Here is a 134,831-nt window from a genome sequence, read left to right on the forward strand (position 1 = left end):
TCTAATTCTGGCCTGTTCAATTCTCCATTTGGTGAGCATTTAGATGTATATGAATGATGGTTGTACTTTTTGGAAAAAAGAAAAAAATGGACCACTGTTTCTGGAGGTCAAGGAATACCTCATTGTATTTTGTTCCATTGTAGCTTTGTTATATTCTTGTAAGTTATGATTCCAGGGATTCATATTTTTCGTACATACAGGAATGCCTCATTGTGAGCAATCAACAAGGAATAATAGGAATTCCTCGTTGTGTTTTGTTTCGTTGTAGCCGTATTATATTCTTATTACAAGTTATGATGCAGGAGTTCAATCAACAACATGTGGAAACACTGCCTATGGGATATCAACTTCTGGGGGGCCAATATGGGGGAAGTAGAGTGTGGTGCCATACACTCAAAATGCTTTCTAACATCCAAAAGCGTTAATGACAGCATTTGGCAGAAAAGTTTAGAAGAGCTTATGGGTCATAGAATCACTTTCTAGAGAAGCATTTGCCATGTGCTTCTTCAAGAAGCACTCCCAAGTGCTTTTCTAGGAATCACTTCAATTTCTTATGAAAATTTCAACGTCTTTATAATAAAAACACTTTTGTTAGAAGCAAGTATAAGCAAAGTAATGCAAGAGACCATTATTCCCACACCCAAGGCCAAGGCAAACCTACGACCTAGAGCCGGTTGAACTAATGCAAGGGACTATTATTCCCTGCCCCTAGTATGGAATTGCACAGGACATTTTCTAGATTACCCATCAACATAGGACTGCTAATGGGTGTCAAACTCGATTGGGGCTCAACGCATAGCTCGCACCTTACCAATTGAACCAACCTTTCTGTTTTCTTTTCTTCTTCTTCTTTCTCCCATCACTCTTTTTTCCTTTTTTTTCCCCTTTACTTTTCTCTCCTCCTCTTCTTCCTGTTTCTCCCGTCACTCTTCTATTTTCTCTTTTCTCTTTTCCTTTGTCTTCCTTTTTCCTTTTTTTCTCTTTTCTTTTCTCTTTCTTTTTAATTCTTTTTTTCTCATCTCTTCTTTTCCTCTTTCTCTCTTTTCTTTTCTCTCCTTTTTCCTCCTCTCTTTCCTTTTTCGTCTGGTAATATGTGGATTCGATCGGTGTCAATCCTCTTGCTCCTCGTTTCTATTGAAATCCTTGTGTTGTTTGTTTGTTTTTGGTCAATTTTCTATTTGTTTGTTTCTCTCTCTACTTCTCGTTTTTCTTTCTCTCTTTGTAGGAGGCCCTTTGACGTTTTCTTATTGATGGCCTTTGTCGATGATACGAGTTTGCTTGTGGTTACTGGCGATATTGACAGTTCCATTGGTTTTTTCAACTCCAACAAACTTGTTCAAGTTGTTGGCTCTCCACCGCCACCTCATTATTTTCGGCCCATGAAGTAGTTTTTTCATTATTAGAGCATCTCCAACCGATATGTTAAAAGTGTCACATAGACATTTAACGGCTAAAAATAACATCTCACATCACTCCAACCGATGTGTCAAAACTGATGTGGAATGAAGGCTAAAGGTTGAGATGCTATTTTTGACATCCCAAAAGCAATATGTCAAATGAATATTTTATTATTTTTTCTTTTCTTTTCTTTTCTTTTTAATTAAAAATAAATCAACACTAAAATGTAATAAAATAATAATTTAATTTGACATATCGAGTGGAGTGTAAAGTTGTGTAAGATGTCAAATTGCCACATCAACCATCAAATTTAAATTTAATGTTTGATATTTGACATCTCCCTTGGATAAGAAATTTTGGTGGTGTTCCATTGAAAAATTCAAACTATTTCGATTGTACGTATATGATCGGCAGTTAACTTAATATATGGTGGCGTTCCATTGTTAAAATTGAAAGGAGTTTGGTTGCATATGATCAAATTTGTCACGAAATGGAAGGGGGAACCCTAAATCAAATTTAACGATTTTTATCTGAAAACTAACGAAAAAGGGAACCTTGGTCACGAAATGGAAGATCAGAAGGCAAACTGAGACTATTTAGAAACCACATGGGGTGTTTCAACAAATAAAGTTATGCCTAATTTATTTAATATATTTTTAAATATTTTAAATAATTGCATGCATTATTTATTTATTTATTTATTTAATAGTTAAATTTATCAAAATACCATTGTCTCGTTGATTTAACGATTTTTATCTGAAAACACACGTAATAGGGCAACCTTGGTCACATAATGAAATTTTATGAGGAATTTGAATCATTTAAAACATCGTAGGGCAAACTGAGACTATTTGAAACCACATGGGCATTCCAACAAATAACCATAATTATAAAAGGATTTTAAATGTTTGTGCGTGTGTTCCATTTTACCCAATTTCCCTTTTCTTTTTCTCTTTTTTTTGCTTTTTTTGGCCAGTGAAAGTAGCTTTTGGCTTCTTCAGTTCTGACATGACATTGGCGCGCGAGATTGGAATGTTGCAAGACAAGCCATCTTTTCATTACGCGACTTCATCACTTTCCTCTCTTCCTTTATCTTTCCATTTCATCACTTTCGACGCTCAGTTCCTTCTTCGAAACCTTACTTCCACGTTCGGTCTTCTCCATCGCTTTAGCTCACTTTCAGGTGCTTCGAAAATTCTTGCCTTCACTTTTAGTCTGTTTATCAGGTTTACGATTGCGTTTAATTTCTGCTGTATTGTATTGATGCTCTGGTTTTCTGATTTCTGCAATGGCTCGTGTTTTAGCGATTTCTCGGATTATTAGATTCTCGTTGCCTTGTTATTTTGTGATGAATTTGTGTTCTATTTCTGTTTCAGCTTGGGATCGATCGACAAGTCTAGCCCTGATTTTGAATATAGAATCGTAAGATAAGATGTTTGGTTCTACTAACTGTGAGCTTCTTTTCTCTATCTTTTATTTGATCCTTGAGTTTGATTTTGTTTCCTCATACTACTACTAACTGTGTTTTTCAATTCATTCCGTATTTGAATAATTGTTTTCTATGTTATTTTTCTTAAGGGAGAATTTCATTTAGATCCCCTGAAGTTTGGCATAATTACAGCCAGACTCCACAGGTTTCATTTATTACAGTCACACCCCCTAAATCTAACGAGACCAACTTAAGCTAGAACTGTCTTGTTACTGAGGTTGAATAAAATATTAATTAAAATTTTCAATTTAAAAATTAAAAAACTTACAAGTTCAATCCACCATCTCCTCCCATCTCCACCCACCACGCCCACCCGACAACCCCCACCCAACCACCGCCATTCTCTCTCTTCTCACCCAGCCCCACCTCCGCGACCCACTATTTCCCTCTCTTCTCTCTCTGCCCCTTCTCGTTTTCTCTCTCTCCCTAACACACACACAAGCAAAAAAATTAATCAAGAGACATAAATTTTGGTAAAATGCCATTCTAAGGTTTTGGACTGTTAAGAAGTCAAAGGTACTTTTTTAAATGGTTTTTTTGGTTAAAAATTCTCCTGGGTCCCTTTCTCCCACTTCTATGGGTTTGTTGTAGCTGATTGTACTGAGCTCTGTGAAGCAATGTGGAAGAGGTTCCCATGTGTAATTTTGTAGTTGTTTTAGAGTGTGGTTTGCTTCAAAGCTTTGAGTTTGTGTAATCTCTGTATTGTTGAAATCATTTTTGTTTTTCATTGGGGGAGGAGTTTCTGTTCTTGACGCTCTGCTCTTCCTTCAGCTTCCGACCACCTTCTTCCCCAGCGCATCCACACTCCGCCCCTCTGTCTATATCTTTCTCTATGTGGCAACCAGGAGCATAAAGGACTTGTTGTGGATTTCTTTCCTTGCCAAATGAATTTGGATGATCTTTCTTTTTTATTTAAGTAAATAGATTATTGTTTAGGTTTCTGGTAGTTTGATGCATGCACACATGTATTGGATTAGATTGAATAACATGTATTGGTAGTTTTATTCATTTCCAATTATCTCTCTGTGCCCGATTACTTTGTTATTTGGATGATCTTTCTTTTACTGTTGTTTTCTTTCGGACAACGTCGACCACGTGTGTAATTTTATTTGTTCCTTCCTTCCTCTGTGCATTTTTGTGTGTGCTTGCTCACACGTGTACTTGTATAATGCTCAAAACGTTTTTTGTTTATTTTATCTTTCTCCCCCTTGCAGTTTTCTTTGTTTCGGGGCAACTGTTTTTTTATGTCTTCCAGGCCCCTAATAAATTGATGGTGATAGTTCTATGAGGACTATCCTTTTCTTCGTGAAATTCTCCTTCTGGTCCTATGAACTTGGTGGTGATTATAAGACTATGAATTTTGAAGATGCATTTAGGGCCTGTAATTGGTCATTCCCGCTTTATTTGTTTCATTCTAAGATGAACATGACATGCATTTACTATAAGTTTTGGGCTATGTTTATGTTTATCTGGTGTTCTGTTAGTGCTGCCTTTACTCCCTGAAGAATCTTTGTGACTGGTAATTTTTTTCCCTCACGAAAATTAATAATTCAATGTGTGGAACATTGTTTAGCAGCTTTTGGGCAGTCATCTAGCAGCCCGTTTGCATCCCAACCGGTCTTTGGGCAGACCAGCAACACAAGTAACAATCCTTTTGTTCCAAAGCCTTTTGGTAGCACAACTCCGTTTGGTGCCCAAACAGGGAGTTCCATTTTTGGCGGCACCTCAACTGGTGTATTTGGTGCAGCTCAATCTTATTCACCTTTTGGAAATACAACTCCTGCTTTTGGAGCAGCTTCTAGTCCGGGTTTCAATAGTTCACCATCACCGTTTGGTGGTAAGTTGATTGAGTTAGTTTAAATTTCTACATTTTGTGCTCCTTCACACCTTTCAAGTGATTCATTTTAATGTAATTACTATAAAATACGGTTATTAGAAATTTGTTTCAATGTCCCCTATCATTTTTAATGCCCTTCAGGTTTATACTGAGTTTTCTTGGAAATTTATGAGGTTATTGAGCATTTTCAAATCTAATGCTATATATAGGTGGATTATGCTTTCTGTGTGAGATGGCCATGTTGTTGTCAAATTTTTTGTTCAGTATACATTTCTGATGTAGTGCTAACACTTCTGTATGAGATGGGGTCTAACAGCTGACTTGTGGAACAAATTTTTTATTGGGCTGGAACTTCGACTGTTTTTTGGAGCAGCTTCTAGTCCGGGTTTCAATAGTTCACCATCACCGTTTGGTGGTAAGTTGATTGAGTTAGTTTAAATTTCTACATTTTGTGCTCCTTCACACCTTTCAAGTGATTCATTTTAATGTAATTACTATGAAATACGGTTATTAGAAATTTGTTTCAATGTCCCCTATCATTTTTAATGCCCTTCAGGTTTATACTGAGTTTTCTTGGAAATTTATGAGGTTATTGAGCATTTTCAAATCTAATGCTATATATAAGTGGATTATGCTTTCTGTGTGAGATGGCCATGTTGTTGTCAAGTTTTTTGTTCAGTATACATTTCTGATGTAGTGCTAACACTTCTGTATGAGATGGGGTCTAACAGCTGACTTGTGGAACAAATTTTTTATTGGGCTGGAACTTCGACTGTTTTTTGTTGTTGTCATGCCGCGGACTTATTTCCTTACCAGATGAATTTGGTTGATCTTTCTTTTTTTGTGTAAGTAAATAGATTATTGTTTAGGTTTCTGGTTATTTGATGCATGCACACATGTATTGGATTAGATTGAATGTCTATAATAGAGGACTAGGGTTCAAGTATTAAGAAATATCACTAAGAAATATCACGAGTGTAATTAAGACTTTGAGAGTGGAAGAGGTATGATTATTATATCTTTAGGTGGTCTGGTTTTTGCGTGAGGGATTGGTTTCATCTTGTATTTTCAGCAGACATTTGTTCACCTCAATTAGAGGAGCTTTACTTCTTAATCTATACTTGCAGGTTTAAATGTTTGTCTTGCACCAGTTTGTGTTTTCTTTTGCTTGCTGAGGTCACCTCCATTTTAGAAGCTCATCAACAATCTACATAGAATTATAATGGATGCGTAATCTACAAAATTGCTTTGTTATTTGGTGAACATGTTATTCATTTTCATTCATCTCGCTGTGCCCAAATCTTTGTTATTTGGATAACATGTTGTCACTGATGATTCTCACTCCCTCAACAGGTTCATCTGGTTTTGGTCAGAAGCCTGTTTTTGGAGCATTTGGGTCCAATACTACTCAACCAAGTCCTTTCGGAAGCACAACTCAGCCATCACAGCCAGCATTTGGGAGTGGCATATTTGGTTCCACCACACCATTTGGTGGATCAAGTCAGCCAGCCTTCGGGGCTACTAGCACCCCCCCAGCCTTTGGGGCTACAAGTGGTCCAGCCTTTGGTGCTACGACCACCCCAGCGTTTGGTGCTACAAGCACCCCAGCATTTGGTGCTACAAGTACCCCGGCTTTTGGGGCTACTAGCACCCACCCAGCCTTTGGGGCTACTAGCACCCAACCAGCCTTTGGGGCTACAAGCAGTCCAGCCTTTGGTTCCACAACAAGTCCTACATTTGGAAGCACAGGATCTGCATTCGGGGTGTCAAATTCTTCCGTGTTTGGATCTACGGGAGCATATGGGGCTTCAAGCACCCCAGCTTTTGGTTCTTCTGGATCCACCTTTAGTACTTCAAGCAATCCAGGTTTTGGTGTGTCAAGTGCTCCTGGTTTTGGTTCATCCAGTACTCCATCTTTCACCTTTACATCAGCTCCTGCTTTTGGCCAATCAAATTCTACATTTGGTAGTGCCTCATCTCCGTTTGGAGCACAGAGTTCTCCATTCGGTGAGTAGGTTTAGATGTATACGAGTGGTGGTACATTTTGAAAGAATAACTGGACTAATTATTTTGCTGGTCAAGGAATATCTTGTTGTCTTTCTTACAGTCAAGGAATGCCTCATTTTGCTTTGTGTCATTGTTTCTGTATTATATTCTTATAATTTGTGATGCAGGAGCTCAGCCAACAACATTAGGGAGCAATGCCTTTAGGAAGTCAGCTTTTGAGGGCCAACAATGTGGGGGTAGTAGAGTGGCTGCATATACAGAAACTCCTGAACCAGATGGTAGTTGGGGGGGCACTGCTGCAAAATTGGAGTCAATGTCAGCAATGCCAGTATATAAAGACAAAAGTCACGAAGAACGTCGCTGGGAGGATTATCAATTGGGGGATAAAGGTATGTTGCTAGTTATTAGAAAATTTTCTGCTGTTGTCAGAAATTATGACATTACTAGGTTCTAAACATTATAATTTTTAACTTCCAGGTGGTCCAGCTCCTGCTGGTGGGAGTGGCTTTGGCATGTCTACATCACAACCAAACCCTTTGAATACTGCACCGTCATTTCCTCAAGCATCTACAAGCCCTTTTAATAGCGCAACTTCATCTAGTTTGTTTGCAACAAAAATTCCATCCTTCCCTTCTACAGGCTTTGGAACATCGTCTACACCATTCAGTTCATCATCTTTTGGTTCATCCAGTACTCCATATTTCAGCTTTTCATCAGCTCCTGCTTTTGGCCAATCAAATTCAACATTTGGTAGTGCCTCATCTCCTTTTGGAGCACAGAGTTTTCCATTTGGTGAGTAGTTTTAGATGTATATGAGTGGTTGTACATTTTGGAAGAAAACCTGGACTAGTGTTTTTGCTGGTCAAGGAATATCTCATTGTCTTTCATTACAGTCAAGGAATGCCTCATTTTGCTTTGTGTCGTTGTATCCGTATTATAATTTGTGATGCAGGAACTCAGCCAACAACATTGGGGAACAATGCCTTTAGGCAGTCAGCTTTTGGGGGCCAACAACGTGGGGGTAGTAGAGTGGCTGCTTATGCAGAAACTCCTGAACCAGATGGTGGTTCTGCAAAATTGGAGTCAATATCAGCAATGCCAGTATATAAAGACAAAAGTCACGAAGAACTTCGCTGGGAGGATTATCAATTGGGGGATAAAGGTATGTTGCTAGTTATTAGAAAATTTTCAGCGGTTGTCAGAAATTATGACATTACTAGGTTCTAAACATTATAATTTTTAACTTCCAGGTGGTCCAGCTCCTGCTGGTGAGAGTGGCTTTGGCATGTCTACATCACAACCAAACCCTTTGAATACTGCACCGCCATTTCCTCAAGCATCTACAAGCCCTTTTAATAGCGCAACTTCATCTAGTTTGTTTGCAACAAAAACTCCATCCTTCTCTTCTACAGGCTTTGGAACATTGTCTACACCATTCAGTTCATCATCTTTTGGTTCATCCATTACTCCATCTTTCAGCTTTTCATTAGCTCCTGCTTTTGGCCAATCAAATTCAACATTTGGTAGTGCCTCATCTCCTTTTGGAGCACAGAGTTCTCCATTCGGTGAGTAGTTTTAGGTGTATATGAGTGGTTGTACATTTTGGAAGAAAACCTGGACTATTGTTTTTGCTGGTCAAGGAATATCTCATTGTCTTTCATTACAGTCAAGGAATGCCTCATTTTGCTTTGTGTCGTCGTATCCGTATTATAATTTGTGATGCAGGAACTCAGCCAACAACATTGGGGAACAATGCCTTTAGGCAGTCAGCTTTTGGGGGCCAACAACGTGGGGTAGTAGAGTGGCTGCTTATGCAGAAACTCCTGAACCAGATGGTGGTTCTGCAAAATTGGAGTCAATATCAGCAATGCCAGTATATAAAGACAAAAGTCACGAAGAACTTCGCTGGGAGGATTATCAATTGGGGGATAAAGGTATGTTGCTAGTTATTAGAAAATTTTCAGCGGTTGTCAGAAATTATGACATTACTAGATTCTAAACATTATAATTTTTAACTTCCAGGTGGTCCAGCTCCTGCTGGTGAGTGGCTTTGGCATGTCTACATCACAACCAAACCCTTTGAATACTACACCGTCATTTCCTCAAGCATCTACACGCCCTTTTAATAGCGCAACTTCATCTAGTTTGTTTGCAACAAAAACTTCATCCTTCTCTTCTACAGGCTTTGGAACATCTTCTACACCATTCAGTTCATCATCTTTTGGTTCATCCAGTACTCCATATTTCAGCTTTTCATCAGCTCCTGCTTTTGGCCAATCAAATTCAACATTTGGTAGTGCCTCATCTCCTTTTGGAGCACAGAGTTTTCCATTTGGTGAGTAGTTTTAGATGTATATGAGCGGTTGTACATTTTGGAAGAAAACCTGGACTAGTGTTTTTGCTGGTCAAGGAATATCTCATTGTCTTTCATTACAGTCAAGGAATGCCTCATTTTGCTTTGTGTCGTTGTATCCGTATTATAATTTGTGATGCAGGAACTCAGCCAACAACATTGGGGAACAATGCCTTTAGGCAGTCAGCTTTTGGGGGCCAACAACGTGGGGGTAGTAGAGTGGCTGCTTATGCAGAAACTCCTGAACCAGATGGTGGTTCTGCAAAATTGGAGTCAATATCAGCAATGCCAGTATATAAAGACAAAAGTCACGAAGAACTTCGCTGGGAGGATTATCAATTGGGGGATAAAGTTATGTTGCTAGTTATTAGAAAATTTTCAGCGGTTGTCAGAAATTATGACATTACTAGGTTCTAAACATTATAATTTTTAACTTCCAGGTGGTCCAGCTCCTGCAGGTGGGAGTGGCTTTGGCATGTCTACATCACAACCAAACCCTTTGAATACCGCACCGTCATTTCCTCAAGCATCTACAAGCCCTTTTAATAGCGCAACTTCATCTAGTTTGTTTGCAACAAAAACTCCATCCTTCTCTTCTACATTCTTTGGAACATCGTCTACACCATTCAGTTCATCATCTTTTGGGTTTTCTACTTCATCCAGTATTTTTACCCCATCATCATCATCTCATTCATCTCATCTCCATCTCTCTTTAGTTCATCTTTTGGGTTTTCTACTTCATTCAGTATTTTTACCCCATCATCATCATCTCATTCATCTCCATCTCTCTTTAGTTCATCAACGCCATCCACATTTTCTGCTTTAGCTCAAACATCAAATTCCACATTTAGTACGGGACTATTCAATTCCACTGCTCCAGTTGCAGAGACAGGTTTTACTTTTGGACTAAGTACCACTTCGGTTGGATCTGGGCATTGATTTTATATTTCAAGTACTCTAGCTTCAACAGAAAGAAGAAGAAGAAGATGAATGTAAGGGTAGGACTAATGGAGCAAATAATATAGAGTTGATGGACCATTTGAACGAATAATTTAATTGAGGGACTAAAATGTAAATCGGGTATAAATTTGAGGATCATTTGAGTAATTTATCCGATAATTTTTTTGGTTTTTGTCAAGCTAAAATCATGGAAACAAAAGAAAGTAAGGGCCCATTCGGTAATGCTTTCGGAGAATGTTTTCTTAGAATATTTTCAGAGAATAAAAACAAGAAAACGAATTTGCATCTCAGGAAATGAAAATGCGTTTGGTAGATTAATTAGAAAACATCTTCATAAAACAAAAACAATGAAAATGTGTCTGGTAGTACAATTTGAAATAATATTATGTGAGTTATTTTTATGAAAACAACTTCTTCTTTTTCTTTTTTATTTTCTTCTGTTTTCTACAAGTACACATGAACTTATTTTCATTTTATAAAAACATTCTCAGTGTTTTCTGTTTTTAGGCTACCGAACGTGTTTTCGCCTCATTTTTGTTCTCTGAATATGAAAACAACCCCTTAAAACATTACCGAATGAGCCCTAAAGTTATGGTAACCAAGGATCAATACATGTTAAACCTGATTAATTAGAGCCATTATACATTTACATAATTGTCACTCGCTACTGCAACACACAAACAAAGAGGGGGAGGAGGGTACATAATTTATTATTGGGGGCACACACATTAAAGAATGATTAGCCTGCAAAGAAGACTTAGCTTGTAAGGTTAAAAAGGTATTTTCAAAAACACCTGAAAGAAAAAAAAAAAAATTTATCACCCCAGAACAGAGGATGCATAGAAGAGTGGGTCCCAAGAGGCATTTGCACCACCTGCCGCCCAATTGTTGTCACAGTGCAAAAACTGCTGCTGGTCTGAAGACCAAGCACCTGAAGCTGATGACCCCAAAATTGCTGACCCATCAATCTGTGATAGGTGCTGTGTGCTCACCGCTGTCACTTTACCATCCCCAGCAAGGCTTGTGATTTGCAATGGCAGCTCCATAGGGCACTGCTCTGTAAATGAATCAGTTTGCGTTGACCATGTTGACCAATTGGGCACTTGGTCATATGCGAATGCTGGAGACTCATTGCTCCAAGCCATGCTCTGGTTTGATGCTGTGTGACTAGGCTGAGCTTGATGATGACCCCACCGATGATCATGACCGTTAACATCTAACACAATCGGGTCCTCCTTCGCCGACCCGGATGAAGAAGGAGGCGGGTTCGTGTTCACAAAACCCACCACGCCACGTGGACCAATAGGAAACAGCTCCATCTTGGCACCACCATTATTCCCCCGTGGTTGTGGAACCACACACCCTTTGCCGTCGAGCAGCTTAGCCCTGAGCGCGCCAAGCAACCCATCGGCTTCAGCCCCATTTCCACACACAGCCTCAAACGAAAAAGGCTCCACATTTTCGGCCACGCCGGCACCGCCATTGGCATGGCCGGACCCATTGGTCGATTGGGGCAATTCGAAGTTGGTTCGGGCGTTCGCACCGCGCAGCGCTCGAGCCGCGTCGTCGTAGGCTCGAGCGGCGTCCTCCGCTGTGTCGAACGTCCCGAGCCAAAGCCTCACCTTTTGCAGAGAGTCCTTAATCTCGGCGACCCATCTCCCCGATGGCCTCTGTCGAACGCCCACGAACCTGTGGTGGCCTCTCGTCGATGATTTCCTCCTGCCCCGGACGCCGTCATTTTGTGCGCGTAAACCCATTGATCGGTTTTTGCTTGTCTCTGATTGAAACCGTCTGAGCACGAAGTGGCGGTGGCTTTATAATGATGGATTAGCTGAAGAATCTGGGAGCCCGAGAAGTCGACGAATAACAAAGTGACAAAACGTCGCCGTTGAAGCCTTGCAGGCTTGATTGTTTTTAACGACAACAACATTAAAATACTTTGAGAAATGGTCACAGCAATATTTCTGCTTCCTCTTATTGTAAATTTCATTACATCATTGCATACGATATGTCCCCTCTGCGTTGTCTAATCTAATGCAAGCTAATAAAGTGAAATACCTTTTGTACCCTTTGCTGTAATTTTCGATAATGGTTGGGAATTAATCGCTGTAGAAAAATGGGATCATGGGTTTTTTTACCGCTGTGAAAGTTGAAATTTTGGGATCTACCGCAACGAGAAAAAGAAAAGGATCGTTGGAGTTACCGCTGTAACTTGGAACTTGTGGTAAGATTTATTAGACCGCTCTAATGTGAAAGGACTCTAAAGGGAATTTAATGGGGCTAATTTGGGAATTTTGGCCTTGTGCTTTTCTTATAATGTTTGATTACGACGTTAATATATCTGGTCTGATTAATGAACCAATGAGTGATTGGCAATGCCACTTGGCTGATTATATTTGTTTACTTGAGAATGACATATCTTGATCCAAACTTGAGGAAATAAGCTTGGCCTTGATTGCACTAATGTTCTGGCTGCTTCGTTTGGATTGGACCAATGTATTGATTTTTTTTTTTGTTCGAAAATAATGTATTGATCAGTGATCCTTGTTTATAAGGATTAGTTTGGATTCAATTCCAATCCAGTAAACATCGAGGCACCAAATAAGGCCAAAATGGTTATCCTCTGGTTTCATCTTAAACAAATGATTTTTGTCTCTCTTCGGATGAAGCAAATCTCATATATATTCGTTCATTTTTGTCCCTCTTATGAATTATTTTTTCTAACTTGTTTGCGACACATAGAGCAATTCTTTCTTGTTGGGTTCATTGGTTATTTAATGATAAACAGTCTTAGTTTTAGATTTCCTACTAATTAGGTTGGTAGAGGTTTCAAAATTTGACATTATTTTAAGACAAAAATGTTCTTATATCTTAAACCTTTTCAAACCAAATTGTTTGGTCGAGGATTGTGCTTATGTAGCTTTGTCTACTTTGGTACCTGATCTTTGGGCATCCCTACTCTAGCTGCATAGGAGGTAAGTTGTCTTCTGTATATTCTGCCATTTGGAACTTTGTCGATTAGGCTAATAATATCATACATATATACATACATTTTTTTTAGTACAAGCGATAGTCTAAACTATAGGGGAGGGGAGTTTCTTACCACACATTACCATATGATGCCATGAAGATTCAAACCTGAGACCATTATAGTATGCAAGTCAAGACCCATTTTTACTAAACTAGACCTGTTGGCACTTAATTACAGTTGAATTAGAAGGAAACATGCACATGAATTTTAAATGGTTCCTGATAAACATTGTCTAGTTGTGTTGTGTCAAATACATTTTATATCTTAGTTTCTCTTAAACTTGTATAACCTTCAAATCCGAATTCTTTCTCTCACTGAAGCATGTGTGGACACATCACAGGAAAGTGTGTGCCTTCTGGACGATCAACAAGCACTCTCGTTTCTTTTATTATTCTTCATCAAAAAGAAAATATATCAAAATGATTAATTATTATGATAATCTAACTAAAGATACCACAACATATCATGGATATAATCGTCTATAGTTGACGTACTTAATAGAAGTATTTAGTTATATATCTATTCTTAGCACTAATGATATCTGTAGAGGCTACACGACATTCCCACACAACAACTCATCCGCTGAAAAGCAATGAATGCATTCATGTCTTCAATAAGTGACTTCAGAATGGACATTGGGCATCAGTGCCCTTTGTAACTTTTTGCAATATGTTTCATCCAACTTTTTCCGTTTTTCTCTTGGATGATAAGAACTACTTACTCATAGGTATATCAGACAGGTCTGAAAAGGCAAATATGGTAATGCAGCACAAATGTAACTACTTGAATCGTTTTCCGGCAGTTCTTGCTGAATGTCGAACGGGTGTTGCTCTCATCAAATCTTTGTTTCCATCATCTGATCTTCAACCTTAACATTTGGGGAATGTTCTTCCACATATTTAGTTTCATTTTTATGATCACTTCGCTTGTTTGCAGATGTTGAACCTGCACCACCTTTAAAGTCCTATTTTGTGTGTTGTCCATGAAACCAACAAATTTCTAAGAGTGGATCATCAAAATATGATATGTACATTCTATCAACACGACATACCTTTACTTTCATTTATTTTTATATTACTCCAATTACTTAAGTTTACAATGTAAATAAGGAAGTACCCCCCATCTGGATTCATAAAAATACTAGAAAATCAAATTCCCCCCAAATCAAAATTTGAAAAATCGGTTTTAGTGCAAAATACAATTTAGGCTAAAAATGATAGCTCATTAAGTCAATATATACTTCATAATAAAATCTCATAAAATCAAGTTTTCTTATTTGATGTGTAAGGAATAAAAGCCGGCAAAAATTATCTTGAGAAAATAATTATGCCCAAAAACCATTTTTCATACTTAGTCAATATTTTTACATAGAACAATTTTTCATGTATGATATGAATTCATGAAGGGATCTAAGGTCAATCTAGGTAAAAAAAAACCTTATATATTCAATCCACAAAGAGTTTTTAACCTTTCAAAATTACACATATGCTAAAAAATTCTTGGGTCCATCAGTGCCTATATGAACAGAAACTAACCTCAGTTAGTTCTTTAGGCAAATCAAGTTGGGCTTCTTCAAGGTTTCCAATGCTGGGACATGAAAAGCTAATGTCGATATATTTAAATAGTATAGCCGCGCGGCTATACTATGTAATATTCGAATATATTTTAAGCGTACAGCCGCGCGGCTATACTATTTAATATTCAAATATATTTGGAGAGTATAACCGCGCGGCTATATCCTTATATTATAGCCGAACGGCTATATGCTATATATTTGAATATTAAATAGTATAGCCGCGCGGCTGTACTACCATTTACTTCAATAAAATGGAGTCCACAACCTTGAAATTACACCGATTCTTCATTCCCTTGATAACATGAATATCCATGCTGGAACTGAGCAGAGCAGCTACACAGACAAAATTTCTTCTGCCATATCTGTTATTGCTGAGAAGGCAATCTCTGCAAAAAAATGTCGTTGTTTCCAAGCTGGGATATTGGGGAAACAATGATCAACATGGAGAAATCAAGCCTCAGGCTTGTACAGCTTCAACTAAAGCAGGTAACTATAGGATTAATAATGACGCCCTCCTGATTATGGCTTAATCTGTTTTAGACTTAGCAAACTATGTATATATTTTTGTTACTGCAAATTGATTTCTTATTTCCTAACATGTACCTGCTGATTATTTCCTAACATGTGACAGGTGGTGGAGATGAACAAAAACCACACCAAAATCTGAGCACTAGAACATATATATCATCTGCTGGAAGCCACGACCAGTTTTCTGCTGAGAGACCATCAAACCAGAGCAGCACCTATACTGAGAAAATTTCATCTGCCACATCTGCTATAGCCGACAAGGCAATATCTGCTAAGAACGTCGTCGCTTCCAAACTCGGATATGGAGGGAACAATGCAGCCAAGCCTGGTGGATCAACGGCGCCTAAGAGAGGCCGTTACAGATATTTTCCGACGTGGTTGAAGAAGGTGCGAAAGGATGGGGTGGCGCTCGGGCCTTGGGCTTGGGCGGAGCAGCCAGAGGTTGCGGTGGTTGAGGCTGGAAGGATTGGAGGTGGGGTTTGGTTCGACATTGAGAGTCGATGGATCTGAAGTGTGAATTTTTCTTTAGGGATTTTCGGGGTGTTTTTGGTTAAAAAAGGAAAAAAAAGTAATTTAAAATACAAATGAAACAGGCCCTACAGGCCTTGTGTAAGCCCATTGACCTCGAGCTAACAAAAATTCAAAAATTGATGACCTAGTCCAAAACAGAACTAGTTCATTTACTATATTCTAATTATTTTCCATTTTATTGAGTGTTACCACATTTTTCTTATAATATATGAACAACATTTGAATCACAAGGTGTGGTGTGGTTGGTAAATTGCCACCTCCAGCTAGCGAGCTACCTAGTGCCTCAATGACAAGGGTTCAAAACTAGTTGGAAGTACTTTGTAGCCAAGGGTAAATTTGAATCCCGAACGGGGATTAATCTCACTCTTTAGTTGTAAGAACATCTCATGGTATTTACAAAATAATAATAATAATAATAATAAATAAATAAATAAATAAATGTTGGGCCCCTTGATATGAGATCGTGGATAGTTGCCCTTGGAGCCTAGGCCTATGGCCAACCGTGGATTAGATTGATTAATGACAATTATTCTTAGGACTTATTTGTGAGTGATTTAGGAGAAGTCAATAATCACTTTTATGTAGAATAACTATGTGCTTATCGATATAATCACTTTTAGTAATTTTAAGTGATTCTATGAAGAAACACATCACATGTGTTTCTCTACAAAATCACTTAAAAGTCATTATTTGGAGAACTTTTAGTAATTTTAAGTGATTCTAAGAAGAATCACCTCCTATATGTTTCTTCACAAAAGTGATTTTAGTATATTCAGAATCACTCTCAAACGAATCCTTATACATATTCATTTTATCTTATATTCATAATGATTTATTCGGCCGAGGACTTTCGATTCTAAATAAGTAAAGATGTCATAATTTTCCTACTATCTCTACTATCCCTTCATTACCTAAGCTAGGGCAATACTTGATTATGTAATGAAGCACAATATGGTAATTTCACTGTACTCATTTGGATAAAAATTCAACATCGTATTGTTTGCAGCAAGTTATTTCTCTTTAGACTTTAGTTATGTTTCTTTGTAAAAATTACACCTTTTTTTTTTTTTGGTTCTTGATAATAGGAAGAGGGAGTAGTAGAAGAAAACATATGACGTTTTCATTTATTTTGTATTTTTAAATAATAGTACACATGCATAAAAAAAATCAAGATATCTAATATAAAGGAGACAATTATTATTATTAATTTATAAAAACAAATCCGACTTAGTCAATTTTCGCTTCTTTTAAGCAACAACGAAAAAAAAAAAACTGATTTACTCTCACATAAAAAAAAACGAAAAACTAATTCATTTTCATTTTGTCGGAACCAAAGCGGTAGTTATATAATTACGGACTTACTTTTTACGCTACTGTGCGTGCTTAGTTCTAACGCGACGCGCCTCCACACTCGTGTAAATAGCTTTTGGCTTCGCCAATTCTGACATCGACGAGAGACACTTGGGAGATTGCAAGCCAAGCCATCAATCATTCTGCGACTTCAAACCCTTCCCTCTCTCCCGATTTCTTTCCATTTCATCACTTTCGATCTCACAACTCGAAGCCCTCGTCGTCTTAAGATCGGCGCCCAGTTCCTGTTTCGAAACCCTACTTCCACATTCGCTCTTCTCCATCGCCTTTGCTCACTTTCAGGTACTTTGAAAACCCTAGCCTTCGGTTTTAGTTTGTTTATCAGGTTTACGATTGCGTTTAATTTCTGTTGTATTGTATTGATGCTCTGGTTTTCTGATTTCTGCAATGGGTCGCGTTAATTCGACTTGTTTGAGCGATTTCTCACATTGTTAGATTCTCGTTGCCTTGTTAAATATGAGTTTGTGATGAAATTTGTGTTAACTTTGTGTTCTGTTTCTGTTTCTGTTTCAGCTTGGGATCGACAATCTAGCCCTGATTTTGAATACAGAATCGTAAGACAAGATGTTTGGTTCTACTAACCGTAAGCTTCTTTTCTCTATCTCTTACTTGATCCTTGAGTTTGATTTTGTTTCCTCATCCTATCTGCATTCAATTTTTTTTTTTTTTCATTCCATATTTGAATAATTGTTTTCTATGTTATTTTTTTTAATCACACATATCGTTTCTTCTGCTGATGTGTTTTCTAGATTTTACTGTTGTTTTCTTTCGAGCAACGTCAACGACGAGTGTAATTTTATATGTTCTTTCCTTCCTCTGTGCATTTTTGTGTGTGCTTGCTCACACATGTACTTGTATAATGCTCAAACTTTTTTTTTTAAATTTTATCTTTCTTCCCCTTGCAGTTTTCTCTGTTTCGGGGCAACTGTTTTTTATTTCTTCCAGGCCCCTAATAAATTGTTGGTGATAGTTGTATGAGGAATACCCTTTTCTTCGTGAAATTCTCCTTCTGGTCCTATGAACTTGGTGGTGATTTTAAGACTATGAATTTTGAAGATGCATATAGGGCCTGTAATTTGTCGTTCCCGTTTTATTTGTTTCATTCTAAGATGAACATGACATGCATTTACTATCAGTTTTGGGCTATGATTATGTTTATCTGATGTTCTGTTAGTGCTGCTTTTACTCCCTGAAGAATCTTTGTGATTGGTAATTTTTTTTTGGCACGAAAATTAATAATTCAATGTGTGGAACATTGTTTAGCAGCTTTTGGGCAGTCATCTAGCAGCCCGTTTGCATCCCAACCGGTCTTTGGGCAGACCAGCAACACAAGTAACAATCCTTTTGTTCCCAAGCCTTTTGGTAGCTCAACTCCGTTTGGTGCCCAAACAGGGAGTTCCATATTTGGCGGCACTTCAACTGGTGTATTTGGTGCAGCTCAATCTACTCCACCTTTTCCTTCCTCAACGACCTTCGGTGCTTCATCCTCACCAGCTTTTGGAAATACAACTCCTGCTTTTGGAGCAGCTTCTAGTCCAGCTTTCAATAGTTCACCATCACCTTTTGGTGGTAAGTTGATTCAGTTAGTTTAAATTTCTACATTTGGTGCTTCACCATCTTTCAAGTGATTCATTTTAATGTAATTACTGTGAAATACGGTTATTAGAATTTGTTTACAATGCCCCCTATCATTTTTAATGCCCTTCAGGTTTATACTGAGTTTTCTTGGAAATTTATGAGGTTATTGAGCATTTTCAAATCTAATGCTATATATAAGTGGATTATGCTTTCTGTGTGAGATGGCTATGTTGTTGTCAAAAGTTTTTGTTCCGTATACATTTTTTTGGTGTAGTGCTAACTTGTAAAGGACTTGTGTATGAGATGGGTCCAACAGCTGACTTGTGGAAGAAATTTTTTTTATTGGGCTGGAACTTAAACTGTTTTTTGTTGTTGTCATGCTGCGGACTTATTTCCTTACCAGATGAATTTGAATTATCTTTCTTTTTTTGTGTAAGTAAATAGATTATTGTTTAGGTTTCTGGTTATTTGATGCATGCACACATGTATTGGATTAGATTGAATGTATATAATAGAGGACTAGGGTTCAAGTATTAAGAAATATCCCGAGTGTAATTAAGACTTTGAGAGTGGAAGAGGTATGATTATTATATCTTTAGTTGCTCTGGTTTTTTTGTGAGGGATTGGTTTCATCTTGTATTTTAAGCAGACATTTGTTCACCTCAATTAGAGGAGCTTTACTTCTTAATCTATACATGCAGCTTTATATATTTGTCTTGCACCAGTTTGTGTTTTCTTTTGGTTGCTGAGGTCACCTCCATTTTAGAAGCTCATCAACGATCTACATAGAATTATAATGGATGCGTAATCTACAAAATTGCTTTGTTATTTGGTTAACATGTTCATTTTCATTCATCTCTCTGTGCCCAAATCTTTGTTATTTGGATAACTTCTTGTCACTGATGATACTCACTTTCTCAACAGGTTCATCTGGTTTTGGTCAGAAGCCTGTTTTTGGAGCATTTGGTTCCAATACTACTCAACCAAGTCCTTTTGGAAGCACAACTCAGCCATCACAGCCCGCATTTGGGAGCGGTATATTTGGTTCCACCACACCATTTGGTGGATCAAGTCAGCCAGCCTTCGGGGCTACTAGCACTCCCCCAGCCTTTGGGGCTACAAGTAGTCCAGCGTTTGGTGCTACGACCACCCCAGCGTTTGGTGCTACGACCACCCCAGCATTTGGTGCTACAAGCACCCCAGCCTTTGGGGCTACTAGCAACCCCCCAGCCTTTGGGGCTACTAGCACCCCCCCAGCCTTTGGGGCTACAAGCAGTCCAGCCTTTGGTTCCACAACAAGTCCTACGTTTGGAAGCACAGGATCTGCATTCGGGGTGTCAAATTCCTCCGTGTTTGGATCTACGGGAGCCTTTGGGGCTTCAAGCACCCCAGCTTTTGGTTCATCTGGATCCACTTTTGGTACTTCAAGCAATCCAGGTTTTGGTGCGTCAAGTGCTCCTGGTTTTGGTTCATCCAGTACTCCATCTTTCAGCTTTACATCAGCTCCTGCTTTTGGCCAATCAAATTCTACATTTGGTAGTTCCTCATCTCCATTTGGAGCACAGAGTTCTCCATTCGGTGAGTAAGTTTAGATGTACATGAGTTGTGGTGCATTTTGAAAGAAAAACTGGACTATTGTTTTTGCCAGTCAAGGAATATCTTATTGTCTTTCATACAGTCAAGGAATGCCTCATTTTGCTTTGTGTCATTGTATCTGTATTATATTCTTATAATTTGTGATGCAGGAACTCAGCCAACGCCATTGGGGAACAATACCTTTGGGCAGTCAGCTTTTGGGGGCCAACAACGTGGGGGTAGTAGAGTGGCTGCATATACTGAAACTCCTGAACCAGATGGTGGTAGTGGGGCTACTGCTGCAAAATTGGAGTCAATATCAGCAATGCCAGTATATAAAGACAAAAGTCACGAAGAACTTCGCTGGGAGGATTATCAATTGGGGGATAAAGGTATGTTGTTAGTTATTAGAAAAGTTGCCGCGGTTGTCAGAAATTATGACATTTATTAGGTTCTAAACATTATAATTTGAACTTCCAGGTGGTCCAGCTCCTGCGGGTGGGAGTGGCTTTGGCATGTCTACGGCACAACCAAACTCTTTGAATACTGCGTCATCATTTCCTCAAGCATCTACAAGTCCTTTTAATACCGCAACTGGACCTAATTTGTTTACTCCAAAAACTCCATCCTTCCCTTCTACAGGCTTTGGAACATCGTCTACACCATTCAGTTCATCATCTTTTGGGCTTTCTACTTCAACCAATATTTTTACCCCATCATCATCTCCTTCGGGTTTTGGACAAACCTCATCTCAATCTCTCTTTACTTCATCAGCGCCATCCACATTTTCATTTTCTGCTCCAGCTCAAACATCAAATTCCACATTTAATACGGGAATATTCAATTCCACTGCTCCAGTTGCACAGACAGGTAGTACTTTTGGACTAAGTACCACTTCGTTTGGGCAGAACACAGCCCCATTTGGTCAATCAAATACATTCAATACTCCCTCTACTGGCTATGGTTTGGGGAGCTCCTCTACTGCTAGTGCTACAAGCAACCTGATGGGTTTTAGTCAACCGGCTGTAAGTTTTTTTCTTTTCCTATTAATTGTAGTAGGTTTTAATTGATAATTTTAGTTGATTTTTTACCTATTAACTCGCCCATGCAGCCTTCTTTTCCCCAGCCTTTCCAGTCATCTCAGACTCCTCAGAACAATGGGTTTGGATTCAACAGTTTTAATCAAACTCAGCCAGGTATCCTATGTTTTGGACATGCTTATGTTTTTTCAAGCAATATAGCCATTGAGCTTCTTTTTTTCTTCTGTTGATGGTGCTGACTTTATCAATTGGTTGTCTTTGCCTTCGTAGGCAATACAGGTGGCTTGGGTGGTTCAGTGGGAATTCTTGGGCAGAATAACTTTGGACAATTGTATGTCGTGTGACTCATATCTCATGTGGTTAATAACTCTTGTGTGTATGTGCTCGTTGTATATTTACTGTTAATTGTATTTGAATGCAAGTTTGTAGAATCATAGTGGTGTGTCCTCTTGTTTCATTTACATTGATTAAAAGTTGCAGAAATTTTTGGGACAAAACAAATCTCATTAATGTGGAATGTCTCTTTCATTCCCGTTCATCTAAAAAAGGGTGACTATTATATTAGCTTGGGAGTAGGAGAGTTGTTTTTATTTTGTTGATTTAATTGGTTATTTAATGATGGATAATCCCCAACTTCAGAGTATATGAAATGTTGTCATTTTGTCTAAGACGATGTTCTTATCCCGATCTCATGTAGCTTTATCTAGTTTGGGAGGTCTTTGGGCATCATTAAGCTACACAGGTTTTTTGTTTTGTTTTAAATGTCCATGGATTAAGCTATATGGAGTTGTCTTCTGTTTATTTTCCCGTTTGGAAGTTTCCAATTAAAATATGGACTGGAAAAAAAAAAAACTATTTCTGTTGTTTTTTACAGGTCTGCTACTCAAAGCTCTGCAGCTGTACAACCAGTACCTGCTACCAATCCATTTGGAACGCTCCCTGCAATGCCTCAGATGTCAATTGGTCGTGGTGGAACTGCACCATCAATTCAATATGGGATTTCAAGCATGCCTGTAAGATGAATTTCTTATAATGTTGTTTTGTTTAATTTGAGATTCAAGTTGATGTAAGTGTCAGTTTCTATTGAGAATCATGTCTATGTGGTTGTGATTTCAATTCAATGGATATTTTCTTAAATGTCCTGTGAAGGAAAATGGAATATGACATTCACTTTGTTTTTCTGTCAGGTTGTAGACAAACTGGCGCCTGCTAGAATGTCATCATCTTTAGTGACTTCTCGACACCTGACTCAAAGGCGGGTCAGATTGCCTGTGAGAAAATATTATCCTAAGAATGATGATCAAAGGGTGAGGATATGCTTCGTGTGAACAGTTAAATTAATCAGTATTAGGTTTCCTATTCAGGCTACATATGAATATTGTGCTTACACCATTTTTCTCTTTTGTTTTGCAGTTCCCTTTCTTTATTGATGATGAAGAAACAGTCAATACCCCCAAGGCGGATGCTCTTTTCCTTCCCAGGGAAAACCCAAGAGCACTCGTCATTCGTCCCAAAGAACAGTGGCCTCTAAGGGCCAGTGCTGAGAAAGCATCCCCATTAAAGGATACTTCTACTCCGGTGCATGAGAATGGTAAGTTCTGTTACTTGTGTGGCGGTCGTTTGAGTTGTATTAGAAGGTAGAAATGAGGGTTAGCCCAGCCTGTGCTAGGATAAGTAGCACATTATGTCTTTCCTGTCTGCTCTTTGTGCCTTCCTTTGTCAATATTCCCTAAAACAGGTGACACTTTAAATAGTGTTTTGCTTTGTATTTCTTTTGCCTTTTCACTGTAGCTTCTTCATGTGTGGGTTCAACTTTGTAATGGCATATATAATGAGTATGTAATGCAGCTAGTTACCATTTATTAGGCATTTTAGGTCCTGGGTTTTTTAATTTTTTATTTGTATTTTCATCATTATGCACAAACGTTGAAAGTTTTGAAAATTTTATCAAATTCATTTAGTGTGAATGAGCATATTGTCGACTCTGCTGAACACTTGTTGATTGAGGAAAATTTTTGGGAGAAGCATGTAATCCCCTCTTAGGTGGCTCCAATTCTGAGGATAGAGGTAGTGAGTATACGTTTTTATGACTTCAGGTTATTGTGCCATTTACTGTATAGCTAGTAGTTTCTTGTATTTAGTAAGTAACATAAGATGCCTGCCCTTTTGTTTTGCTGTGGTTGTATTTTAAAGTCATGAGCTGTAAGCAAGAAATACTGACCTGATGATGCAAAACATGTTGAGCCATAATGCATTCAGTTGAATAGTGTTTGTAGTATTGACAGATTTGCTTTATGTTGTTTCAGAAACTCCACATGAAGATAGCATTGTCAAGGAGCGTGTGAATCATGTTAAAGCCAACCAGAAACCTAACGGAGTCCATGATGATCATTCTATTCAGAAAGGGGACTCATATATGACACTGAGTGGGCATAGAGCCGGTGAGGCTGCTATTGTATATGAGCATGGCGCTGACATTGAAGCACTAATGCCAAAGCTCCGGCGCTCTGACTACTATACAGAGCCTCGAATCCAGGAACTGGCGGCAAAGGAAAGGGCAGAACCTGGGTTCTGCTGTCACGTCATGAATTTTGTGGTCGGACGAGTTGACTATGGTAGCATCAAGTTCTTTGGCGAGACAGATGTGAGACGCCTTGATCTGGAATCTGTGGTGCAGTTTAACAATCGGGAGGTGATAGTGTACATGGATGACAACAAGAAACCTCCTGTTGGGCAAGGCCTCAATAAACCTGCTGAGGTAACACTTCTCAACGTTACATGCATGGACAAAAAAACAGGGCGCCGGTTTACAGAAGGGCCAAAAACTGAAAAATACAAGCAGATGTTGAAGAAGAAAGCGGAGGATCAAGGTGCCGAGTTTGTCTCTTATGACCCCTTGAAAGGAGAGTGGAAGTTCAAAGTAAGCCACTTCAGTAAGTACAAGTTGGGAGATGAAGACGACTGGGATGTGGATGGTGCCCAAGATTGCTGACGGAAGATGGAGTCGATGTGTTAAATATGTGGTCTTTTGTGTGTTTCCAACCAAGGGTTTTTTTGTCGTGGATGAAGATTAATTTTGGAATTGTATAGAACTTAGGGATAAGTGGTACCGTATATAGCTTTGGAAACGATGTTGGCGCTCTGACTATATTACTGGTGTGTTGGTTGTGTTTTGGGTTTTAGAGTCTTGTTTTGTCTTACATTTCCATTCTTTTCACTGTCATTATTGGTCTTTATTTTTACTTGGTGTTTTGATGGTGAAGCAGAGAATATTGGTTGGGTCAAAATTCATATTTGGGTTTACTGAATTTTTATTTTTGGACCAAGGGTTTACTGAATTTGGTGTGAAAAGTGGGAGAAAAAAACAAAGGGTTTACTGTTTTTTAACGCTGAAATTGTTTGCATTCTTTTAATCATGTTTTATTTTATACACAAAATTTCTCCATTCTTAATTTTTATGTTTGGCCATGGCATTTCCATTTCCATTTCCATTTCCATCAATTGTCTCCATCTCTAACTTGTCCAACTCTTTCATACAATTTGAGAGTAATAATTAAATTGAAAACAAAAAACAAAAAGGTTACAAGTATACTACCATAAAAGCATAATGTAAGTCTACTTGTGTTTTGTTGCAGGTATTTATAAATTAAATTCACGTATTATAGATATATTTATTGAATAAAAATGTTATAAATTAAAAATATTAAATAAATAACAATACGTATTTTTATTGTATTTTCCTTATAATTTTATCAAGTAATATATTCGGGTATTTTATTCATATTTTTCCTTTTTCGTGATTGGGAGAAGACGCTTTTTTTCTCACTTGTGATTGGGCTTTCAAGTTTGAAGTTTTAAATGTAGCCCACGATGGAGAAGCCGCTGGGTGTCCATGTGAAATTCATTTCTATATATACGTGGCCGTCCCCCTAGGGTTTTAGGGTTTGTGGGAGGCGCCAGTCGTGAGACACTGAAACCAGAGGAGGAAGAAGAAGATGAAGACGATCCTATCCTCGGACTCCATGGAGATCCCCGACGGGGTGACCATAAAAGTGAAGGCGAAGGTGATAGAGGTGGAGGGTCCGCGAGGAAAGCTGACCCGAAACTTCAAGCACCTCAACCTGGACTTCGATCTCATCACCGACGAGGCCACCGGGAAGAAGAAGCTGAAGATCGAAGCCTGGTTCGGGACCCGCAAGACCAGCGCCGCCATCAGAACGGCTATCAGCCACGTCGAGAATCTGATCACCGGCGTCACCAAGGGCTACAGGTATAAGATGAGATTCGTCTACGCTCACTTTCCGATCAACGCTTCGATCCCCAACTCCAACAACGCGATCGAGATCCGAAACTTCTTGGGTGAGAAGAAGGTGAGGAAGGTGGAGATGCTTCAGGGCGTGAACATCTACCGGTCTGAGAAGGTGAAGGACGAGCTGGTTTTGGATGGAAACGACATAGAATTGGTGTCGAGGTCTGCTGCTCTCATAAACCAGAAGTGCCATGTGAAGAACAAGGATATTAGGAAGTTTCTTGATGGGATTTATGTGAGTGAGAAGAGGACGATAGCTGAAGAGGAGTGATTAGATTTTAGGGATTTGTACTTGTTAGAGTGCTTTTTCTGATATTGAGTTTTTCATCTTTACCTTTTTTTTATTTTTTAAATATCTTGGATGGAAATTTTGATGAGTAAGTTTTACTATATTTTGGGTTTCTATTGCCAAACATAAATTGTGGAATTCTGGGATTATTTTATGCAGGTTATTGATTTTTAAAGTGAGAAATCTTTCATTTGCACAATCTTCATTTTTTAAGCCAAAATCTGGAAGAACACCTCACTTGCACTTAAAAATAATTTGCACTAATAACAATCCCCCAAAAATGGTTCTTTATAGTTGCACTATCAAGTAAGTTAAACCCTGGAAAAAGTAAGGTGTCAGGCCTTTTTAGAATTGGTAAACTGATTGTGAATTCCACTGAAAACCCAACTCATTAAAACTTGAAGTAGTGATCCCAATTTTAAATTAGTCCAAGAAAGTTTCATATCCATATCGATGGAGGGATGTTCTTATTACCTGGCAATGGTACTGGTTCAGCTCATATATGGTGGATCAAACATCCTCATAAAATTCTCCCTTGCAGAAGGACTCAATCCGATTGTCTTCATCGTTTACCGGCATGTTATGGCCATGGTTTTGGTAGGACCATTTGCATATGTACTTGAAAGGTAAGCTATCAATTCATTCTTGCATCTCTTCATATTTCCAGGCAGTAAAAACAGAGAAAACTAATTCTGGAATGGATTTGCAAAGCAGGAAGCAAAGGCCTTCACTTTCATTTTCTGTAGCTGCAAAAATTTTTGTGCTTGCATTATTTGGAACCACCATCCATCTGAATGTGTACTATGCTGGTTTAGCATACACTTCTCCCACAGTTGCATGTGCCTTGAGTAATGTTATTCCCAGCTTGACATTTCTAATGGCAGTTCTACTTGGGTATATTCTCTGTCCTTTCCACTCCCTTGCTTAATTAGAAAGGGGAATATAAATGTTCTTTTTTCCTGTTCTGCAATTTGCTTGTTCTTACACAGGTTGGAGAAGTTGAAGATTAGAACTGCTAGAGGTCAAGCTAAGGTGGCTGGCACACTTTTCTGCATTGGTGGTTCTCTTGTTTTCACTTTCTGGAAAGGAGGATACCTATTTAGAGGTTTTGTAAAGAGGCCACTGATAAATACATCTGTTGCTGAGATGAGGCATGTTAAGGAAAACTGGATCAAGGGGGCTCTTCTTATTCTGACAAGTCACATTGCATGGAGTGCATGGCTAATCCTCCAGGTGTTTTTAAAATTGAATTAAGATGACACCCTTTTATGTCATGTAATGTCCAAGTTTAGTTCTTTGTCCAACTTTGGCTCTCTGGTCTCACAGGCTGTGGTCTCCAAAGTCTACACTGCTCGATTATCGCTAACCACGATGATATGCTTTTTCGCGTCGTTGCAATCTTCTTTTCTTGCCCTGTTTTTCACAAGAAATCCAATTTCATGGAGACTGGAGTGGAACCTGCAACTTCTAACCATCGTCTACTGCGTGAGTGTTCTCTTTCTCATATCTTATTATTAGGTTCACAACGTCGATTTAAACAATTGATCATGCAAATTCTTATCCAAATCTGTGGTTCGATTTAAAAACCTCAGAGCTGAACATGTAGAAGAGAACATTGTCTTGTGTGTGTATAAAGTAAATCAATGGGACATCCTATTTTGTTGTGTCTTATTGGGTGTTTTTCTCCTTGTTGGTATAAGATATATTTGAATCTGTCACAAGTTCCGGTCTTCATCCACTCCTTACTTTTGCAATAGGGAGTTGTAATCTCAGCATTAGCCTACTACCTACAAACATGGTGCATCAGTTACAGGGGACCAGTTTTCGCAGCTATGTTTAGTCCACTTCAAGTCATTATAGTGGCATTGTTCTCTGCAATTGCTTTCTCAGAGCGACTTCACTTTGGCAGGTAACCTGAAGAACACAAACAACTTCTTCCTGTTCCATCTTACTACTTCCAAATTTGATGGTTTCATTTATCCATTCTATCACGGTAGTTAAGTTTCTCATGAAAAATAGTCACAAATTTAATGTGGATTTTGTGTAAGTGGTGGTGTCCAGCTTGATCGGAGCGTTTCTCATTATTGTGGGCCTCTACTGTGTGCTGTGGGGAAAGAGGAAAGACGATCTTGTTGCTGAACAGACAGAGAATGGAAAAGGGGTACTTGAAGACATAGAAGTGCTGGAGAATGATATTTCAGTCACAAATCCAGTCGCTAGAGAAAGGACATGATCATAAGAGTTGAGTTTCTTTACACATTATACCGAAGATCAATCCCAGATAAAATTTCAGAGAGGTAAATGCACACCACCTAACTATAAATGATTGCCAAATTGATAGTGGTTTGAGTCCTACAATCCAATCCATATGAACTTATTAATACAACAAATCAACAAGAGAAATCCTTGTTCTCTTTCATGGTGTCATTTCAGGTAGTTTTCAATATCAATCACAAACCGGTATATCACAACACTTTTTAGTAGCCTCTCAATAGCTTCATTTGCAGATTGAATTGGAATTATTTCAATTATTGGATGAATTCCATTTGAAGCACAGAAATCAATCATTTCTTGGATATCCTTTGTTCCACCTGTTACACTACCAGAAATGGTTTTCATATCTGCCAAAAGTCAATGCATGGAGTTCATTATATATACTTGCAATTGCAATAACAGTTGGATATATAAAACTGTCATTTCAATCATTTGAAACATGCCAATGTACCGATATTAAGGTTGGCAGGACTGATTTTGACTTCACTGGGGAATCCCACCAAGACCAGAACTCCACCAGTTTTCAATAGTTCCATGTATGGATCAAAAGGGTGATCACCAGATGCTATATCAATTATAAAGTCTACTGACTTCACCAGGGCCTACATAGCAAACAATAACCGATAAATACCAAACCTATAGGATAAGCCATCATTTCCACTATTTTTTTCTATTGTTCATGTGATGAGGTCAGAAACTTTATGTATTTTTACCTTCATCTGATTTCTGTCAGATGAGACCACAAAGTTATCTGCACCCAGCTGACTAAAGCTTCCTCTTTCTTGGATACGCTAGTGCTGAAAATTGTTACATTCAAACCAAATGCCTCTTGCCAAACTCCACTGCCATGTGACCTAGGCCACCAAGCCCAATCACCCTAGAATTTACCATGTTGGTTCATCTTGTGGCATACCATCGAAGCATAAACAGTAATTCCAGCACAAAGTAGAGGGGCTGCAGAAGCCAATGGATAGTTTTCTGGTATGTTGAAGCAGTACCTGTAATACAGGCCATTTAGATGTGAAATTTGAGGAGAGGGCAAAAAGGTAGTTCAATTCATACCCTTCATGGACAAATATATGACTGGAGTATCCTCCTTTTGTGATTGTACCATCAGCATCAACACCATTAAATCTGTCATTGCAGTACTCACAATCTCTGCATGAGTTGACATGAGTTCCGACTCCCATATGGTCACCAACTTTGAAGCGCTAAACATTGGAACCCACCTCTTTTACAATGCCTGCAATCTCATGCCTGGTTCCAAATAATCACAAACAGAACAGATGACTTTAATTAAAAGGAGAATAAATTAAGGGTTACTTAATTTATCTGTTATAGAACCAGTCCACATACCCAGGGACAACAGGATACTTTGAGTCTCCATGTTGGTTTCTGGTCCAAATTACATCAGCATAGCAAACTCCACAGTGGGTAATTTTTATGGAAATATCATCAGTGCCAAGAGGCCTGATTAATTAGAATATATTCATAATAAGTCGACCTTCAGGGAAAATGGTATGATGTAATTATCGTAATAAGTTCTTAACTTTTATGACTGATCAGTGATCACAATCGCAACATTGTGAAGGGATGAGGAGAAAGCTACAGAGAGAAGCCGGACGGCTATGATGAAAAAAATAAAAAATCCCGCCTATAGCCGGCCGGCTGTACTACTATTAAAAATTTTAAATTGCGAGTATACCGTCGCGGCGTTAGTATTTATAGCGAAAAAGGACCCGCGAAAGCCTGGGTGCCCACGCGTGAAACCAGTATCGCCGTTCGGCTATAATATTTTGAAATGTTTGAAAAAAATTTCGGGTATAGCCGTTGGGCTATACTATTTATTGAAAAAAAAGGAACCCTCCTAGCTCTTAGGCGCCGTCCGGCTATACTAATTTTTTTTTTAAAATAAAAAATTCCCCAGTATAGCCGCGCGGCTATACAATTTTTAATGAAACGGTAGTAAAGCCTACTGGCTATATTCTTTCAAAAATAAAATAAAAATAAAAAAAATCTTCCGGGCTATACCTTTTTTAAAAACAAAATTACCGTAGTAAAGCCGCCCGGCTATAGTATTGTTTTTAAAATAGCAAAATACCCAAGTATAGCCGCGCGGCGATACTATTATTCACAGTCATCACTGGACTGGATCATTATTCCTCATGAGAAATGGAATCTGAATATATTAGCCATTGATCAACGCTCATACAGCAGCAGGATTATAATATATCCGGATTAGTTGAGCAATTCTTACATGACTGGTTTACTGATATCTCAATGATGATCATTTTTCATTTTATAATATATAACACTGAGTTTTCATTTCCGACGCACTTGTTGGTGATCTCACCACTTCTTTTGTCTTTCTACCGTGTAGCAAAGCCTTTAGCCATTAGTTGCATTTTTTATATTGGTATAGATGCCTGTCTCCATCTTTTTCTTGTTTTCCAAGTTCCACAGATCAAGATATAATTAAGGTGGCACTAGTGGTTCTCTTATCTTCACTTTCTGGAAATGATTATTAAAGGTTTTCTCTTTCTTGGGAGGCCAGGCTACTAATCTTAAATGTATTTAACCCTGAGGCTTTGGCCTCTGTTATCACTTTACCACCAGGATATGCTTTTTGTGCATCATTGCGATCTTCTTTTCTTGCCCTATTTTCACAAGCAACCAAGGGTTCTGCAGGTGATTAAATACATAATGATACTTCAGTGATGAATCCTGTTATTAGTGAAAGAAAATGGTCGTAAGAACAATTGAGTAAAAGATTTCAGTTTTATAATGATGCAGAAGACCAAATCCCAGATACAATTCCACAAGGGTAAATGACCTTGGCCGCTTACTTCAGTGACGCAGCCTGTTTTAGCTACGCTCCATCCGCTTGCTGGTATTGTGGCTAGTTGTGGTAAGCTCATGAACCAGTTTGACAGCTGTACTGTTAGGCATATCTACAGAGGAATTGTGTCGCAGACGGATTAGCTAACTGGAGCAACATGGGTCTTGGCGTGTGTTATTTTGATTTTGCTCCGAGTTGGATAGGTTCTTTAGTTATTGATGACTTGATTGGGGTGTCTCGTCCCCGTCTTGTTTGTGTTGATTTGTTGTAGTTCTGTTGCTTGGGGTCTTTACCCCCCATTTCACAAAAAAAAAAAATTTGACCTAGGCCATTTTTTCTCATAAATAAAATCCATTTTTTTATTCTAGCGCAATGAGCTAATAGCTGGAAATCATTAGAATGAGAGGTATCAGAAAGAATTTAACTTCTCATTCCCCAATATCAGTTATATAAATAATAAAAATTTGAAGAAATAGCTCTAGCCCAATTAGCTGAAGTGGTATTTTAGCCCTAAACCCTAAAATAATATGAAAAAATTGTATATTTAAAGAGTATAGCCGTTCGGCTATACTATCAAATGCAATACAATTGAAATCTCCACTATGATGACAACTCTGATGCTATAAAATCTTAAAATCCTTAGCCCTCCATTTCGATGAGGGAAAATAACTTGGAATTTAGGTAAAAGTCGGGAATTGAAGAAGAGAAATTGACAATTCCCTTGTTTGGCAACTTAAATGCGGAACTTATTAAATGACGCGTGGAAAAAATCATGGAAATTGAGGCATCAAATTCTCGAGTTTAATTTCCACCAAAATAGGCGTCATTTCACAATTCCCGTAGTGCGGGAATTCATATTTTCCAGTGTGCCAAAACTTACATAAAAAATAACCCACCAAACTTTTCATTAAAAAAAAAAAAACAACGCCAAAAACCTATGAAACTTAGTATAGCCAGAGAAGTAAGGAGAAGGAGTTCTTCTTGGGTTACATGGCTCTTTGGATCAAGTTTGAAGGTTAGTCTTCAAGCCTTTCTCTCCTTCAATTTATATATTTTTTATTTTAAGGTTACCATGGTTTCTAAATGTCTATCTAAATTGGGTGTTTCTGACTAAATTTATGAATGTTGAATTGGTTTTGTGATCTTTGCAGCACTGTGGCTGGATTCTTGGGAAGTTTTAACAAAATACTCTATGCCCCTGGATATTGGTGTGTGATTGGTGTTTATGGTACAACTCTGTAGTTGTCTGCTAGCTTTATCACTTTGTGTTATCGCCTTGCTCTGTAGTTGTTTGTTAGCTTTATCGCTTTGTGTGAGCCATTAGATGTTGATTGTAAGCTACACAAACTTGCCCGTAAGCTGCAGCTTGGCCAAGGTGCTCCTTCATTCTTTGGGACTTGAATTAAGTCTTATGATAGTGATTCATTGATTTCATTATTTATTCCTATACTTTTGTTTGCGACTTTTTAATCAAAGCCCTTTTAGTTTCTCTGGTCATTGGTCTTTTGCCAAGTGAAAAAGAAGTATCAGGGTCTTGATTGCTGATTGCTTCTAGTTCTAATTCCATAGGCACTCCCAATTGAGAAAAAAAAAGTATGTTACTGATGTTCACTGCACGTGGGGAGTGATTTGGTTTGCTAATATGCTTTGTTTGTTTAAGTTGAGTTATTTAGTTCATCAAACGATATGTTATTTCATACCTCGAGGAATGCCTTCTATGTCGGTTATCAGTTTTTTTGTTCTTTCAAAATATTTAATTTCTTTCATTTATAATTTACATGAGTCATCCAAACATTGAAATTTTCAATTTTTGTCATTTACAAAATTCGACATACATAAATCCAAACACTGAAATCTTCAATTACCAGAAATTGAAATGACGGAAATCTAAATTCCGTCATTAAAATTCTATGTAATTTGCAATTCCTTCATCCAAACGGAGCATAGAAGAAACTCTGTGATAATCGTTCTACCATTTAAACAAACAAAAACAATTGCAAAATCAGAAACATACGTAAATTGGATGCCATCGTAGCAACGGAGAGAGACTCGAACTCGTAGTTAGGGGGTCTGGGCGGAGCTAGGCGGTCTGGGCGGATCTGGGCTGCCCCTAGGCTGTCTGGGCGGCGCCTAGGCTGTCTGGGCGGATCTAGGCTGCCTGGGCGGGTCTAGGAGCCAGGGCGGGTCTGCGTTGGTGTCGAGGTCTGCTGTTCTCATAAACCAGAAGTGCCATGTGAAGAACAAGGATATTAGGAAGTTTCTTGATGGGATTTATGTGAGTGAGAAGAGGACGATAGCTGAAGAGGAGGGATTAGATTTTTGGGATTTGTACTTGTTAGAGTGTTTTTTCTGATTTTGAGTTTTTCATCTTTACTCTTATCTTCGATGGAAACTCCTGGAGAAGTTGAAGATTAGAACTGCTAGAGGTCAAGCCAAGGTGGCTGGCACACTTTTCTGCATTGGTGGTTCTCTTGTTTTCACTTTCTGGAAAGGAGGATACCTATTTAAAGGTTTTGTAAAGAGGCCACTGATAAATATATCTGTTGGTGAGATGAGGCGTGTTAAGGAAAACTGGATCAAGGGGGCTCTTCTTATTCTAACGAGTCACTTTGCATGGAGTGCATGGCTAATCCTCCAGGTGATTATATAATTGAATTAAGATGACACCCTTTTATGTCATGTAATGTCCAAGTTTAGTTCTTTGTCCAACTTCGGCTCTCTGGTCTCACAGGCTGTGGTCTCCAAAGTCTACACTGCTCGATTATCGCTAACCATGATGATATGCCTTTTCCGTCGTTGCAATCTTCTTCTTGCCTTGTTTTTTCGCAAGAAATCCAATTTCATGGAGACTGGAGTGGAACCTGCAGCTTTTAACCATCGTGTACTGTGTGAGTGTTCTCTTTCTCATATCTTATTATTAGGTTCACAACGTCGATTTCAACAATTGTTCATGCAAATTTTTATCCGAATCTGTGGTTCGATGCAGAACATGTAGAAGAGAACATTGTCTTGTGTGTGTGTGTGTATAAAGTAAATCAATGGGACATCCTACTTTGTTGTGTCTTATTGGGTGTTTTTCTCCTTGTTGGTATAAGATATATTTGAATCTGTCACAAGTTCCGGTCTTCATCCACTCCTTACTTTTGCAATAGGGAGTTGCAATCTCAGCATTAGCCTACTACCTGCAAAATGGTGCATCAGTTACAACGGACGAGTCTTTGCAGCTATGTTTAGTCCACTTCAAATCATTATAGTGGCATTGTTCTCTGCAATTGCTTTCGCAGAGCGACTTCACTTTGGCAGGTAACCTGAAGAACACAGACACCTGCTTCCTGTTCCATCTTACTACTTCCACATTTCATGGTTTCATTTATCCATTCTATCACGGTAGTTTGTTTGTCATGAAAATTAGTCACAAATTTAATGTGGATTTTGTGTAAGTGGTGGTGTGCAGCTTGATCGGAGTGTTTCTCATTATCGTAGGCCTTTACTGTGTGCTGTGGGGAAAGAGGAAAGACAATCTTGTTGCTGAACAGACAGAGAATGGAAAAGGGGTACTTGAAGACATTAAAGTGCTGGAGCATGATATTTCAGTCATAAACCCAGTCACTAGAGAAAGGACATGATCATAAGAGTTAAGTATTTTTTTACACATTATACAGAAGATCAATACCAGATAAAATTTCAGAGAGGTAAATGCACACCACCTAACTATAAATGATTGCCAAATTGATAATGGTTTGAGCCCTACAATCCAATCCATATGAACTTATTAATACAAATCAACAAGAGAAATCCTTGTTCTCTTTCATGGTGTCATTTCAGGGAGTTTTCAATATCAATTGTAAACCGGTATATCGCAACACTTTTTAAGTAGCCTCTCAATAGCTTCACTTGCAGATTGAATTGGAATTATTTCAATCATTGGATGAATTCCATTTGAAGCACAAAAACCTATCATTTCTTGGATATCCTTTGTTCCACCTGTTACACTACCAGAAATGGTTTTCACACCTGCCAAATGGTCAATGCATGGAGTTCATTATATATACTTGCAATTGCAATAACAGTTGGATATATCGAACTGTCATTTCAATCATTTGTCAAATGTATCGATATTAAGGTTGGCAGGACTGATTTTGACTTCACTGGGGAATCCCACCATAAGACCAGAACTCCACCAGTTTCAATAGTTCCATGTATGGATCAAAAGGGTGATCACCAGATGCTATATCAATTATAAAGTCTACTGACTTCACCAGGGCCTACATAGCAAACAATAACCGATAAATACTAAACCTATAGGATAAGCCATCATTTCCACTATTTTTTTCTACTGTCCATGCGATGAGGTAAGAAACTTTATGTATTTTTACCTTCATTTGATTTCTGTCAGATGAGACCTCAAAGTTATCTGCACCCAGCTGACTTAAGCTTCCTCTTTCTTGGATAGTGCTGAAAATTGTTACATTCAAGCCAAATGCCTTGCCAAACTTCACTGCCATGTGACTTAGGCCACCAAGGCCAATCACCCCTAGAGATTTAGAATGGGAGGTATCGGAAAGAATTTAATTTGTCATTCCCCAATATTACTGGTATAAATAATAAAAAATGAAGAAATAACTCTATCCTAATTAGCTAAAGTGGTATTTTAGCCCTAAACCATAAAATAACATGACAAAATTGTATGTTCAAAAGGTATAGCCGTCCGGCTATACCGGTTAAATATACTATTTTAAAGATATAGCCAAACGGCTATACGCCTGGAATATATTCGAATAGCCGCCCGGCTATACTGTTTAAATTTATCAGTCACAGCCATTTCAGCCATTTCGTTTCTCTTTAAGCGCTTCCAAGCTTCAAAGACTCGGTCTTGAGCCTCTCTCTCTCTCAACTCAAGCTTCGAAATTTTTTCTTTCATTTCGGCTGCTGCGTTGATTGGATTGAATTGGACTCTCATTGAAAACCATCACATGTCATTCAGCCATTGAAATCTCCACAAAGATAACAACTCTGATGCTATAAGGAAGTTAGGCGGCTGGGGCTGGTTTGAGAGTCCTTTTTTTGTCCAAATGAAGACAGACGAAGCTTGCACTCGCAGAGGAATGTGGTACGCGAGTGAAATGAAGAGACACAGAAACAGACACGAAGCTTGCACTCGCAGTCCAATCTTCAAAATTCAAATACTCCGTCTTGAGCCTCTCTCTCAACTCAAGCTTGGATTTTTTTTTTTAATCAGTTTCGGCTGCTGCGTTGATTCGATTTTTTGTGTGCTTTTCTGTTATTGAAGTTGGCAGCGTCAGATGAACATCCAAGGCAGTTTAGCATGCCAGAAGAAGCCCAGCAGATGGTTCTTTAACCTGAGGCACACCTTTCTGTTTGGCATTGGATTACAGCATGCCGGTCTGAATGACAAAGATAGATCTCTGGTTGAGGAACAAGTTTCAAGCATTTCTGTTTTACCTCAGTAAGCATGAGTCTTTCCTGAAAAACACATTAGGAAAAGAGAATATAAAAAGATCATTTTCTTAATCTATATACTGATTAGGCATATGTATTAAATTATAGGTATTGGTTTGTACCAGCACTTTGGAATGGGGTGTAAACCTTCTAGGTCATCATCTGGTCATTATTAAGGTAAGGCAAAATTTACGTAAGTGTTGATTCTCTTGCAGTTGCAGGGAACAGAATATTATGATGGGAAAACAAAGAGATATGTTGATTTTCCAATATCAATCACAGATATATTGCAAATGATGGTTTCGGTCCCTTTATAATCAACAGTTGCTCAGATTTTACGGGAAAGATGGGTGTAGATGTCCATCACAATCCGCCCGCACCTAACGATCAAGGGGGCTCGTCTTATTTTGACGAGTCACATTGCATGGAGTGCATGGCTAATCCTCCAGGTGATTTTATAACTGAATTAAGATGACACCCTTTTATGTCATGTAATGTCCAAGTTTAGTTCTTTGTCCAACTTTGGCTCTCTGGTCTCACAGGCTGTGGTCTCCAAAGTCTAAACTGTTTGAATATCACTAACCACGATGATTTGCTTTTTTGCGTTGTTGCAATCTTCTTTTCTTAGTCTATTTTTCGCAAGAAATCCAATTTCATGGAGACTGGATTGGAACCTGCAACTTTTAACCATAGTCTACTGTGTGAGTGTTCTCTTTCTCATATCTTATTATTTGGTTCACAACGTCGATTTCAACAATTGATCATGCAAATTCTTATCCAAATCTGTAGTTTGATTTAAAAACCCGAATTTGTAGCCTTCAATCCAGTTCTTTCTAGTTATTTATTGCACGTAATATTTTCCAAGTTGAGAAATAGAGTGTTATGAAATGCTGAAAGAAAGCATGCTGAATTTGAAGTCCTTGAATCACATCTCATTGGTGTGCGGATCAGTTGAGAAATCCCTTGATTTCTACCAGAGTGTTCTTGGGTTCTTCCCAATTAGGAGGCCTAGCTCTTTTGACTTTAATGGTGCATGGTATAATTCTTTAAAACTTGGAAAACCAACAACCACCCTTCATTTTTATTGAATTGGTTTACTCTGTTCTTGAAACATTATAAATATTGAGTATTAATTTGGTTTTTGGTTAATTCTGTCACATTTGAATCATAGGCTATTCAATTATGGCATTGGCATACATCTTCTCCAATCTGAAGAACCTGATATATATCTTCTACATGTATAGTGTTCAGTATATTTGTGATGTGAAAATGACTAGAAATACATTTGAATTGTTTTTAGTGTGAGAGCATGGTCACAGTGGAGAAAATTTTGAAGGAGACGGAGATAGAGTACGTGAAGCTCAGGGTGGAGGAGGGTGGAATCTACGTTGATCAGCTTTTCTTCCATGACCCTGATGCCACTATGATTGAGATCTGTAATTCTGACAACCTTCCAGTAATACCCCTCGCAGGAGAGCCAGTCAGGCCCTGCACAGGTGTCAATTGCAATGCCTAGAAACAGCAGCAGCAGCCTGCTGATGGCATGCCTCCCTTCTACACACATCAAGGAAGATTACCTTCCTTGTTCATAAATTGTAAGGTGCGGATCATTACATGTGAAAATTTTATTAACCAACTTGAAGACTTACCTAGTTTTTTAATTTTTAGTTGATAGCCTGAAATCTTGTGTGTTTTAAGTTTTAACTTTTCTAGCTAGTCTTGATTGAGTAACCAAATGTGAAAATGATCTTACATATAAGAGCAAGGGAAACCAAAAACATGAGGCATAAACAGATCAAAACTATTATATATGGACTTATATTTCATATATATAAGCTGGCAGTAAAATGAAACCTACCACCACATCACAGGATGATGAGGACATCTGCTTAAATGAAAACAGAAGAACTGGGAGCTCCCTTCAGTCCAAAACATAGAGCAAGTGCATCTCATCATAGCCGCGCTGTTCTGTTTTGGGCTGCAAGGAGCACCCATTTCTGCAATTTCCCCATGAAGTCAAGGAGGAGAAGAAAGACAAAAATGGATGGCAATGGCGCATGTGCCAGCTATATATTTTGAACTTAAAGGGGAAGATGAGGTCAAATTTAATACCACTATTGCAGTAGAACAGAATGGCTAATGACTTGGTTCAAGCTCTTCAACCACTCTTTCTAAAACATAAATGCTTGCATGACAGCAACAAAATGAAATACAACACAAACATTGAATTGATGCATGGAAAATTATAGGAAGAAAAAAAAACACATCAATTTATTTTAATTTTTACCCATGGATGAATGCCTAGCATGCATTGATTAGAAGAAAGAACTGGGCACCATGATGACTCGATGACTTGATGACTTGATGAGTGACATCTAACTGACAAGATAATCTTCAATAACATACAAAGGTAAAGATGACAACAGTTTTCAATTGTTTCTCAAAAACAGTAAAGTAATTCTTAAGTGTGGTTTCTAACTGCACCTCAGGTTTCTTTTTCTTCTTCTTCTTAAGGAAATTAAATAATTCCCAACATTAGTCTTATGATACATGTTCCTTGCATCCAACATTAATTCCTTTCTATCTCTTAACTGTTTCATTGACTTTATTCATCCCCCCCTACTCTGACTCTCACTTCAATTTAGCTAATAGATTTAGTAATTGGGATTGAGTTGGATTATTTATTCCTCTAAAACCTCATAATAATGCAGTTTTTTTTCTCTCTTTCTCTGCAAGCCTAACCAATTTCTATCTACTTAAATTCCCTTCTGCTTGAAATGCTGATGTAGCAATTATTCTTGAGTTGCTTTGAGTGGTAATATGGATGGTTTGGATTATATATGAAGCCCACATTCACCAAAATTTCAAATCTCAGGTCCTCATGTCCTCGCTCACACATCACACACACTGTTCATGAATGTATGAGAATGAGACTTTGGGCTCCCCTTGCTTTAGGACCCTCTCACTGAAAGGTCTGTTTGTTGAGCTTTTAGCCCACAAATGTCCTTTGGATATGGGGGCCTCACTTGGAGCTTCCAAGATTCCAAGTCCAAAACACCACATGGAGACTATATTATTCTAAAGACTAAAATACAACTTCTTCCATCAGATCATCAGTGTCAAATTGTCTACTCTTAACAAACATGCTTATGCTAGCCCCACAATGTATGTTAATTTAATTTGGAAAGAGATATGTTGGTGATTATGTTATTTTATATATGGGTTTTTGGTGTTTTTGGATGTGTATCTCCAAACTGGCTAAACTTTTGAGTCTAAAGGGACGGTAGACATGTTTTCATATCCCAAAATCATGTAATATATATTCAAATTGGGTTAGGACGTTTGGCCAATTCTGAAGAGTCAATTGGGTCTGACCCGATGAAAAATGGCATTGACTTACATATCAATGGTCTCATGTTCGAATCATATGTCACATTGACAGTGTGTGTTTGTGTGTGTGTGAAAACCCTCATATATCCTTGTAGTTTATACTATTGGTTGTATTAAAAATATAGACATTATGAGGAAGTGAAACTATGTCTCATCAGTACCGACCCTGGACAAGGGTGGGAGGTGTGACCGCCCAGGGCCTATTGTCTAAGGGGGTATTTTTTTAAAAATAAAAATAAAAATAAAAATTGTGTGTATTATATATTCATTTATTTTATTTTATTTTAAACAAAATATTGGAACATGTGAAACTCCGCTACTTTTTAAGATTTTGGATTTTTCAAATTTAATGTAATAGTCTTAGCCTTAGATTTTAAATTTTTTATATTGAAATTTGAATTGATATCATTTATTTATCTTGAATGATAAATTTTTATTTAACTTGGACATGTTAATTCTCTATCAAACCGGTACTGGTTCAGCTCATATATGGTGGATCAAACATCCCCAAAAAATTCTCCCCTGCAGAACTACTCAATCCGATTGTCTCTGGTTCTGGTAGGACCATTTGCTTATGTACTTGAAAGGTAAGCTATCGATTATTGCATCTCTTCATATTTCCAGGCAGTAAAAACAGAGAAAACTAATTCTTGAATGGATTTGTAAAGCAGGAAGCAAAGGCCTTCACTCTCGTTTTCTGTAGCTGCCAAAAAATTTGTGCTTGCATTATTTGGAACCACCATCCATCTGAATGTGAACTATGCTGGTTTAGCATACACTTCTCCAACAGTTGCATGTGCCTTGAGTAATGTTATTCCCAGCTATACATTTCTAATGGCAGTTCTCCTTGGGTATATTCTCTGTCCTTCCTTTCCCTTGCTTAATTAGAAGGGGGAATATAAATGATATTTTTTCCTGTTCTGCAACTTGCTTGTTCTTACACAGGTTGGAGAAGTTGAAGATTAGAACTGCTAGAGGTCAACCTAAGGTGGCTGGCACACTTTTCTGCGTTGGTGGTTCTCTTGTTTTCACTCTCTGGAAAGGGGGATACCTATTTAAAGGTTTTGTAAAGAGGCCACTGATAAATATATCTGTCGGTGAGATGAGGCATGTTAAGGAAAACTGGATCAAGGGGAGTCTTCTTATTCTGACGAGTCACATTGCATGGAGTGCATGGCTAATCCTCCAGGTGATTTTATAATTGAATTAAGATGACACCTTTTTATGTCATGTAAAGTCCAAGTTTAGTTCTTTGTCCAACTTTGGCTCTCTGGTCTCACAGGCTGTGGTCTCCAAAGTCTACACTGCTCGATTATCACTAATCACGATGATATGCTTTTTCGCGTCGTTGCAATCTTCTTTTCTTGCTCTGTTTTTCACAAGAAATCTAATTTCGTGGAGACTGGAGTGGAACCTGCAACTTTTAACCATCGTTTACTGCGTGAGTGCTCTCTTTCTCGTATCTTATTATTAGGCGCACAATGTCGATTTCAACAATTGATCATGCAAATTCTTATCCAAATCTGTGGTTCGATTTAAAAACCTCACAGCAGAACATGTAGAAGAGAACATTGTCATTGAAATCATATTCTCTGTCCTCTCACAGCAGAACATGTAGAAGAGAAATTGAAAGGAAATGATCATTGAAATCATATTCTCTGTCCTTTCAATTTGCTTGTTCTTGCGCAGAGTATATAAATGATATTTCAGTCATAAATCCAGTCACTGGAGAAAGGATATGATCGTAAGAGTTAAGTTTTTTTTACACATTATACAGAAGATCAATCCCAGATAAAATTTCAGAGAGTAAATGCACACCCCCTAACTATAAATGATTGCCAAATTGATAATGGTTTGAGCCCTACAATCTAATCCATATGAATTTATTAATACAAATCAACAAGAGGAATCCTTGTTCTCTTTCATGGTGTCATTTCAGGTAGTTTTCAATATCAATCACAAACCAGTATATCACAACACTTTTTAGTAGCCTCTCAATAGCTTCATTTGCAGATTGAATTGGAATTATTTCAATCATTGGATGAATTCCATTTGAAGCACAGAAATCTATCATTTCTTGAATATCCTTTGTTCCACCTGTTACACTACCAGAAATGGTTTTCATACCTGCCAAAAGGTCAATGCATGTATTTCATTATACATACTTGCAATTGCAATAACAGTTGGATATATCAAACTGTCATTTCAATCATTTGAAACATGCCAATGTACCGATATTAAGGTTGGCAGGACTGATTTTGACTTCACTGGGGAATCCCACCATAAGACCAGAACACCACCAGTTTTCAATAGTTCCATGTATGGATCAAAAGGGTGATCACCAGATGCTATATCAATTATAAAGTCTACTGACTTCACCAGGGCCTACATAGCAAACAATAACCGATAAATACTAGTAAACCTATAGGATAAGCCATCATTTCCACTATTTTTTCTATTGTTCATGTGATGAGGTAAGAAACTTTATGTATTTTTACCTTCATCTGATTTCTGTCATATGAGACCACAAAGTTATCTGCATCCAGCTGACTTAAAGCTTCCTATTTCTTGGATACGCTAGTGCTGAAAATTGTTACATTCAAACCAAATGCCTTTTGCCAAACTTCACTGCCATGTGACCTAGGCCACCAAGCCCAATCACCCTAGAATTTACCATGTTGGTTCATCTTGTGGCATACCATCGAAGCATAAACAGTAATTCCAGCACAAAGTAGAGGGGCTGCAGAAGCCAATGGATAGTTTTCTGGTATGTTGAAGCAGTACCTGTAATACAGGCCATTTAGATGTGAAATTTGAGGAGAGGGCAAAAAGGTAGTTCAATTCATACCCTTCATGGACAAATATATGACTGGAGTATCCTCCTTTTGTGATTGTACCATCAGCATCAACACCATTAAATCTGTCATTGCAGTACTCACAATCTCTGCATGAGTTGACATGAGTTCCCACTCCCATATGGTCACCAACTTTGAAGCGCTAAACATTGGAACCCACCTCTTTTACAATGCCTGCAATCTCATGCCTGGTTCCAAATAATCGCAAACAGAACAGATGACTTTAATTAAAAGGAGAATAAATTAAGGGTTACTTAATTTATCTGTTATAGAACCAGTCCACATACCCAGGGACAACAGGATACTTTGAGTCTCCATGTTGGTTTCTGGTCCAAATTACATCAGCATAGCAAACTCCACAGTGGGTAATTTTTATGGAAGCATCATCAGTGTCAAGAGCCTTGATTAATTAGAATACATTCATAATAAGTCGACCTTCACGGAAACCGTATGATGTAATTATCGTAATAAGTTCTTAACTTTTATGAATGATCACAATCGCAACATTCAGAAAGGTTGAGGAGAAAGCTACAATGAGAAGCCGCTCGGCTATACTCGGTTTTATAAATGATTTCTTAAAAATATTATGCCCGCGCGGCTCTGCTACTTCTTAAAAAAATTTAAAAATCTCGAGTCTAGCGCCTTACGTGTCAAAATACGTATAGCCGAACTGCTATAATATATTTTTAAAAAAATATTACTGTAGTAAAGCCGTCCGGCTGTACTTTTTTATTTAAAAAATTAAAATCCCGGGTATAGCCGCCCGGCTATACCAATTATTTTAAAAAAAATCCTGAGTATAGCCGTCCGGCTATACGATTTATTAAAAAAGGCACTTCGCGCCCACGTGTCAAAATAAGTATAGCCATTCGGCTATACTGTTTTTAAATAAAATCTCGCTTATAGCCGCACGGCTATAATATTTTTTTAAAACAAAATTACCATAGTAAAGCCGCCCGGCGATACTATTGTTTTAAAAATAACGAAGTACCCGAGTATAGCCGCGCGGCTATACCTGTTTGATGTTCTGCACAGCAAATTCACCAACTCAGCATCACCCTGGTATATACCTTGTCGTCTCATCACTGGATCATTATTCTTCATGTGAAATGGAATCTGATTGTATTAGCCATTAATCAACACTCATACAGCAGCAGGATTATAATATATCTCAATGATGATCATTTTTCATTTTATAATAACGCTGAATTTTCATTTCCGACGCACTTGGGGCCCGTTCGGTGGTGTTTTCGGAGGCCGTTTTCCGTTTTCATTCTCAGGAAACACTGAGATTTCTGAAATCATTTTCAACCTTTTAGTTATAATTCACTGAAAACGCAGAAAATATCAAAAGGATGTTTTCATTTTCAGAGAATATGGATTCACTTCGAAAAAAAAACAGTGCAGAAGCCACCATCGTCAAACACCACCCAACAGCCACTACAGGCCAATCGAACCACAATCACAACAGACCAGCCACCTGCTGATCGCACCACCACCCAGTCGAACCCAATCGGCTGAAAGACTGCTTTTGAGATTTTTTTTTTTTTATTTGTTCAAAAATAGTTTTATTTTTTTTAATAATAATTTTCGGTCTTATGTTACCAAACACACGTTTTCACTGTTTTTATTTTCTAAATTTGTTTATCAATTAATCTACAAAACGCATTCTCGAATATTGAAAATGCAAATTTGTTTTCTCGTTTTAATTCTCTGAAAATATTTTTTGAAAACAATATCTGAACACGTTACCAGACGGCCTTGATGATCTCACCACTTCTTTTGTCTTTCTACCGTTTAGCAAAGCCTTTAGCCATTAGTTGCATTTTTTATATTGGTATAGATGCCTGTCTCCATCTTTCCCTTGTTTTCCAAGTGCCATAGATCAAGATAATTAAGGTGGCGGGTACACTTTTCTGCACTAGTGGTTCTCTTTATCTTCACTTTCTGGAAATGATTATTAAAGGTTTTCTCTTTCTTGGGAGGCCAGGCCACTAATCTTAAATGTATTTAACCCTGAGGCTTTGGCCTCTGTTATCACTTTACCACCAGGATATGCTTTTTGTGCATCATTGCGATCTTCTTTTCTTGCCCTATTTTCACAAGCAACCAAGGGTTCTGCAGGTGATTGAATACATAATGATACTTCAGTGATGAATCCTGTTATTAGTGAAAGAAAATGGCCATAAGAACAGTTGATGTAAAAGATTTCAGTTTTATAATGATGCAGAAGACCAAATCCCAGATGCAATTCCACAAAGGGTAAATGATCACCACCCAACTATAAATGAATGCCGGTAGATGCTTTGTGTTCGAAATATGGAACATACGAATTTATTAATATGTATCAAAAAGGGAAATCTTCTTTTCTTTTCAGGGAGTTTTCAATATCAATTACAAACCGGTATTTCACATCTTTTTTTACTAGCCTCTCGAGAGCTTCCGTTGCATATTGAATTGGAATTATTTCAATCATTGGGTGAATTTCATGAGCAGCACAGAAATCAATCATTTCTTGCGTATCCTTCGTTCCGCCTGTCAAACTGCCAGAGATGGTTTTCATACCTGCCAAAAGGTAAATGCACGAGTTCATTATACTTGCAACTTTACCACTACCAAGAGAGTTGGATATATGAAACCAAAATATCAATCATTTGAAAAATGCAAAAGTACCCAGATTGAGGCTTGCAGGACTGAATTTGACTTCACTGGGGAATCCCACCAAGACCAGAGTTCCACCAGTCTTCAACAATGCCATATATGGATCGAATGGATGATCACCAGATGCTGTATCAATTAGAAAGTCCAACGACTTCACCAAGGCCTGCATAGAAAACGATAACCAATAAATATTAAACCAAAGAATAAGTCATCTCTATTGTTTTCATATGATCACTGATCAGGTAAAAAAAACGCTTGCTTTATAAGAAAATCTATGTATTTTTACCGTCATCTGCTCTTGGTCAGATGACACCACAAACTTATCCGCACCAAGCTGGCTTAGGGCTTCCTCTTTCTTCGATACACTTGTGCTGAAAACTGTTACATGTAAACCAAATGCCTTCCCAAACTTCACTGCCATGTGACCGAGACCACCAAGACCAATCACTCCTAGAGATTTACCAGGTTGATTCATCTTGTGGCGCTTCATAGGAGCATAAACAGTAATTCCAGCACAAAGCAGAGGTGCTGCTGAAGCCAATGGATAGTTGTCAGGTATCTTGAAGCAGTACCTGTAAGATGATTTCATAGAAGCATGTAATGAACTTGGAATTATGCCACTTTAGAAAAGCATTTAGTGAACAGAATTACAACCACAGAAAGATTAAGGAGAGGAGATCAAAGGAATTCTGATTGTCTAGTCATGAATTGTATAAAGTTTATTAACACAAGAAAAAAGGATGCAAAAAGCATTTGGCTTCATAGATTTCACACCTTTCATGGACAACTATATGACTGGAGTATCCACCTTTTGTAATTGTACCATCCGTGTCAACACCATTAAAAGTGTAGACTGAACCCTTTGCACAATGGACTTCAAATCCCTCATTACAATACTCACAATCTCTGCATGAGTTGACATAAGTTCCCACTCCGATATGGTCCCCAACTTTGAAGCTATGAACATTGGAACCTACCTCTTTCACAATACCTGCAATCTCATGTCTGGTTGCAAATAGCCACAAACCATAAGTTTTAGAAGGAAACTACAAGAGTTAGATATTTATCTATCATACAGTCAGTCGACATACCCGGGCACCAAAGGATACTTTGAGTCTCCATGTTTGTTTCTTGCCCAACTGACATCAGCATAACAAACCCCACAGTGGGTAATTTTTATGGAAATGTCATCAATCCCAAGAGCCCTGAAGAAAGCACCCGAACCAAATGACAAACGATTAACTAGAAGGCATTATGAAACTAATGGAATGACAAGAAATTCATAAAATTTGATCTTTATTGCAAGTAACAATCTAGAAAGCCAACATTTTGAAAGCTTGATGCTATTGCAAATTTGCAACAATGAGAAGCCTTCCCATCAACAGATCATGATTCATGCTCAATTGAGAACTTGGAATTCTGAAGTGTTGCAACAAGATAGAGGCAGTGTCTTCTATTGTTATCTTTCATTGAGAAGTTAATACATGCAATTTATAGACGGTAAAAAGGATTGAAAACAAACCTGCGGCTGAATTTGTATTCAGATAGAACCCCAGATGGATCCCTTGCAGCATATCCAAGGCAGTTCTCATTTGCGCTCTCGGAGCTCATTGTTAACTATACCATCATAAATCATCAGTGTCGTTAAAACTAACAGAACCAACCATTCCCTCCGAAATTGCCTCAGCTTATTGGCATGCAAGAAATATAAACATAACACGAAACACATAGAAACATAATATCCTACATCAAATATCAATCGGTGTTTGTTACAGTTATATCGTTGGAACCCAGATATTGAATGATTTCCATAACCACAAAAACAGAAAGGCTGCAGCTTTTAAGAGATTGAAATCAGAGAAACAGCTGCAGTTAATGGTCCAGGGCCAGACAGTCAAATCTCCGTTGACTATTTCAGATTCAAACACTGCCCTGCACTCTCAGAGCGAGTGGGGTCCTTGACAATAAAATTAATACTCTTTTCATCTGTTCTCAATCATACAAAGCAGTTTCCAATCGGTTAATCCTTTACAGGCTATGCATGCAAAGATTGAAATTGAGAATTGCAGATAAAAGAAATCTAAATTATCAACAACAACAAAAGTTGAAAGAACTGAGTGCATCACAAGAAATGAAGAGAGAAAAGAGGAAGGTGCGTTTACCCAAAAAGATGCGAAGAAGAATGGAGAAACAGAGAGAGAGAGAGAGAGAGAGAGGGAGCTCAGTTTTGTTTGTTTGTTCGTCTTTGTAGTTTGGAAATGACCAGAACCAGGGCCTTCTTCTTTATCTTGTGTTGGCTTTATTATAGTAAAAATGAACCACCTCAGCGGCTCAGCGTTAATTGGTCTTATCTTATCCTCCAGTATTCACTGGATTATTTGGTCCTCCCTGTTTATACATTATATTAGTGCGATGTCGTTTTATTTATTTAAACAAAAATAGTCCAAGGCTTTGTTTTTTTTCCGAGAATTCCGAGGTCGTCGTTTTGTATGGATTATATGGTGTATAGAATGATGAAAGAAGATTGATGGTAACACAAATATTGAATTCAATCATGCTAGAATTCGAAACAACATCTGCCACCAATATTATTTCAATGATCAAATTTGTCCTCCTAAATTATACAAGAAACCTGTAATCACTACCGGACCTACATTCATCCGAAAAGAGGACAAAACAAAAAGAACAGTATTTCCAAAAACAACCATAGATTAGTGAAACAGCTATTGATAGCAGCACAAGTAGGAAAGGGAAAGTTGACTCATACAGCCCAAGGGAGCACTGAAATCACAATGGAACACACTAAGCAAGGCGATAGGGTCCACCGCCGAAAGGGAAAGCTCAGACAAACTTCTTATTTCTTTTGCTTTTTGCGCTTCACGGAAGGCTTCCTATTTTGGACCTTCACTGCTGAGGAAGTTCTAAATTCAGTAACTTTAGGGTCTTCAGGCAGTGAACATAACAAGAATTTTTTGGTGGAACCAACTTGGTTGGGGAACAGCTTCAGCATCTTCCTTCCCCTCATCCATTTTAGCATTATCTTCATGTGTGTTTTGCTGTTCAATCCACTGAGACCAGAATCCTGATTTTTTCAATTAAAACATTAATCAGAAACATGAACTAACAAAAATTTAGAGAACTACAAATACATGAAACATGTGGTCTGGCATGAACAAGCATCACTATGTAGAATCCAAGGCTATATTGGAAATTTCAGATAAAAAGTTTGACGAAAAGCACTCTATATTAGATATCAGTAAACCAGGCACCTATTACAGTATAGACCGCCTTAGTTTGGTAAGGAGTACTTGCTAGCATACAATTCCTAGACATGGTTACACTCTAGCGCTGGAAAATTAGTATCGAACACATCTTTATACAGAAACAAATGACCAGGTATGTATTAGAGTTCTCAAATTTTACATTTCCAACTACTAGAAAATGTTATGAACTAGTGCAAGAAAAAGTATGCCCAAAGATAACACCGAAAAATTAGTACTTTATTGTATCATAAATACAAACAAAGTTAGCATAAACTCTAGGATTGTCATAAATATGAACACAGGCTTTCTCAATTCTATGGTTAGGCCTAAAAAGCACAGATGCCTGTGCTTTAATTTCTTAAACTTAAGCACCTTGTGATTTCGCTGTTATATTTAAAATTTTGAATGTTAGTATTAACAGAAACCATTCAAGTTAGTATTAACAGAAACCATTCAAGTTTTATTAGAAACTTGTTAAAGCTAGAAAGTATAATCAGCCAAGGATACAATTATAAGATGGAAAGTATGATTCAGTACATTCTCATAGTTACAGTTCAAGTTATCCTACTCCAATGAATGACAGAATATTACCTATTGCATAAAAATAGCTGAATGACAGAATATTACTTATTGCATAAAAATAGCTGTATGAAAGCTAGGTTACATCACCCTTCACTTCAATCTGAGATGCCTGTGAGACTGCCTCAACAGGACAAGATTTGGTTTCAAATCCAATTAATAAAATTTCATGCACAATTAAGCACAGTGATTAGAAATGAAAATGACACAATGGAAAGGGTCACATTCACACACACGCACACAAATATATATTATATGAAACAAAACTAATATAATTGCACAGAAAGGGGGAGAACCTTAGCCTGAACCCAAGTATTGGAGATGGTGAGAGGGCCATGTTGCTTGACGACGTCGTATAGATCACGAGCAATGGAGTTAGCCTCCGGAAAGCTCACTTTGGGGTTGATTTTCCTCAAATTCTCTGCGCGCTTCCGAGAGAAATGCCTCACAAACGCAGTGGCGCTTGTAATCAAACCGCTTCCAGTCGAAGTGGAAGCCCTAAACGCGCCACCGCCAAACCACATCTCCCGATTCCACGAGCTCACAACACAACCGCTCTTCTTCCTCACTGCTTTTCACTGTAAAATTGGAATTAGATCAATGGGTTTAGGGAGCTGAAAACCCTCGTTCTTTCATCAATGTCACGTGCTGCTCACGTGCATTTGCAGTTCGATTTTGATGTCGTTTTTCTCTTTTGGACGACATTATCAGCTCCATCAGCGTGCAGTCGTAGGATTATACTATTGGGTCGATCGAGGCCGATAAAAAAGGGCTGAGTGGCCCAATTCAAACTCCACTGGGCTTTCTTTTGGGTGAGGCTGGCCCGGCCACATGTTTGTAAATTTCTTTAATAACCTATTTATATTTTGTAAGCACAAAAGTAATTAATAAAAAAATTACAGTCTTCGTTGCCCTCTTGGAATTTATGATACAATCACAAATTCACAATCCAATTGGTCCCCGATTCGAATCAGCGCACCTCTAATCTAAACATCCAATTGAGGTATTCTATCATTTATGTTTTTAGTAGAGATTTAGGCTACTTACAGAAATGTCTATCATTGCACTCAAGTTTGAATATTATCCTCGTAAATTAGTTTTTTTTTTTTAGAGACATCGTAGATTAGATTATGAATTTTAAATAATAATAATAATAATAATTAATAACAACTTTGTTTTACAAAAAATACTTGTATTTAAAAAAATAAAAAAAAAAAAAAAAGTAGACTTACGGCAAGAGCAGAGGGTACAAAAAGAAAGCCCAAATTTAAGAACAGGCCAAAGCCCACAAATAAAAGCCCAAAAAACAACTTTCCGACTCTAACTAGGAGACCGTTGTACCACCACCAGCCAAATTTTGAATTAGCATCCCACCGACCTAGCTAATCCTAAATCGATTAGGAGAACTGAAAAATTAGTATAAATATCATAAGGGAACTCTCAATCAGCCCAACTTTTTCCACTGTCCCGATCAATTTCAGAGTTTCAGCTTCTTAATTTCCCACGGTTTCAATCATTCACAATGCAAACAAATCATCCAATTCCCGTCGAAGATCAGTATCATCTCAAATTCAAGCTCTTCAAGGAAACCGAAACGGTTTGGACAGACGAAGACGACGTTCCAGTCAACATCAGTCGTGAGCCGCCGCGCTTTGACTCCGAAATCGACATTACGCTCTCTCGCGCCGATTTATTATTAGTATTTGAAGAAAGTCACGGCACAAATTCCGCTTCCGATTCAATTAGCCTGATGACCGATGCCCTGGCCGCCATGGAAATCCCGGAGTTCAAACACGAGCACATCATTGGGTCGTTTTTGGCTTGTTTTAAGGCGAAGAAGTCAGAATGTTTGCCCCATGTGGTGAGCCTAGTAATGACGAAGAATAGGAAGCAGAGAATGGAACGACCGCAGATTAGGGGAGAGACGATGTGTGCGATTTGTAGGGAGGAATTTGAGAGTTGTACGAATGGGAATCGGCTTCTTCACTTGCCCTGCTCTCATATTTTTCATGTCAACTGCATTGAGAAGTGGCTCGAAACCTGTCCTAGTCATCGCTCGTGCCCCTTGTGCCGTTTCCCGCTGTGTCGTCGTTTTGATTATCAATTAGTTTTTATCTGATCAATTTTTATATTTTATCTTTGTATTTCTTTGAGTTTCATTACCTCTCCAAACAAACAAAAAAAAACTATTGTAAATGCAATTGTTGCTGCAAGTGTGGAATTATTTTTACGTAAGTACATTTTTTTCCTCCAATTCATAGGAGATTGGCATGAATTCCGGTGGTGGATTGTTGGTGTGAATAATAATAATAATAATCAAATTTAAAAGAAAAATAAAAACCAGTTTAATATTGTTACACCGTGAAAATAATCGCTTTCAGATTCTATTTAATTGTCTGAAGGAGATTTTGGACACAACACCGCAAACTTCGGAAATGAACCTTTTTTCCTCTCATAGCATCACCGCGTGGCGCTTTCAGCTTTGCATTGGTGTCAGCCCGCCCTTCACCATAAGCAGCAGAGAAACGAGTCAAATTTCCAGCTGTCCCCGTCCTTTTTTATCTTTTTTTTAACCCTTTATTCATATTTTTATCGTATTTTCTGAAAATTACATTCTGGAAAGTTCATTGGCGGCTCCACCGTCCAACACTTTGCAGTGCAGTTTGGTAAAAATTTCCTTCCTTTTTATTTATTATCATCTTTGTTTGTTTGTCTAATCGTAAAGCAGAATCTACACCGACCTTCTTTCTTTCTTCCATTATTAGTCGTCTGTCTCTTCACTCTCTGCCTCCTTGTTTTCATCTGCACGCCTTCTCTGTTCTGCTGTGACTTCTCCATCCTCATCGAGCAAAACTCCCAAGGTGATATGCTTCTTACCAAGAAACCATTTTTTTATTTTAATTCTCTTCAATTTATTTGCTCACTTTTTTTCCCCTGTGTAAGTTCAAGTGATCATTTCTGTGTGCTCTGCATCCGATTTCCTGCTGTGTTTTAATATTTTTAGTCTTGTGTTAATTAATCTATCCGAGCTCAATTTGAATTTCTGGTGTTTGATAAATTGGTTGAGTGATTGTTTTTGGCTGTTGATTTTGATCACTCAGTCACTGGTTGGGAGTGACCAACTTTGATGTAATTTCTGATTTTTGTCTGAGTGGTTTGATTGATTTGATCAGATGGGTTCTAAATTTCGATGGCATCAGCCCATCAGGGTATCATATCACAACCTCCAAGCATGATCATTGATCAAGTTTTGATTTTGTATAGTTAGCAACGTTTTAGGACAATAGGAAATTCAAAATCCCATTTCTCTTCTTATCAAGTTTTTTATTGTTGGCTGCATGTATATCAGTTAAAAGCGGGATCTTTTATTTATGCGATCCTCATGGTTGGATTAAGTGCGTGCCTATAAATTATACCTCTCTTCATGAACAAAGATTAGCCATGCTGTTTCTGAACAAAAGTTGGCATGTGTGCTGGATGCAATCTTTGAAATTATGTGTATTTTCTTGGCCTGTTTTTGTTGCTGTCTAAGTCTTGCAGATTTCTTCAAGTTGTGAAATATTGCTATCTCCAAATGAATTCCTGTTTCAAGTATTATAATATGCTTGTTTATTATATTAATGTAGACACTCCAACATCCTAGACCAAAACAGAGTTATTATGATCTAACTATATGCATTATGAGGATAGAGGCGATTCGTGGTTGTTGAATTGAAGTATGCTTCTTAGGTTTCTAACAGATTTTTTTGCAGTGTTACCATAAAGAATGGCAGAGACCGATGACATTCAGCCTCTTGTCTGTGATAATGGAACTGGAATGGTTAAAGTAAGGCCATAGCTTCATTTGGTCTAGCAATGTAGGAAAATCCATCTTAGCATACAAAAACTCCCTTGGTATTTACCATTCCTTATGACCTCCTTGAACAGGCTGGATTTGCCGGAGATGATGCTCCAAGGGCTGTCTTCCCCAGTATTGTTGGTCGACCTAGACACACAGGTGTTATGGTGGGGATGGGACAGAAAGATGCCTATGTTGGAGATGAGGCCCAGTCCAAAAGAGGTATTCTCACACTAAAATACCCTATTGAACATGGGATTGTTAGCAACTGGGATGACATGGAAAAGATCTGGCATCATACTTTCTACAATGAGCTTCGTGTGGCTCCTGAAGAACATCCTGTGCTTCTTACTGAGGCACCCCTGAATCCTAAGGCAAACAGGGAAAAGATGACTCAGATCATGTTTGAGACCTTCAATGTCCCTGCTATGTATGTTGCCATTCAAGCAGTTCTCTCCCTCTATGCTAGTGGGCGTACTACAGGTTCGTACCAATTCAAAAAACTGGGAGTGATCTATCTATTTAAATTGTTATAATTCTGCCACCAAGTGCATACAAAGTAATAAATTTCGAAGGAAAGTTTTAATATTTTGAAAGTTCATTACCTTTTAATCAACGAAACATTTCCCAGGTATTGTGCTGGACTCTGGTGATGGAGTCAGTCACACAGTTCCCATCTACGAAGGTTATGCGCTTCCGCATGCCATCCTCCGGCTTGACCTCGCTGGAAGAGATTTAACAGATGCCTTAATGAAGATCCTGACTGAGAGAGGGTACACTTTTACTACAACTGCTGAACGGGAAATTGTACGTGATATTAAGGAGAAACTTGCCTATGTGGCACTTGATTATGAACAGGAACTTGAAACTGCTAAAACCAGCTCATCAATTGAGAAGAGCTATGAGCTACCTGATGGTCAGGTAATTACGATTGGAGCAGAGCGATTCCGTTGCCCCGAGGTCCTATTTCAACCATCATTTATTGGAATGGAGTCTCCTGGAATTCATGAGACCACTTACAACTCAATTATGAAGTGTGATGTTGACATCAGAAAGGACTTGTATGGTAACATAGTGCTGAGTGGAGGGTCCACCATGTTCCCAGGAATTGCTGATCGAATGAGCAAGGAGATCACAGCCCTTGCACCAAGCAGCGTGAAGATTAAGGTGGTAGCACCTCCAGAGAGAAAATACAGTGTCTGGATTGGAGGGTCTATATTAGCTTCACTGAGCACATTCCAGCAGGTATCGGTTACACTGCTTCTCCTATGACAGTAATTTATACTTGATTTTCCCTTCATTTCTATTGATCATAGAAGAAAGAAAAAAAAAATGGTGATAGTGAATTCTTAATTTACTATGAAAAAGCTTATGAATTTATGCTTAGAAAGCTAGAAAAATATGTGAAATCTTTCTTCTTCTTTTTCTCCCAAATAAACTTCTAAAAGTTTAGTACTTTCGGATTGTTGCGAAACTTTTCCTCTTTTCTTGTTATTTTGTTTTTGGATTTTGATGCGTTGAAATGATTATCATGATGGGCAACTCTTCATTTTTTTTATTATCAATTCTTGTAGTATTTCTACTACGGCAATATGATTCTATGATTATAATGTCTGGTTATTGTTTTGCTTGAATGCAGATGTGGATATCTAAGTCAGAGTACGATGAATCAGGGCCATCCATTGTTCACAGAAAGTGCTTCTAGACATGTGATTGTATTGTCTCTTCCCCTTGGACTCTGTGGTTTTGGATTGTTTGTCAGATATTTTAGTGGTGTGAGCTTGGTCTGTTTGTCATCTTGCTTCAGTTCTCTGTTTGCCGTGTCATATGTGTACTTGATAGTAGCAACACTAGTTCTTGAATCAAATCAGTATTGTAGTTGTTCTGTACACATTGTTTATGTGGTTTTCTCGGTGGTTGAAATAAATAGAATATAATAGCGAGTAATGTTGTTGTTTTGGCTGCTGTAATTTATCAATATCGTATTTTTGGTTGGGAAATGAGTGAAATTGGCTGCATAAACTGCATTTTGCCCTCCCCTAATGTCTGCATAGTTTCGTCAGCTGAATGTTATTCTTCCATATCTTACCTATGTATCGAGTCTTATCTTCAACCAACCAAAAAAAAGTATTACGACATAAGCACTGTGGGATGTTACGGTCAGTTGCGCAAAGCGAAGTGCTTGACATGCTTGACGTGCTTCATGACTGACCGACCCAAGCAGCGTGCACGATTGATTCTAGCATTACGCTTCGGTTATGAAACTACGTTGCAAGTTCTGGCTGGCAGTTCGAAACGGCTGGAAAGAGAAACGTTATCAATCCAACCCCATAAGTTATACAGGCACACACTGAACTTCCTATCTGTTTGCATGGATCAGCATTCAGCAGTTGGCCAGTAAGACAAGAGGCCAAATGCATGTTCAGTAAAAGTCGAATAAACCTGGACGGTTATTTTTACAGCTGCAGATAAGTAAAATGATCTACTTACTATGCTGGTTTGTCTATTAGCTAAAAGGGTTTTGATAATTTTTGCTTAGTGATTAATTAGTACCAAATTAATTAAATTAAGCTATTATGGCACCAATTAAATAACTGAAAAAACTTCCAACTCGAATTCGAAATTACTAGTTGCATACATGTTGTGTGCAGTGGCTAGCTCTATGGATCCCTTTCCGGCGCGGGAATTTGCTGGGAACTATTGTCCGTGGTGGGTTGTGGTGGCGATGGAGGAAGGCACGTGCGGCGGCACGTGGGACAAGAGGAGTGAGAAGACAGCCACACCTGTATGCAGTGAGTATGGAATCCATGTTTGCACCTCCCCAGCACTCTGATCCCTTCCCCCTCCACAAACTCCGACAAGCAAATGGCGCACTCCGCCTCCTCCCCAGCCAGCCTCGCCTTCATCTCCGCCGAATAGAACAGCTCCGGCGCCCCCTCCAGGCACGAAACTCCCGCCACATTGCTCTTCTGCTGAGCTTGAACCAATTCTTGCTGGGTCTGCGGAAGATGACTGTTATCGTCGTTGTCTCGTGGGCTGTTGTTGTCGTCGCTCCCGCCGCCGCGGAGGAAGCAGCGGATGGCGGCGTTGAGGCCCAAAGCACAAATGAGGGCGGAGAGGAGGATGATGATGACCATGGCCGCGTTGGCCTCGAACTCTTTGGAGCCAGAGTAGGGCCACCAGCGGCAGGTGTGCGAAACGCATGTCGTTTGTCTGGTGGGGGGAGGGGAGGATAGCGACGGAGAGAGGTGGACGAAGCCAAATTCAGCTACTTGGGATGCTGCTGATAGCTCCAGTGATCTTCTTGGCGGTGGTGGCGGTCTCATTTATGTTTTGTTTTAAATTGGTCTGTTTTTCTGATGATCCAGCTCTCTTTTTGCAGAAAGGGGAATGTTTTATATTAATTCTGGGGTATTTTTTTTTCTCTTTTCTTTTTTTGGGTTCTTTGGCTTCTGATATGAGGTTGTTGGATGATGATGAAGAGAGAGAGACAGAGAGAGAGAGAGAGAGAGTGATTGCGTGAGTGTTGAGATTAGGATGATTTATAGGTCTTAAGGCAGGAAGAAATGCATACGTGTAGTTGAGGTTTTACATTATTTTGCCTGGTGGCTTTTGAAACAAATTTGTCATTCACATGTGTGGGGCATACGATTCTCACTGTCTACCTTCTTCTGGGAGCTTCGTCCACTCCAAACTATTATATTTATACCTCACAAATGGTTAAGTAATAATAAAAATCGCAAATTTGAACGTACTTAGCACTTGAAGTTATGTGTTGGAGTCTCGTCTCTTTCAATATCTTTTGTATTAAAAGGTACTTAATCTCGCTTAATACATATGATTGATATATGTGATTGCGAGAATTCGGATTTCTTTTTGAAACCCAACAAGAATTATAAGAATTTTACTCGTTTAAAAAAAAAAAGGTGGAAAAAGTAAAATTCCCAACCATTATTAGGTTGACTATGAGTGTGGGTCTAGCATCTAGTACTTGATAGTTTTATCTCTACTTTGGTTGTTTGACATGGCATATGATATCTTGTTGCAAGAAGAATATAACACAACTTGAGCTAACAATATACTCGTGTTATGTAACACAAGTCTTTGATTTAATTACAATCTGCGACTAGGTTAGAGGGAAAGGAATGATTCTTTTTCCAAACACAAAGAATTAGGTCTCCTTAATTCCTACACTTAATTTGGTTTAGGATCTGCTTTGTCACAGTGAAGTAAACAATTTATAAAAAAAAATTAAAAAAGTCATGAACATGCAGTCTCATAGAGGCAGGAAGATTCATATCTATCCAAATGTACAGGGTTATAGGAGACATTGCATTCTTTCTCATGATTGCAAAGAAATTATGACATATCAAGATGCCAAATGAAAATCCAATTTTGACACGTATTTGAAACTTCTACTTCAATCAATGCATAAAGTTTTAATTTATGGACTCTTAATTTATCGATACTTTTTATTTTATTTTGGGTTTAATATAAAAAAGAGTTCTAATTTCAGATCTCTTCTTTTTCAAAGTAGATGGGATGGGAGTTATCAACACATGAATGAATATTTACATCGATTTCCACCATCAAGCAGCTTCATGTATATCTGCTGAACTCCTTTTTCCTTCTTATTTAACACATTAATTTTGGTTAGTTTTTGTCTAAAATGATGATTTGATCTAAGTCGACAAGGTTCTCTCAATGGAACTAGCCGGCCTTGATCCACTGGAAACAACAAAGGAAAAGAGAGGAATAACAATGATTATATTTATATGGTCAAGTGGAGCCGCTGGGTTTAGCGGATATATATATATAATTATCTGCAGAAAGATCTGTAATTGGCTTTTCTGTAGCCCAAGTTAACAAAAATCTGTGAGCTTCTGCTTCTGCTGCAATGTGCAGTCGACCCCCGACCCCATATGGCTTTTTTTTCAAGGTAAAAAACATGAAAAGTTAAAAAGCATTGAATTATGTGGATAAGCTGATAAGGGCAGGGAAGCTTTGTCTACAACTGAAACAAAGATTGTTTGCTTTTGGTATTATTTGGGGATAGAAAACAGAGGTTGGCTCTATTCTATTTTATATAATTGAGAGAGAGAGAGAGAGAGAGAGAGTTTGACACTTCTAAAACCCCATCCCATCCTTGTTTCCTTGATTGATTGCCAGATATTTAGAACAAATCAAAAAGATTACACGCCTAATGAAGAAAACTACTTACTATATTCCTTTCAAATTTATCTTACGCTTTATAAAGAAAACTGACTATTTAACCAAACATTGGGAAGTATCACCAAATATACTCTTAGTTTCATACTTAGACATTATAACATCGTTTGGTGGTTTGGCATGGATGGATGGACTATTTCGATTAAATTTGACTAATGTCTTGATCTTTGTTTGATAAACTTACTAAATTGAACAATAATCCAACATATTACGCCTTACAATACAAGTATCGTCTAGAGGGTTGTGATTTATACATACAAGCCTCATCTATAGAATTACAACTTATAAGAGCTGGCTTAAACTCAATTCTAATCATGTTCTGATCAAGCCACCAAACAAAGCCTAGATGACTAATATCCGTCAGCGTAGAAAATTCAAGATTACTTTTAAAATTATGGAAAATTTGATTTTTTAAATCTCATAAATTGAAGATAGGGCCACAATAGTCAATGAAAATGGGTATGGTATGGGGTTTAGAAGGACGGTTGCATAGTTTGGACCCACAAAGTCGGTTTATACAAGTGGAAAAAAAAAAAATTAATAAAACAAGAAATCACACCACCAGTTAAGCCAAGCTTAGCCATTTTGGAAATGAGTCAAAACTGAGGTTGCCAGCATCGCAGGGCAACTCAAAAACAGCAATTAATAGTAGGGATTTGGGACACATGTCCATGGCCCCCTAAAATCAATGCGTTTGGTTGAGGCCGCTTTCAGCTTCAGCTCAGCCCACTTTCTGTGCAGACCTACCAACCTCTGCCTGCCGTATCGTTCATTTTGCTTTTTTTTTTATTTTTTTTTTTTAAAACGTGTTTTGTGTGTCCCCACTTCTGCTTGGTGGAAATTGGCGTTTGGACTATGCAAATGGCGGATGTATACAGTAACAGTGCCGTGGCGACCAAGATATTCAGGTGGTAACGATTGAGGAAAGTGATGGGTTAAGTAAATATGTTGCAATCGCTCGGAGAAGGTTAAAAGACGTTAAATTTATGGGCCTTGAGATGAGAGGCACCAAACTGCTAACATCAACAATGTATGGTGGGTCGAATGAAAAACACTTTCCTTCTTATATTGTGACGTGTGATTCCACCATGCTAGTTTGATGAGTGCAGTGTAAACATCCGTGCATGAACCGGGCTCATTGGGTTGCAATGAAAGTGAGATGGTTAGTTTTGTCCGTACTTATAAGGAGCCAAATAGTGTTTTAGTTCAACGACTTGTGTTAGTTTTGCGAGTATATTGTGGACATCTAAGCCTCATACCACCCGCTTGAGTTGAAATGAAAGTTAGACAATTAGTTTTGTTCGTGTTTGTAAGAAGACACGATGTGTTCGCACATGCGGTGACACCACAGTGGAAAAGTGGCCGAACTCTCCTCTTATCTCCAAAGTGCATCAAATTCGATTCATATAAAAGACAATATTAAAGCAACTCAATATAATACTCCCTTTTCTAACGATTGACAAAAAAACAAAAAACAAAAAACAAAAAGGCCAAGCAGTGATCCGGGCAAATGACAAGTTTGTTTTTCAAGTGCAATATGGACATCTAAGCCCTACCCCGGCCCTCTCTTGTAAATTGAGACAGTTTCTTCATAGGTTTCGGCCAATATATTTCAGCCCACAATGAAAATGTCCCAAATGGAAATGGACCTATGATTCAATAGTTAGGCCCAATAGGCCGTGTTTCACTGGTTCAAGCAAATCCGAAGCAGTTTGGACAGCGTATGCTGCAACAAGTAAAATTGGTAGGAGTTGGAGGGACTGAGAAGCCGAGCTGTGAAATGGCGGTAGCATCTTCCTCCTTGTCGTCATTGTCATCGCCGGTACGGTGGTGGAGGACGGCGTTTCTGACCGTGAGAGACGAAACCCTAACAACTCCTCTGCGCACCCCAATCCCCGAACTCCTCCACCATTTCATCTTCTCCCATTCTCACGCTCTCCTCTCCGCCGCTCCCTCCCTCCCTCCCCAGGAAGTTACCTCCGATTTGCTGTTCGTCATGGAACTCATCACCACAAGGCCTCACGGCATTGAAGACATGACCGCTACCTTCACTCACACAACTCACTTGGTATGAACAGCAGAGAGTTTGGCTTTTTGCTTCTTTGCTTATTCGTTTTCGTTGTATATTGAGAATTATTGTCGTTTGATTCAGATCCATGACATCTCCCATCGTCTTCCTCTTGAGATCAATTCAGCTTCGTGGACTCTCATCCTCGACGCTTTTAACAAAATGCTTCGAGTTTTCGTCAGCTCTTCGACATTCACCCCCGTTATGGAAGCTCTACAGACCCTAAGGTAAGCTTCTATGGTTTTAATATCGATTCTGAGCAAATGTTCATCCTATTTGCGAATTCGATTGTAATTTGTAAAATTCGTTATCTTTAGACGTGTTATGAGCACGTATCAGAGGAAGTGTTCGACGGCGGATGAGATTCAGCTGGTTAAGTTCCTTCTGCGCATCATTGAGAGCTCTCATGCAGAGCTGAGTAGCTCATCACACTCAATCCGCAGCCAAAGCTCTGTTCTTGAAGCTGGAAAGAGAATGCCACTGTGGGAAAATCAGACCCTTGCATTTACTATGCTTGGAGAGACAATATCTAGAGTTGGCTCATCCTTGCCTGTGGACATCTGGAGATCAACGATTGAGGTCGCGATTCTCTTTTACACTTGTATTTGTGCGAATGTTTCTGTATATATGATGCTGATGCTGTTTTGCTGTGGACTAGGTTTTTAGGAAAGTGATGGATGGCTTGGCAGCTAAAAGCCTTGTGGAAGACACTGCTATGTCCAGGTATCCCGAGAGTCTCTAGTTTTGCTTGTTTCAACATGTAATACATGGATTCGTCATCCTTTATATATATGGCATGGCACTTGTGCTTTTGCAGGTTTTATTTATCTCTTCTGCATTGTCTGCATTTGACTCTCGCAGATCGTAAGTGTTCCCTTTCTGACCACGTAAGTTGCTTTTGTGTACCGAGATTAAAATCAACTAACAGAGTTGTATCCACTACCATTATGTTTCACACCTCCTGGATTTGATTATCCTTTCAGGTGTCAGGTTTTGTGGCTGCTTTGAGAATGTTCTTTTCCTATGGCATTAGTAGTAGAACTCAACTTACGTGTCCAGTAGTTGGTCAAAAGGAGAGGGAACTTAATTTAGCGAGCCTTAAGACGTGTTTGGAAGATCCTAAAAAAACTGATCATACCCCATATAGGCCTCCACACCTACGCCAAAGGGACAGTTCAAATACGAAGCAGACTGGAGCTCGGGGTTCTCAAAGTTTATCAGATCATGAATCTTCCGTACTTGATTTTGCATCATCAGATTCAGATTATAGTGACAGTGATGGATCAATTAAAGAGACTGAAAACATTCAGAAATCAAAAGTCAGAGTTGCTGCAATAGTTTGTATACAGGTAATTTTTGCAATTTCTTTTTGGTTCTTAACATTATCTCAGAAAGGTTATTTTGCAAAGCAATCTAGCATTTCTTTATGTGTTAAAAGTTTAAGGAAGGAAAATGTTAAAGTATGCAAATGTTTTTGTGATCTTGCTGGAGAAGTTAATATATTTTGAATACCTTACTCTTTGAAGTTGATTTTGTGAGCTGGAATACTAGTTAATTTTATGAATTTAACAAGATTTTAACAAAATGACGTGGTTTCATTATCCATTATATGTGGAGAAATTGGTATGGTGCCTTTTGAGCATGAAATCTTTAATGTCTGCACATTTACATTATTTCCTTTGTTAATTTGGCAAAGGATCTTTGTCAAGCCGATTCCAAATCATTTACTAGCCAATGGACGCTGCTTTTGCCAACAAGTGATGTTCTACAACCTAGGTAAAGCATCCTAATTCCTCCTCTTCATGAATGGTTCATTTCATAAACTTAACTATCTATCACCAAATTTTCATTCTCACTTATTTCATGTTACCTTCTGATTTACAGGAAGTATGAAGCAACACTAATGACATGCTTGCTATTTGATCCTTATCTAAAGGTGTTGTTCACTGTTCTTTCTTATTATATTTAGTCACCACACTTCCTTTTCGTGAATTATTTGACACCTATGCCCTGCGGTTTATGTAGAGATAACTTTGTATTTATGCCATGTGGCATGACAATTCTTTTTCTCATTTTCATAACTTTCAAACATATTCTCATGGTCATGTAGTAATTTTTCTCTAGTGGTGCTTCTAGCTGACATGTGCTTCTTTGTGGTTCCCAGGCACGGATTTCATCTGCCTCAACCCTGGAAGCAATGTTGGATGGTCCATCTTCAGTTTTTCTGCAGGTAGCAGAATTCAAGGAATCTTCTAAACGTGGATCCTTCACCGCTCTTTCAAGTTCCCTTGGACATATACTCATGCAGCTTCATACAGGTTTGTGAAAGCAGTAATGCTGCACAAATTTATTTTTGGTGCAATAATATTACTTTTTACTCGTTCAAGTATTTTTTGGTTATCTTGATGTTGCAATAATTTTATGATGTATCTGGTGTAGGTATTTTATACTTAATTCAACGTGAAAGTCATAGTAGATTGATGGCATCCTTGTTCAAGATTCTCATGCTTTTGATATCATCTACACCGTATGAATTCTCCTCCCCAAAATATCTTATTGTTGAGGATTTTTTTTTCATTCTTGGTTTTGTTTTAACGTGATTTAGTATTTACTCCATTGTATCTTCTTATGTTGTTTTTTTAAAGCTGTATTCAGATTCCAAAACCTCGTGTTAGAACAAACTTTAGTGTATACTTTTCATAATTCAATTCCGAAATTGGGCACAAGTGATATGGCTTACAGCTTTAAATGCATTGATATTACCTGTTTGGGCTTGAATATTTTCCTTACCCACTTTTCTTACTTTTGGGTGAGAAAGTCATCTCCTTCACATTAGGATCTGATTTGGAAACCCTAGCAGCATTTGCAAAAGTTTTCCCAGTGTCCACTACAACTATCAAGGTGCACTTGCCCATCTTAGTTCCCTGTTAGCCTCTGTGTAGCAGGCCTCGGCACACGTCTTCTAGGACAAGTTGGATGCTTAGTCCGTAGTCATGGAAATAAATGAAATGATTAGGCTCTGAACAGACTGAAGAATCTTGAGAGAGGCTTTTGGATAGTAAACTTAACTTATGCATATAGAAGTACATTGAATTCTTATTTTGATAAGACCTGTAATTTGGGAACTGACTTTTATCTGGACACCCCATTAACTTAGCCATAGCCTTCCATCAGGATTCTTTTCCAACCAAATTAATTGGTACACCATCATTAGCTTTCTATTGATATTCATGTGTTTAAGATATTTGCCGGTTATAATCTTGACAACCAGTGGTATTTTTTATATTTTTGATTTATGGCAATCCTGTGTATTTAAGTTGAGCTCTGTAATCATGGGCGTTTATAATATACAATGCCACAGAACATATATTATTAAAAAAGAGAAATAAAAATAAAAATGTATTGTGGAGAGGATTTGAAAAATGGCCCGGCCTGCTTTGACTGCTGATTCTTTATAATAGCATTTTATTTATTTTATTAGATACTTGTGGACACAACAGATCCGATGCATGATTTTACTGCTGACTTTTTTGAGGAAAACCTTGTGTACTTATTGTTTCTATCGATGATCATTCTACAGATATTCAAGAATGCCTGGAGAATTGTTGCCAACAGTTTTTACATCTCTACAAGAAAGGATAAAAAATGGGTTTTCATTCAAAAGTGATCAGACTGGTCTGCTGGTTAGTCATCCCTTTCTCTTTTTATTTTGCTGATACAGTACGCAAATGATATCTGTGATGCCTGCCTTTCCTCAATGTGATATCTTATACAATTTTTTATATCATTTGACAGGCTTCTTGTATTAGTTGCTTGACAACAGCTCTGAATATCTCACCATCTTCACTGCAAGTTAAAGAAATGCTTCTGATTGAGATATCTAATGGTGAGCTTAATTTTGGTGGCCTAATAAGATTAAATTTACTGGTGCTCATGTTTGCTAATTCCTAAGCTACACTGTCCTATTGAATTTCAAACTTTTTCTCATTTTTCTGTGCCTTCTGCCAGGTTTTGATGAGGCTAAAAAGAAGGCTGGTGTTCTTTGTACATTATTTCAATTTTCAGAACAAGTGACCAACCCAACGATATGCTTTGAGGCTCTTCAGGTAATTGACATCTGATAATCAGGTTTTAATAGCAGTTCTGATTTTTTTTCTGGCCAACCATGAGCATGCCATCTGCTGACATGAAATGTGTGTGGTTTTCCTGATAGTGTCTTTTCTTCTGTGCACATGTTTAATTTCTTTTTTTTTTCCTTCCGAAGTATTATGGTGGATAAAGGCATGTGGCAATGTCGATAAATGGGATTATTATATCTAAGGAAGATGTTGCATTACATTGCTTGCTTTGTTTCTTACAGGCTCTTAGGGCTGTTTCACACAATTACCCAAGTATTATGTGTTCCTGTTGGAAACAAATTTCCGCCATGGTTTATGGTCTTTTGAGGGCAGCTACTCCTGAAGTTCCTGCAGGGTCTTGGAAGGGGCATACCGGAAATTTTGTTGGATTTCTTGGGGAAAAAGTCATTACAGCTGCTATTAAAGTAAGTGTCTTTTAATATCTTTTGGTTTTCCTCCTCAAAAAAAAAAAACGTAGTTTTCCTTGGGTGAATCTCTTTGTTTTACACTAGAAAATAAGACAAAATCTTGGAAGTATTTTAGGCCAGTGTAATGATTTTTCCCCTCTGTGGACATATGCGATGATCCTTTAATGTCAATTGTATCAGGTTTTGGACGAATGTCTACGTGCAATATCTGGATTTAAAGGAACTGAAGATCCTTTAGATGATAAATTACTTGATGCCCCATTTATTTCTGACTGTGTAAGGATGAAGAAAGTTTCATCGGCTCCTTTGTATGAACCAGAGAGCTCAGAAAATACTAGAGATGAACCCACATCAAGTCAATCCGGAAATGAACAGTGGTGTGAGGCAATTGAGAAGCATATGCCTTTGGTTCTACACCACACTTCTGCAATGGTTAGTTGATATAAACTATTGACCTTTGATCACATAACTTGTTTGAATAAATAAGAAAACCTTGTAAATGTTGTCAAAGCCAGAGTTCTGGCAGATTACAAAACCTTGTCAAAGCATACAAATAGTTGTCAAGGAATTTGAGGGAAAAATAACTTTATATGAAGCACTGTAAAATAGTAAAAAGAGATGTATCTATTGCTAAAATGGTAGAAAAGAACATGTTCTTTTCATTTGGCGACTATCACCATTTGGCCCACGGGAGAATATGGTCATTTGATCATATGATTGAACCGCTGAAACCTCCAAATATAACTCCCTATTTGAGAGCAGGATGGAGAGCATCCAAATCCTGCCCAAGTTGGGTAAATCTACCTAATGCAGAGGAGATATCTTTCTGTGTTTTTATCTCTCTGAACTGTTTCCTTTTTCTTGAAGGTGAGAGCTGCCTCGGTTACTTGTTTTGCTGGTATAACTTCTTCTGTCTTTTTCTCATTCTCTAAGGAAAAGCAAGACTTCATTCATTCTAATTTAGTAAGTTTTCTTGTTACTAATTGTTGGTGCTTTACTTTAACTGCTCTTCTCGGTAAATGGAACAGAAAGCTTTTTCTTATTAGCTATACCTACAAAATCTTTTTAGGTTCGTTCTGCTGTAAATGATGATGTGCCTTCAGTTAGGTCAGCTGCTTGTCGAGCCATTGGCGTCATTTCATGCTTTCCTCAAGTTTCTCAAAGGTGATTTTGGAATGTTTTTTAATGACATTGATTGATTTCTCAGAATTCGTTTTATCTGTTATTGATTTGATCCTTTATCAATTTTGTGCTTTGTTTTGTTCCTTGGACAGAAATTCACTAAGAACTTAATTATACAGTGCAGAGATCCTTGATAAGTTTATTCATGCTGTGGAGATTAACACTCGCGATCCCTTGGTCTCGGTATTTTCTTATTCCCTAATTTTATTTTCTATTTAATGAAGTGGGCGTTTCATTTCGTTTCTTAAGCAGTCAAACCTTTCCTTTAATTCTTATTTCAGGTGCGAATAACTGCTTCTTGGGCTGTGGCAAACATATGTGATTCTATTCGTCATTGTATTGATGATTTTGCCTTGAAACAGTCTGGAGGTCAGCTTATATTTAGAAGAGTGATATATCAAATGCATTTGCACTGTATCATTGTCTTTTCAAACTATAATCTTCTCTCTCTTTTTTCCCTTTTTGTATAGGCTCTCCTGAAATCTCTAAATTATTCACATTATTAACTGAGTGTGCTTTGCGTCTGACTAAGGATGGAGACAAGGTAAATATTTTAATAAGCCAAGTCATTTGAAATCTTTTACTCTGTAATAGTTAAACAAGATGTTAATAAGCCAAGTGAAATCTTTTATCAACATTTAATAAGGTCATGGTTGCATGTAAAAAGTTAATAGATGGTAGATGATTATGGTTATTAAGGATTTATGCACAACTATTTTTTGCTTTATTCCAGTATTTGTAGTCAGTTGTATGTACATCTCTCACAGCTCTGAGTCTTTTCTTTTCCCTAATGTCAGATTAAATCAAATGCTGTAAGGGCTCTAGGGAATCTTTCAAGATCTATCAAATATATGAGTGATAGTGACAGGACAGTGGACAATAAGGGCTCATCTCTAAAGAGCACTAAACCTGGAGGAATTACCGTCAAGCAATTACAGGGCAGGAAGCCAACAAGATGTATCAATATCACACCATCCAGCTTCTTTGGGAGATTCACGTTGGCTTGAAAAGGTCGTTCAGGCATTTATTTCTTGTGTTACGACTGGTAATGTTAAGGTATCATATTCAGTCCTAACTATTCCGAAATTCTTTTCTAATTTGAATGGAATGGTTGAGACTGCATCCTCGTTATTATATTTTGTTCTCTACTTTTTTTTACTGTGCATTTAACAGGTCCAATGGAATGTTTGTCACGCTTTGAGCAACCTGTTTCTGAATGAGACATTAAGACTGCAAGACACGGATTGGTACAGTGAGACAACCAGTTACAATGCCATTTGTTTGCTAATATAGTTCTGTGTGAGATCAATTTACATCCTAAAGTATGAAAGTGAGCTCTTAATTTAAAATGAAAAAAACTAAGTATGCATAGTTTTCTGACAGGGCTTCATCTGTATTTAGTATTCTACTACTACTATTACGTGATTCTTCGAACTTTAAGATCAGGATCCAAGCTGCTGCTGCTCTGGCGGTGCCAGCATCAGTACTTGGTAAGTAATAGGGTAACTTTATTATTCTACATCAGTTATCAGTCTCAACCAAAGTTCAATTTTTGACTATTATCGGTTGCATTGGTTGACTGCCATCTCATTGATACATTCTTGATCAAGATATCTTGCTTGTTTTGTTTTGTTTTGTGTGAGGGGTTTTTTAATCATTCCTTCATAAAATCTAGAAATTGATCATTTCCAAAAATAAATAATTATGGAAATTGAAATAGAAGGCTATTGGTTTGTGTTGCAGATTATGGGGAATCCTTCTCCGATGTCATCCAGGGTCTGGTGCATATATTAGAGAATCAAGGTTCAGACCATATTGCATCACCATCAAATTTCAAATATAGAGTTGCACTTGAAAAGCAGGTCAGTAATCTGAATCATTTGCACCTGAGCAGATATATGGGTTAATGTTGGTCAAAACCATTCATTTTGGTTACATGTGCGCGTGTGTGTGTGAGCCTGAGGTATATGATGTGTTTTAATAGTTTTTTCTTGTGCCTGGTTCAGTTGACCTCAACCATGCTGCATGTTCTTATCCTCGCTTCAAGCTCTGATCATGAACCCGTCAAAGATTTTCTTGTGAAAGTAAGTGTTTCTTATGAGTACATTAAATTAACCTGATCCATATAGTGTGTGTGGAAACTTAGGTATGAGTTTTTCTTTTGTCTGTTTCTCACTCATTTTTCTTTCTGCTGCATATAGAAAGCCTCATTCCTTGAAGATTGGTTCAAGGCACTGTGCTCGTCACTAGGAGAGACAAGTTGTCAAGCGGAAGTTGAAAACGATAAGTTCATTGAGAATCCGAAGAAAGAGATGATACGTAACGCAATTGGGTCGCTAATTCAATTGTACAATTGGAGGAAGCATCATGCAATTGCGCAGAAATTTGACAAGTTAGTGAACAGCATCCAGTGAGTTCTCTCAGTTACGGGAAATGCTGCTCTTTGAAGACAAATATTTAATTGTGATATGAGATTGTAGGGAAGCACCGTCGGGTGGCTGTTAGACATACGAGGGGGCTCTTCAGGATCATATGCTAATTAGGTTGTAGCTCTATCCTTTTCTTTTCTTTTCTTTTTTTCCTTATTTGGTGCCTTTTTCTTGGGTATGGGTAGGGTATGGATGGGGTTGGTTAAGATCCTAAATAGGTGAAATTTGTTGTATTGTTGTGCATATATAATATTATGGTTGTCCTTTATTTAATTTATGACCTTATTGTATGGTTTCTGTGGACTAAAATATAGAAGTTCCTTTCGGCTATAAATTCTCGAAGTTTAGAAGCCAGCCATTTCAGTGTTTCAGTGTCAACAAATGTGTAGTGTTTGGGTGACCTTCGGATGGTGATTTAATGAGTACTCATTCAACCCTATGGACCCCTTTCCCTGCGGATTCTTATATACGACAACAAAATCACAAGGGTGGTCCAGCTTTTGTGAGAGTGGTTTCGCATCCACTTGGTCGGAATTCCGAATTCCTCCCATATTTTTACCTACTTGGGTCCCATTCAATAAACTTACCTAACTGGGTCCCATTTAATAAACTTACCTAACTGGGTCCCATTCAATAAACTTAAACGTAAAATAGAAATTGTTCGGAAATTTTTGAAAGTCACATAAATGATAATGAAGAACGGACTGTCCCTCTCTTTCCTTCTCCATCCCATGGATCAAATGTAGGAGTGATTGAAATCCTTCCACGATTACAGAAGCAACGCTGCAGAAAATGAAAGCTCAAATCAAAATCCCGATCAAATTTCCCCATCCAAATGTATCTGTCAACGGTAGAAGCTACTAATTTATAACTAATTATTTATTGATCCAGAGAAAGGTTTTGATCGAGAACAAGCATTTTACCAGTTAAACTTGGTGTGTGTGAAAAGTGAGGATAAATATGCTGCGTGTTTGGACTGGAGAAGTAGTGGAGGAAGGTCGGCGGATAAATTTTAGAATGAAGATAATTACTTCATAGATAAATTATAATAAAACTACCAGGTGATAATTATTGAGGGAAAAAGAAGTACCCAAAAGTCCCGTTTGCTTTTTGACCCACGAAATGAAAAAGGCGTCACGTAGCCAAAACTTTCAGTCACTTTTATGCCTCATCTTGATTCTTCTCGTTTTGATGGATGTACGTCGGCGTGGTTATCTAATACAGTACTCTAAAATACAAATCATCTTTCACCTGTGTTATAATACGTGGATTAATAACGTCATGTGACGAAGTGATAATTCTTTGTATTTTCAGTTTCTTATTAGACGACCAACATGTAAGTGTTCTTCCACCTCCATTTGAGAATAAACAAGTGTCCTAATTAATGCCAAGGACGAAGAGAAGGTAGGAAACAAAATTATGATCATGTCATGACTTTTAAAAATGGGAAGAAAAGTCCAGTACTCCTCAAAGGCCCCCTTTTATCTCAACTTTAAGATCATCATCACATCACTCTCTTCTCAATTCCAAATGTATGCATGCTTGCTCTCCTCTAAAACAAGACTGTTGCATGGCACAATTGCATAATTGCATGATTGAATTAGGTTTTTCCTATCATACAAGCGCATTAATATTTGAATCCCACGTCAGCATCTACGTGTGGGGTCAAAAGGCCGTACTGATAATAATGCAGCCAACATTATGGGACACAATTGACAAACATAAATATTTGCCATCACGTGATCTTCCTTTGCAATTTAGCTCCTCCCTTTGTCCCTCTCAACCCCTATTACGTTGGTCCATCCTTATCAATTTGCACGTACGTAAATATATTTTGGGGGTTATGTGTTTTGCACGTACATCTTGTATTATGTGACAGCTTATTTATTTATTTTCTGATTAAGTTCCTTTTTTATTTTTTGTAAGCGATATCGACGAGAGAGATTTAATCACAGGACATCATATGTAGAAATAACTATTCTTAATCATCTGTTCTCAACAAGTATTGATGTGAGAGTTAATAATGCAAGTCTCCAGCATTGGGTAGAAGAAGATGCCCTTCAACGTATGACTCGTGATAAAACAGATGCTCAGGGAGTGGAACCAAAAAGAAAAAGAAAAAAAAAAGATTGTGGTTCTTGGGATGTCCATTTTATTATGTGAGATGAACAGGTTTGGATTGTTTAGCAATTTAATGCAGCCCAGATTGGATGCAGAAGACAGCTGTGGGTGCGTATTGCGGAGGGGGGAGGTGAACAGAAACCATAAAATAAATAAATATCAAACAGTGTTGCTACTTTTGCAGTGAAGCTTAATTAACTATAACTATCAGTCTGTCAGTGGCTTTTAGCATTATTTTTGGATTATCAATTATTAATTGTAACCTAAAAATATGGTAACAGTTTATACATTAAATTAAATAAAAAGAAAACTAAAATTAATTTGTGTTTTTGCTTTTGAAAAGAAAAATTGGTGAGGAGCATTTTGAGGGTGGTCACTTGGTCAAAGTCTCTCTCTCCCTCTGTTTTGAGGAGCCGCAAATGTCGTATAGTGGACAATATCCACGCTCCTCCTTCTGCTCACTCTCAATAGCCTCCGATGAGTCTCTTAGCTCCTTCTCTGTCTATTTTTAGATAAAACAAATTACTCAAAGACCTGAATCAAACAAACAAACAAACACCCAATCACAACTACTCCCATCTCTCTCTCTCTCTCTCTCTCTCTGCTTCTTCTTTCACTTTTCCTCCATTTGAAAATAAACAAACGAAAGAGAGATAATTGCTTGAACAAAAATACTCACCAATCCCCACTTGCCCATTTCCTGTAATCGCGGAGACTTTTAAACCTTTCTTTCCTCATGTATCCTATTCTTATTATATAACCTTTTTGGCTCTTCCCTCTGCTTCTTCTTTTCAATTTTTAATATTTCCTCAATCGTGAATTAAAGAAATATGAAAACAAATACGACTTGAAAACACCCTTTTTAGTTTTTACTGTTCTGAGGTTGTATTTGAGGTAATACTGCACTGGGGGAGTCAGAAAGATAGAGGTAGAGATAGAGAGAGAGCCTTGGTTGAGATTTTCTTTTCTGGTAATAAAAAGCTCTGTCCTTTTAGAAGCCTTTTCTTTCCGTAGAGAAATACAAGTTACCCATCTGCAGCTGCTGCTGCTGCTGAGTACAATAATCTACATGTTTCCAGTGGATTTCTCTGCGGATTTATTGGGTTTTAGGCTGTTTCTTTCTGTGTTTTTTTGCCAATAAACTTTGGGGGGCCAAAAACAAGCAAAGAATAAAAAAAGGAAAAAGAAAGATTCAGACTTCAGTGGAGTTCTCTTTAAGTAGGGTGCTGAGTACCTTATTTTGTTTCTAGCTTCAACTTCTGTTGCTGGAAATAGGTACATTTCTGATTGCATATTCTTCTTTCTTCCTTTCATTTCTTTGATTTTGTTGTTTTTGTTTTCGTTATGTACACCATTATGCTCTGATCTTGTAGCTTTGCCTTTCCAGTGTTTGGATCTTGGACTTTTGCTCTGTGAAATTTGCCTTTTACTTATTTCTTTCTGTTTTCACATAATATATTTAAGTTTTATTGAGGGGGGTTGAGGTGGGGTAATGATTATACGTGGGGTTTATGATTTATGAATAAAGATTGAATCTTTACATATTTGACTGATAGAGTGTGATCTTTGATGTTTCGAATAAATTATGAAGTTTTAATTTATGTGGGTTGGGAACTTTTTCTTTTTATTTTTAGATAGTTATGAGTGGGACCTGTGATTTGTGAACAAGACCTGAATTCTTGGCATTTTAATTGATGATAGAGTGTGATCTGAATGCTTTCTTTGAATTGAAACTTTTGCAGAAAGAATAAAATGGCCAGGGACTATACTGGTGGATCACCAAAGCACCACCACCTAGAATCCAAGAAGAAGAGGCTTACTTGGATTTTCGGGGTTAGCGCACTCTGCGTAGTATGCTACATGTTAGGAGCTTGGCAAACCACTTCTTCTCCTGTCAATCGATCTGAGCTCTACCAAAGGGTGGGTTGTGATGAAACGTCTCAAAATCAAGGAGGGAACAACGCTTCCTCCTCCTCTCCCTCAGCAGCATCAGCATCATCATCATCACTTCACTTGGACTTTGAAAGTCATCATCAAGTGGATATCAACAAATCCGACGCAGTCCAAAAGTTCCCAGCATGCGACATGGCCTACAGTGAATACACTCCCTGCCAAGATCCGCAAAGGGGGAGGAAATTTGACAGAAAAATGTTGAAATACAGAGAGCGGCATTGCCCCACCAAGGAAGAACAATTGCTTTGCCTTATACCTGCTCCACCAAAGTATAAGACCCCTTTCAAGTGGCCTCAGAGCCGAGATTTTGCTTGGTATGACAACATCCCCCATAGAGAGCTCAGCATTGAGAAAGCTGTTCAGAATTGGATTCAAGTTGAGGGTGACAGGTTTAGATTCCCTGGTGGAGGCACCATGTTTCCACGGGGAGCTGGTGCATATATAGATGACATTGATGCTCTCATTCCTCTTAGTAAGGGCAACATCAGAACTGCAATTGATACAGGCTGTGGTGTAAGTATTATAGATTATGTGTCACTATTTTGAATTCCATATTTGAACATATAATTGAATCCACACACCTATGTATGGTGCCAGTAAATGCTAATACACTTTTCTGTTGGGGTATGAAGGTGGCAAGTTGGGGTGCTTACCTGTTGAGGAATGACATCTTGGCGATGTCTTTCGCGCCCAGAGATACACATGCAGCACAGGTCCAGTTTGCATTGGAGCGTGGAGTTCCGGCTATGATTGGTGTCTTGGCTTCGAAGAGGCTTCCCTACCCGGCGAGGGCTTTTGATATGGCTCACTGTTCCCGCTGCTTGATCCCTTGGCAGAATTATGGTAATGTGTCCATGTATCTCTGTTAGTTTGCTTCGACATGTTAGTGTCTCACATTAGTTGAGTTGAAGTGTTTTTGGGTTGAATACTTCACTATGGTATTAGGTGCGAGCAATGGTCGTACATTGGTTGGGATATTACTAAGTGATTAATAATTTAACCCAGATACATACCTATTGAACCAACTTTTGGGTTTGGTTTGACACTATTGAGGCTGTTGCCAAGCGTCTGTGCCCAACAAAATGTACAAGTTGAAGCGTTCTTAGGGGGGTGTATTCAATTAGGATTCTAGAGTGTTTAAACAAATTTTAAAAATCTTGGTGTGTTCAATTTGGATTTAAACATACTTTAAAAATAAATAAAAAAAGAGAAGTAAAATTCACCATTAATTTCATATGATCTGGTTTTGAATACATGTGGATTTTCCTTTGCACTTTTGGCCAGATGGTTTGTATCTAATTGAAGTGGACAGAGTTCTAAGGCCTGGTGGTTATTGGATTCTTTCTGGGCCCCCTATTCACTGGAAAAAACACTGGAGGGGATGGGAGAGAACCCAAGAGGATTTGAAGCAAGAGCAAGATTCTATTGAGGCTGTTGCCAAGCGTCTGTGCTGGAAGAAAGTGATTGAGAAGAATGACCTTGCAATCTGGCAAAAACCCATCAATCACGTTGAATGCATTAAAAGCAGGAGGGTATATAAGACACCACATATATGCAAATCAGACAATCCAGATATGGCTTGGTACTCCCTGAGCTTCATTCATAATATCATTTATTTGATTTGAAACACAAGTACTCCCGCTGTTAACTCTGTTTGTTGTGATATTTTTCGTGTTTAAAAGGGAGAAAGACATGGAAAATTGCATTACTCCTCTACCAGAGACAAGCAATCCCGATGATGTTGCTGGTGGGGCTTTGGAGAAATGGCCTGACCGTGCATTTGCTGTCCCACCTAGAATTAGCAGTGGTTCAATACCAGGCGTCACCGCGGAGATACTCCGGGCGGATGATCAACTGTGGAAGGAAAGGGTGGAACATTACAAGCGGATTATACCAATCTCTAAAGGACGATATCGGAATGTAATGGACATGAATGCTTACCTTGGTGGATTTGCTGCAGCAATATCAAAATATCCTGTGTGGGTTATGAACACTATCCCTGCCAATTCAAACCAGGATACTCTTGGTGTGATTTATGAACGGGGCTTCATCGGTACATACCAGGATTGGTGTGAGGCATTCTCAACTTATCCTAGAACATATGATCTCATCCATGCTGGCGGTGTCTTCAGTATATATCAGGACAGGTAAATCTCATTCCATGATAATTTTCCTTTGGTATTTTAATTTGTGATTTGGAGACCTCATGTGCTTTGTATATTGTTGCAGGTGTGACATAACATACATTTTGCTGGAGATGGATAGAATTCTGAGACCAGAAGGAACAGTTGTATTTAGGGATACTGTAGAGCTCCTTGTGAAAATAAAGGGCATTACAGACGGCATGAAGTGGAAGAGCCAAATTATGGACCATGAAAGTGGACCCTTTAATCCAGAGAAAATTCTTGTTGCTGTCAAAACTTACTGGACTGGTGAAGCCAAAAAAGAAAGCTAGTAGTAGCGTATTCTTTTTCTCTTTGCTTGCAATTCTCTTTTTCTATTTTTCTTTTATCCTTTCTTCTCTTGGTGCATCGTCATGTTATGCTCTGGGATTTTGTAAAAGAATATATCTGCGTCTAAGTGGCAAATTGGATAGTTTTGCTCAGTGATATTGCTTCATTTAGATAGTGAACTGGAAAATCTCCTTTCATGATTGACTTCTTGCTGATAATAGGAATGGTTAGGAGAGTGCTGATGCTCTAATTTTGTTTGATGGATGGCAATATGTTACAAGAAGCATTGTTATGCACATGATGCAAATGTGATGATGAATTTTGTAGGGGCTTTTTTCTTCTGGCAGATACAAATGGGCTGAGTTGCCGTAAGGAGCAAAATTGATGAAATTACTTCCTGTGTATGAGTTCAAAGATCAGATCCAAAAAATGTTTCAAAAGGATAGTGAAGCTTTAGAAAACACCCTGGTCACCTTCACCAACAAAAACAATGGCTGTTTATAGATGAATTCTTAGTGCTTACAAGTAGAATCTTAGCTTGGCATGAAAGGCTTGTGGTATGGGAGCAAAGTTGTCATGAGTTTAGCCTTAAAGGGAAAGAGCTGTGAGTTTCTATGAAAAACAAAAGTTCTAAGGAAAAGGAGGAAATTATTATCAGAGGTTTTGGCTAAGAAGATGAGAGAGGCTAGGCAATGGGTGGCTTAAGTGTTTTTCCATCAGCTCGATAGAGGTTCTGTCAAATATTAGAATGATATGTCAAGAGGAAAAACAAGGGGGAGAAGGATGAACTGAGCACGAAATTGCTAAGTTTTGGAGGTAAGAGAGGAAGCTTGCTCTCTGGATGTGGTTATTCATTTGTTAGGAAGAAGAGACCTTATATATAGCCGCTATAAGCTATTCTTTTCCAAGAAACCCTAATGGTTTCTATCCAATTTGGCCAAGCTTTTCCCTTTCTTCTTCTCCCTTCCTTTGACTTATCTTATAATGGTAAAAATCCCCTCTGCCCAATCTCACAAAATCAGGGATTTTTGGGAGCTTAATGCTCTTCCTGCAGCTACCTTAGTGGAGAACTCCTATTCTCAGCCATCCCCTTTCCTTTATTTCCTTTCTTCTTTCATGGCCAGATCTGATGAATGAAAGAAATGGGTATACATGCTGGTTCGAATGGTGCCCCTCTTCATGGCAGCTTGCGTGCTAATCCCCTAGTCTTTTGAATGCCTTTGCTTGAAATTTGTTCCCCCAAAAAAATGTGCTGGAGCTTCCCAACAGCCCTGCGTACGTGGACATCCTTGCTCCCTTTGTGGCTTTTGTTTATCAACCAAGTGTTGAGGCTTTTGCAAGTATTTATTCTAGGACAATGGGTTGGTATATCAAATAAATGGGCTAACCTCACCAAGTGTTGCCCTATTTTGTTGAGGTGTTGGGCTAATTTGGTTAAGTTAATGGGCTATTTTGGCTGAGGTAGTTGATTATTTTCTCATTTGTGCTCACCCACATGTTTAGACCTAAGAAATGAGCTTGAGTTCCGGGCTCCCAAGCAACCCGGAACCTCCATTTCTCACCTATCAATGGGCCTCATGACAACTTATTATCATTCATACCACAATCCACTCAAGCAAGTCCTAGGCATTTTAGTGGTTTGGGCCCATTTAGGCTTGTAGCGTAGTTAGGTGTGCAAAAATGATTTCTTGCTTGGCATGGCATGTCGCTTGACATGCTTTTAATTATGATGCTTGACGGGATAACTAGCATGGATTTGCAGAGCTAATGCATTTTATAATCTTAATCTCGATTCCTAGTATGACGGATTTTTTTTTTTGGCATGGCACGTGGAGTGTGACTCGTGCATGGCGGACTTTTGCATGCTCCAAATTGGGTTTTTTCTCAATGATATGTCATATTGGGCCGGGAATTTATTCGGGCCCTATCGTGGATTTTTTGGTCTTCAACAAATTTCACTCAAGAAATCTATGGATTTAGTTTTTGGCAAGGTATCTCAAGTGGTTGAGAGAAGTTACTTCACATATTTAATTCTTCCATCCCTCAATATCACTTGTATAGAAAAATAACAGTAAAAAACCGGTAAGCTAAGGGGTTAGCCCGTTAGGTCATCCATATTCTTGAAAAATTCATAGATCAAAGGTTGTGAAGATTGACTTTTGGTTCTTGGTTTGTTATCGAAAATATAATTATGATGGCCAAGTAGGTAGAATTGGGAGAGTTGGATAGGATAATTAGGTATAGTGAATAGTTGGGTAGTTGCTACAGCCGCAGTATTAACTTAATGGGACATATTAAGGAGGCTCTTAAGTAAAGCTGAAGTCGGCGATTAGTGGTCCTATTCATATGTCCTTAATACCTGGATTAAGACTCTTATCCGTACCCTCAAATTGTTGCTTAGGAGGCTAGAGGCCATCAGCAAAAGCCCCAAACAAACAAAGAGAAAAGAATCAAATTGAACAGAAATTCAAAAGTTTTTTACCCGAAAAAAAAAAACAAAAAAAAAAAACAAACAAACAAACAGAAATTCAAAAGGGTGGTGGAGTGGAGGCCCAGGTTGTGAAAGGGCTTTGGTCAGCCTGATTTGTTTTGTTTTGGTCCTATTGGAACCACCGGGGAGGCCACTTGAATATGACAGTGACACTTCACGTCACTAGGATTAAAATTCCAGCAACCTAGACCTAATACAAAAGGAGAAAGAAATCAAGCAAATAATCCAATCACAAAATGATGAGTATGAATCAAGCAAATAGGAGCGGAATAAAAAAGAAAACGAAAACTGAAAACACTTCAAGTTATTTTTAAAATTAAGGATAATTTTGAAAACTATATATTTTTTATTTTATAAATAGAAACGAAATTTGTTACCAAATATGTTTTCAATTTTCAGTTTTCAAAAAGAGTGAAAACGAAATGGTTATCAAACAGTCCCTTAAAAAAATCTTAAATTTGAAACTCTTATCAACATAAACCCACTCCGAATTATTTTACGAATGGTTACATATAAGTACATTAAGTTAGCAAGATAATAAGTAAGAACGTGAATTCACAATTTATTCCGTACTTTCGAGTTTTATCTTGAGACCTTTTACCAAAGAAAAATGTTTTTTTTTTTTTTTGGGTCTCTCATTGCTTGAATAGGAGAGGAAGAAAGTGAAAATAAGAATAAGAACAATATGGTTAAGAAAAAGAATATAAAAGTAGGACCTTTGGGTGCAAAAACCAACTGGGCTACGCTACTAGTTGTTGGCTACCAGTCAGTTTGTGAGAGGGCTTGTCTTCGAGGGTCATGTATGCTTCCCAAAAACAAAAACCAAAACACAAAAAATATAAAGGCATTTTGGGTGGACCGTGGAAGCTAGAGCTTTGAATCCTCGAGATTGAAACAATCCAACCAAACAAATAAGCGAGCTTTGAGGGACGGAAGCAATCAAACAATCGATTGAGCAAAAGATAGGATGGGAGAAGCGAAGAGGAACTCTTCTTCTTCTTCTTCGAACAGTGACGAGGACATACAAGCACAAGTGGCCAAAGCGGTGGAGGATGTGAAAGAGCTTCAGGACTCAGCTGCTACCTTCATCTCCAGAACCTCCACTGATGAGCAAGCCCTTCGCCAGCGATCCCAATCTCTCGATTCCTCCATTCGCCGCCTAAGGTCCCAGCTTTATTCTCTGCTCTCCAGCAAGGCCTTGGATCCCAAGTTAGCAGAAAAGGCGAGTTCTTTCATCCCCTTTCTCGTTTTCATTTGCTCCTGCTGCTTGTGCATGTCTATGCATGCGAACCCAACATCAGAATTTGCTCAATTAGCTTCTTTCATGGATCCATTGATCACCCTTTTTGTAATTTATTTTCTGGGATTCTAATTACGCATGAAGTTGAAATTGGATTGAAATTGATTGGTGTTTTTGGTGAATATGTTAATGGCAGCTGGAAGAAGATTTGCAGAGGGCTACATGTGTGTTGGCGGATGGTGATGCCGCTTCATTTCTTCCTGGCAAAGCTCAGGGTACCATTTTTATTAATTACCTCGTTGATCATAAATTTTGAGATTTTTGCTTTAATTTTGTGTTGATTAAAAAGATTGGGGTCCGTTGGATGTATGTTAACGGGTTAACATTTATGCAGGAGGGAGGTTTCTGAGGATGTTTCTTGGTCCTATAACCGTGCGTTCCTCTAGCAAAGACATCCAACTCAAGGTTAAAGAGGAATACAATGCTTACAGAGTACGTATGTTCTTAATTGCTTTATGCTTTTGCCCCATTTTTAATTTTTGCTTATGGTATAGATCCTTTTGGGTAAGCTTCACACTGAAGTTTTTGGAAACTGAAGGAATATGCTGACCTCAGATTAGAGGTACCAGTAATATACTTGACTTAAATATGTGAAGTACAGAATCAGCGTTTTCATGACACAACTGACGCCCAGAGGTTCAAACTTTCTCTTCTGCACAGACCAGCGATCTCTATGAATTTGGAATAAGTGGGATTTATTCCTTCTTTGAATTTGTTCTTTTCTTCTTTTTAGTCTCTCTTCTTACCAAGCTATCTTGAATTACGAAGGTAGGTGTAATTTTCCGATACAAAAATAAGGCCCTTGAGATTGAATTGACTAGTAATTCTTCTAGTTGATTGAGCAGATGCTTCCATCCCAGATAAAGTAGGTTCGCTTGTAAATTCTCATCTTTCGTGTTAGTAGGTCATGCTAGTCTTTGGGTCGAGGCATGACAACTCAACATATCCCCAACAGGAAGCATATCTCATAAATGTTTTATTCCCCCCCTATTTTAATTATTCCGTTTGATTTGCGTTAAAATCTGATCCCTTCTAGTAGAATTTACCTATATAGTATGCCTTCCCTCATGCTGCTCGGTTACTTTTTGTTTCATATAGTTACCTTGTCCATCTTCTGTTACTACAAAGAATGTCAAGCAAAAATAGCTTGAGCAGCTTTACTTACAATGATATATTACTTTGGAGCAGGATAGAACTGCCCTGCTATTCCTTCTTTTTCCAGCAACACTACTTATTCTGAGATCTTGGCTTTGGGATGGATGCTTGCCAACATTCCCAGTTCAGGCTTACCAGGTACATGATAATCACTTGTCCCATCTGATTTGAAGAATGTACTTATATTTCTTTCTAAATGCGTGATTTCATAATAGATTTGACTTTTGAATTTTGCTTATTAGGCATGGCTGTTATTCCTTTACACCGGTTTGGCATTGCGAGAAAACATACTAAGAGTAAATGGAAGTGATATTCGTCCATGGTAAATGCGCACCATCTTCCCTACATTTTTTTTCCTTTGTATTGGCTGTTATTCCTCTGCACTGCTTTACAAGATAAAAGGACCAAGTGTGATTGACCTTTTATGCTCAACTTGGGTTGATCACAACCATAGTTTATTTTCAATAATGAAGCTGAATTAAGTTTAGCTCTGTGTGTGTTTATTTTCAACCAGAAAAAAGTTTCATAGCATGCGGGTTTGTTTCATTTATCTTGGTTAGTTGATTGGCATTGTGATGACTGAACATACAAATTTCTGCAGAAAGATACTGATATGCGTTTGCAGGTGGATATACCATCATTATTGTGCTATGTTTATGGCCCTTGTTAGTCTCACATGGGAGATCAAAGGACAACCAGATTGTTCCCAAAAGCAGGTAAATTTTTGTTTTATTGTGTATTAAATTTTAACGGCTTTGGAACCATTAATGATTCATTAAATCTTGTGCAGAGAGGCGTCCAACTTTTCCTACAATGGGCTATGATGCAAGGAGTTGCTATGCTTTTACAGAATAGATATCAACGCCAGAGACTCTATACTCGAATTGCGTTGGGAAAGGTGCCATTATAAAGATTAATTGTTTATTTAAAAAATTTAAGCCTGCTTCTTTCACTGTTTATATATTTGTTTTGCAATTTTCAGGCCAAAAGAATGGATGTTGTCTGGGGAGAAACAGCTGGTGTAGATGGTCAACTGTGGCTTCTATGTCCAATACTGTTTATATTGCAGGTGATTAGGCAACATGTTGACATCTTTCCTTAAAGAGATTAGTGGACATGATTATGTTTACATACAGCAGAATTTGAACTACCCCAATGCCACTTGAGCTAGAGCTCATGGGCAAATAGATATATGAGTTAACTCGTGCTAAATGCAACCTGATTAACTGATGGTTTGTCTGCATCAAATTCATTATTATGCCTTTTAGAAGTTTTGAGAGACATCCAGCTGAATGAATTGGTGAAGAAAAATCATAGGCCATAGAAATTCATGTGAGAATTTTTATTTTAAGGTAATACAAAATGATTGGTTGCATGACCTATCCATGCCTTCATACAAGGTTGGGGTTGGACTGCTACAACTCAGATAAACTGAAATAGGCTGACCTGTGTTGCAAGTGCATCTATGTATGTTTTGAAAGTGGGTGGGTGGGAAGCAGTGATTCTTTCTTGCATTGAAATGCAATCCAGACCAAGCTTGGTCTGCTCCAGATCTTTATTCTATATCAAACTGAATGACTTGAATGCAATTATAGCTGAATAATTGTTTGTGCTTACATTGTTTTAGGGTTTTGAGGCATATGTCGGACTACAATTGCTTAAGACTGCTTTGGTTGGCGTTGCTTCTGAATGGCAGGTAATTTGTGCTAGAAGGTTTCTCTGATTTATGTGAACAAGAATAAAAATGAAATATTACACATAGGCCCCCCTTTTCATTCTACTTTTGATGATTCTCTGCCAACTGTCCTGTTTCTGTTCCACCTGAATTTTTTTTTTAGAAACCTAAACATAAGTGATTTTTTAAAGAACTGGGTTTTGAAAGATTATCAGATGCTTCAATATTTGTTTTTTTTTCTCTCCTGTCGCTGTGACTGTCAAAGTCTAGCCAAACAAAAATGTAACTTTATTCCTAATCCGAAAAATATTATAAAGCTTTTCTTGGACTTAACAAGCGAGTGGACGTGCAATATAAAAGGTTTTCCTAAAATCCACTCAAAGTGGGGAGCTCTGTGATTTCCAGGAGGGCTAATATCACATTTTCACTAAAGATCAAGAGAACTTGGTGTAGTTTACTCAAAAGGAGAATCATATCTATCATTGCATATGTAATGGGAAATATATGTTTTGCAGGTAAGTTTTTGTGGCGTACTGCTAGTTTTGATGGCAGTTGGGAACTTTGTAAATACGGTACAGACGCTTATGGTGAAGTCAAGGTTTAAGGCAAAGATGAAAAGAACTAAGAGCAAGCAGGATTTGTAGTTGGGAAGGGCGACCCTGAATACTAGGATTAATCACCCTGAAGCTCCATAGGAACTCATTTTTGTAACGTTGTCTCTGTTTATCAAAAGAAGATGTTTTGACACTGAGGCGGTGGAAATTGCCTTTCATTTTGAGCTTTTTATGAATGTAGAATTGGTCTTTTTTTTATCAATTTATGAGTCTGGCCGTGAATCATTTGGAAGAGAAGCATAAAACTTTGACGCGTTTTTGACTTAGTTTGATACTTGGCCCATATTCTCCTGCATTCCCTTCTACACAGATAAATTTTCTGTAGGCTGCTGGCAGATATAGATTGTAAAGCACCCCCTTCCATCTGAAGAGACAATCACCATTGTGGAATCAACATGCATCTACAGTTAAAAGTCATTACGATCATCAACTATAGCCATGTATGTGGGATTTACATGCACCTCCGGCTGTAAACTATTGGTCAGTGTATGTGAGACTCACATGCTTCTTCGCATTAGAGTCGTTAGCATTAACATAATTCATAATCCTAATCCCTGGAGGGTTGCTAACACCTATGGTGATATTGAAAGGAGACCCGAGACATATATGCGTATGATAAATCAATATACATAAGAGTAAAGTTACATAAATGAATTAAGATTTCTTATATTTTTATTTTTATTTTAATCAAAGGATTTCTTATAACATTTTTGTGTTGAATAAGCATATGAATATAATACAAACAAGCATGTATCACCATGTTTCCATAAAAGGCTCTTTCTGTTTTTGGTTTCCTTCAATAGTTCTTAGTTACCAATCTGCAGCTATGACACTTACCCTGCAAGCTAGTAATTTTGGCCATGAATAATAAAAAAAACAAATTGGAGCAGTAAAAGGGAAAATAAAGTGACTGAAAAAACAGGGTACAAATCTTTTGTTACCGATGACGACGTTGATGAGTTTGATGAAAGCAGAAAAGTGATAGACAGACAGACAGTACACGTGCGTGGTGCAAAAGGAAGGAATCTCATCACACAGCTTTCACTTCATTCATAGACTTCATCTTCAAATTCGAACTTAGAAAGGACGCCATGCCATCATGAAATATTGAATAAAATAACCTATTATTTATGAACTTTTTAGATACAAGTGATTATTTAAATTTAATCAAATTTATATAGAGAGGGATTCGAAAATTTACAGAAAGCGGGATTTGAATTCAGATACAAGTAATGTAAATTCACTATCGTAATTAACTGGCACAACTCACGTCTCTAATTATTTGTTTATTAAAGCATCATTTTGATCCAACAATGTAGTGTGTAGAAAGACTTGCCATGTAATCAACTTGGAAAACAAGAAAGAATCAATTCAATCTTTATTTTTATTTTTATTTTTGGATATGAGAATCAATTCAATTATACACTGCTCTGTCATGTTAAATTGTTTATTTATTTGTTATAATAATAATGTATACACCTAAATTAAGATGCATGTATTCTTCAAACTTTATTACAGGCCTGTTCCCTGGTTCCTTCAACCTTTATTACTTGATGGATGCAGAACGAGAAAAGAATACAGCCTGTGGACCTTCGTTAATAATTCATCCTTCCACCCACACCAACCAAGCACACCTCTTTGCCCATGTGCTGTGTATGTATTTAGTGAACTTCTTTTATGTATTTGTACTTTGAGATTATGAGGTATGTGCTTATATAATTATTTATTTAGCATAGCCAAGTATAACTGTTAATATTAGTGAGAAATACTTCAAAAAAATCAAAGTATCGAAAGAAAAATAAACACTCATCACTACAAACGATATTTTACTTTAATCTAATATAAATTACAGAAAGAAGAATTCGAACTTCGATGTAGAGTGAGAAACACGTCTATTTTAACTAACGTGACTAGGCTCTTATCATCAAACACTCCAGTCAATTATTAATGTTGAGTCCGATACAATGAGTGACTTATTTTGTGAAGAGGTTGCTGTATGATTTCAAACTCATTATTACCCAAACACTTGAAAAGTGAAAGAGAAATGGCATGTGGCATGTGGGATACAATGAATCATGAGATTTGAGAACTGTAGCAGGTGGTGCAAGTTGTTTAGGACTAATTATGAGATAAATTAGTTTTGTTAGAGAAGAGAAGGTGATTAAGAAGTTGATGAGAACAAGTAATCAAAATGATGGCCTCAAGTCATCTCTGAATTCAGATAATTAACAATAACAGAAGTAAAATTACTAATCAAAGATTTACAAATATTAAACAAGATTGTTATCAAATTACAGGTAATTAAGTGATTATATTAAGATAAGCTAGTCAACCCTTTGGAATACAACAACAGCATCAAAACAACTGGGCTATAATGGGCTACAATATTGAGAGTGCAGACAAAGCTATGTGTAAATCCTGTTATCAGCTGACGTGGCGATCAGCAGCCAAATGCCTAACACTCCCACCACCACATGTTCGGCCAAAGCAGAAAGCTAAAAGCTGAAAGCCCCATATTTCTCAAAAAAGTCCTGCTTGAAAGTGAAAAACCTCTCTCTCTCTCTCTCTCTCTCTCTCTCTCCATTTAGCTGGCATCAGTGACGCAAGTTGTCGATAAAAATAAATAAGCCCATTTGTCTGACTACCATAAATGAATTATCTGGTTGTTTTTATCACCATGCTCATCTTTATCTGCAACTTTTTCAGTTTCACATCACACCAGAGAATAGATAATAGTTAATAGATAATAGATAATAGATATACATTTTATGGAGAGTTTATGGAAAATAGGAAGATTACAAAAAGAAAATATAAATAATGGGGTTTTTGCAGAATTTGAATAGGGAAGATGAATTCTAGAGAGCCCAGCTTGTTCATTCATTCATTCAAATAAACCAAGCAAGTTACAGAAGAAGTAAAACGAAAGCTTAATTAACAAGAACAAAAATAAATAAATAAAAGTAAAAAAAGAATACTGCTGAATCATCTGCTTCTGCTTCTGCTTCTGATGAGACTGTCACTTCTTCTCCCTCTCTTTTCCGGGCTTTGTTTTGTTTTTCTTATGAAGATGCTGCTGCTTGAAATTTTAGAGCAAGCAACTTATTTTGCTTGTGTCTTAATCCAATCCCCTTCCGTTTTTTATCCTTGAAACGGTTCTTTATTCACCAATAAATCAATAAATTGGAAGAAAACTGATCCAAGATATTAATTCATCTCAGAAAAGCTATCCTACCCAAGAAGTAGAAAAAGAAGAAGAAGAAGAAGAAGAAGAAGAAGATCAAGAGGAACAACAAAAATCAGAAGAAGATGATGAATTGGGTGATGAGCAAAGGAGAATGAAAGAAATTTAAGATAACAAATTATAAAAAGAAAAGAAATTGGAAGAAATATATGCTATCAGGATTTCCAACTGCTCAGGTAGATGTGATCATGTGAGGTATAATCTTACTTGAGCTGCTTCTGATTTTTCTGAACAGGAAGTAGATACGTACATATGGTACAGTAAATTTTGGCCATGCAATGCATATTCTTTTCTCTTTCTCATGCACTCATTGAACCATGGCCAGGAATGAGGCCGCCCCATTGCCTCCCCCATTAGAGGACGGGCCTGTTGTGTTCTGTTTCTGAAACTCTATCTTATAAGCCATCTTTCTCTCCTCTTCCATTTCCTCATCGTCTTCTTCATCAATATCATCGTCTTCCATGTCCTCCTCTTGATCCATAATATTGTCGCTATCAGCTTCCTCAATCCTATCATAGTCATCTACCGCTAATTGTTGTACCCCTTGTTGAAGATGATCATGCACCTGCTGCTGCTGCTGCTGCTGCTGCATCAACTCCTTCACAATGTCTTCTGGCTTCAAATATAAACACAATAATCAGCATATATAAGAGCTAAGTGATAAATATATACCCATCAAAATTGTTTACAAATTTCTGTTCGCCAAAATAATGTGCACCCAGTTTAATTAAATCTCATTTATTTCTAACAAATAAAATGAATACATCATTTTGTCACATCAAATTTTGTTCAACAAATTTGGTGCTCCCTATAACAAATGTTCTTGGCTAAGCATTATATGGAATAACTTTACCTTCTTGGCTGCCTCATCTGTTGCCTCTTCAAAGAGATTTGCTCTCGAACCCACGTTACTTGTTTCCACATTTGCGCTATGATCTCCGTTCTTGTTTTCTGATTGATCAGTAGCTACCACTGCCTCTTGTGTTTGTGGCATTACAGGCGCACTAGGTTGGGCCTCTAAGCTCCTATCTTGCGGCTGCGTTGCCGAATCTGATTTCGGGTTCTCCAGCTGCAGTTGCTGTTGTTGTGGTTGTTCCAGCCTGTTCTGGTTACCCAATGAGCTGCTGCTGCCGCCTCCACCGCCTCCGCCGAGTATCCTTTTCCGGTAAAGAGCATCAAGTTCATGAAAATATGGACATGTTTTCGCGTCCTCGGGCCGCTTCTTGTTGCTCTCCTTCACCTTCTTGAAGTACTTGTTGATGTTCTCCCATTTCTCTTTGCATCTCTTGGAACTCCTCTTGTACCCCATCCGCCCCATCCCAGCCGAAATCTCCTCCCAAAGTGGACCCTTTGGCCCCGCCTCTTGGTACCTCGACTCGAGCCCACTTCTCAACTTTATCAGTGCAAGCACCTCCGCCTTGGGCCATCTCGAAGACGACGCCGGTTCTAAGCTCCCTCCTGCTCCTCCTCCGCTAGCAATATTCTCTTGCGGCGGCTGCACCTGCTGCTCCGGTACAGCCATCACCACCTGAAGATTCTGCGACTGCTGCTGATGGTGACGAACCTGTTGCACGTGTTGTTGCTGCTGCGGCGTCGTTTGATGATACGATGTCTGTATCGGCTGCTGTACCGATTGCTGAGCCAACGGCGTGACAACCGGCACCGACGGGGGGACAGGTGGCGGCGGAGCGGCGTGGACGTTGACGGGCGGAGGTAGTTGGATAGTCTGACCAGTAATTTTCTGCAGAAAAGAGATGATGGCGGCGTCTCTGGACGCTGAGATGGCTCGCTCTTGGCTCATGAGCTCGTGCTCCCGAGTCAGCCGAGCCATCTCCTGACGCTTCCACGCCTCTTCCCTTATGGTCCTGTCCTGCTCCCTCTTCTCTATTACTTCTAGAAACCTCTGCTGCATGGTCTCTTGCTTCTGCATCACCTGCTTCATCAGAACCTCGAAAAACTCCATCATTTTTCGGGTGCTGCCGCTGGCGCCGCTGCTAGTACTAGCACCCCCTCTCTTCCGTTTTCGACTCGAAGGCTCTCCTTCGACGTCATCATCGTCGTCCTCGTCGTCGGTCCCCGGGGACGAAGACGAGCTGTTGGAGGAAAAGTTTATGTCCATTGGATGAGTGGCCGTTGTTGCTGCTGTCGGTGGTGGTTGGGAGGAGGGCATTACTGGAAATGTAGCGGGAGGTTGTTGGGAGGGCATTACGGGAATTGTGGGTGACATTCTGAAGGATGAGATGGGCATGGGGTTGCTGAACCCGATAGAAACCGGGTTAGGAGAAGCGTGGGTGACGTGGACAGCGGGAGAGGCTGACACGTTGACTGAGGACGTGGCGGCGGTGGTGCCGTGTAGAGCCTCTAGCTCACTGAAGAACTTGTAGCTCTTGCCGTCTTGACGACCCGCGCGGCCTTCTTTCGTCCGCTTGTAATACTTGTGCACGTTCTCGAATTTCTCCTTGCATTTCTTGGCACTTCTTTTGTACCCCAACTCCGCTAGCTTCCTGCACAAAGTGTACGAAACCATGCACTCACTCTCACTACTACAATATTATAAAATCTGTACCAAAAAAATGTAATATATATTATATTCTAGGTCCTGCATCCGAAGTCTTGTGTTCAAATTCCCGATAGCGAAAATCGCTTGTATAAAAAATAAATAAAATAAATCTTGATCTCGATCATATTCCCAACTAGGACCCGAGTTGGAAGAAGACAAAAGAGAAAGAAGAAAAATGAGAGGGGAGAGAACAATCCAGGCTCCTCCCCTCCCTCCCTCTTCTCCTCTCCTCTCTCTCCTCTCTCAATGGTCCCTCACTTGGTCTCTATCTCTCCTATAGAATAATGTAATATTACCTGTCCATAGTGGAAAATTAGAAGCATTAAAATAAGGGGTTAAGAGAGAAAAGAGTGGGAAAAAATTACTATATTATATTTATGATGTGGGGAAATCTTATCGGGATTTTCAAATTTTTTGGGTAATAAAATTATATTTTGAAGGAGAGAAAAAACAAAAAAGAGAGAGGAGGGAAGGATAGGGGGGGATTGGGTACAAGTCATGCAGTGGATCTGAGCCGCTCTATATTCCAAGAAGGAAAAGAAAGAAAGAAAGAAAGATGCCCAACTCGTGAATCGTGATGGAAAGAGATAGAAGCCCCCATGTCCCATGTGCGGCTGGCTGGCTGTGTATGTATATTTGCAGAAATCAAATCATTTCTTCCCCTTTTTTTTTTTCTTTTCCTTTTTTTTTTTTTTTTTTTTTTTTTTTTGTTTTCAAGAAAGGAATTTTGCAAAAAACCATCAATAATCAATATTGGGAATGCCAAAAATGCTGAAAATCAGAAGAAAAAGAAAAATATAATTTTTTATTAGTAATTATTACCTGGAAACATCTTCCCACAAGGGGCCTTTGAGGGTGGCGTCGCGGAAGGACACATCCATCTCTGACCTGATTTTGAGAAGGGCCAAGGTTTCTTGACGCGGCCACCTGTTGCCGCTGGACCCAACGCCACCGCCACCGCGATCTGCTTCGTCTCTCGAAGCAGCGAGAGCGTCTTCAGCTGCAGCAGCTGCTCCAGAGAGAGTCATGAGCTCGTCCAGATTGACAGACGCGGAAGCAGGAGGCCTGCTGCTGATTGGCGAGGCTGCTTCTACTAGCTGGGCTTGGTCTCCAGCTTCTGCTGCTGCGGCGGCCATGGAAGAAGAAGAAGGACCAGCAGCAGCAGCAGCAGCTCCCATGTCTTCAGCTGCCCCAACTCCATAATGGGTTTGGGCCCCTCCAGCCCCTTGCTGCATATTTGATATTGGGAATTGAGAAAATTGAGAAAATGGGTTTCTCAATTCTCAAAAAAGCACAAGTGGGTCTTCAAAATTGTGGGTAATTCATGTGCCCAATTGGGCAATGAAGTGTTTGCTGTAAGTCCTTGTACTGGGGGGTGGGGTTGCATTAAGTGGTAGATCTTCTTCTTCTTCTTCTTCTTCTTCTTCTTCGCCTTGTTGGGTGAAAGAGGAGAGAGAGAAAATGGAGAGAGAGAGAGACAGAAGAGGAGGGTAATGAGTGATATTGAGGGAAATTTAAGTGGGAGCAAAAGGGGAGGTTTGGTGAAAGAGAAGGAGGAAGCAAAAGGGAAGAGATTAGACAACTGGAAAGATGAAAGGCAGAAAGTGAATTCCTATGAGTTAGTGCTGGCCTTCACCTCCAGTCTTTCATTCAGATTTGATTTTTATTCCTTTGTTTTTGTTTACTTAAACCAACAGAGAAAAAAAAAGGAAAAAGAATATAAAAAACAGAAAACAAAAATGATAATAATTAAGGAAAAAGAGGAAGCAGTAAAGAAGAAAGAAATAAGGTTGATGAGGAGAAGGAGGGCATCATCATCATCATCATCATCATCATCCCCATCTCAACTGCACTCTCTCCTGCTGCGCTCTGCCTGCAAAAAATGACAGACAGAGAAGAAAAGAAAAGACAGAAAGAGTGGATGGGCTGTGGGGGGCGAGAGATAAATGAAGAAAGAGAAAGAGAGAGAAAGAAATGAATGAATGGAGAGATGACGATTATGAGGGAGATGATGATGATTAAGAGAGAGAGAGAGAGAGAGAGAGAGAGAGATAAAACTTGAAGAGATGCTATGTTGTCAGCGGCTCTCACTTTGCTGCTAATAATTGTCAAAACCATTTACCACCATATTTTACTCTCTTTTTTTCCTTAAATTATTATTTTAAAATAATAATAATTAATAATATTATCTAATACAGTGCCACCCAAAAAAAAAAACAAAACTCAAAATGAAATGACCAAGGGGGCAGCAGGCAGAGCTGGGCAACTCTCACATCCATCTTTAGGAATAAAAATCCAGTCCAGGGCCATCTTTTATTTGCCATTCCAATAATGTCATATTGAATTGACCCAACAATCCCTCTCTGTGCTTGTGGCCATGTACAGTTGGACTTTGCTTTAACTTTACTATAACCTTTGGCACCACCAAAATTTTGCCCCCTTCCCCTCAATTCCCTCACTCTCCAGTTTCTACCGTCCAAACTGTATTATCAACAGTCGTTCACGCGTATATAAATAGTAGCGCATGAAATTAACGGTCAAATTTCGCGTACATGCGACTAAGAGCGTAGTAGCATATTCCTTTTGGTAATTTGCTTTGCTTACATTCAAATTGATGACACCCTTTTAGTACAAAATTTTTGAGCTGGAACAAACCCAAATTGTCGAGGCACACTAATTAGCACAGGAATCAGAATATGATCTGCACACTCTCATCAAACCTAACCCTAGTTTAAATCCAACCCAACCACACAAATACTCTAAGATCTGCGGCTTTATTAATCTTTAATCTTTATCTTTAGCAGCTTACCAATTAAATTATACAAGACGCTCCTCCTCTTCCTCAATCAACATATATATATATATATTATATGATAGAATTAAAAATGAATAAAGTGACTATTTGCTAATGATAGAAAGAAAGAGAAAGAGGGAGGAAATTTTAATCCCACATCGAAACTTTGAATTAGCCTGGAGGGAGGAGGGCTTGGAGGACCTGTGATGTTGTCAGATGACTTTAGTTTAAACAAAGCTTTGTCGGCCCCATCTCCCATCTGACATGCTCAATAAGTCCCATGTGATTGGAGCCCGTAGGGAGGCCGATGGAATTCATCATAAATACATATTAATTTAATTTAAACACAAATAATTTTTTTATTTTTTTATTTATTTAATGAGGCCTATTTTACACCAGCAATGCCAGCAGCAATTAATTATATAATGCTTAAAATTTACACGAATTGACAGCGCACAACTCCTGTTGCAGCTTATTCTTTCCTTTTTTAAACCCTTTTTCCATTCACACAAACAAAAGCCTCAACTGGTAACCCATTTTCCCCATTTGTATATACATCCAGCTTTTAATCGCATTAACACTTTGTGGGCCACATCACACGCTCTCACTCTCTTTCATCATCCTGCAAAACCCTAATATCCATATATCATTCTACCAATCATATATACACGGTTATTCTCTTATTTGGATGTCTGCGTACGTTATTATCGTGTGAATACTATCAGAATGTAAATAGACAGGCAGGAAAATAGAGAGAGATAGTACAAAATACATGGCATCCTCCGATAATAACGTCCGAATGTTCGCATAAGAGAATTTATATATATATATATATGCATGATGTAGTATTTGCTTATATGTTAATCAAAACAAATTAAAAGGTATTATAGTTAATGAGCCAGCTAGAGAGTTTTAAATTAGAACTCTCCCCAAATTATAATTTGGTGACTTTTATATAAATGGTCATTAATTAAGGGATCTTATTCTGTGATATTATTTGTCCAACAAGTTTTCGATTCGCTGCATGTGATTCTTTTTAGTAAATATATATATAACAACAAGTTAGAAGTGGACCTTTTAAATTTTTTTCTTTCTTTTGTTTTGCCCTAACGAATAGGTAAGGAACAATTGGCTACTCTCACATGGTAACCATTATGTTGCTAACATGAAAATGTTATTAGATTTAGACCACCGGATTGTAACATGGATGGATGCCCATGTAAGAAAAGGGTAGCGGCACTTATATTAAAATGGAGTAGTAGCATTGTTTAATTTGTTCCATACCATAGAATCACCAAATCATGCAATTGAAAAACAAGAAAAAGTACAAAGAAATGTGGGTGAAAGAAACCCATGTGGGATAAAGCATTAGGTTGAAGTTTTGGGGCCGGCAATAAGAGAGGCCGTAAATAACCATTTGGTTATAGTATAACATGTTATGTTATCAAAATGTTAATGGTGTTCAAATGTTGAATTAACTAATATAATCACCAAATCATGCCGTGGAAGAAAAAGAATATGTTGGCGAAAGAAACCCACATGGATAAAGCACTAGGTTGAAGTTTTGAGGCAGACAAAACTAAAGACTCCGAAATAATCATGTAGTTAGTCTAACATGTTATGTTATCAGTCTATCAATTGAATGTTCAATAATCACATGTACTTAGTCTAACATGTTATGTTATCAATTTATCAATCGTGTCCGAGGATTCAATCAACTAAAAAAAGTAGAAATTTAAAATTCAAAAAAGTAGAGGTGGATGGGTAAGTGAGTGAAAGAATGATGAGATAGGAGTTTGGGGAAAGAGAGAGGGAGAGAGAGAAGGGAGGGTAAGGAAGAGAAGAGAAGAGCATTAAGCATTTTAGGTTGAGGGGGAGACAAGAACAGATTGGCACAGCTGTAGAAAGGGGCCCAATACATGAGAGGATGAGGGAAGGGAGGGAAGGGGTGGAACGTGCGTGGCGTTTCTCCCGGATTTGAGAAACCCCTAACTGCCTGGCATCTACCCCATGCCCCCCCGATCACTGCACATGCCACTTGCTCCTCTTCTCTTTTCTTTTTTTCTTTCTCATTTTTATTTTTAACCACTTATATATATTTATATTATTAATTTCCTTTTTTTTTTTAATGCCCGCTCTACATCTTACTTCTCACCTCTGAGCTGGACCCTAACATGCTCTCTCCTATCCTATCTTAGCTTGTTTTTACACTGACCTACCCTCAGACACACGATAGTGTGTTGTGTTTGCTTTATTCACTCGTTTTAGAATTCACTTGTTTCCCTGTCTACATGATAATAAGGGCAACAAAAAACCAACTCAGTATTTTCTGGCGCGAATCAATGAATTCAATGTAAGTCGAACTCAAGACCTACTAACCTTTAATTGAATCAATGAATTCGATGTAAGTCGAACTCAAGACCTACTAACCTTCAGTTGTACCACAAATCCGGCAACTTGCAACTCAATTTTTACTCCCACCAGTCCCTGTAAAGTCTTTCGTTTCTTTCTGCAAAATAGGCATTTGGAAAGAAAAGGTATATTACTAGAAATTGCTCTTTTACAATTATTATGATTTATTTATTTATTTTTGGTAGCAAACGAAACCAAACCTTGGGTTCCTACATTGAGAGGTACCCAACAAAATTGATATGTATTTGTATTTCTGGTTTCCACATGTGCAGCTATGAAGGTGAAAAATATAAAACATTAGGCCACTTCAAAAAAACCAATTTGGGCCTACTATACCAACCAGTCTAAATCTTGGCCTACTGTTATAACTCACCTCAACATGGGCCCCGCAACCTGAATCGTGGACAATGACCAACTAGCCAGCGAGGCACCATAGGCCGAGAGACCAAAAGGTCAAAAATATTGAGGTGACTTGGCGCAATCCAGTCCAAGATGAAGTCTACCCCAACTGTAAGTTTCTGAATATTTATAAGTCTTGACGGGCAATCAACAAGAAAGTCCTACCGTCCCTCAATCTAACGGCATGTAAATTCAATCATTACATCATTTTCAAAGCATCAGGCGTAACTTTTGACTTAATTTTCCTCACTTAAACAGCTCCATGAACACAGTAAGAAATGCTTAGCAGTTCACAACTTTCTGTAATTTGGTCACATCAAATCCATTCAACCGTTCGCCTTGAGTTACAAAAACGAGTAAAAGATTAGAAGAAGCTCAGCACACAGGCATTAGGGTTTACTAATTTGCATATCAAAGTTTTGAACAACTACTGTTTGTCTCACTTAATCAGCTAGGAGATGTTCGATCTCAATTTATGATTTGATACCTTCTGAACAAAATCGAAGGCAAAGAATGTAATACCCGAGCCGTAGGTTGGCATGCTTGTCCTCAACTTTTCTGTTTACAATGAAGCATTCTCATATCTGCAAGCACATGTTTTCAATTTGCTGGAGGTCATCCTAAGAGATAGCAGCGATGTTCATGTCCAAAATCCAAATTGATTGAGAGAATACCCCGCTGCTAACATAGTCATTTAGAATCAGTAATAGAGCCAAAATCTCCCTTAGCACACTGCCCCACTGTTAGTCTAAGGACTTCCTCACTTGTTTGGTTCAGTTTGCAACATAAACGTCGTGGTACCTGTGCAAAGGAAAATCAGTATATCACTAATCACTAAAACTAGAACAGACAAGTCAAGAAATCAGTCTCTGTGCATGCGGAAAAAACAGCTGAGAGAAGAAACACACCAGATGCCATTTCTTGGTGAGTGGATAGCCCAAAACCTGAATTTTCCGCAGATTGCGCAAAACTCTGAACCGGGGAAAGCAGAGAACTTTTCTCTTGAAATCATCTTTTGCTCGAGGCCGGACATATGAGCCCAATGTAGCATTCTCCTGTTTTGTAACATCTTTCAAGAAGAACAGAATAGGCTTCTTACAGACAGACCTATAAGGGTCTTTGGTATCAAAATCGAATTCATTCCTGTGACTTATCCCATTCCAAGCAGAGTAAGTCTGCTCCGAGCGCTCAAGGTCACGAGGGAGAACCATGCTTGGGAATACTTGAACCACATAACCAACCGAGACTGAGAATGTGAGACGGCGTCTATGATCATAGCAAATAGACCGCTGCAAAAAGCTGGTGGGTTGGAGTCTCATTGCCTGTGTAAAAAGCTCCAAGCTTTGTAGAGAGGTGAAGCCAGGATAGAAAGGGTCAACAGCTTCAACATGGTGAATGGACACAAATGGTGCAATTGGGTGTGAAGATAACAGACCGTGAGCATTACCCCTAATATCACACTGCCACAACAAAACAAACCCAGTTCACAATTAAGCAATGCTCTCTAAAACAGAAAGATTTATGAATACATAACAAACCCATTTCCCCAATTAAGCAACCTTCTCTAAAACAGAAAGATTTATGACTACATGGCAAACCAATTTCACCAATTATGGAATGCTCAGTAAAATAGAAATATATAATTACCTGGTGGAAACCAGGTTCTCTGGTTAAGGGAACCCCAAGTTCAGTAATGCAGGCATGGAGACGATCGTCACTTCCATAGAGCTTTGGGTATCTCTCGAGACACTCATCTTGCATTTCAGAGAGGGCTTCAGCCAAAGGGTGGCTAATGGCGATTCCCCCACCACCAAAAGCCATGGAGTGACTGAAATAAGTGTTGGCAGAGTGACTCTCAGACGGGCTCCCCACATAAACCATCTCCGACGAGTCGTACTTGCTCAGAACGGCGACGAGGTTATCGACATTGATAATCGTGTCGTCGTCGGCGAGGAGAAACCACCGGACGTTGGGGAGGCCGAGGCGGAAGCACTCGGAGACTATTCGGGAGATTCGGAGCCCCGACGGGTGACCCGTCGGGTTGGTGTACCGAAACCGCGATATGTCCTCGGAAACCATGATCGGCGGCAAGGACAAATCGATGTCATTTTTGGGGAGCTTCTCTTCCAACCAGACGTGGCCGCGCATGTCGTTTGGGCGCCACCAAAGCCGCACGTACTCCCTGCGCTGCTTCCAGAGTTGGGCAGACCCGGCAATGCCGAAAACGATGTCGTTTAGAGTGAGCTCCTGGGAGTGTCTGGGTTGTTGTTGCTGTTGGGAGAGTGAGAGGCTGCGATTGCGGGAGGGAGTGAGGGTTTGAGGGGCAGTGAAGGGCTGAGAGGCGCCGGAGAAGACGAGGGAGAGCCAAGCCGTGGTGGAGATCACAAGCGCCGCGACGGCGATGACGGCGGTGGCCACGTGGCTCTGACGGTGACGGCGGTTTTTGGGCGATCGAGTGGCGCTGCTGTCGAGGTCTTTGGGGTTTGTTGACGGCGTCGTCATCATCGTCCCCAACGTTCATGTCTGTACACTGATTGCCACCGAATCGAAGCCCCTCTTAATCTCATTGAATTTGATTAGATAGGGGTTTTGATTTGGGACATTTTGTTCTTTTGTGATTTTTATTTTCTGAAATTTTGAAGCTTTTTTTTTTTAAATTCTGAAACAGCCAATGTTAACGGAGGTGTAAAGTATTCGTAAAGAGAGACGTTGCGGCGCGATAGTGGCTGTTGTGAAACGGCGCAAAATCGTGGGTGTATCTGTACGTCTGTAGCCTGACCTGAAGATCACCACACGTGTGCAGTGTGCAGTGACGGGACAAAAGCCCTGTTAAAGCCTAAGCATGCCACTGTCGCGCTTCAGATCTGTAGCTTTCCCGCAGCCGCAGGGAATTATATTTTATTTTTCTTCTTTTTTAGGTGGGATTGCCGCGGGGAAATTACGTTATTTGAAATTTGAGTTGAGATTTATTTCGGATTTAATTTGCCCAAATCCAATTCGAATTTTCCCGCTACGTAGTAAATTTTGTGTATAACATTACACGTAATTTTAAAGGGAGCTTATTTTTTTCCTTTTTCTTTTATTCATTCACACTTCCTTTTATTTTTTAATATTTTTTAATCAATCAATTTTTTTCCTTTTTGTTCTTTCTCTTTTCTATTCTATCTTTGTCATATATTAATTTCTTTTTGTTTCATTTTATATTTTGTCTTTGGCTTAAATATCAAAATGGTCCCTGTGTTTTATTACGTTGGCCAATTTGATCCTTGTGTTCAAGACCGTTAGTTTATTTAGTCCGTTCCGTTAAAGTTGCCGCTAAATGCATATGATGATTTTTTTACTTTGAAAACCTATAAAGCTTTTTGAAGTTATAAAAAGTTGAACTAAACTCATTAGAAAAAAAAAAAAAAAATGTACTTGAAAGAAAAGAAGGGCATAGTCTAGTCAGGAATAGGATGAGCTGCTCAGCGGGTGGAGAAGCGAGAAGGACCATTGCGGAGTGTTAAGGCTGTAGAGGCTTTTATTATATATATTAGAAGTGGGTGGATTGGAGTTGGGGAGGTAAGTGTGGCCTGGAGTTGAGGGGTAGAGATTGACAGGGTTGCTCGGGTGTTCCCACTTCTACAATGCATATCCTCCCCTTCCCGACTACGCCCTTCTTTTCTTTTTTCTAATGTTTAATTCAATTTGTTATTAACTTCATAAAGCATTAAAAGTTTTCTAAATAAATAACAGATATTATCATGTTCATTTAACGGCATAAAGAAAAAGAAATAATATAGAAGTATAAAGAAAAAGAAAATGGAGTGCAAGTTGGAAAATTAAGTATACGAAAATATATATATATATATATATATAAGTGAAGTAAAAAGAAATTAATGTAGGACAATGGTAGAATAGGAAAGAGAAAGAAAAAAATTAATTAAAAACTATCAAAAAGTAAAAGGGAGTGGAAAAATCAATTCCCATTTTAAATTATCTTATGTATACTTCGCCAACTATATAGTCGTTGTGTATTTTTACTCGCTATGCTTCCACTTATATAATCTTGAGATATATTTTATTTTTAATTCATATATCATGCAATTTTCTTATGCAAATGCAGTAATGTGCATCAAAGAAATGCTCCTTGTGTATGAGAAATTATAAAATACTACAATAGTATGATCACATGATACATCTTATGCACGTGTTAATATAGGTGGATGATAGAGTTTATTTTCCTCCATTTTAGGGATCAGTATTAATAAATATGAGAAAATTTTGTATATTTCCGGGCACACCACGTTGACTGGTGTACCTTCCAAATTCCAATACACATAAGTAGATACCTATTAACAATTTTGCTAGTTCACACAATTTTCAAGCCAATGGGTTGAACCATTGGATTTGGCTACAATTTGGCCCAAATAAGACACATAAGCAATATTAAGATAGTCCATATAGTTTTATGCAAGGGAATTTTATATATAAATATATATATATTTATTTTGCCAAAGTTAGGAATGAGAGGGGGGAAAACTCACGCACACCGGTATCATTGGAGTTTAACATTTTGGAGCAAACCAAAAACCTAAGTCAATCCAACTAGCTAACCCGGATTAGTGAATTATGATTATATATTCAACCTTGTATAAGGGTTATAAGTTCAACTCTACCCTCCCCAAAATTCAACAGACACACACGACAAGTTAAGTCTCCATAGTTGTGCAACTCCAAACTGCAACTATTATACATTCAAAGCACATATATTTAAGTCTCCAAAAATCATATTCCAACTCCAAGAATTGATCGTCTCTCTCCTTGTTCGTTTCAAGACAGACAGAGGTTTAGCAACGTGCAAATTAACAAATACAAAAGAACTATATAGAACATCAGCAGCAACTGATCATTTTATAAAACTAATGACAATATTTAAGCTTAATTGTCTTCTTAACGAACATAGTTTTATCTAAGTATTTGTGTATCCATGTCATGTCCCCTCGTCAGCTAAACAAGGAAGACAATCCTTGCCCTGCAGCTGGGTACGAAGTTGCTTTCGTTTGTGGTTACGTTATCATAATCGAACCACAACTTTATAATATAAACAATACATATGCAGTAGATGAAACATAAGCATTGCACAAATATTAATATATAAACACACCTCTAACCATCGCAATGCATTCGTAATATATCATGTTAAAATGAGTTTTTGAATAAATATCTCTAAATATATATTGGTGTCGGGCTGTAGTAGATAGCTACAGATGATCATGAATACGACGTCGTGCCTTCCTCTTCATGTAAATTGTAATTTAAACCCTAAATATTAAAGTCAGAGTAATTAGGCTTTTTGTGTGTGTACGTGGTTGTCTAATTAGCTAGGAAATGGACGTGGATAAAAAAAATTAATGCAGTTGATACGCAATTGGGTTCTGCACGGGCACTGATTTATAACAAGATAATAGCTGCAGGCCACATATAATAATAATAATAAAATAAATAAACACATTTCTCATTCCTGTACTTGCAAAAATTCAATGGATGTGTCACAAGAATGTGACATAAATAATTGGCTTTGCTTTATTGGTTCGTGCTAATTATTTTTCAAATAAAGTCCCCACCTTTTAAAAAGAAATATGGGGAAATGATTTGAATTCTCAATCAATTAACAAGCTTCACTCACCCTGTGATTCTCGTTTGTATGCGTAATTGAGAAGGAAAAACAAGAAAATAAAGCCATGTGATATTATAATTACACGTGGCCTCATTTGCAATGTGATTATTAATTAATTAGATGCCCTAACCTTTACTTTTTACCTAATCATAATGTGATATAAAAGTGCCATTTCATTTTATGCTAGTGATTTGTGTGTGTGTGGAGAAATTATGATAGTGAATTATTATCTTCGTATACACCATAAGTTGTTAAACGTTGATAATACTCTTTCTATAAAAAAAATAAATAAAAAACTAAAAACCATGATAATATTCTTAATATATTAAGACTCGAGCATCTGTTTCAAATCACTATATTAGTGAGTACTTTTCAAAAATGAAGTTGAAATGGATGATATTTTTTGGGGTAGATAAAACACATTAAATGTTAGCTTTGAATTGAGCGAAAATTCACCGACCGGTGGTGGTGGATACATGATGCAGAAGTGTTCACAAAACAATACCTTGTTCAAACTGCAGAAGGTTATTTTGACTGGTCTGGTCTGGACCACAGTATTAAATTCTGATAAGAAAAATAAAAGACCATAGAATTAAACAATCCCTAATAATAATAGTACAAATATATTTTTTTGTTGGTGGGAGCTGGGGAAATGGGGACAGAGACCTGCTCTTTTTCTCTTTTTTCCTTTTCATTTTATGAAACAAATAAAAAAACAGAGACTAAGATCTTGATTTTGATTGGGTGAGAGTTAAATATACTCTCTTTTTCCTTTTATTCATTTTCTTCTGTGGAGAAAGTAGGAAGGAAGCTTGCCATTTGTTTCCTTTATGTCTAGATCGAGATCAAGGCTGTCAGATTGTGCCTCCATCCATGGCCAAATCTAAGGTCAGAGAAAGAGAAAAAGAAGAAGCAGAAGCAGAGGAGGTTGGTGGTGTTATATCAAGCCCAGCCAAAATCCCGCACGCTTGCCATTTTGTCTGTGGGTCTAACAGCACCTACTATTTCTTCACCACCTCCATCTCTCTCTTGTTTTTCTCTTTCTTCTCCTTCTCCGAGGCTTCTCGCTCCATCCCAACACCCACTCTCTCTTCCTCTTCTTCTCCTACTACTTATACCACTGCTTCTACTTCAAAAACCCACCACGTTGACTACACCATTATCATAATTCTCACGGTCTCCTCTGCTGCCTTCCTCGCATTTCTCCTTGTTTCAGCCATGGCTGTGCTCAGGTGCTTCGGCTTCAAACTAAAACGCAAGCAAACCCGCGTCACTTCTAACAGTCTTAGCAGTCTTGAAGGCATCAGCCACGAGCCTCTTGATCAGAAGGATGATATGGCCGGTGAAAGTGGGAATTTTTCTGTGAGGAAGTTGAGTTGGGATGAGATTGAAAGATCCACCAACAATTTTTGTAAGGTGATCGGATCTGGGGGTACAGCAATGTCTACTTGGCTCGTAACCCATCTGGGTTTTGGGCAATTAAGATTAACAATGGCAGCGAACGCCTCAATCAAGTTTTCAAGCAAGAACTCGATATCCTCCTCCACCTTCAGCATCCCCACATCGTCAAGCTTCTCGGCTACTGCGATAAACAGGGTCAGTTTTGTGTACCAAATTAACCCCTTAAAAGATTTCAGTGTTAAAAATGCCATCTTGTTTTCTGGGTTCGATTCAATTTGATCAAATAATTAATTTATATATATATATATATCTCTGTTTTTGTGCGGAACAGAGGAGGGTGCTCTGGTTTTTGAGTACGTTGCCAATGGAAACCTACAAGACAAGCTTCACGGCGGAGAATCAAGCCCCGTGCTGCCATGGAGGAACCGCATGGCGATCGCCTTCCAAATCGCACAGGCATTAGAGTACCTCCACGAGAAATGCCCTCTTCAGATCGTTCACATGGACATCAAAGCCTCCAACATCTTGCTCGACCAAGATCTCAATTGCAAGCTCTGCGATTTCGGGTCGGCGAAGATGGGGTTTTCCTCGACGGTCCGGCCGCCGTCGTCGTCGATGAAAAGTCACGTGTTGACGATGATGGGCTCGCCCGGGTACACCGACCCGCACTACCTCCGAACCGGGATCGCCTCCAAGAAAAACGACGTCTACAGTTTCGGCGTTTTGGTTCTGGAGCTTGTGACGGGCATGGAGGCCTTCTGCTCGGAAAAGGGCCAATTTTTGACGTCGTTGGTGGGACCTAGACTAAGGGACGGCGGCGCTGACTTGGCGGAGGCGGCGGGGATGGTGGACCCGCGGCTGGGCGCGGCGAGGTTTGACGTTGAAGAAGCCAAGAGTATGCTTTCGGTTTCGGCCATGTGCTTGCGGCAGTCACCGACACTGAGGCCTTCGGCTGCTCAGATACTGCAGACAATTCATGAGAAAATTCCATCTGTTTCGTTTCTACAGTCGCACCAGAAACAAATCATATACTAATTGAGTGATTTGATTGATTGATGGATCGATCCCAACCGTTGATTTGGACGACCCTGGTGAATTGGTTGTATAGAAATGTAGAAATTGGTGTCTGGTTTTATTTTGTTTTAGTGTAAAAGAAAGTTTTAATAATGATTCGGATGTAAATTTGCATTCACCAAATTTGTAGGGGAAAATGAAAGATTATATACACAACATCTTATGTTTATTTTGCTGCTTTTTCTTTTTTGGCTCTTTTTTATCTGGAGTTAATGTGTTCATATTCTTTGCAAAATTTTGTAATTATTTTCTTATTTATTTAGTAATTAAATTTGAACTCATGCCCCCTCGTTCAATGAAGGGCACAAAATCTCCAATCATATATGTCTGTTCTACACAGTGTTGGGGTGGAATGATTCAAATGAGGAAGATAATGCTAAAATTAACAAAGTAATTATAAATTAAATGAATAATTCCTCAATAATTATTGTAGGTGAGTAAGGAAATAATATTACGTTAGAATTTTATTTCGGTGGGATGATAATAGTTTCATTTATTTTTTTGTCAAAACCAAACCAAACCGAATTGTATAAATTTTTCGATTTTTATTTTGATTGTAAAGAAAAATCGGACCGCACCTACCCCTAATTGCCATGTAAGAAAAGAAGCAAAGTGGTGTGGGCTTGTGATATGATTGGGCTTATCTCAAGCGCAAGTAAAAATTGGCGCCCTCGTTTTGCGCGCCCTCGTTCTACAGCGTCCTGTCTCAGTTGCCTTATCATTTTCACAAACACATGGGGTGCACACCCACAAGTATATAACACAACTCAGAAACTCGCTGAAATTAACGAACTATGTCGTCGTCTACTTTGCATTTTGCTTCAGCAGTAACCAGGGGATGCCTGTATGAGCGCAATCCCAGAATTCCCAGTTCCAAATCTCCTGCGTTTTCCAATCCTCATCCTTATCACTGCAATTACAATGCGGGAAATGGCAAATTGGCAATGAACAATGCAAGCTTCAAAACCAAACCCAAAACGCAGCGTCGTCGATTCTTGTGCACTTCTCAGCTAGCAGAGTATTCCCCAACTACTTCTGCAGTCTACGGGTTCCTGCTCCTCAGCGGTGGTCTATTTGCGTGTAAGCTTTTCATTTATTTCTATAAAACAAAGATATCTTCTTTTTTATTTACTTTTGCTTAATTTTCAATGAAAGGGGTTTTTTGCTTGCAGATGCGAGATCAGGAAGCAAGGGGTCAATTCTCGGCGGGGTTTCAGGAGCAGCTCTGATGGGCACTGTAAGACTCTTGCTTTCATAGTGACAAGTTAACAACACTGAATTGTGTTTTAGTTCCAAGTTTTCACATGCTGGAGATTTTAATTATTTTTTTTTGGGGTTAATTTCTTGTTCATAATGGGCCAAAGAGCATCTAATCTTTAGGAACTTTGAGAAACAAATGTTGGGGTGCCTCCATGTTTCAATGCTAGCAACCTTCGTTGCAGCACTAATTGGCAGCCTTCATTTATGATGCATTTGGAAACATTGCATTTCCTGTTTCCAACCATAATGGCTATACTGGTATTACACTTGACAAGCCACAGAAGTTACAGATTTCTGTAAAGGAGCAGCCGCCTGAAAAGAGGGCCGTGTGTTTGCTGTATTGACGAATGAAACAGTTAGTTTCTATCTTCCTCGGAATAGCATAAGATAAACTTTGTTTCCGATGTTCCGCAGATGAGCTTCCTTACACCAAATGAACTACACCAGGAAACCATACTCTTGCTTTTCATTTCACTGATAAATGTGGAAGAATGTCTATCAAAATAAGCACAATTCATCGTTTTAGTGCCACATTCTGTTTTTGTTCATCTAAATGAGCTTCCTGTTCCTTTCTATTTCCTTACCTTTTTGAGATGGATGTAATTTTGTGGTATGCTTGTAGGCTTACTATCTGATGCAAACACCAGAAACAAAAGCTATTGGTGATGCCCTCGGGTTCGGATCAGCATTCCTTTTCGCTTCGGTATTTGGTAAGCATATGCTATGCTTTTTGTTCAAGATTTTTGCCTGGCCATCTCTGTATTTAGTAACAAGTGTGTGCATAGTGACTTGAATATCTGCTATGATCTTATACTTAGAATGGAACCTCAACTCCCTCTAGACTCCTCCTTTATTTTCCAATTTTCGCTAAATGGTTTCAGGTATACGATTAGCCGCTACCCGGAAACTGGCTCCTGCAGGCCCTCTGTTGGCTCTTTCTCTTAGTGCACTGGCTGTGTTTATATCAGCATATCTACAAGATAGTCACTAATTCTAACGTCACTTAGAAACCGTGTACCTCGTGTTAATGTGATGAGGACTTGACTTGTAAGGTATCTTTCGAATTCAGTTTTGGTGTTCCAACTCTTTCTCTGTTTTGGGTTTGAATTCTGACTTGGTGCTAACCTCTTTTTAGTACGAGTGCTTCTATTATTTTCGGCTCCCACCGCCATTGTACTAGCTCCACCTCCACCCGCCTAAGTTTTCTGCTTACCACAATTTTCTTTTGAAAAGACACTACATTGATTACACACTCCTCAAATAATTTAAACATCACACTTAACCCTAATTTTTCTTTAAGTGCATTATACAATAGTTTAAACACAAAGCCAACAAATTACAAGGAACCGACGATAAATGCGAGATTTGAATAACCCAATAATACGATATTAGGAGGATTTAATAACTGCAATAATGTGACTAATTGTATGGTTCAACAAAAAAGGCTACATCCCCCCTCCCTCATTTTCTTTTGGTTTCTAACTAGAAATAAGAATAATTTGAGATTCGCTTGTCCCATCAAATACATAGTTGTCACAAAATTCCAAATATCAACCGATGCTTACCTTACCCATAATACAATGTCCTCCTTTATGCCTATCCTATCCATATCCTTAGTTGACTGATGAGAGAGCAAACGAAACCGATTTTTCATTGTGTACAAGTCAGAAACTTCTGGTGATGGTTGTGAGGAAGTGACCTACTGTTGGTGTTGCTTGGTTCATCATTCTGATTGTGGCTGGCAACAACAAACACCCATAAAGTTCATGTCCACTTCCCTGAAAAGAAGGCGGAAAAGAAAATTAATGGACCTTCTTAAGAGTTGAGAATCATTTTGAGTATCTTCTACTCAACGATCACCATCCCAAAGTTTTTTCTACCACACAAAATAAATTATTAATACTTTAATGTCAGACATTGTGACATTAGCTTTCTCACATGCAATCATCATACTTCAAGCTAAAAGGAAGCATCAAGTATGCACTTCACCAGTCCAGTCCAAAGTGATTTTTCATGGGTTTTGTGGGGCATAGAACTAGAAATTAGGGTTCCATAGGCTGGCTGCAAAAAAAGTTTCAAATGAATCAGATTGAATGTCTTTTTCTAGTATTAAATTCTGCAGCAATGTGAACCCACTATATTGGCCATTAGGAAGGTCTAATTTCACTTTTGGGTCGTAGATGGGGAAGGTGAGGGTTGGATTTTGTCTGTCTCTTTCGCATTCTGGCACTCCCAAACAAAATCTCTACCTGCGGCTCCTCCTCTAACAATGGTTCAGGGTTAAATTGGGGAACAGAAAAGAAGGGTGGGATTTTGTAACACTTTATTAATATCAAAATTCCTGACTTTCATCATTGAGTTTGGAATGGAACATTCATGAATCACACACACATGAATCACAATCAAAACCAAATATTCCCGAAGAGAAGACCAGTGATTGAATTGAAGACGTCAAAGTTAAGAGAGATTGTCCCATCCTTCCAGTAGTATAGTTAACCAGTTGAAAGTTATGTCCTTATAATCTACCAAACATAAAAATCTGTACTAGTAAAATCCATTTTACCAGCCAAAAAGTCTGTTCAAGAAGCTAGTGTCTCGTAAACTTTATAAGTTCATATTACGAGCGAAAGATTCCCCTTCGATTGAGCTCGAAGGGGTTTCGATTGTTGAAATTATGAATTAAATTTGGTGAACACAACTCAAATGGGTGCAATCAGTCACCAAACAAAAGGGAATGAAAATAGAAAATCAAAACCAGGGAAGGGGGCACAATTTTCCAGCATACACATGCAGAGCCACAGACATCGTGAGGATAATATATACCTATTTGATGCTACCAAGCTAGCCAACTCGGTAACCAATAAGAGACTCAGATAGGAAGGTGATTAGGAACTTATTAATCAAGCATTCTCCTGATTATTCTCTGATTATGCTTGCTTTGCTATGGATGAGGCATGATCAAGTACTTAATTAAATTAGTACCATAGAGCCTGGTACACGAATCTTCCCATGAAAATAGGATTTTGTGTGAGCAAAAAGTGCCATCGACTCCACTCAAAAACCTAGGATTAGAGATAATCAATAATTAAATCAAGGGTTGGCACTCGAGAAATTTCCATGTAACTGGTTTCATCGCTCCTCTCTTTCTATCTTTCTTTTCATGATCCCACGATGTTAATCATATAATTAAGAAGTGACACTTAATTAATACTTATTAATCCAAACAATAATTGTTAATGATTATAGTGGTTTTTTTTTGGGTGCCCCATATACATTATGCACTTTCATTTATATATATACTTGTGCTATGAGCAGTTTTTCTGTAAAAATATATGTATTGTTAATTCAAAACTTGGAGAGTTGAAAATAGTTATGATTATTTAAGAATTAATCTGTCTGAAGTGTGACAAATATAATTAAATAATATAACATCCCGTATACATGGTGAGGAGGAATGTATGATGGATCAGTCACTCATAACCACGTCTCGGGGCCAGATTTTTTTAAAAATTAGGAGCCAACTATGCTGGGCGCATGATATATAGCTGTCCTATAACGTCAAGTATTGGTATCAATGGTAATGATTTCTTTGAAAACAATCCATGCATTATGTAAAATTAATGTGAACTAAATTAAACAAGTTTGACTTAACACATTATCAAAAGTTTTATATATGTAGTGTGTAGTTGCCATACAGGAGGATGAGGTGGTTATTTGACTTGCACCTTTCCATTACTATGGCTAGCTAGGAACATGGAAGTTTGACAAACTGTTTGATTGGACCAACCCTAGGCTGATCTTCTTTATGACCCACAAAGGAAAAAACAAGAGGAAGAAAAACTAGGCATCAATTGGATTTTCCTCACCCATATATATATATATGAACGAAAGGTGCATTTTTAATATAATTTCGTTTATGTTGTGACAGAGAATGGTGAACTCGTCTGTCTAATTTCTTGATGCGCTTATATTTAAATACGAAATTCGAATGCTATAAAAATTGTGGTATGTAATTTATTGCGAGTCTAATCAATCAACTACGTAAGCATGCTTGCATGATTGGAATCACATTCCTCTTATGTTATCGGCATAAATTCAGCTAAAAAACAAGTTGCACATTAGCAATTTTACACCCACGGCTTTACTTGTTCTTCAATAAAACGGATCAACAAAAGAAGGGAGAGGGAGGCAACTTTTGAAGGTGCAGGCTGTAAGAAGAAAAGCAGGGTACGTAGAGGCCTAAAGCCTATAGGCCGCCATGGCAACTTGATTCAAGTCAAGAGATGAAGCTCTGCGACTTTTTCTGGAAGTCAGGTTAAATAATGCATGACATGAGGAAACAAGGACATACATATCTGTATTGGGAAATTATTCGTCCAGATATATTTAATAATTCAATTAAACAGTGATTGGTTTTGCTTAAATAATGGATTGAAAATGAAATATATATATATATAATATTTTTTTAAAAAAAGAAAGTCTATGGTTTGTTTAAAACATGATTGGGTGGGTGGTGGGATTATTATACTGGACCAAAAATAGGGGCTTTAAACAGAGTTTCACAGGGCCATGTGGGTTATGCTCTGGTCAGGAAAGATGCCCATTGGCCAATTGCAATTTGCATTTCTCTCATCAGAGTCAATGAATAAAAGCGTGCACAAAATGTGGCTCATACGCAATTTTAGCCTAAGGGGGCCAAATCCCTCTTTACTAGCATCACACGGCAGTGAGGCTTTTATTCTTTATTTTTATCTTTTATTTTTTAATCAATGAGTGACAGGATGACAAAAGAGTCGGATATGCCATTACCATCCTCATTCCGTTTCACTTTCATCTTCATTGAGTAATAAGTTCTCACCCCCCACAACGAAAAGAAGCATTATGAGATTAACATACGTATATATACAATTTTTCGGCAACTGAATATAACTTAGACAAATTAATACATATAAAAACTATGAAATTAAGTAATATCATAAATTTGAAATGGAAAACCATAACACCAATTGGATCCAAATGTAAACTCTAAATGAGACAGAATTTGGATTGGGATTATTAGAAAATTTTCCCAAACATGGCTCTATACCGGTTTCTATCATACTACCCAATTCCATTGCCGACAAAATCCCCTAATTCTTACACTGAGACAAATTTAAGAACTCGAAAAAGAAAAATATCACTAAACTAAAAGCTAATCCATCATGTCTGTGAGTGGGGTTGGCTGTGGTCTTAGCGAGCTTTACGGGTGGTACTGGCAGTGACATTAGCATTGTACAAAAAGTATACGAAGCTGTTAAAAAAATGGATGCCATGGCCCAATGGAGGCATTGACTTTTTCCATATTAAAAATTAATTTGGGTGAGGTTCGAGTTTGGACTGCCTCGACTTTCTATATATAAACGCCTCTGCATTTAATCCCAACACTGACTTGGTGATTGCTTCTGAGTTATATTTCAATCCCCACGTCATATATCTCTATCTTCAGCTCACCTCCATTATTGTAATCCCTCTGTTTCTTTGTCTCCTTTCTCTTCTTCTTCTTCATCTCTGGCCTAAGTTTCAGTTTCAGTTTCAATCTTCAGTTTCAGCTTCTTGTTTTCAAATCCTCTGCATTTTGAAGACTCTGTTTTTGAACCTGGATCCTTCCATTTCCCCCAATCTTCCTTAACAACACATCAAAAAAATCATTTCCATTATGTAATCCAGTCTTTTCAATCCAATCCCACAAAACCCATTTCTCAAAAAAACCAAAAAAAATTTCAATTTGATTGCTTGTATGAATCTTTAGAGTTATCTTTATAGTGGGCACTCTGGCTCTGCTCGTTTCTTCTATCCCTTAGCTACACATTTATAAAAAAACCTCCAAAGTATGTAACTTTCAGCCTTCCCATATCCAAATTCCCCAACCCAAAAACCAAAAAAACAAAAAAATCTTTAGCTAAATTCATTTTCAATATGTACTAGCTGTAGTTCTTGGTGTCACCCGCCCTGGCCAGTATCAAAAAGCTCGTGTAGCAACAATTTTATAAAAATCATCAAATTATGTAACTCCGATCTCTAATTCTCATAACCCAATTCCTCAAAAACCCAAAAAAAAAAAAAGTCTTGTTTTTCTATCATATTGAGAAAAAACCAAAAAAAGAAGAAGCTAGGGATGCCGGAATCGGAGCCAGTGACCCCGTCGGCGTCGGCGCCGGCGACGCCTGGGACTCCAGCGCCGCTGTTTTCAGGGCCGAGAGTGGATTCTATGTCATATGATCGCAAGTCAATGCCGCGGTGCAAGTGCTTGCCTGTGAACGCTCGCACTTGGGGTCAATCTCACACGTGCTTCACCGACTTCCCCACTCCCACTGTCTCTCTCACCCGCAAGGTATGCAACCACTAGCTACAGGCAACATTTGACAGTTTTGATCATATGATCGATTGTTGGTTTGAGTTTAGGAGATGTGGTTTTTTTATTTGTTAATGACAATATAATATGTTTTTGTTAGTCATTATGTGCTTAACAACATAGCTAAATGGTCATTAAGCTTTTTAGGCTTTTACGCTTTTGAGCTTTGATGCTTTTGCTTAGCTTGGAATGACTAGGATAACCTATAAAGGAGATTCTGTTTGTTTCAGCTCTTGCTTCGTCAGTTCATTGTGTTGTCAGAAAACATAAACTTGTGAGTATGGAGATTCTTACTCCACCTCATAATTCAGATTAACAAATTAACAGCTTAATAACATAACATGTCGAGTGAAAAGTAATTGCGGTGGATAGAGTTTTCTATCCCTTCTTATGTATAACTTTGTGTTTGGTAGATGGAAATGTTTTTATCATTAGGTGGATATGATTTCGGTGTTGGGTTGACATTTCCCCTCTTTGCTTTTCATTTCTTTCCTTTTATTTCTTTCCTTCACGACCTTCTCTACATATAAAGCATGGAATTAGAAATTAGTAATTATCCAACATCGTCGGAAATATATAAATGGCATGCAACTGGAATATCACTTTTTGTGTAAGATATAGACACAAGCCTAGATGTTTATGTAACGGATAAACGAAAAATATTGAAGTTGTAGATTAGATTGTGCCTGGTCTTTAATAATCTTTAACAAACCTGTTTGTACCTGGTGTTTTTTCTGTTCAAGATGGCTGCACCTGCATTTAAACTAAACCACACGAAACTTTTTTCAGATAATTAAACACCCAAGATGAAAGGGATGTAAAATCCTCCAACTTGTGTCAACTTTCGATTCGTTGTTAATTTACTTTAGATTTTAAAAACAATTGATGTGATAAAATTGGGGTTTATAATTTAAGCAAATTTTCCATTCAAGACAAAAAAACATTTCTTTATTTTTTGTGTGTGCATTATTGTGCTTGTGGAATGACGTATTTTTTTTACTGTTGGATGGAAACGTGAAGTTGCAAAAGTACAAAAAAGATAAAAGATAAAAGATATTATTATTTTGGTAGAAAGATAATTCTTTGTTCAACTCTCTCAACACAAATAAATTAAATAAATTAAATATTTTCACCTAACCCTTAAGCGACTTGGTCAATTCTTAACAAACCCATAATTTGAATAAAAATATGTATATATATATATACACGCATGCATGTAACGTCGTATATGTGAGTCACTAAAACATGACAGCCCAATTTTATCAGTGAGTCTCCTGCCTTATTCCAACCACACAATTAAAATATATCCAGGACGGTTCTACTTGTAACCAAATCTGGTAGGGTTTGGTCCACCTGCATTTTTTGTTATATTAGCGAATTCAAGAACAAAAAAGACTACATGTCGTAACTCGACCATCACGACGACAGTGGAAAATTAATTTTCTTTTTGGAGAATTTGCTTGTTGTGATGAGGAACACTCGAACATACATTGCTTTTTGTTTGTTTTGTTAAGAAGCTAGGACCACTCATTGTGCGAAGCACTTTTTTACTGATGGATGGATGGATGGATGGATGGTGGATATGAGACCTAAGAAATCAAAAGAAGCTAACCCTAGTACATGTTTATTGGTCAAAAGCTTGTTGTTTATGCACCAAGAATATTACATGTTTTTGCACTAAACCCTGAACCCAATTGACAATGGGTACGGGAGAAGCTCATAACGTGTTATATTATTATGCAAGGCTTTTCTTTTCCGATGTGGGAAAATACTCTCTCTGATCGAACCTACGATACGTATTATATTCAGCTAGGAGCTGAGTTTGTCGGAACCTTCATCCTCATGTTTGCAGCAAGTGCCGGACCAATTGTGAACCAAAAGTACAACGGCGCAGAGACGCTGATCGGCAATGCGGCATGTGCTGGACTTGGGGTGATGATCGTGATCTTGTCCACGGGCCATATCTCTGGTGCGCATCTAAACCCATCTCTCACCATTGCCTTTGCTGCCCTGCGTCACTTCCCGTGGGTTCAAGTCCCTGCCTACATTGCTGCTCAGGTTTCAGGCTCCATTTGTGCCTCATTTGCTCTCAAAGGAGCTTTACATCCTTACATGTCGGGCGGCACCACGGTGCCTACTGTGAGCACTGGCCAGGCCTTTGCACTTGAGTTCATCATCACTTTCAATCTCCTGTTTGTTGTCACTGCTGTTGCCACTGATACCCGCGCTGTAAGTATATATACATTGAATGCAATTCGATTATTCACATAACATATTCTTAGCATTAATCTATCTTTTCCCATGTGGGGGTGAATTTTTGGTGACATGCAGTTGGGAGAGTTGGCTGGTTTAGCAGTTGGGGCTACTGTCATGCTGAATATTCTTATTGCAGGGTTAGTACTTAAATTAATTATATGGCACCTCTCTCTCTCTCTCTCTCTCTCTCTCTCTCTCTCACAGAATGCTTATTTATATTCTCTAATTACATGGGCCACTACTAAAAAAGTGAAAAATGCTCGACGAATATGAATTAATATTAGATTCTTATCAACATGTACTTGAAAAAGGGACCCATTATGGAAGCCACATCTGATCTATACATCTCTGATTACAAACAAACAAAAGCTTGTCATATGTTTGTTTTGTTTTGGGGTTTAGGGGTCGGCAAGTTGGCAGTTCATGGGCAATCCAGAAGGGTCATGACTCATTCGTTATAACAAATAATTTTCATGCACGCTGGCGAAACGTCACATTATTTTGAAGGGAGAAGTTGGGTGTGGTGTGATGTTTGTTTCTGTTATCATTTTATCATTTAGCTGCCTAGCCCTACACTGAAAGCTTGATAGATAAAAGATTCCAAACGGATTGTAGTACTAATAATAGCGATAACAATAATATTAATATTTGTTTTTGTTTTATTTGGTCGTGGCAGGCCATCGAGTGGTGGTTCAATGAACCCTGTCCGCACCCTAGGCCCGGCTGTGGCCGCCGGAAACTACACCAAATTGTGGATATACCTGGTGGCCCCCACCCTTGGAGCCCTTGCCGGGGCAGGTACCTACACGGCAGTGAAGCTCCGTGAAGATGAGGTGGACGAGCCTGTGCGCGAGGCCAGGAGCTTCCGTCGCTAGATGAATATAAGAGGAGTGCATATGCAGGAATATAATCTCTTGTCAGATAATTCGACATGTTATGTTATTCGACTGTTAATTTAAGTCACATTTATTGATTAACAGTTTGATAACGTAACATGACGAACATAAGACAAGAGAATATTCCTTTATATGCATGGTCCTTGCAATTATGTATGAATTATAGGAAGATTTGATGATGGTGAAGTGATAGCTTAAGACAGATTTTATAAAGAATAAGGGCGGGCTGGGAATATAAATATATATATAGGATGTGACACAAAGTCTTTGCCCTCCCCTGGCCCGCGGCTTTTCACTGTAAAATAGTGTGCTTGTTTGGTGTGCGCGACGGGCATCATCTCACAAGGGTCGTTGTCTTGGATGGACGCCTTTGAAACGTATGTGATTGGTGTTTGTCCGGGGCCCTTTGAGAAGACTTTGGATTGGCTCTGTTCGTTTGCTTTGTGTGATGCTTTCTTTTTCTTCTTCTTGTTTTGGGTATGGAAAGCAAACTGTGTATATTGCTTTCTCTATTATATCATCAATAAAACTGCATTATAATACATTGCTTCTTCTTAATATTATTATAACTTAGAAGCACCCTGCGTGCGTGTGTGTATATATATATATATATGTTATAAAATTAGAGGGAGAAAATATAGAGAGAAGTGATATGCTAAAGATAAAGTTTCACTATGTTTATTCTTTTCTTAATCTTTGGTAGAACCACCTATTTATAGGCTTACAAGATAGGAGATTGAATACCATCATTTACAATATACCTATAGGTTTTTAGTCAAGATATATCTATAGGTTACAAGCACAAATTACAAATACTTAGTGCATAGATTACATAGAATCCAAAGGTAGAATACTAAGAGGTATGGTGGTCATCCACCAACTCATGCACTTACAACACTCCCCTTTGGATGTTCACCATACAATAACATAGTTCCCTCATTAAAAACCTTGTTTGGAAAACTCAGTGGGACAAAACCGAAGCGAAGAGAAAAAGAGTGAAACTTTCTTCTAGATCATTGATATGGTGTTGGATGCACTTATTTTGCCTCGTTAAAACATTGCTAGGAAAAACTCAGTGAGACAAAAACCTAGTCGAAGGGAAAAAGAGTACAACACGCATATGTCCTGTATGTAGTAGAATTGGGATGCTCCCCTGATTGATATCTCTTCCTGATTAATATCTCCTCTTAATTTTCATTAACTTTTGGAATTTAGGCTTCAGAAAAAGCTTTGGTAAAAAGATTTGCCAGATTATCTTGTGAACGAATTTGTTTAACTCCAATCTCTTGACTTTTTTTTCTGAAACTATGTCACCCTTGATGAACCCTTATCTGATTTGAGCAATACAAGCAACATTGTCTTCATACATGATCATCTATCACACTATTCAACCTGTTTTTCGCTTTTCAAATGATTGAACTCTTTAGGAGCATCAACAACTAATTTAATAGTTAGAATATGTTACAACAATATCAAATTTGCATTTAAAATACTCAAACTCTTAGTGTTAACTTTTAAATAAGAATATTGTGGTACTTTATATATTTCAAATGGTCGCTTCATGTGATATATCTCAAATATTTCATGAGCTTTGAGGATCTTCATGTACCATATAGTCTTAATAAATATGCATTTAACACATGTTATAAGTTTCGCGTTAAAATAACACCTGTACTTATAGAAATGCGGATGCATATCTGATGAGATGAGAGACTAAAACCATGTCTCTACCAGAAAACCTTATGTCATATTAGGGATCTTATTTCACTTCACAAGCATCAATTCGCAACATTCATACTTAACATTTGTAATTTGGTGTTTGAGCTATAGGTTCAATATCCCACACTTCATATTTAGTGATAAATGGAATTGCCTATTTCCATTTTGGCCAATCACTTAACTTGTCGACATTCATAAGGCGATTTAATATAATCATAGCCCTTGATGATTGTAGTATCTACTAATAAACCAGATGTATCATCAATTTATGATCCCACAATTCTCATGTGCATGCGCATGCATAATTTATAAGCATTTCATTGCTTTGTACCAATGCATCTTCAGGAGCTGATGTTGTCACTTATAGGACAAACATCTCTTTTACGATGAATTAATTAGAATATGTGCATCATAACCTCATATATAGCGTTATTTTTTATAGGGCTTGAGTTTTTCAAATAATTTCAACTTCTAGGGAGTTAAGTTTTTAGAACCTATATTTTTGTCATGCTCATAGTCACTTATTGTCATGTTAATGGATTGTGATACGTGAATATCAATCCATACTTGCATATTCATAACTTTATATATGCATTATCTTGATGAGACAAAAAGGACCGATTCAACACTATTTCACGACGTTCTTCAGGAACTGTCATTCCTCCCCCTAACGGCGGGAAAATTTTCTCAAAATGTAGGAAAATAAACTCACCATCATTATCAATTCAAATTGACTGGATTGGATAATGTGGGAGTTATGCTCGTAAGCGTCTTGACAAAAGACAAATATGTGACAATTTTAGTAGGCACATTCAATAAAACTGGTGAAGTGATCCATAATTAAATGTTGTATAGGCTCACAAATATCCCCTTGAATTATTTCAGGAAAGAGGGCTTAAAGTCAATTTTTGATTGAGATGATCTTATGACAGCTTTTATTTGTGAGCATTCTTTGTAATGATATTTGTTGGACAAGACAATATTTTGAGTCTTTAAATGATGTCCTTACAAATTTATAAAAATCTTATGTATCATTGTGGAACATGGATTGCCAAGATAGTCATACTACAACATAAAAGTTATCCGGTCAATGAACTTCTGGTTCATGATATCATAATCTTCAACTACTTTAATAGTTGTGTAATATTGGGGCCTCATGAACTTTTAGTTCATGACATCATAAACTTCCTACCCACAAAAGAAAGTAGGAAATTTCTCCAATAGACGCCTCTAGCAGTCAATATTGGGGCGGTAATACAAAAAATTATCATTGTAAAACGAAATTAACTAATAACCCAACATAAATAAAATAAAATAAGTAAAGTGGTATAAACGAGGAATAAAATAAATAAATTAAAGACTGTGAAATTCGAAGATAATCCAATATTAATGTGGATTCAATATGCAGATAAAACTACAAGTTTAAGAATTGGATTTCAAACCAATTCAGGTTCATATAGGCTCAAATAAGTAATAAACTTCAAGTTCATGTATAGTATTAAGATCCATGAAAAACTATGAACTTCATGTTCATATCAATATATATTCGAAACTTTAAGTTCGAATACGTAGATATAAATAAATTGAATTAATAGTTGTGCTTTGAACTTCATACTCAAATCGATGTATATGCACTCGAAACTTCTGGTTTGGGTTCTTGACATATGTAGGCCTCATGGAATTTTGATTTTGATTAATACAAAATCGAGGAGTTTCATGTATTTAGTGCTCTTTAAATTCGCGGAACTTCACGGCCTCAATTATTTGGAATCAAAGAACTTCAGGTTCTAATTCAATCAAAAGAACTCTAGGTCCTAATATAGTTATATGATGAGGATCGAGGAACTTCGGGGCCTGATCTTTTGTATAATACAAACTCATCATAATAATTAAGATCATACTTAAAATTAAATAAACAAAAAAAAAAAACCATGGCATTATATTCAAGTGTAATAAGAATAAGAATTTTTTTTCCTTAAACGAACATGATGAAGTCTAATGGTGAGTACAAAGAAACTCTATACCATGTGATGACTCTATCTCATATAAGAAGAAAGAAAATTCAAAGAAAGAAAACATACCAAGAGCAATGTCGTGCTGATAACGTGTTATAAAACTAGAGGGAGAAAATGTAGAGAAAAGTAATATGCTAAAGATAAAGTTTCACCATGTTTATTCTTTTCTTAATCTTTGGTAGAACCACCTATTTATAGATTTACAAGATAGGAGATTGAATACCATCATTTACAATATACTTATAGGTTACAAGCACTAATTACAAAGACTTAGTGCATTGGTTACATAAAATCCAACTAGTAGAATACTAAGAGGTATGGTGGTCATCCACCAACTCATGCATTTACAACATATATATATATATATATATATTCCATTGAGAAATAAGATCCCTTAAATAAGTTTATTTGAGGGACACTCTTATAGGGCCTACTCTGCATTGTATTTCACTAATTTAAACCATTTATTTTGTAAATATTTATTTAAAGATCATCTTTACAAAAAATACTTGAATCCAATATCATTTGACCACTCAATTGAGATATTGAAATATTAGTATTTTCTTGAAGTACCGTGTTCATTAATTTTGTACGACACAATTGGATGTCGAAACGGTTTTCGATTTGTATAATTTTTTGTAAAGATGATTTATGAATGCAGACTTACAAAATATATGGTTTTGATTATTGAAAAAAAATTCGTAGGGGACCCTAAATGGTGTCCCTCAATAGAGATGTATTTGTATAATTTGTTATATATATGAATAATGTAATAAGAAAGATAGACACACTATTCGTGATAAAAATAATTAATTGAACATGGAGGATGAATTTGTTAGAACATAGAAGTGAGGTTTTGAAAGCAAAGTAAATTTTTTAAGGGAAAAAATTTATGTAGGTATACGTATATGTTAAGCACTTAGTTTTGGGAGTGATGATATATGTCATGGTTTGACACATGCACAAAATATAATTCATCAAAAGCACAGAAAACACACATATCAAATTTTGATTGGCAGGAAATAGGGATTCATACTTCCAAAGGAATGAGTCACATGTTTTCCTGATTATTTTTCATTTTACTTATATGCAATTTTTATATTAGGTACTGTCATACTATAGGAACTGATACAATCACTCAAAAAAAGTTCGCATACACTCATCTATGACAAAAACATAATGTAAAGATTGTACTTTGATACATGTGTAAAAATTATTTAAGAGGGCCAATAACAGCTCAATTTCTATTTTTTTAAGGTAATGGGTTGTCAACGGAGTCTAGCCTAATTAAAAAAGATATTGACTTGCAGACTAGTAGTTTTAGGTTCGAACCCCTATGATATCTTGATTATGCGTGCGTGAGAAATTCATCTCCTCAGTAGTTTAGACTATAACTTGTATTTAAAAAAAAAAAAAAAAAGTAATGATGTAACGTGCACATCATGCATGACACGGACGTAGGTTGGAAAAAAAGTTGGAAGAACTGGTTGGATGATGGGCCGGATGTGAGCTTGTCCAATAAATAATAGACTTGGGTGGGATCTCTTAGAAGCAGGCCTGGCCTCCAGTTTCAAAAAATATACAGATCCAGGCGAAAGTTACAACATTTAACCCGCGCTAAAATAAGAAAGAAATTTTGGAGGGAAATGAAAATCTAACAGCCAGAAAATAGAGGGCTTCCTCTTCACCCTCTTCATTCTCTCCTGCCCTTTTCTCATCCAGTAGATGCAAATTTATCCATTGCAGATTTCTTTCGACTGATATTCTTGTCATGACAGATTTATCAGAGCACAGTCATGACCATACCAATAATAACAAGAGAGACGGAGTTGCAATTTCAGAAAATCGTATCTTTCACCGCAAGAGGCCGAGAAGCGCTTTAGGCTCGACGGTTTTGGTCGAAGTTAAGCATCTGGATGTTCCTCTTACGTCTCCGTCCACCGGCTCTCCGGTCAATTCCATTCGCCTCCATCCGGATCGCCCTTACACGATCGGCCGCAGCACCAACCGATGCCACTTCGTCTTCGCCGATCGCCGCGTTGGTAAGCAGCATTGTCAGATTATATTTGATTCTCTCAATCGAAAACTGTATATTGTTGACGGCACATTGATTTCGGGTCCTCAATTTAGACCGGAAGAGTGTTGTAGTGTAGTTAAGGCTTCTTTGAATGGGGTTTTTGTGAATGGGATTAGGGTTAGGGAAGACGTGGCGGTGGAGTTGTCAGATGGAGATCAGGTCTCACTTGCTTGTTCAACTGAAAATTCTTGCTGTAATCCGATTCGGATTGGGTTTGTTGTTGATGAGATTGTTTTTGAGGATCAACTTGTTCAAGATTTTATTGACTCCCAAGGATCTGTCTCTGTATGTGCATCGGGATGTAAAAGGGTTTTTGCTTCCCGGGTAGACGGTTCTTCATTTTCCCCCATTGCAAGAGCAAATTTTCTCTCGAGGGAGTGCAGGCGCATTTTGCTTAGCGATGATCCTATATCTTACATTCGAAAATGTGGTACATATTCTTTTAGCAATGGATCCATAACAAGTAATGTGATTGGATCTCCGGGTTTTGATGTTGATAGACTCCCTGTTAAGGGGAAAAATCATTTTTATGTCACACGTCAGACATAGATTGCAATATGGAAAGTAAAATGCAGTCAACTTCAGTCATGCATCACTGTAAAAGAGTACTGGTTTCAGAGCCAAACGGTGATTTAGCTCATCTCCGTGTTCATGGTGACCCTTTACATCCACAAGACAATGAAGTCCCAGTTCCATGCGATTCTTCTGAGACCGATGTTGCTGATCGGAGTCCGGAGGCTTCTTCTTGCAATTTTATGAGTAGGGATTACCCTCACAGGTTTGATGGTGTTGTCAAGAAAAAAAATTGGAATAGCAATGTTGGTTCACCGCCTGGCAAGAGATTTTACCTGAATCGCCTTGCGTTTATGGGCCACAACTCTTCAAGTCATCATTCCGTTATATCCTTGCCGGAGCTTCTTTATCCTGTCCAAAGTATTTCACAATTATTTATTGCAACATTCACAAGTGACATTTTGTGGTAGGGTAACCAGAAACTTTTCCATACGTTCTTGTTGGCAGCATGTCCATCTATCATTTGTTTATGCACCATCCTTGTAGTTTTTCCTACCATTTAGAGTTTTTGATCTTATCTTATCATATTTAACTCGTGTGTTTCACCAGTCTAATTGTCTAAGGGTGATGTTATGTATCAATAGGTTTTTGTCATCCTGTGAGATTCCTAGCCATCTGCCAGTAACAGTTGCTTGTCATAATACTGAGAGATGTTGGAGTTCAAGTCCTGATAAAAGAACATCTTCACCTTATCCAAAATTTCCTAATTTAATTATTGTGTGAGTAATTTTTTTTCGTATATCTCATTCTTTAGGCACTTGTATTGGCGCACACAAACATTACTTTTATTTAATGATTTTCATTTTTTATGTTTTTCATTGAAATAGGCATCCCCCGTTTCCCGAGGCCATAGCTTTCGGTAAAGACCGCGAAAGACATGGCATTGCTTGCCATCATCCAAAATTATTGGTTCTAAAAAGGGATGATAGTATTCGTGTCATCATTACCTCTGCAAATTTAGTGGCAACACAGGTGCTTGTTTAGTTGGAATTCCCGTTATTCCTGTTCTATTGATGTGATTACATTTCCTATTTGCAAAATGTCACTGCTTATTTATTTAAGCAGAACTTCGGGAGTGATGTAGTTGCAACTTGCAATTCATGTTTGCTGTGATTTTATCTTTATTAGTAGAAAGCCTTTTGATGATGGATACATACAAACTCTTTTTCCCCTTTACTAATTTAACATTTTGTTATTATTTCCAGCATGTAATCTTATGCACAGATTACTAATTGCTCGTTATAACTTTGCAGTGGAATGAAGTGACCAATACCATCTGGTGGCAAGATTTCCCTCGTAGAAGCGCATCTGATTTTTCATCCCTTTTTACTCAATTTCACAATGGGGAAACAAATCAAGCCACAAAAACTGATTTTGCTTCTCAACTGGCTGGTTTTATGGCATCTCTATTAACTGATGTACCTAGTCAGGCCCACTGGATTGCCGAGTTAGCAAAATATGATTTTGGAGGGGCAACAGGACACTTGATTGCTTCTGTTCCCGGAGTTCATTCTTATAAGACTCCCTATATATTGGAATCCAGGCACTTCGGGCGTGTAAGTGTTTTTTTCATTTGTATGTGGTCCAACACCCAGAAACTTGAGTTCAGCCATTGCCTAAATTGATAGTAATATGTTTAAATGTTTTTCTTGGAACCTCTCCCTTCCATTATTATTATTATTATTATTATTTTTCTCTTGTGGGTAGGGAATTCAGTAAATGTCAACTTTTCAACGATACAAGAAAGCTTTCTAGATAGAATTTAACTCACTTTTAGCAGATGCATTTAATAAGTTTCAATAGGGAAGACTTAATATGATTTTTTTTAGTGGCTGCTTAATCAAACTAGGTTTTTGATTTTGTAGCTAATTTTTCATGTCAGGCTGATCATGGTGCACCAGGGTCATTTGGTGCGAAATTCCTTGGATCAGTTGAAGCATCAGTGGTTGGTCTAAGCTACCTCTTTCACAATGCAAAAGACTCAAATGGTGCAAAGCTTAAGAAGCTGGCTTCATTCCTCAGGAAATCATGTGAAAAAGCTTTATCAATTGTTTTAACAAGAAACAGAAATGTACCTGCAGATGCAAATGCAGTGAACATTCTTGTTCCTGACTCCAATAATTTCTATGAGGGAGGTAAATTTCACATTGCTTGGTCCAAAAACACCCTCACTTTGATAAGATTTTTTTAAAAATTACTCTATACTTTTGGTATTGGGTGGTTGCCTAATATAATCATTAAACTGTGTGAATGGGGGTTGTTTTGCTCTTCTTGCATGCAGGACAGTTTAATAAGCATTCCCGAATGTGTGAATGTGGTTTTAAGTTGTGATATTTCATGCTATCAGCTACCCAAGTTTAATAACTGCATTTTCCTTGTAGTAGTTTGTGTTCAACTTGGCTTCTTGCCTAGAAATGTTGCAAAATGGGTCTCTCCACTTTGGGATATTGGATTATTCAGCTTCTCTGGGTATGTCTGTCCTAAAGAAGCCCTTGCTGCAGCTTTAGGAGGAAACAGCAAGAAAGTACAACTGATACTGCATGTGTCGCAGGTATTCAGCATATATTGCGTATACTTTGTGGAGTCATAGATTGGAGCTCACTCTATATAGTAGCATGATGTTTTGGATTCTGGAGTGGGCATATATCAGACACAATGCTGTTTTTTGCAGGGACCTAAGTTTGAGGATATATCAAAGATCATGCAATCTCAGCATGTTATTGCATTGAGCTCTCTGATTGCTGCAATTCAAAGGTGTACAGGCCTCTGGCGACTACAGGAGGTAATCATCAAATTTCTGAACAGTGTATTCGATCATTGATTATCATATACTTCCTCACTAGATCTGTTTTGCATATACAGTCAATGTAATTACGTAGTTACATGCAAATGATGCTGTTCAGTGGCTTTCTAGTTTATGATGTTATTTCAGTATCTGATAAAATATTTTATTTTTATCAGGTTTTAGGTCAGTATAAATGGCCTGAATCACTTGACTCTGATTTTGTTTATGGTGAGTGTATCTTGTACAATCCTAATTTGTTTGTAAGAAATTGGAAGATGTATATTCATTAATGAAAAAAGGAACTCCAAAGACATGTTCTGATTATTTTTTGTTGGATACCTTTTTTTTATAAAATTTAAGGCGCATCTTCTATTGGGTCAATCAATGCAAAATTTGTAGCTGCATTTTCAGCAGCTGCAGGAAAAAGATCATCGGAATTCGAGTCTGAAGAGTCTGATCCAGAGGTAATTAGACACTCTTGCCTTTTATAGAAATTCTTGAAAAATTTATGCCATGTATATTCATTGGATCTCTTAACAGTGGGGCTGTTGGAGTGCTAGTCAAGAATCAAAAAGTCCGTCCATTAGAATACTTTTTCCAACCATTGATAGAGTGAAGAATGCTTGTAATGGAATCTTTCCTTCAAAACGCATTCTTTGCTTCTCCGAGGTAAGGTGATCGTTTTCAGCCTCTTGTAATCTCTAGTCTAGATCTTATTATTTGTTGACCATACAAATTTTTTGATTTACGTAGAAAACATGGCAAAGGCTCAGGACTTTAGACATACTTCATGATGCAATTCCTTATCCCTATGATAGAGTAGGACATCCAATGCACATCAAGGTATGAATATCTCCGTCTTTTTAAATGATTACAGTTTCTTCAGGTTTTCCACATCTAATTTATCGGCATCAAATGAAAACTGTTTCTTTGTCCTAAGTTATTGCATATATGATATACTTTCACGACTGTAGCATCTTATCTGTGTTACATTTTTAACATATGCAGGTGGCACGGAGACGCTTCCAGTCAAGGACAGATGCATCTTCGTTTGGCTGGGTTTATTGCGGTTCACACAATTTCAGTGCAGCTGCCTGGGGACGACCAATTAATAGTCCATTTGGTTTAAACATGAATGGACTAGGGAATGCCAACTCTTCTTTGGGTCAAATGCTTCATATTTGCAACTATGAACTTGGGATCATTTTCACCTTTCACCAAACAGAGACAGATAGTGCCCAAAAAAAAAGCACAAACTTGGATGATATTGTTTTGCCATATGTTGTGCCTGCTCCAAAATATGGGCCAGGAGACAGGCCAGCAACAAGGAAGGCTATGAGGGAGGCATTAGCTGAACTTACTGAGCAAGAGAGAGAAAGGCTTATAGAAGCAGCTACAACCGAGGAAATTATGGAAGAGAATCCAGAGCCAGACGAAGATGAAGTAGTTGAGGCGACTGATTACGTTGCAGAAGAGAAGGAAGAGGAGAAGGCTTATGCTGAGAAACTTTGGAGCCAAGTAGACTCATCCCAGAGCTGTTGAATCCCTGTCTGGAGCCAAAATGCTTGATCACTCGGAGCAGAAAGAGTTAAGGACCATAGCTGCTTATTTATGCAAGATAGAAATCTTTCTGTGCATCTCTCAGCAAGATGTTCACCGTCACATCTTCCTGCTTAAACCGTTGATCTCATTGACGAGGCAGGAAGTAGGTTATGTGTTGAGTCTTCTGGAGGAAAATATACAGCAACTTTCAAAGTCACCAGATCATCATAGGCAAAAATAAAAGAATGGGCAAACCCAAAGTGGTAATTACATCTATCCTCTGGTATATTACCTTTGATTAATGAGCTGCTAGCCTGATTGTAACTCTAGTTTCATGTTCTTTGTGTAAGCAGGTCCTGGAAAGTCAGCTGAAAATGGTGCCGCTTCTACAAATAATGGTACAGTTTTCCATTTTTTAAAATCTCCTTTGCCTTCTACATTATGATACGAATGCTTGTGTATGATCTATGGCCCCGAATAAAAGCAGTAGGCCTGCATTTGAATACGTAGTATTCTATAATCACTACATTAGGGCTCAAATTGATATTTAACAGACATGTGTATATGTATTATGTATACACACTTTTAAATGCTGGACCTGGATGGAAAGCTAGTTAAATGTTCCATACCAAACTTTTAGGGCTGAAACGTGGTATTTAGCAGAACATATATAAATGCTGGAAGGAAAGTTAGGTAGAAATGTTGCAAGCTTACACAGCTTCACCCATCGCATGCCCAATTAAACCCAACCCAGCTTTTGACAAAAAAACAAAAAACCCACCCAGCCCAGCACCCCAATAGGCATCTGCCAAGTCAGCCATCCCAATCTGTTGAAAAGAATAAAAGAAAGATTATTTTTCTTAATGGGACAAATAACTTTTGCGACGTGTACAAAGAGGAAAGGAACAATAAAGGGTTGCCGATAGATTGACTTGGCTGGTTCTTGGCGTTGACGTGCCGCCCCACTCTATTCAATACCTTTCGTCTTTCTTTCTTCTTCCATTGCTTGCATTCCAAAGTTTAATTTTCGAACCTACTTATTTTGTTCTTTTTTGTTCCTAAGAAGATACCCAACATGGAAGCAGAAGCAAAAAACGAATTGCCTTTTTCTATTTTGTGTGGTAAAATATTCTTAAGTTTTGGGGGCTGCTTGTCACTATTGTCCTTACCCATCTTCCTTGACGTATTTGTTAAATTCACAGGAAGCTTCAAACTTGAAACCAAGTTAATCTGACTTTGCTCTTCCGGTCACAAGCTACTTCTTTTGTTTTGGCAGGCAATCATGTGTCTCTTTTGTATGAGCTAGATCTGGTCACAATATTGTCACGTGTTCAAGTTTGGTAGACTAGATGGCGATCAAAAGCGAAACACATGAGAAACAACTCTTATTGTATGGGTTTATGCGAGGCTAAAATGTACAAAGAATTTGCGCCATATGCCTAAAATAAACTTATGAAAACTCCAATTTTACGCTTGATTCAAACACTCCACTATTCTTACCACTAAATCAAATGGTCAATGACGATTATTGAGTTTTTAGCATAAATAATCACAACTTAACCATCAAATTAGAGAAGTAGAACTCAGTCAAAATTCGATAAGCAGTACTTCAATCCTCTTCAAAAATTACATTCTGATTCAAGTTTTTTTTCTTCCTATATTTAGCATACTAAGGGGATTTTTGACTACTTTGGTTTAAGTGGCATTGATGTGAGGGTGGACAGGAGAAATGCATTAACTAGAAGCGAAAAATAAGTCTTTGCTTGCAAATGAAGGGATGTCGTCGGACGTGGTTAACTACAGCATCAAACACTTTTCTTCGGCCTTGAGCTCTTAATAACAGATAGATCAATATAAGATATTTAGACGAAAATTCTCCATTATTCTTTATACTATTTTTGAAAGCAAAGCGAAGCAAAACCTTCCCACCTCAAAGCCCTCTCTCTCTCTCTCTCTGCCCCGAGAAAATTCAGAGTTCAGAAGAATGCAAGTGTCATCGTCTTCATCCTCTGTGCTGATACCATCACTTCAATGGAGGGCTCCATCTCACCAGACATCATTTCCTTACTTTCCATTACAATCTGCTAACACTTGTAATAGCAGTTGCTGCTGTGCTCAATTTCATCACCACCATGATCGCGGCAGAAGCAGCAGCAGCCAAGTCTTCTCTATCTACCCAATTCGCCTCATCAACCCATCAACCCCTTTCTCCTCTTCTTTCTTCTCTCAATTTAAAGCTCGTCCCTTTCCGAGCGGCTCAACCGCCAGGAGAAGAAGCAAGCTTCGAATCGTCTCTGAGGTCTTTGAACGATTCACAGAGCGAGCAATCAAAGCCGTCATCTTTTCCCAAAGAGAAGCCAGGGCCCTTGGCAGACACATGGTCTTCACCCAACATCTTCTTCTGGGTTTGATCGCCGAGGAGGATCAGCACCGTCATCTTCATCCTACTTCCAATGGCTTTCTTGGGTCTGGCATCACCATTGACCAGGCTCGCGAAGCTGTTCAGAGCATTTGGCATCACCATGGTCAAAGTCAAACTGCTTCTGCTGACCTTGTTCCTAATGCTAGTCCTGGTCGAGCTGCTTCTGCTACTGATGTCCCCTTTTCAATTAGCACGAAGCGGGTGCTTGAGGCTGCGCTTGAGTATTCAAGAGCCAGAGCTCATAATTTCATTGCACCAGAGCACATTGCCATTGGCTTATTCACTGCTGATGATGGAAGTGCTGGTCAGGTCCTTAAAAGGTATTTTCTTGTGACTTGTGACCCATTTCTCACTTCCATTTTCTTTTTTCTACTTTTGTTGCTCAGCCACTTTCAGCTTTAATTTCCATTTATGAACTGTATTTGGTTATTGGGTTGATGAGTATGTTGTTTTTCTTCTTTATCTAATACCTTGCTGTCCTAGAAAGGCAATGAGGATAATCTGATTTCAGATTCTGACAAAAACTTTTTTCCTTGTGGATTTTTCATATTATCTGCCTATGTGTAGGCTGTAACTACATTAAACATTTTTCATACTTCAATAAATTTGCATGCTATATGACCAAAATCTTCTATCTTGCTAGTGAAATTGTATAACCCGAGAGAGAGAGAGAGAGAGAGAGAGAGAGAGAGAGAGTACACTGCCATGTGCATGAGCTGCATTTACATGATTTTAGATATGAGGGTTTAAGGTTCAAATTTATACATGCCAATTTCAATTCTGAAACCTACTAAATGAACGTGATTTCAGACTGGGGGTAGATGTAAACCAGTTGTTAGCTGAGGCAACCTCCAGACTTCAAGTAGAGCTTGCCAGAGATGGTAGAGAACCATCTGGTGGATTTCAAAAATCTTTTTCCAAAAAATCGTCTGCTAAGATATCCTCTGAGAATACAAAAGGTAAGAAGTAAGTTTGCTCATCTCTGTTTAGTTTTTTTTCTTTTAAAAAAATTACAAAATCAAAGGGGATGCCCTGTAATTCCACTGTCCTTCCAGAGGAAAGTGTTTTGGACCAATTCTGTGTGGATCTTACTGCCCGTGCTAGTGAGGGACTCATCGATCCTGTTATTGGTCGAGATACTGAAGTGCAGAGAATTATTCAGATACTTTGTCGCAGATCCAAAAATAACCCCATTCTTCTTGGTGAAAGTGGGGTCGGAAAGACAGCCATTGTTGAAGGGCTGGCGATTAGTATTGCACAGGCAGATGTCCCTGCTTTTCTCCTGGTGTGTTCTCACATATGATCATATTTGTATAGTTCTTCTAGCTCTACACGCTCATCCAAATGCATTTACATATTATTGAATTTAATAAAGCTGTATATTACATATTTAATTAGCTTTATTGTTCCACAGACAAAACGTGTGATGTCCTTGGATATAGCTCTATTAATGGCTGGTTCAAAGGAGAGGGGAGAATTGGAGGCGCGTATTACCACATTGTTAAGTGACATACAAAAATCAGGTGAATACACTTTTTTTTGTGTTTTCATACAGGAAAAGAGTCAGTTCCCTTGTGCTCATTCATGATGTGCTTACATTGCAGGAAACATTATTCTTTTTATTGATGAAGTACATACCCTTATTGAGTCTGGAACAGTTGGACGAGGAAATAAGGGGTCTGGTCTTGGCATTGCTAATCTAATAAAACCGTCACTTGGGAGGGGCCAATTACAGGTTATCTGTTTATTTCCCGGTTCATATAATCTTAGTTGGTATGTTATCTTAGTGACCATTAAAGTCCTCCTATACTGACATGCCATCTGTAATTTTCATTGCAAGTGTGCCTCTAGTAGTTAATAGTAAATCTAGTTAGTGAAGGCACACCTAACACTTAAATGGCACCCATTAGTAATCGACATGACTGGTCATAGACTTGTCCTTCTAAATAAAAGGCATACTGTTGTATGCTTGGCCTATGGAATATTGCTTAGTACTTAAGCTATGGGGTTATGCTTAGTGTTTGACCCAGAGATCCTATGAAGAAGGGGCCTCATACAATGAATTGAGGGGAAGTCAAAGAGGACGCTAGAGAAACATGTCCTTCTTCTGTGTTTAAAATTTCTGCTTGTTTTCTAAGTTCTTTAAGCATAGTATAAGTTGCATTAACATTCCACTGTTTACAGTGTATTACAGCCACCACTATAGATGAATACAGGATGCATCTTGAAAAGGATAAAGCATTTGTTCGAAGATTACAACCCGTGTGGATTAATGAACCAAGCCAGGTCTTTTTCAATATATATTTTCATCTCATCATAAGTAAAGTGGTTAGTCATTGTATAATTCATAACTGGATATTATATGAATTTTTTTAGGATGATGCGGTTAGGATTCTATTAGGTCTGCGTGAGAAATACGAGGCCCATCACAATTGCAGATACGAACCAGAAGCCATTGATGCCGCTGTGTATCTGGCAGCAAGATATATAGCTGATAGATATCTACCTGATAAAGCTATTGATCTTATTGATGAGGCGGGAAGTAGAGCTCGAATGGAAGCTTTTAAGAGGAAAAGAGAACAGCAAATTGGTATACTTTCAAAGTCACCGGATGATTATTGGCAAGAAATTCGAACTGTTCAGGCTATGCATGAAGTGGTAATGACATCACTCCTGAGTTCTATCATATACTTACCTCGTTAAATGATCCTCTAATAATGTTAGTGTTATGAATTTAATATAAGCAGGTCCTAGCGAGTGAACTGAAAAATGGCACTGCCCCTAGCATGGATGATACCAAAGAACCTATTCTAGACTCCTTTTCATCTTCCACAGCAGACAATGAGTACGGTTTTTGGCCCTGAAAGTATGTATGGAGGGCAGTCGGCCTTTCCCCTAGGTCTCAGAATGATATTTAACTGGATTTCTTGCTAATATATTTTTCAGACCTACAGTGGTGAGATCAGATGATATAGCAGCAGTTGCCTCACTGTGGTCAGGAATCCCTCTTCAGCAGCTCACTGCTGATGACAGAATGCTTCTGGTGGGTCTTGATGAGAAGCTTAGGAAGCGGATTGTTGGTCAAGAAGAGGCTGTTGATGCCATTTCTCGAGCTGTTAAGAGATCCCGCGTTGGACTGAAAGATCCTAACAGACCCATCGCAGCACTGCTCTTTTGTGGTCCTACTGGGGTTGGCAAAACTGAATTAACAAAAGCTTTGGCTGCATGTTATTTTGGATCGGTAAGTCTTCATTCTTTATTTAGAAGGTATTCTTTCTACATTGGATAATTGTTTAGACTAAAAATGCAATGGAACCTTGATGGAGTCAAGAGTGAGATGAGGTGTAGGCATACATTCAATCTAAATCAATTTTTGTGTGATCCTTGATGTTATTGTTACAGGAAGAAGCCATGCTACGGTTTGACATGAGTGAATATATGGAGCGGCATTCTGTCAGCAAATTAATAGGTTCACCCCCAGGTTATGTTGGCTATGGAGAGGGAGGCACTCTGACTGAAGCTATTAGAAGGCGGCCTTTTACAGTGGTTGTGCTTGATGAAATAGAGAAAGCCCATCCAGATATCTTCAACATCCTTCTCCAAATGTTTGAAGATGGCCACCTCACTGATGCTCAGGTTTGTGGCCTTTGTCATTTAGTTAGTTAGTTAGATTCTTAGCTGAATGCAAGGAAATTATTACTTGGTTGCTCCATAATTTTTTTTTTTGGGTCGGGCTGGGGGGAGGGAGATTCTTCAAGTAAGTTTTGTGTTTACTTTTCTTCCTTACTACGGTCTTTGATCATTGCCTCATTTGGTGTAAAATTTGGGTTTGATAGGGTCGGAGAGTATCATTTAAAAATGCATTGGTAGTGATGACGTCCAATGTGGGGTCTACTATCATTGCAAAGGGTAGACAGAGCTCCATTGGCTTCTTGCTTGCGGATGATGAGGTAACTTCTTATGCTGGAATAAGAGCAACAGTGATGGAAGAACTCAAGACATATTTTCGTCCAGAGTTGCTGAACAGGATAGACGAAGTAGTTGTATTCCATCCCCTTCAAAAGGCTCAGGTTTGTCATCTTCCGTTGATTTGAAGGAATCAATGTAAACTATAGATGAGTGTTGAATTAATATGGCTTGATGTTTGAGTTACACGATTGATTTACATAATTTGTTTATCGTAGATGCTCGAGATTGTAAATTTGATGCTACAAGAGGTGAAGCAAAGGCTAATGTCTCTGGGAATGGGATTGGAGGTGTCTCAATCAGTGAAGGACCTCATATGCGAGCAAGGCTATGACCGGTTTTATGGTGCCCGTCCTCTTAGGAGGGCAATTACATCAATAATTGAAGATCCGTTGAGCGAAGCGCTTCTTGCTGGAGGTTACAATACAGGTGAGACTGTCATTATCGATTTAGATGCTACCGGAAACCCTTTTGTAAGAAACGGATCAGATCAGAGTGTCCACATATCTAATACCAGTATACAACATCCATCTTGTAGTTAATCCATATAATCTTATGATCTCTTCGTAATAGGCATGCGCACAAGTTTTGTTGAAGTGCACAGGTGATTTATTGATTGTATATAAGAATCAATGAAGCATTTGTTACAAGTCATTTATAGAAACAAACAATTGGTACACTACCGCTTTTTCTTCCATTTGTCTGTGCTTTAATTGCAGCATTGGAGGAGGTAGATTGAAATATGGTACCTCCCAAAAAAAGAGGTATCAACAGTTGCTTGGTTACCATAATAAAAAGACTGGCGTTGCGATTAAATCATCGTTCTGCGAAGTTAAAACCGCAAAATTGAAACTAAAGAGACCTAAGTAGAATTTCTTCGGACCAACGCTATTATTCGGCCTAGTTCGTATACTCAGTACAATCCATTTTACAACCATTACTTGTGGCCCTTTAAAGCTCACGTTTCAATCTGCTCTTTCATTTTCATCTTCATGATTCTTATAAAAGAAAATAAAATAGCATTCGATTCTTTTTCATCTACAGATACAAGATTCTTTTTCATTTTGTTTTTTTCTTTGTGATCCAAAAAATAAACATGGCAGGCTTCCTATATATGCGGTGACTGATTCTTTCTTCTTTCAATGATGTGCACCCCTCTGCTTCTACTTGGTTCCAGCGATGCATCTGAAAATGCCATTCGCAAGTCTCTGCTTAGATACCAAACAAAACTGGTTTTACTAATCTGTCATCTCAATTTTCAAACCAAATTAACCACCGACACATTGCTCCTAAATATATAATCTTCCTTCCAATCAAGTCAACTAATTTTGTTAAAACTCATCTGTTAATTTATGATTTAGAAGCAGGCAAATTTTCTTGGTTAGATCTTTTACCATCTTTGAGGTACAACTTGTGAATCGTTATCTTTTTATTTTATTTTTTAAATCCCTATGATCACGCCAAAAAATAAAAATAAAAATAAAATCAGGAAACATAGTTGATTTAAATATAAGAAAAAAATAATGTGGGTTTGGATTTTGTAACCTGTCCTGTTCTTTATTTATGCACTTGCTTTAATGTTGACTCTATATTAATTAATTTGTTTAATCATCTTTTTTGGGTAATATTTTTATCAGGCATGTGCACAACGCATACTATGTTTGTTTTATACAAGCTGCCTCAGAGTGGTTGGTGGTTTGTCTTTGATTTCTTGTTTGGATCATGGGGAAAGTGAAAGGACAATACATTGCATCTATACATTTAATTATTTCTGAAAAAAGAAAAAGAAAACCCATCTTCCAAATAGAAATGTTAGGTGCTTTTTGGTAAGCATGAAGCAATCAAGTTGTGTGTTTGTTTTTCCTGGAACCCTACTTCTGATATTGTATCTCAAGACAAAAGGAAAAATGAAATTGGGATATCATTTCATTTGCTCTCTTGTTTTCATTGCTGTTGAAATGAGGACGAGTGGTTTTCTCTGTCTGCTTTGATTTGATCTTTAAAAATACCAAAATTAAGAAGAGCAAACCACGTGAAACAACAGTTGATATTTGTAAAACATTTCTGTTATGCGACAAGGGAAAAGTTAAAAAGAGTGATTAACGAGTGTAACTTTCGTAGTACCAACCAAAATCCTATTCTGATGTAGAATTAATGACATAATAAACGGCACGTCATATTCTCGAGAAAAAAGCTAGCTTTAGTTGTTCACAGGCGCATGAATAATTGACAACTGTTGATTGGTATGAGATTACCTAAAACTCATAATCGGATAGATAGCATATAATTTCTTTGCAGTGGAAAATGGTCTCAAAAGGTCTATAAATAATAGTTGATGATGCAAGACACCTTGCACTCATACACTCCCAGCACTAAGAGACAGAAAGAAATGAAAGAAAACAGAACATATCTAACACCTTGCACTCATTTTTGAATTGCCAGCCTTTCTTCTCCGTTAGATAAAACATACAAAATTCTGAGAGACTTGTTTACCTTACAAGCCACAGCAGCTTAAATTTCTGCTTCACAGAAGCTTGTTTGGTCCCTGAGAAAATGGGAACAAATGAGGTTGGAGGAGTTCATTACCACTCGGATACAGAGATCCTTGGCAGCGAAAGAATGGTGAATTACAGCGGTCCTCTAAGTGGACCTCTGAACAAAAAATCAGGCAACAAGAAGACTGCCAAGTTCAACATAGCTGAGCCTGCAGGCTCTGCTGTGAAGCCGGGCATTAGCACAAGCGATGAAGAGCCTTATGTTGAGGTCATTTTGGATGTTCGAGAAGACTCCGTGGCGGTGCACAGCGTTAAGCCTTCTGCTGATGATCATGAAGATCATGTGGAGATGACTTTACTGGGAAAAGGGTTGGAGAAGAATCAATCTCCTAAAGGTTCATCAGTTGTGAGGACGGCTTCAGCTCGTATCAAACAAGTTTCTCAGGAGCTGAAGCGCATGGCCTCATTTTCAAAACAAGCAGTGGCAGCCCCTCATCCAAGGAGGCGGTTTGATCGAACACAGTCAGCAGCAGCTCCTGCCTTGAAGGGCCTCAAGTTCATCAGCAAGACAGATGGTAATGCTGGGTGGCCTGCAGTTGAGAAGAAGTTCAATCAGCTCACTGCTTCAAGCAATGGCTTGCTTCCTCGTTCACTTTTCGGTGAATGTATAGGTACTTATGGCTGCTCCTAATGATGCTTCAGTTCCTGTTTGGATTACAGTATTTGATGTTTTGTTGATTTCTGTGGATGTAACTCATGTAGGAATGAATAAGGAATCGAAAGAGTTTGCCGGGAAGCTGTTCGATGCTCTTGCTAGAGAGCTGGATATTAAGGAAGATTCCATCACCAAGGAACAGTTGAACGAGTTTTGGGCTCAAATCTCTGAGCAGGGATTTGACTCCAGGCTTCAAACTTTCTTTGACATGTAATTTCTTCTCAACCCACTTTTTATTTTTCTGGAGAGTGTCTAAAGGAATTGCTTAATTTTTCTCTTATTCTCATCTCTATTGATTGATTGGTTGATTGATCATGGAGCAACATGAAATTGAATTGAGTGGTAAATATGTAAAATTCAGGGTTGATAAAGATGCAGATGGAAGAATCACCATAGAGGAGGTCAAAGAGGTATGACATATCTGCCATGTGAATCTTAACCAATCCTGGCTACCATGTGATTTTTGTGTCAGTCTCTCAGACAGAATATATGACATCTTCTAAACCAAATTGTTAAATTATAAAATGCAGATTATTAGCTTCAGTGCTTCTGCCAACAAACTCTCAAACATCCAAAACCAAGCAGATGAATATGCAGCATTGATCATGGAAGAGTTAGATCCAGACAATCTTGGATACATCATGGTAAATAAATGAAAAGATGATAATTGAACTCCTAATTAGAATTTAGAAATTGGAATTCTTGTCTTTAGATTCTTAATTCTTGATCATTTGGTGATGACTGTGGGAACAGATAGACAGCCTGGAAACTCTCTTGTTGCAAGGACCAGAAGAGACTGCAGTAAGAGGAAAAGATAGCCGAAACCTAAGCAAAATGCTGAGCCAGAAGCTTAAGCCTACAAGAGAGCACCCATTAAGGAGATGGTGTAGCAACGTCAAGTACTTCTTGCAAGACAATTGGAAGAGAGTTTGGGTAGTGACACTGTGGGTTGGGATCATGGCTGGCCTATTTGCCTACAAGTACGTGCAGTATCGAAACAAAGCTGCATATGAAGTAATGGGGCATTGTGTGTGCATGGCCAAAGGTGCAGCAGAGACACTCAAATTCAACATGGCTCTTATTCTGCTACCAGTCTGCAGAAACACCATAACTTTGCTCAGGAACAAGACCAAACTAGGCATCGTCATTCCTTTTGACGACAACCTCAATTTCCACAAGGTCATAGCTATAGGAATTGGGATTGGAGTTGGCATACATGGAATTTCTCATTTAGCATGTGACTTCCCTCGCATCATTCATGCCAGCAGCGATAAGTATGAGCTGATGAAGCCCTTTTTCGGGGACGATCAACCTTCAAATTATTGGCACTTTCTTAACTCACTGGAAGGAGTTAGTGGGATTGTTATGGTAGTGTTAATGGCAATAGCCTTCACATTGGCTGCCCCTTGTTTCAGAAAAGGTCAGCTCAAGCTGCCTGAGCCTCTAAAGAAGCTCACTGAACCTCTAAAGAAGCTCACTGGGTTCAATGCCTTTTGGTATTCACACCACCTCTTCATCATAGTCTATGTCTTGTTGATCATCCATGGTGTTTATCTTTACCTGACCAAGGAATGGTATAAGAAGACGGTACGAAACCTGGTGATTAATTACCTCTAATTACTTTTCACCTGATCTTAATCAGCACATTAATCTTTTTACTGTTTGATTTTACAGACCTGGATGTACCTGGCTGTGCCACTCACCCTCTATGCTGGTGAAAGATTGGTTCGGGCACTTCGATCCAGCATCAAGCCGGTTAAGATACTAAAGGTGAACAACTTGAAAAGCTATATATTCATTGTGTTTATGTTGGAGAAAACATACGTAATCAACATAAAAACCATAATTAAGTATATCTGATTAGTTTTTTTTTTTTTTTTTAATCTCTTTATTTATGGTGAAGGTGGCTCTTTATCCTGGGAATGTCTTGGC

At 38.2% G+C, this 134,831-nt stretch overlaps 21 protein-coding genes, 2 long non-coding RNA genes and 6 pseudogenes across 31 annotated transcripts in view; 19 read left to right on the top strand and 10 right to left on the bottom strand.

Moving 5' to 3' along the window:
- Positions 1–2,453: 2,453 nt before the first annotated feature.
- LOC103337908 (uncharacterized) lies at positions 2,454–9,838 on the top strand. The gene is given in 15 exon segments (XM_089055674.1): positions 2,454–2,581; positions 2,775–2,849; positions 4,461–4,724; positions 5,041–5,139; positions 6,078–6,731; positions 6,899–7,120; positions 7,209–7,523; positions 7,684–7,893; positions 7,982–8,296; positions 8,457–8,519; positions 8,522–8,665; positions 8,754–8,775; positions 8,777–9,066; positions 9,227–9,435; positions 9,525–9,838. Coding segments are annotated over 14 exon segments (2,889 nt in total). The 5' UTR covers positions 2,454–2,581; positions 2,775–2,830; the 3' UTR covers positions 9,588–9,838.
- A 795-nt stretch (positions 9,839–10,633) lies between these two features.
- On the bottom strand, positions 10,634–11,985 carry LOC103337886 (uncharacterized). Its single transcript, XM_008241055.3, has one exon. It carries the CDS (start codon positions 11,799–11,801, stop codon positions 10,863–10,865), a length of 939 nt encoding a protein of 312 aa, XP_008239277.2. The 5' UTR covers positions 11,802–11,985; the 3' UTR covers positions 10,634–10,862.
- A 5,106-nt stretch (positions 11,986–17,091) lies between these two features.
- LOC103337885 (Nucleoporin autopeptidase) lies at positions 17,092–25,973 on the top strand. Of its 2 annotated transcripts, none has more exons than XM_008241054.3 (12): positions 17,092–17,363; positions 17,595–17,664; positions 18,348–18,650; positions 19,584–20,237; positions 20,405–20,626; positions 20,715–21,259; positions 21,346–21,430; positions 21,545–21,605; positions 22,149–22,287; positions 22,462–22,581; positions 22,688–22,865; positions 23,581–25,973. In XM_008241054.3, exons 2-12 carry the CDS (start codon positions 17,646–17,648, stop codon positions 24,264–24,266), a joined length of 3,012 nt encoding a protein of 1,003 aa, XP_008239276.2. In that variant the 5' UTR covers positions 17,092–17,363; positions 17,595–17,645; the 3' UTR covers positions 24,267–25,973. The 2 variants fall into 2 exon arrangements, with proteins under 2 accessions (XP_008239276.2, XP_008239275.2); XM_008241053.3 differs by having other exon boundaries at positions 17,095–17,363; positions 18,345–18,650.
- Positions 25,270–25,973, top strand: LOC103337887 (large ribosomal subunit protein uL6 pseudogene; annotated as a pseudogene). Its single transcript, XR_016128481.1, has one exon. The product of XR_016128481.1 is annotated as a large ribosomal subunit protein uL6 pseudogene (transcript).
- A 135-nt stretch (positions 25,974–26,108) lies between these two features.
- On the top strand, positions 26,109–28,168 carry LOC103337888 (WAT1-related protein At5g07050-like). Its single transcript, XM_089055676.1, has 6 exons — positions 26,109–26,498; positions 26,587–26,766; positions 26,862–27,105; positions 27,199–27,357; positions 27,630–27,781; positions 27,934–28,168. Exons 1-6 carry the CDS (start codon positions 26,326–26,328, stop codon positions 28,103–28,105), a joined length of 1,080 nt encoding a protein of 359 aa, XP_088911802.1. The 5' UTR covers positions 26,109–26,325; the 3' UTR covers positions 28,106–28,168.
- Positions 28,169–28,296: 128 nt separating this feature from the next.
- LOC148915295 (putative cinnamyl alcohol dehydrogenase 1) lies at positions 28,297–28,697 on the bottom strand. Its single transcript, XM_089055675.1, has 2 exons — positions 28,598–28,697; positions 28,297–28,493 (listed from the first exon to the last, which is right to left on the bottom strand). Exons 1-2 carry the CDS (start codon positions 28,680–28,682, stop codon positions 28,297–28,299), a joined length of 282 nt encoding a protein of 93 aa, XP_088911801.1. The 5' UTR covers positions 28,683–28,697.
- Positions 28,698–30,371: 1,674 nt separating this feature from the next.
- On the top strand, positions 30,372–31,352 carry LOC148915296 (uncharacterized). The gene is made up of 2 exons (XR_016121999.1): positions 30,372–30,834; positions 30,940–31,352. It is a non-coding gene; the product is annotated as an uncharacterized LOC148915296 (long non-coding RNA).
- Positions 31,353–31,975: 623 nt separating this feature from the next.
- Positions 31,976–34,790, top strand: LOC148915297 (WAT1-related protein At5g64700-like; annotated as a pseudogene).
- Positions 34,791–34,799: 9 nt separating this feature from the next.
- Positions 34,800–35,547, bottom strand: LOC148915298 (putative cinnamyl alcohol dehydrogenase 1 pseudogene; annotated as a pseudogene).
- A 1,794-nt stretch (positions 35,548–37,341) lies between these two features.
- Positions 37,342–38,106, top strand: LOC148915299 (glyoxylase I 4-like; annotated as a pseudogene).
- A 2,193-nt stretch (positions 38,107–40,299) lies between these two features.
- Positions 40,300–41,309, top strand: LOC148915300 (WAT1-related protein At5g64700-like; annotated as a pseudogene).
- A 456-nt stretch (positions 41,310–41,765) lies between these two features.
- Positions 41,766–43,995, bottom strand: LOC103337909 (putative cinnamyl alcohol dehydrogenase 1; annotated as a pseudogene).
- A 1,000-nt stretch (positions 43,996–44,995) lies between these two features.
- On the bottom strand, positions 44,996–47,688 carry LOC103337889 (putative cinnamyl alcohol dehydrogenase 1). 2 transcript variants are annotated; one of them, XM_008241058.3, is made up of 7 exons: positions 47,514–47,688; positions 46,874–46,968; positions 46,443–46,556; positions 46,126–46,356; positions 45,638–45,923; positions 45,364–45,514; positions 44,996–45,255 (listed from the first exon to the last, which is right to left on the bottom strand). In XM_008241058.3, the coding sequence occupies exons 2-7, from the start codon at positions 46,960–46,962 to the stop codon at positions 45,038–45,040; spliced, it is 1,089 nt and encodes a 362-aa protein (XP_008239280.1). In that variant the 5' UTR covers positions 46,963–46,968; positions 47,514–47,688; the 3' UTR covers positions 44,996–45,037. The 2 variants fall into 2 exon arrangements, with proteins under 2 accessions (XP_008239280.1, XP_088897572.1); XM_089041446.1 differs by lacking the exon at positions 47,514–47,688 and adding an exon at positions 46,678–46,770 and having other exon boundaries at positions 46,874–47,500.
- A 221-nt stretch (positions 47,689–47,909) lies between these two features.
- LOC103337910 (tumor necrosis factor receptor family protein) lies at positions 47,910–49,792 on the bottom strand. The gene is made up of 2 exons (XM_008241080.3): positions 49,490–49,792; positions 47,910–48,433 (listed from the first exon to the last, which is right to left on the bottom strand). Exons 1-2 carry the CDS (start codon positions 49,715–49,717, stop codon positions 48,206–48,208), a joined length of 456 nt encoding a protein of 151 aa, XP_008239302.2. The 5' UTR covers positions 49,718–49,792; the 3' UTR covers positions 47,910–48,205.
- Positions 49,793–51,890: 2,098 nt separating this feature from the next.
- Positions 51,891–54,978, top strand: LOC103337890 (actin-7-like). Its single transcript, XM_089041302.1, has 5 exons — positions 51,891–52,054; positions 52,946–53,019; positions 53,121–53,514; positions 53,663–54,276; positions 54,671–54,978. Exons 2-5 carry the CDS (start codon positions 52,960–52,962, stop codon positions 54,734–54,736), a joined length of 1,134 nt encoding a protein of 377 aa, XP_088897428.1. The 5' UTR covers positions 51,891–52,054; positions 52,946–52,959; the 3' UTR covers positions 54,737–54,978.
- A 644-nt stretch (positions 54,979–55,622) lies between these two features.
- LOC103337891 (RING/U-box superfamily protein) lies at positions 55,623–56,493 on the bottom strand. The gene has a single exon (XM_016795751.2). It carries the CDS (start codon positions 56,355–56,357, stop codon positions 55,692–55,694), a length of 666 nt encoding a protein of 221 aa, XP_016651237.2. The 5' UTR covers positions 56,358–56,493; the 3' UTR covers positions 55,623–55,691.
- A 3,491-nt stretch (positions 56,494–59,984) lies between these two features.
- Positions 59,985–68,819, top strand: LOC103337911 (ARM repeat superfamily protein). Its single transcript, XM_089041329.1, is given in 27 exon segments — positions 59,985–60,328; positions 60,413–60,555; positions 60,646–60,907; positions 60,987–61,051; positions 61,146–61,215; positions 61,312–61,677; positions 62,025–62,104; positions 62,213–62,264; positions 62,493–62,646; positions 62,768–62,855; positions 63,909–64,011; positions 64,124–64,214; positions 64,337–64,434; positions 64,689–64,871; positions 65,055–65,306; positions 65,742–65,837; positions 65,944–66,038; positions 66,176–66,239; positions 66,338–66,425; positions 66,527–66,600; positions 66,854–66,967; positions 66,969–67,112; positions 67,230–67,303; positions 67,440–67,546; positions 67,800–67,918; positions 68,063–68,140; positions 68,258–68,819. Coding segments are annotated over 27 exon segments (3,561 nt in total). The 5' UTR covers positions 59,985–60,040; the 3' UTR covers positions 68,471–68,819.
- A 2,181-nt stretch (positions 68,820–71,000) lies between these two features.
- LOC103337893 (S-adenosyl-L-methionine-dependent methyltransferases superfamily protein) lies at positions 71,001–75,164 on the top strand. Of its 2 annotated transcripts, none has more exons than XM_008241063.3 (6): positions 71,001–71,576; positions 72,349–73,072; positions 73,192–73,402; positions 73,844–74,141; positions 74,242–74,706; positions 74,789–75,164. In XM_008241063.3, the coding sequence occupies exons 2-6, from the start codon at positions 72,359–72,361 to the stop codon at positions 75,012–75,014; spliced, it is 1,914 nt and encodes a 637-aa protein (XP_008239285.2). In that variant the 5' UTR covers positions 71,001–71,576; positions 72,349–72,358; the 3' UTR covers positions 75,015–75,164. The 2 variants fall into 2 exon arrangements, with proteins under 2 accessions (XP_008239285.2, XP_008239284.2); XM_008241062.3 differs by having other exon boundaries at positions 71,143–71,881.
- Positions 75,165–78,240: 3,076 nt separating this feature from the next.
- On the top strand, positions 78,241–82,443 carry LOC103337895 (TMPIT-like protein). The gene is made up of 10 exons (XM_008241064.3): positions 78,241–78,725; positions 78,940–79,018; positions 79,138–79,235; positions 79,992–80,096; positions 80,201–80,280; positions 80,584–80,674; positions 80,749–80,856; positions 80,941–81,027; positions 81,586–81,654; positions 82,149–82,443. The coding sequence occupies exons 1-10, from the start codon at positions 78,471–78,473 to the stop codon at positions 82,275–82,277; spliced, it is 1,101 nt and encodes a 366-aa protein (XP_008239286.1). The 5' UTR covers positions 78,241–78,470; the 3' UTR covers positions 82,278–82,443.
- A 2,657-nt stretch (positions 82,444–85,100) lies between these two features.
- GTL1 (GT-2-like 1) lies at positions 85,101–90,188 on the bottom strand. 2 transcript variants are annotated; one of them, XM_008241065.3, is made up of 3 exons: positions 88,871–90,188; positions 86,342–87,992; positions 85,101–86,104 (listed from the first exon to the last, which is right to left on the bottom strand). In XM_008241065.3, exons 1-3 carry the CDS (start codon positions 89,281–89,283, stop codon positions 85,796–85,798), a joined length of 2,373 nt encoding a protein of 790 aa, XP_008239287.2. In that variant the 5' UTR covers positions 89,284–90,188; the 3' UTR covers positions 85,101–85,795. The 2 variants fall into 2 exon arrangements, with proteins under 2 accessions (XP_008239287.2, XP_008239289.2); XM_008241067.3 differs by having other exon boundaries at positions 85,101–86,100; positions 88,871–90,187.
- A 3,762-nt stretch (positions 90,189–93,950) lies between these two features.
- LOC103337897 (beta-1,3-n-acetylglucosaminyltransferase radical fringe protein, putative (DUF604)) lies at positions 93,951–96,437 on the bottom strand. The gene is made up of 3 exons (XM_008241068.2): positions 95,301–96,437; positions 94,562–95,113; positions 93,951–94,454 (listed from the first exon to the last, which is right to left on the bottom strand). Exons 1-3 carry the CDS (start codon positions 96,156–96,158, stop codon positions 94,344–94,346), a joined length of 1,521 nt encoding a protein of 506 aa, XP_008239290.2. The 5' UTR covers positions 96,159–96,437; the 3' UTR covers positions 93,951–94,343.
- A 3,621-nt stretch (positions 96,438–100,058) lies between these two features.
- LOC103337899 (putative receptor-like protein kinase At4g10390) lies at positions 100,059–101,956 on the top strand. The gene is given in 3 exon segments (XM_008241070.3): positions 100,059–100,744; positions 100,747–100,908; positions 101,045–101,956. Coding segments are annotated over 3 exon segments (1,425 nt in total). The 5' UTR covers positions 100,059–100,185; the 3' UTR covers positions 101,749–101,956.
- Positions 101,957–102,440: 484 nt separating this feature from the next.
- LOC103337898 (Transmembrane proteins 14C) lies at positions 102,441–104,184 on the top strand. The gene is made up of 4 exons (XM_008241069.2): positions 102,441–102,867; positions 102,960–103,024; positions 103,670–103,757; positions 103,929–104,184. Exons 1-4 carry the CDS (start codon positions 102,582–102,584, stop codon positions 104,036–104,038), a joined length of 549 nt encoding a protein of 182 aa, XP_008239291.1. The 5' UTR covers positions 102,441–102,581; the 3' UTR covers positions 104,039–104,184.
- A 4,268-nt stretch (positions 104,185–108,452) lies between these two features.
- On the top strand, positions 108,453–113,132 carry NIP5;1 (NOD26-like intrinsic protein 5;1). 2 transcript variants are annotated; one of them, XM_008241071.3, is made up of 4 exons: positions 108,453–109,417; positions 111,248–111,667; positions 111,770–111,831; positions 112,371–113,132. In XM_008241071.3, exons 1-4 carry the CDS (start codon positions 109,202–109,204, stop codon positions 112,567–112,569), a joined length of 897 nt encoding a protein of 298 aa, XP_008239293.2. In that variant the 5' UTR covers positions 108,453–109,201; the 3' UTR covers positions 112,570–113,132. The 2 variants fall into 2 exon arrangements, with proteins under 2 accessions (XP_008239293.2, XP_088897429.1); XM_089041303.1 differs by having other exon boundaries at positions 109,277–109,417; positions 111,183–111,667.
- A 4,963-nt stretch (positions 113,133–118,095) lies between these two features.
- Positions 118,096–118,950, top strand: LOC148915301 (uncharacterized). The gene has a single exon (XM_089041764.1). It carries the CDS (start codon positions 118,096–118,098, stop codon positions 118,948–118,950), a length of 855 nt encoding a protein of 284 aa, XP_088897890.1.
- Positions 118,236–123,821, top strand: LOC103337912 (uncharacterized). 3 transcript variants are annotated; one of them, XR_016122197.1, is made up of 13 exons: positions 118,236–118,366; positions 119,559–119,693; positions 119,802–119,946; positions 120,228–120,530; positions 120,857–121,109; positions 121,356–121,525; positions 121,646–121,756; positions 121,936–121,987; positions 122,120–122,223; positions 122,300–122,428; positions 122,513–122,602; positions 122,768–123,564; positions 123,655–123,821. XR_016122197.1 is itself a non-coding variant. In XM_089041761.1 (12 exons), the coding sequence occupies exons 1-12, from the start codon at positions 118,959–118,961 to the stop codon at positions 123,299–123,301; spliced, it is 2,448 nt and encodes an 815-aa protein (XP_088897887.1). The 3 variants fall into 3 exon arrangements, 1 of the variants encoding a protein (XP_088897887.1); XR_016122196.1 differs by lacking the exon at positions 118,236–118,366 and adding an exon at positions 118,959–119,380 and having other exon boundaries at positions 121,359–121,525; XM_089041761.1 differs by lacking the exons at positions 118,236–118,366; positions 123,655–123,821 and adding an exon at positions 118,959–119,380 and having other exon boundaries at positions 122,768–123,301.
- On the bottom strand, positions 122,604–123,736 carry LOC148915302 (uncharacterized). Its single transcript, XR_016122198.1, has 2 exons — positions 123,594–123,736; positions 122,604–123,485 (listed from the first exon to the last, which is right to left on the bottom strand). It is a non-coding gene; the product is annotated as an uncharacterized LOC148915302 (long non-coding RNA).
- A 1,464-nt stretch (positions 123,822–125,285) lies between the features above and the next one.
- ERD1 (Clp ATPase) lies at positions 125,286–130,386 on the top strand. Its single transcript, XM_008241072.3, has 12 exons — positions 125,286–126,043; positions 126,534–126,682; positions 126,779–127,008; positions 127,138–127,246; positions 127,328–127,458; positions 127,908–128,009; positions 128,100–128,381; positions 128,471–128,568; positions 128,670–128,964; positions 129,126–129,359; positions 129,560–129,793; positions 129,908–130,386. Exons 1-12 carry the CDS (start codon positions 125,286–125,288, stop codon positions 130,229–130,231), a joined length of 2,946 nt encoding a protein of 981 aa, XP_008239294.2. The 3' UTR covers positions 130,232–130,386.
- Positions 130,387–132,034: 1,648 nt separating this feature from the next.
- Positions 132,035–134,831, top strand: part of LOC103337902 (respiratory burst oxidase homolog protein C-like) — a 5,495-nt gene continuing 2,698 nt past the window's right edge. Inside the window, exons 1-7 of the mRNA XM_008241073.3 lie at positions 132,035–132,855; positions 132,947–133,109; positions 133,261–133,309; positions 133,430–133,543; positions 133,653–134,486; positions 134,574–134,669; positions 134,803–134,831. The exon at positions 134,803–134,831 is cut by the window's right edge and continues 87 nt beyond it. Of these exons, the coding sequence (XP_008239295.2) occupies positions 132,243–132,855; positions 132,947–133,109; positions 133,261–133,309; positions 133,430–133,543; positions 133,653–134,486; positions 134,574–134,669; positions 134,803–134,831 (1,898 nt within the window). The 5' untranslated portion in view covers positions 132,035–132,242. The remainder of the gene's footprint in view (positions 132,856–132,946; positions 133,110–133,260; positions 133,310–133,429; positions 133,544–133,652; positions 134,487–134,573; positions 134,670–134,802) is intronic.

Source organism: Prunus mume, linkage group LG7 (assembly GCF_029339155.1).
Source record: "Prunus mume cultivar Tortuosa linkage group LG7, ASM2933915v1, whole genome shotgun sequence".
NCBI lineage: Eukaryota > Viridiplantae > Streptophyta > Magnoliopsida > Rosales > Rosaceae > Prunus > Prunus mume.

Excerpts from the sequence above, each read along its gene's own strand:
- LOC103337897 (XM_008241068.2), bottom strand. The coding sequence starts at position 96,158 with ATGATGACGACGCCGTCAACAAACCCCAAAGACCTCGACAGCAGCGCC. Across the intron at positions 95,114-95,300 it reads GAGAACCTGGTTTCCACCAG|TGTGATATTAGGGGTAATGC; the intron begins GTAATTATATAT and ends TTGTTGTGGCAG. Across the intron at positions 94,455-94,561 it reads TCACCAAGAAATGGCATCTG|GTACCACGACGTTTATGTTG; the intron begins GTGTGTTTCTTC and ends TCCTTTGCACAG.
- LOC148915301 (XM_089041764.1), top strand. The coding sequence starts at position 118,096 with ATGACAGATTTATCAGAGCACAGTCATGACCATACCAATAATAACAAG.
- LOC103337910 (XM_008241080.3), bottom strand. The coding sequence starts at position 49,717 with ATGTGGTTTGGCGGTGGCGCGTTTAGGGCTTCCACTTCGACTGGAAGC. Across the intron at positions 48,434-49,489 it reads ATACTTGGGTTCAGGCTAAG|GATTCTGGTCTCAGTGGATT; the intron begins GTTCTCCCCCTT and ends TGAAAAAATCAG.
- GTL1 (XM_008241065.3), bottom strand. The coding sequence starts at position 89,283 with ATGCAGCAAGGGGCTGGAGGGGCCCAAACCCATTATGGAGTTGGGGCA. Across the intron at positions 87,993-88,870 it reads TTGTGGGAAGATGTTTCCAG|GAAGCTAGCGGAGTTGGGGT; the intron begins GTAATAATTACT and ends CACTTTGTGCAG. Across the intron at positions 86,105-86,341 it reads CAGATGAGGCAGCCAAGAAG|CCAGAAGACATTGTGAAGGA; the intron begins GTAAAGTTATTC and ends TTATATTTGAAG.
- LOC103337895 (XM_008241064.3), top strand. The coding sequence starts at position 78,471 with ATGGGAGAAGCGAAGAGGAACTCTTCTTCTTCTTCTTCGAACAGTGAC. Across the intron at positions 79,019-79,137 it reads TCTTCCTGGCAAAGCTCAGG|GAGGGAGGTTTCTGAGGATG; the intron begins GTACCATTTTTA and ends ACATTTATGCAG. Across the intron at positions 80,097-80,200 it reads TCCCAGTTCAGGCTTACCAG|GCATGGCTGTTATTCCTTTA; the intron begins GTACATGATAAT and ends TTTGCTTATTAG.
- LOC103337888 (XM_089055676.1), top strand. The coding sequence starts at position 26,326 with ATGGAGGGATGTTCTTATTACCTGGCAATGGTACTGGTTCAGCTCATA. Across the intron at positions 26,499-26,586 it reads TTTGCATATGTACTTGAAAG|GAAGCAAAGGCCTTCACTTT; the intron begins GTAAGCTATCAA and ends TTTGCAAAGCAG. Across the intron at positions 27,358-27,629 it reads TTCTAACCATCGTCTACTGC|GGAGTTGTAATCTCAGCATT; the intron begins GTGAGTGTTCTC and ends CTTTTGCAATAG.
- LOC148915295 (XM_089055675.1), bottom strand. The coding sequence starts at position 28,682 with ATGGAACTATTGAAAACTGGTGGAGTTCTGGTCTTGGTGGGATTCCCC. Across the intron at positions 28,494-28,597 it reads TCCTGCCAACCTTAATATCG|ATATGAAAACCATTTCTGGT; the intron begins GTACATTGGCAT and ends GACTTTTGGCAG.
- LOC103337889 (XM_008241058.3), bottom strand. The coding sequence starts at position 46,962 with ATGAGCTCCGAGAGCGCAAATGAGAACTGCCTTGGATATGCTGCAAGG. Across the intron at positions 45,924-46,125 it reads CATATAGTTGTCCATGAAAG|GTACTGCTTCAAGATACCTG; the intron begins GTGTGAAATCTA and ends ATCATCTTACAG. Across the intron at positions 45,515-45,637 it reads CTGACCAAGAGCAGATGACG|GCCTTGGTGAAGTCGTTGGA; the intron begins GTAAAAATACAT and ends TTTTCTATGCAG.
- ERD1 (XM_008241072.3), top strand. The coding sequence starts at position 125,286 with ATGCAAGTGTCATCGTCTTCATCCTCTGTGCTGATACCATCACTTCAA. Across the intron at positions 128,382-128,470 it reads TTCAGGCTATGCATGAAGTG|GTCCTAGCGAGTGAACTGAA; the intron begins GTAATGACATCA and ends TAATATAAGCAG. Across the intron at positions 128,569-128,669 it reads TCTTCCACAGCAGACAATGA|ACCTACAGTGGTGAGATCAG; the intron begins GTACGGTTTTTG and ends TATATTTTTCAG.
- LOC103337890 (XM_089041302.1), top strand. The coding sequence starts at position 52,960 with ATGGCAGAGACCGATGACATTCAGCCTCTTGTCTGTGATAATGGAACT. Across the intron at positions 53,020-53,120 it reads ATGGAACTGGAATGGTTAAA|GCTGGATTTGCCGGAGATGA; the intron begins GTAAGGCCATAG and ends CTCCTTGAACAG. Across the intron at positions 53,515-53,662 it reads TGCTAGTGGGCGTACTACAG|GTATTGTGCTGGACTCTGGT; the intron begins GTTCGTACCAAT and ends AACATTTCCCAG.
- LOC103337912 (XM_089041761.1), top strand. The coding sequence starts at position 118,959 with ATGGAAAGTAAAATGCAGTCAACTTCAGTCATGCATCACTGTAAAAGA. Across the intron at positions 119,381-119,558 it reads TTCACAAGTGACATTTTGTG|GTTTTTGTCATCCTGTGAGA; the intron begins GTAGGGTAACCA and ends ATGTATCAATAG. Across the intron at positions 119,947-120,227 it reads CAAATTTAGTGGCAACACAG|TGGAATGAAGTGACCAATAC; the intron begins GTGCTTGTTTAG and ends ATAACTTTGCAG.
- LOC103337886 (XM_008241055.3), bottom strand. The coding sequence starts at position 11,801 with ATGGGTTTACGCGCACAAAATGACGGCGTCCGGGGCAGGAGGAAATCA.
- LOC103337893 (XM_008241063.3), top strand. The coding sequence starts at position 72,359 with ATGGCCAGGGACTATACTGGTGGATCACCAAAGCACCACCACCTAGAA. Across the intron at positions 73,073-73,191 it reads CAATTGATACAGGCTGTGGT|GTGGCAAGTTGGGGTGCTTA; the intron begins GTAAGTATTATA and ends TGGGGTATGAAG. Across the intron at positions 74,142-74,241 it reads GACAATCCAGATATGGCTTG|GGAGAAAGACATGGAAAATT; the intron begins GTACTCCCTGAG and ends CGTGTTTAAAAG.
- LOC103337885 (XM_008241053.3), top strand. Across the intron at positions 20,238-20,404 it reads AGCACAGAGTTCTCCATTCG|GAACTCAGCCAACGCCATTG; the intron begins GTGAGTAAGTTT and ends TTTGTGATGCAG. Across the intron at positions 22,866-23,580 it reads TACTCCGGTGCATGAGAATG|AAACTCCACATGAAGATAGC; the intron begins GTAAGTTCTGTT and ends ATGTTGTTTCAG.
- LOC103337898 (XM_008241069.2), top strand. The coding sequence starts at position 102,582 with ATGTCGTCGTCTACTTTGCATTTTGCTTCAGCAGTAACCAGGGGATGC. Across the intron at positions 103,025-103,669 it reads GAGCAGCTCTGATGGGCACT|GCTTACTATCTGATGCAAAC; the intron begins GTAAGACTCTTG and ends GTATGCTTGTAG. Across the intron at positions 103,758-103,928 it reads CCTTTTCGCTTCGGTATTTG|GTATACGATTAGCCGCTACC; the intron begins GTAAGCATATGC and ends AAATGGTTTCAG.
- LOC103337891 (XM_016795751.2), bottom strand. The coding sequence starts at position 56,357 with ATGAGACCGCCACCACCGCCAAGAAGATCACTGGAGCTATCAGCAGCA.